The following is a 144,179-nucleotide window of genomic DNA, read 5'->3' as shown; positions in this document are numbered from 1 at the left end:
TCGAACCTGCGACCGTAGCGGTCGCGCGGTTCCAGACTGTAGCGCCTAGAACCGCACGGCCACTCCGGCCGGCGGTTTATTCGTATGATGAACGGAGTATAGCAGTGTTACCAAGCCCTACGGCGACAAATTGCAAAAGTCCCTTTACTTTTTGACTTCCCCTCGTACATTGGACTTCAACATAACAGAAAGAAATTTTAACGCCATGCCGTCCTATTGGGAAGAAGACATTGGATATCAACAAACTGAAAGTGAAGCAGAATCGTAGGAAGATAGTGAAATACGTCCAAGGAGAGTTCGGCGAACGCTACGGTTGCCAACGGATTCGGCTGAATCAGACGAAGAAGACGGTCGACTGTGGTCCTTCTTTGATTTACCGAGGACCAGTAATAAATTTGAAGGATCCCCGGGCCCAAACATATTTACCAAAGATACACAGAGCGAAAATTATATATTGGGAACGATGTAACTGAATATATTAGCAACGAAACCAACAAGTACTACAGTAAAAATTGCAATAGAAGGAAACTGGATTTAAAAAATGCCAAATTTGTCGACGTTACGGGGACCCGAACTTAGAAAATGGTTTGGGCTTGCTATCCTTATGGGAATTGTAAAAAAAAGCATGGATCGATGATTTTGGTCAACGAATCCGTTGATAGACACACCGATATTTCGCAAAACGATGTCACGCAACCGATTCAGACATATATTATCATTTTTACATTTTTCCGACAGCAACAATAAACCAGATAATGCCGACCGCCTTGTGAAAGTGCAATTCGTAACTGATTATTTTTCCAAAAAGTTTAAAGAAACTTTTGATCTTAAGTCAAGACATTTCAAATTGAATAATGATACCGTGGAGAGGGCGGTTAAATTTTTTAAAGTTTACAATCCGTCGAAAATTATGAAATACGGAATACTCATTCGGATACTGTGTGATTCGTGTACGGGATACATTTCCTCATTCAAGATATACTCCGGCGCTAAACAGTCTTTAGCAAAGACAGTGATGGAACTATTGACACCTTGTGATGGAAAGTGGCATCACTTCTGCATGGATGGTTATTATAACAGTGTAGAACTTGCAGTGAAGTTACTTGAAAAGAAAATTCGAGTTTGTGGAACGATACGGCAATATAGAGGATTTCAGGAAAATTAAAGCGCGAAAAAGTCAACGTGTTTGAAGCTTGTCATCAACGGAAACCAAGTAATCCGAACTAACACTGCCGGCCCCAAGCGAATAAATTTGTACGAGACGTGCGGACAGCAAAGTCTTAACACAAGATTTAGTTACACACACAAACAGTAAAACTTTAACATGCTTTCAGTTTTTCAGATTCCCTGTTACAAAGGCGAATGAAATGGCAAATACATTTGGTAACGGACAACCGTAACCCACCTTATCCAATGTCTCTGGGTTCAGACTGGAGTGTCTCGGTAAGTTCTAGGCGTCAGCCAGAGGGGTGCGTTCCAGACTTGCGGCACAATCTTGAGCTCCGATCGGTGGAAGCCCTCGCCGCGGGCAGCCTAGGCGTCGAGCTGTCGACCTCGGCGGTGAATGGCCGGCGCTTATAAACATGCCTGGCGTGTAACGGCGCGTACTTTTAGAATGGCGGGGCGTCCGCCGCCTGTGGTACCAGCCGCCGCGCAGTGAATTCCGATGACCTGCCCCGACGCTAGTGGTTCAAATGGCTCTGAGCACTATGCGACTTAACTTCTGAGGTCACTAGTCGCCTAGAACTGAGAACTAATTAAACCTAACCAACCGAAGGACATCACACACATCCATGCCCGAGGCAGGATACGAACCTGCGACCGTAGCGGTCACGCGGTTCCAGACTGACCGACGCTAGTGGCTCGCCCGTGGCGCCAATAGTTAGTTACCTGCAGACTCGATTACTCGCTTAGCTTCGAAAAATCTTGCCGCAGATGGCCTGCCATTATCTATTCATCTATTCATCCGTCCACACGTATCACTAAATTTAAGTCCCCCCCCCCCCCCCCCCCCCTGTCTGTACGTGAATATTAATCCCAGGGACCGCAGTAGGGATTTCGATGCCGTTTTCGGTTGTGCACAGACAGATCCAGTAGGAAGGTTTGTTTACATAAGTTACTATCGCTATGCGAGATAAGTCTTCCAGCCTAGTTACTCAGTGCTACCTGTGGAAAACTGGAGCACCTTATCACCAATCCAGATACCCTGCTGCGTCACGATATCCACTTTCCATGCACCTTCATGCGTTGTCCATCCTCTCCTGCCCCAATTTGTCTGCTCCCACCATACAGCATCCTTCCGTATTGCTCTGTCCCAGTTCCTCCGTCTTGCTAACGCTTAGTCGCTACCTGTTGTGCACTAACTTGAAAACAGGACACGTTCTTCTAATTTTTTGAACGACATCGTGTTTACGCCAGTGACTGTTAAACTTTTTATTTCCACTATTGCAATTTCGGTCTTAGACCATTATCAAGTGCAGATGTTTAGGCTTTAAGCCATGTCAACTGTACACACGCTGGCACATTTATATGTCATTTGCTGTTACAGACATTCGTACCGCTGCTAACAAGGGAACCTCCCCATCGCACCCCCCTCAGATTTAGTTATAAGTTGGCACAGTGGATAGGCCTTGAAAAACTGAACACAGATCAATCGAGGAAAACAGGAAGAAGTTGTGTGGAACTATGAAAAAAATAAGCAAATGTACAAACTGAGTAGTCCATGCTCAACATATATATTATTAAGGAAAGTATCACCTAAATAGCGCCGTGCTCCTGTGGTTAGCGTGAGCAGCTGTGCAACCAAAGGTCCTTGGTTCGAATCTTCCCCCGAGTGAAATTTTTAATTTTTTATTTTCAGACAATTATCAAAGTTCACGCCCACACACACAATCAACTTCGCTCTCCAACATTCCAGGACATGTTCAGATTTGCTTGGACATATGCAGGATTTGACGGTCTACACACGGAAACATTTGAAAACGTTAAAAACATATGTTTTGACATAGCACAGGGAAAACTGTGCAACTGTTGCAGTCATTTGTTGCAGTTTATGTGACAAACTCTTATGTTTTCATCACTTTTTTGGCACAAGGAAACCTAAATCGGGCAAGGTGGAAGAATCTTTTCACCCATTCGCCAAGTGTACAAGTTAGGTGGATCGACAACATATTCCTGTCATGTGACGCACATGCCGTCTCCAGTGTCGTATAGAATATATCAGAGGTGTTTTCCTGTGGAGGAATCGGTTGACCTATGACCTTGCGATCAAATGTTTTCGGTTCCCATTGGAGAGGCACGTCCTTTCGTCTACCAGTCGCACGGTTTTGCGGTGCGGTCGCAAAACACAGACACTAAACTTATTACAGTGAACAAAGACGTCAATGAACGAACGGACAGATCATAACTGCGAAAATAAAGAAATTAAATTTTTCACTCGAGGGAGGACTTCAACCAAGGATCTCTCGTTCCACTGCTGCTCACGCTAACCACGGGACCACGGCGCTCCTGATCTCACATTGTCCTTGATGTTGCATATGTTACACATAGACTACTCAGTTTGTATATTTTGCTTATTTTTTTCATAGTTCCACACAACTTCTTCCTGTTTTCTTAATTGATCTGTGTTCAGTTTTTCAAGGCCTATCCACTGTGCCAACTTATAACTAAATCTGAGGGGGGTGCGATGGCGAGGTTCCCTTGTAAGTAGTGCGAGCGTTACGAGGTATATAACAGTAAATGACAATGACATATAAATGTGTCAGCGTGTATAAAGTTGACATGGCTTAAAGCCTAAACATCTGCACTTGATAATGGTCTAAGTCCGAAATTGCAATAGTGGAAATAAAAAGTTTAACAGTCACTGGCGTAAACATGTCTTTCAAAAAATTTTACATGACTGTGAATCCCAGTTATGAAAAGTTAATTAGTTCTTCTAATGTTTTGGCCAGGTACAGCAGCCCTTGTGTGTGTGTGTGTGTGTGTGTGTGTGTGTGTGTGTGTTGGGTGGGGGCACCGGGTATATCGTGACATCAAGGCTGCAAATGACAGCGGAAACTCTGAGGGTACATCGCCACGTCACGGACATCCTACGTCCTCATGTGTTACCTCTCACGCGACAGGATAGGAGCGCCATTTTCCAACAGGACAATGCTCGTCTGCACATTGCACCTGTCCCCGACAGATCATACATGGGACCAGTTCGGACGTTAATTCTGTCCCAGTGCCAATATGCAGGATATCAATGACCAGCTACTGCCAATATCCAGGATGTCAAGGACCAGCTACTACAGTTGTGGTCCAGCTAGCATCAGGAGATAGTGCAATGTTTCTCAATGTTTTTTCGTTTGTTTTTGTGTTCTTTGACACCCTTCCCAGCCAAATCAGTGCATGAATCCTGGCCTGAGAGGGTGCAATCTCATACCGATCAGTGCGTTTATACTTCTTTGTCAGTTTGAATCGATTTTGCAATCGCTGAAATAGTATCACATGCCCCCTCAACCCGTGACGTTTCATTTCGTCTCCTTCTCCTTTTCTGGATGCTTCACGTTTTTTGGAGGGCGTGACACTTTACTGTACAATTAGTATAAAAATGCTTCGGATATAACGCGATGATGCTTTCAAAGATAATCATTTGTACAGTGCATATTGACATTTTACTATGACAACAGTAAGCGTAGCAAATGGTGTGGCTATTCTGGATTTCGTATTTTATCGCTATTCACACACTTCACAAGTATCAGGGACTGCGTGATATACGAGGTGCATTCAAGTTCTAAGGCCTCCGATTTTTTTTCTCCGGACTGGAAAGAGATAGAAACATGCACATTGTTTTAAAATGAGGCCGCGTTCATTGTCAATACGTCCCAGAGATGGCAGCACCGTACGGCAGATGGAATTTTACCGACAGCGGCGAGAATGAGAACTCTTTTAAATACTTAAAATGGCGACGTTTTCCTTACTTGGAAAGCGTGCAATCATTCGTTTTCTGAATATGCGTGGCGTGAAACCAATTGAAATTCATCGACAGTTGAAGGAGACATGTGGTGATGGAGTTATGGACGTGTCGAAAGTGCGTTCGTGGGTGCGACAGTTTAATGAAGGCAGAACATCGTGTGACAACAAACCGAAACAACCTCGGGCTCGCACAAGCCGGTCTGACGACATGATCGAGAAAGTGGAGAGAATTGTTTTGGGGGATCGCCGAATGACTGTTGAACAGATCGCCTCCAGAGTTGGCATTTCTGTGGGTTCTGTGCACACAATCCTGCATTGCCAAGCAATGTTGACGTGGAACGACAGCACGAATGGGACTTTCTTTTCGTCAGTTGTGACAATGGATGAGACGTGGATGCCATTTTTCAATCCAGAAACAAAGCGCCAGTCAGCTCAACGGAAGCACACAGATTCACCGCCACCAAAAAAATTTCGGGTAACCGCCAGTGCTGAAAAAATGATGGTGTCCATGTTCTGGGACAGCGAGGGCGTAATCCTTACCCATTGCGTTCCAAAGGGCACTACGGTATCAGGTGCATCCTACGAAAACGTTTTGAAGAACAAATTCCTCCCTGCACTGCAACAAAAACGTCCGGGAAGGGCTGCGCGTGTGCTGTTTCACCAAGACAGCGCACCCGCGCATCGAGCTAACGTTACGCAACAGTTTCTTCGTGATAACAACTTTGAAGTGATTCCTCATGCTCCCTACTCAGCTGACCTGGCTCCGAGTGACTTTTGGCTTTTTCCAACAATGAGAGACACTATCCGTGGCCGCACATTCACCAGCCGTGCTGCTATTGCCTCAGCGATTTTCCAGTGGTCAAAACAGACTCCTAAAGAAGCCTTCGCCGCTGCCATGGAATCATGGCGTCAGCGTTGTGAAAATGTGTACGTCTGTAGGGCGATTACGTCGCGAAGTAACGCCAGTTTCATCGATTTCGGGTGAGTAGTTGATTAGAAAAAAAATCGGAGGCCTTAGAACTTGAATGCACCTCGTATCAAGTGATAATGTACTTCACGGTGATGTGGCTTGTTGTAGCTGTCAGATGGTTATTTTATCAGTGCCAGTGGTTGTCAGGTGCCCACTCATGCTTTTCGGTAGTGCTATTTGTGTGCTGGGACCCCACTGGAATCACTTCCACTGTTTTAACCCAGAGCAGCTATAGTTCGATTCTCAAGTCCCCTTTTCTGGCAAGTTTTTTCTGGTCGATTCAGCTGTCACCTGGGATGGCAGTTTCAATGACCCACATTCTCTCTTCGCTGAACAGTTGCGATACCTAAAGTTTTTGTATGTCCATCTTTCTGACTGGAGCTTTGACGGACTTCGGCCGTTCACTTAGATTATAAAATTGCAAAACTCTGAAGTCCCAAGGTAATTTGAAATGTTAGTTTTCGACAACTTTTCTAGCTTCTGATTCCAAACGTTCCTTGACACTGGCGGATGCTAATTCTGGCACAAGTTCCGGTGGATCATTCGTGCTGCACCTTTGTGCCTCTGCTTAAATCAGTCTGAGCGATCTTATTGCAGTAGCTCGAGATATGGTCAGTTGGTTACTCAGCTTCTTTGCAGAGTCTGCACTTCCGTGTACGATATTCTAGTGATTTCTCGATTCTGGCTTTGACAGGGATAGTTCTTATGGCTCGTTCCTGTGCAGCAGAAATCAGTTCTTCAGTAACCTTCTTTAGGGTCTAGTTGGTCAGCCAAGACCTGGTACCGAGCGAGGTGGCGCAGTGGTTGGCACACTGGACTCGCGTTCGGGAGGACGACGGTTCAATCCCGCGTCCGGCCATCCTGATTTAGGTTTTCCGTGATTTCCCTAAATCACTCCAGGCAAATGCCGACATGGTTCCTTTGAAAGGGCACAACCAACTTCCTTCCCCGTCCTTGCCTAATCCGATGAGACCGATGACCTCGCTGTTTGGTCTCTTCCCCCAAACAATCCAATCCAAGACCTGGCCTTTCCTTTATCTATTTAGCTTTCGATCTTGTCCAAACATTGCCCATGTGTTGTTTTATTGCGCAGACTGGAGTGCAGCTTTCCGGTGTTCATTTTTGGCTGACACTTGCTTACCTTCCACGTAGTCTGCGAGGGCATGATTTTCTTCTTCCTCTGTCTGCGATATGTGACAAGAGTACTCTACCGCTCTCTTTTCTGGACAAGTACTGGCTGTCGATGTCACTCTGAGTCTGAAGTGCATGATGAATTGCCACGAGCTTTATTGTTTACCTGTCCAGATTCTGTAGCTCTGCATGTCTCCATTTCACAATGCGTAGAGTGTACATGATGGCGGGTATGACCCAGCTGTAGAGATCCTTAACGTTATTGCTGCCCTTCAGTTTGCTTTTCATAATTTTTGTATCCCTTGGGTGTACTCTTTGCTGACGGGGCACTTTTTACATGCCCAGGTTCAATGACCCCCAACTGCAATATACCTAGGTATTCAGTCTCTGTTGGTCCATCATCCAATGATTTGTGGCGCTACACGGCAAGTTACTTTATTTGGATAGGAGGGTATGGGGCATGAAGATGACATAATGAAATGCCGAAACTGGTTACCTTCAGAATAAGATAAAATAATACCTAGACGTACACGACTGTTTGTGGATTTTATTGACATTGACAATTACTTGACCAGCTTGTTAAGAATGGTGTCACTGCTACTTACGATGGTACCCTGACCATTATAAAAGGCGAGACATAGTTTTCAAAAGCTGTGTTACCACCACTGACGGAAATGCACACTTGGCAACTTGTTCCCATGCTGGCCACAGTTCGGTAAGGAGTTCCTCCATCAGCGCGGTTGGGAACTGGTGGATGGTCCTTGGTGCATATCGACGTGCCGCAATACGTCTTCCCAACCCATTCCACAGGTGCTTAATGGGATTTAACACGGGGGAACGGGCAGGTTAGTCCATTCACCGAATATCCTGTCGTTCCAAGAGCTTCTCGAACTGCGCAATTCGATAAGGTCGCGATTGTCATCCACAAGAATGAAGTCACGACGGAATGCATCCCTGAAAAGACGCACATCGGGAAGGGGTATGGTGTCATATTAATATTGAGTGGTGAGACTACGGTGTTAAAAGATTTGGACGTCAGTGCGCCTCAAAGTGGGCAACTGGCTTCAAAACATGGACACAATAGAAAAATGGATGTAAAATCCTACAAAAATGTGTTATTCTTAGATCCCTGAGGTTGACTGTTAAGAGTACAATAGGCGGTCAAACCTGCCTAGTCAGCAATTATAAATTTAGCGGGTTGGAGTAAGTGTTTTAATGTCACCCAATTAGAAGTAGAAATTGCCATATTATTGAGTATCCTACATTTTTCAATCGAAATCTTAGTCACAATCACCTCTTGAGTCATTATCTTTTAGAAGAGTCGCTGTTGTGTTGTCCGCTGGGAGATGGTTTGAAAAGCAAATATTTTACTTATGCTGTTTATCTTCTCCAGTTGTCATTCTCTGGAATCTCGATGCAAGTGGGTGCGAAGATGTCAGAAGCAGGAATGCGTCATGCATAGTTTTCTCACGGGAATATTTGCGCGTAAAATCTTCACTCTAATGCGGAATATCTTTACACCGAGCTTCCTGTGCATCTTCTGAGTGCCGACTAATCGGCAACAGAGCAGGCATATCCTTGGATTAACACTATGTGCGCTGATGGCTGCATCGGGCGTTATCACAGAATATTGTGCATTGTTGCACAATAATAGTCTACAGTGTGGCACGGCCGCACAGTAGAAAAATTGCCGTCCACTGAAAAACAAGCAAATATGCAAACGCAAATGCATTTGAACTCGTTGACTGTACTATTAAAATAGTAGGACAGCAGTTTACAAAAACGGGGCCACGCAGAAGAAATTGTGTAGCGAACGATTCTGGATAATATCGGTAGTAGTTTAGTCGATATACGTCATTATACTAGTTCAAAATGTCGTAAACGTAACTTCGGGAATGCTTCCCATCCTACTTTATCTTGACAAATGAGCAGTATGGCTGTCATATACTAATCAGGCGACGCGAACAACGTCGGAAAAACGTGTCATCGTCCTATTCACTGTTTACCGCAACTGTCACGGCACCTATCATATCGATCGACTTCTGACAGGAATGCTACCGCAACATTGGACAAGTACGCACCAGTGCAATGTACACAAGATTTCGCAGGACCAAAGTCGGAATGCGCACCTTTCTCTACTTCTGTTCTGTCCAGGTTTTGAAGCGAATTGGTCCACTCTGTCTGTGGAACGTTATGCCTTTTTCGTATGATTATATGATAGCGGAACAAACACTGGTAGCAGTTACTTCTGTAAAATATCTGGGAGTATGCGTGCGGAACGATTTGAAGTGGAATGATCATATAAAATTAATTGTTGATAAGGCGGGTACCAGGTTGAGATTCATTGTGAGAGTACTTAGAAAATGTAGTCCATCAACAAAGGAGGTGGCTTACAAAACACTCGTTCGACCTATACTTGGTTATTGCTCATCAGTGTGAGATCCGTACCAGATCGGGTTGACGGAGGAGATAGAGAAAATCCAAAGAAGAGCGGCGCGTTTCGTCACAGGGTTATTTCGTAACCGTGATAGCGTTACGGAGATGTTTAGCAAACTCATGTGGCAGACTATGCAAGAGAGGCGCTCTGCATCGCGGTGTAGCTTGCTGTCCAGGTTTCGAGAGGGTGCGTTTCTGGATGAGGTATCGAATATATTGCTTCCCCTTACTTATACCTCCCGAGGAGATGACGAATGTAAAATTAGAGAGATTCGAGCGCGCACGGAGGCTTTGCGGCAGTCGTTCTTCTCGCGAACTATATACGACTGGAAGAGGAAAGGAAGGTAATGACAGTGGCACTTAAAGTGCCCTCCGCCACACACCGTTGGGTGGCTTGCGGAGTATAAATGTAGATGTGGATGCCACCACACAGCTGGACGACGAAGACAATCGTTTTCGACAATTTTCCTGAGTGCATTACGGTTCCCGCCTCTCGCCGTATGAGGGTGCGTCCAGCATTGTGGAACGTGATCGTTCCAACCGTCCTCATGTTTTACACAACAGTGTATATTCCAGCTTTTTGTACCACGGATGGTATCTCGAAGGTTTACTTCCACCGTACGGCACTGGGTACGGCGTAGTGACCTTGTGTTGACGTTCCATCTGGCGTGAAACGACTATCATTTTACGGCGACGTCGCCTTCCGCTCCGCCGGCCATTGTGAATCGATCTTCGGCGCGCCGCCCTGCGTTGAAGACGGGCGACTGTGGCGGCCCGGCGGTGCGTGCGTTCGCTCGCTCTCTGGCGCCCAGCCGCCGCCCCCCTCGCTCGACCCTCGACCTTGACAGATCGATACGAATTGCTCCCAATTGTGAAGGCTGACGTCACAGCACGGCGCGGCGCCGCCGGCTGCCGGCTGGTCTGGCGACGCGGTCTGCCGGCACGTGCGGCGTCGACGCCCGTTGTGACGTCACAGTGCCGGTGGCGGAAGCACGGCGACGCCGGCCGAGCGTTCACCGCGAAACGGGAAGGCCGGCGCCTTTTAGCGAGGTCGAACACCTGCAGCGCGATCGGACGCGTTACGCGTGCGACACACCTGTTGCTCTGTCCCCTTCTGCTGTGTCGTTGCAGAAAACAGGCGTCATCTTACCTACAGACGCCGGTGAGTTATCGGAACACGGCGAGCTGTGACACAAGACGTAGGACAAGCTCGTTTTGGGGCAGGATTGGAGGGAAATTGGCGGTGCACTTATCAAAGAAATCACGTGCCTTCTCCTTTAAGGAATCAATCCGTCTTCAGGGCACGAGTGACCTACCGGCACCATCCGACCGCCGTGTCATCCTCAGCGGAGGATGCGGATAGGAGGGGCGTGGGGTCAGCACACCGCTCTCCCGGTCGTTACGATGGTTTTCTTTGACCGGAGCCGCTACTATTCGGTCGAGTAGCTCCTCAACTGGCATCACGAGGCTGAGTGCACCCCGAAAAATGGCAACAGCGCATGGTGGCCTTGATGGTCACCCATCCAAGTGCCGACCACTCCCGACAGCGCTTAACTTCGGTGATCTCACGGGAACCGGTGCATCCACTGCGGCATTTAAGGAATCACAGAAAAGTTAAATCAGGATACAAAATTGTTGAGGCTTTCGTGGCCACTTGTTGACAAACTGCCTATTGGCTTCTGTCTCGGGTTCTTCGGCCGACGTTCATCTAATGATTTTTCTGACGTTTCGCCAGCACGAGTGGCTGGCATTGTCAAAGCTTCACCCTCCATTGCCGGTGGTGAACTGGAGCCGAGCTCGCGGGCGCAGGCTATATGTACCTGGCGCGCCAACGTCCGAGGGCTTCTCCGCGGTCATTTCCGGTGCGGTTCTCCTCTTGCTACCTGCGACGGTCGTTCGCTGCAGTACGGGAAGCCAGGATCCGTTGACCTTAAGGCTTTCCTCTTTCTTGTTCAAACTGTTCGCGTGTTTTTGTATTTCTACAGCTTCTCTGAACAAGCGCGTGTGATAGTGCTTCTCTACAGCCAGAACTTCCGTGTCGGCGAATTTTATTACATGGTCGGTCTCATTCAGTGCGTGCTCTGCCACGGCCGATTTCTCCACCTGCCCCAACCTGCAATGTCGCTTATGCTCTTTGATCCTGGTGTTAATGGATCGTCCAGTCATTCCGACATAAACTTTTCCGCATGTGCATGGTATGCGGTATATTCCCGACATTGCAAGTGGGTCTCTTTTCTCCTTCGCCGATCTAAGACACTCTTTGATCTTCCTTGTCGGTTTGAAAATCGTCTTTACGCCATGTTTGCGCAATATACGGCCGATTCTGTCCGTCACTCTGGGAATGTATGGCAGAAAGGCCGTTCCCGACAATTCTTTTTCCGGTTCCTTACTTCGCCGAGGGTTGGGCTCTGTTACACTTCTAATATAATTTGTGGAGTAACCATTGCTCCTCAGGACAGTTTCCAGGTGTTGCATTTCTCGTTTGAGGTGTTGCGGCTCACATATTCGTCCTGCTCTCGTTACGAGCGTACTAATCATGCCTCTTTTCTGGCTCGGGTGGTGGTTTGACAGTTTGTGCAGGTATCGGTCCGTGTGAGTCGGTTTTCGATACACGCTGTGTCCCAGATCTTCGCCATCCCTTGTGACCAGAACATCTAGAAATGGCAGTTTCTTGTCCTTTTCTACTTCCATGGTGAATGTTATGTTGGCATGGAGGCTGTTCAAGTGTCTTAGGAAGTCACTGAGCTGTTCTTCACCATGGCTCCACACCACGAAAGTATCATCGACGTACCTGTACCACACCTTAGGTTTGCAAGTCGCCGAGTCCAGTGCCTGTGCTTCGAATTGTTCCATGAAGAAGTTGGCCACCACTGGACTGAGAGGACTACCCATGGCGACGCCTTCCAGCTGTTCGTAGAAATCGCCATTCCACGTGAAATAGCTCGTGGTGAGACATGCATGGAAGAGCTTTCTGATGTCTAGCGGATAAATGGGACCGATGTGCTCCAGAGCGTCACTGAGTGGCACTTTCGTAAATAACGAAACAACATCAAAGCTGACCAGGATGTCGTTTGGTGCAAGTTTCAGTTTCTTCAGCTTCTCAATGAAATGTCCTGAGTCCTTAATGTATGTGTCGGTCTTTCCCACGTGTGGCTGGAGCAGAGAGGCCAAGTGTTTTGCCAGTTTATATGTCGGTGATCCAGGAGCGCTAACGATCGGTCTCAGTGGAACGTTGTTCTTATGGATCTTGGGTAATCCATACAGCCGAGGTGGTAGGACTTCTGTGTTGCGCAGGTTTCTCTGTATGTCCGCCGGCAGAGAAGAGGCCTTGATTAATCGATTCGTATTCCGTGTGATACGTTGCGTCGGATCTGCGCTTAGTTTTCGGTACGTCGTCGGATCTAATAGGTCTCGGATCTTTTGCTCATAATCTTCGGTCTTCATTACGACGGTCGCATTCCCCTTATCGGCAGGCAGTACCAATATACTCTTGTCGGCGTTGAGATTCTTAATGGCTTGTACCTCTTCTTTCTTCAGGTTGCAAGCTGGTGGTTTTGCTCGGCGCAGTATCCTGGCTGTTTCCGTGCGTATTTCCTCTGCCCTTTCACAAGGAAGGGTACGAATGGCTGCTTCGGTGTTGGCAATGATGTCCTCCATAGGTATAGTTCTCGGGATGATAGCGAAATTCCCTCCTTTTTGAAGAACAGACACTTCCTCTTCGGTCAATTGTCGTTCAGTGAGGTTGACCACTGTGTGTGACATGTCGGGAGTCGGCTTGTCGGTGTGCTTCCGGCATCTTTCAAACTTTTTCTTCTGTCGATCGGTGCAGCGCTCGAGTTCGTTCTGCATGCTCCTGTGAGTGATGCTGTCAATCTTGTCCCAGGAGCTCGCCTCCAGTTCACCACCGGCAATGGAGGGTGAAGCTTTGACAATGCCAGCCACTCGTGCTGGCGAAACGTCAGAAAAATCATTAGATGAACGTCGGCCGAAGAACCCGAGACAGAAGCCAATAGGCAGTTTGTCAACAAGTGGCCACGAAAGCCTCAACAATTTTGTATTACGCCTCTACGGGGAGGAGATTTGCAGATTGTACCGACGCCTTGACCAACGACGGAAGAAGAAAGCTCGACTGATGTCCTCTCTCGCCTTTCTGTCACGTTGCCGAGATGAATGTGCTACACCGAAGTTCTTGAGATGTAAGCGCCTATTCACCACCGCCCAAGCACATCGTATCTACGACAGAATGGAACGAGCTTTTCTTCGTGAGCGAATACATACAACACGGAGAGACTTGGCAAGAACGGATCAGGAACTTCTGGACCTTTTCTATCAACTAAGTAGCAGAATGCATCGAGACGACTGGGACAAGATTGACAGCATCACTCACAGGAGCATGCAGAACGAACTCGAGCGCTGCACCGATCGACAGAAGAAAAAGTTTGAAAGATGCCGGAAGCACACCGACAAGCCGACTCCCGACATGTCACACACAGTGGTCAACCTCACTGAACGACAATTGACCGAAGAGGAAGTGTCTGTTCTTCAAAAAGGAGGGAATTTCGCTATCATCCCGAGAACTATACCTATGGAGGACATCATTGCCAACACCGAAGCAGCCATTCGTACCCTTCCTTGTGAAAGGGCAGAGGAAATACGCACGGAAACAGCCAGGATACTGCGCCGAGCAAAACCACCAGCTTGCAACCTGAAGAAAGAAGAGGTACAAGCCATTAAGAATCTCAACGCCGACAAGAGTATATTGGTACTGCCTGCCGATAAGGGGAATGCGACCGTCGTAATGAAGACCGAAGATTATGAGCAAAAGATCCGAGACCTATTAGATCCGACGACGTACCGAAAACTAAGCGCAGATCCGACGCAACGTATCACACGGAATACGAATCGATTAATCAAGGCGTCTTCTCTGCCGGCGGACATACAGAGAAACCTGCGCAACACAGAAGTCCTACCACCTCGGCTGTATGGATTACCCAAGATCCATAAGAACAACGTTCCACTGAGACCGATCGTTAGCGCTCCTGGATCACCGACATATAAACTGGCAAAACACTTGGCCTCTCTGCTCCAGCCACACGTGGGAAAGACCGACACATACATTAAGGACTCAGGACATTTCATTGAGAAGCTGAAGAAACTGAAACTTGCACCAAACGACATCCTGGTCAGCTTTGATGTTGTTTCGTTATTTACGAAAGTGCCACTCAGTGACGCTCTGGAGCACATCGGTCCCATTTTTCCGCTAGACATCAGAAAGCTCTTCCATGCATGTCTCACCACGAGCTATTTCACGTGGAATGGCGATTTCTACGAACAGCTGGAAGGCGTCGCCATGGGTAGTCCTCTCAGTCCAGTGGTGGCCAACTTCTTCATGGAACAATTCGAAGCACAGGCACTGGACTCGGCGACTTGCAAACCTAAGGTGTGGTACAGGTACGTCGATGATACTTTCGTGGTGTGGAGCCATGGTGAAGAACAGCTCAGTGACTTCCTAAGACACTTGAACAGCCTCCATGCCAACATAACATTCACCATGGAAGTAGAAAAGGACAAGAAACTGCCATTTCTAGATGTTCTGGTCACAAGGGACGGCGAAGATCTGGGACACAGCGTGTATCGAAAACCGACTCACACGGACCGATACCTGCACAAACTGTCAAACCACCACCCGAGCCAGAAAAGAGGCATGATTAGTACGCTCGTAACGAGAGCAGGACGAATATGTGAGCCGCAACACCTCAAACGAGAAATGCAACACCTGGAAACTGTCCTGAGGAGCAATGGTTACTCCACAAATTATATTAGAAGTGTAACAGAGCCCAACCCTCGGCGAAGTAAGGAACCGGAAAAAGAATTGTCGGGAACGGCCTTTCTGCCATACATTCCCAGAGTGACGGACAGAATCGGCCGTATATTGCGCAAACATGGCGTAAAGACGATTTTCAAACCGACAAGGAAGATCAAAGAGTGTCTTAGATCGGCGAAGGAGAAAAGAGACCCACTTGCAATGTCGGGAATATACCGCATACCATGCACATGCGGAAAAGTTTATGTCGGAATGACTGGACGATCCATTAACACCAGGATCAAAGAGCATAAGCGACATTGCAGGTTGGGGCAGGTGGAGAAATCGGCCGTGGCAGAGCACGCACTGAATGAGACCGACCATGTAATAAAATTCGCCGACACGGAAGTTCTGGCTGTAGAGAAGCACTATCACACGCGCTTGTTCAGAGAAGCTGTAGAAATACAAAAACACGCGAACAGTTTGAACAAGAAAGAGGAAAGCCTTAAGGTCAACGGATCCTGGCTTCCCGTACTGCAGCGAACGACCGTCGCAGGTAGCAAGAGGAGAACCGCACCGGAAATGACCGCGGAGAAGCCCTCGGACGTTGGCGCGCCAGGTACATATAGCCTGCGCCCGCGAGCTCGGCTCCAGTTCACCACCGGCAATGGAGGGTGAAGCTTTGACAATGCCAGCCACTCGTGCTGGCAAAACGTCAGAAAAATCATTAGATGAACGTCGGCCGAAGAACCCGAGACAGAAGCCAATAGGCAGTTTGTTAAATCAGGATGATCCGATAGATATTTGAAACGTTTTCCTCTCAAATAAGAGTGCTTTGTCGTACCCCTGCTAAAATTACAGTTCGAGCCAAGTCATAGTAACTTTGTACACCGTCACCAAGTTGCGGTCCTTGCAAAACGCAGAAAAAAATCGAAGTTCCCGTTTACACTGAGGTAGCAAGCGTCACGGGATATCGGTATGCCCATATACAGATGGCTGTAGTACCGCGTATAAGAGGTACAAAAGGACAGTGCGTTGGCGTACCCAGGTGACTCATGCGAAAAGTTTCCGACGCGACTGTGGCCGCACGGCGGAAGTTGACAGCCTCTGAACGAGGAAGCTATACGTATGGGACATCGCGTTTCGAAAATCGTTGGCGAATTCAGTATTCAGAGATTCACAGTGTGAAGAGTGTGCCGATAATACCAAATTTCACCACCGGCAACGTAGTGGCCGACGGCCTTCACTTAACGACCCAGAACAGCGGCGTTTGCGTACAGTAGTCAGTGCTTAAGACAAGCAAGAGTGCATGAAACAACTGCAGAATTCAATGTGGGACGTACGACGAACGTATCCTTCAGGACATTGCGGAGAAATGTGTCGTTAATGGGCTACGGCAGCAGACGACCGACCCAACTGTCTTTTGTATTATATTGTACTGAACTGGGGACCTAGAAACAACGGAGAGGCTTTGTCCCGGCCATAGCCCTCAATGGTTCACAACCCCACGACTGGCTACAGCAGTCCACTCACCCTACCGCCGCCCCACACCGAACCCAAGGTTATTGTGCCGTTCGGCCCCCAGTGGACCCCCCGGGAACGTCTCACACCACACGAGTGTAACCCCTAAATATTTGCGTGGTAGAGTAATTATGGTGTACGCATTTGTGGAGAAAGTGTTTGGGCAGCAATCGTCGACATAGTGTAACAGAGGCGGAATAAGTGGAACCAGCCCGCATTCACCGAGGTAGATGGAAAACCGCATCAAAAACCATCCACAGGCTAGCCGGCACACCGGACTTCGACACTAATTCGCCGGGTGGATTCGTGCCGGGGATTTCAGCTGATAAGAGCTGATTACAGGGTTGGAGTATGACGCAGACCCCGTGAAGCCGTGGACCCATGTTATCAACAAGGCACTGTGCAAGTATTCTCCCATGGGGCACCGCCTTATCGTAGCACTGTCTGTGTGGGCGGGAGAGTTTGTGTGCTCCAAGGAAGCTGAGAGCTATATCGGCGGTAGCGTAGCTACTGGCAGGTCCAACCTAGCCGGGCAGGTATCTGCAGAGGAGCCAGACAAAGTGTGCCTCACAACGACCCGTCTTATATCCTATATATACTATTCCCTACCCTCTCCTCAGTTACCATTCCTTCTCTTTCTCTTATTACCTTAACACACCACTGCCTTGTGGTTCGTCTCGGGAGGGATGAAGGCTAAGGGAGAAAACCCTGAAAGAAAATCTGGAGTGGGGCCCCAAAGGCGGTTGGAAGGCCTACTACGTCCCCTTTCGGCAGCTCCTGCAACCGAAGTGATACCAGACGTATTGGCTTGCCTTTCCTCACGTGTCTTCATATTTATCGCTCAGGCTTGTAGCATCCTGGAGAGGACACTTCAGCGGCGTCCAAGGACTTCGGCACAACACGGGAAGAGGCAGTTACCGGTTATAAGCTCTGTCTGATTGGCGTAAGACTCGAGTGCCAGGGGCCACTTCCGACGGTGGGAGAGATCATTGCATCTCATTGGACAGCTACCGCTCGCCTCAAGCTGGGCAGCCCCCAGCCAATAAGGTGCTGTCCCGCCACTATCCGCCTGCTTCACGGGGTGTGTGAAGCTTAGAAGTAATCTTCGACAAGCGGGTTGATGTTGTACACCTACCAACAACAAAAATGAAATAATAAAGAAATCACTATTTCGTATTGTCACCTGGAATGTTAGGACAATGTGTCCAAGGTACATTGACGATGCCCAAGAGGTTGATTTCATCCGTAAGACTGCCGTAATTGACAGAGAGCTCCATCGTTTGAATGTAGACATTGCGGGACTGCAGGAGACGCGGCTTCCAGATGCGGGCTCTATCAGGGAGGATAATTACACGTTCTTCTGGCAGGGGAAGTCTCGAGACGAGCCAAGACTTCATGGCGTAGGATTTGCTGTTAAAAACGCCCTCCTGGACTGTACTGTGCCACCATCCGGTGGAACAGAGCGAATTATTGATTTGAAAATATGCTCCTCAAGTGGCACTGTCAACATCCTAAATGTGTACGCTCCTACCTTATCATCCAGCATTGAAGAGAAGGATCTGTTTTATGACTTACTCAGTGACAGAATAGCCAAGGTACCTAGCACCGAGACACTGTATATTCTAGGGGACTTTAATGCTAGAGTTGGATCAGATAACGACATATGGCCGAATTGCCTGGGACATCATGGGGTGGGAAAAATGAATGAAAATGGCCAGAGACTGCTTGAAGTTTGCTGCTTTTATGGACTCTGTATCACAAACACATATTTCCAGCTTAAGGATCAGCACAAGGTGTCTTGGAGACACCCGCGCTCTCATCACTGGCATCAACTTGACTTAGTCATAGCTAGGCGTACTGGTCTCAAAAATGTGCTACTGACACGAAGTTATCATAGTGCTGATTGCAACACAGACCACGCCCTGGTGGCGTGCACATTGAGGCTCACTCCTAAGAAATGTCACCACGCTAAACCGAGAGGTCATCCCCATATCAACACAGATCATGTTCATGACACGCAAAGAAAGCAGGATTTTGCCAGTAATTTTGAAAGTGCTTTCCCAGGAAACGTGCAAGCAGAAAGGAATGTTGATAAGAAATGGGCAAAACTCTCGGGTGCAACCTACAACTAAGCAGTATTGGCATATGGAATAAAAGGAAAAAGAAATAAGGACTGGTACGAGCAAAATTTGGAAGAAATGGAACCAGTTACTGAGGCTAAACGGAAAGCCCTGCTTGCTTACAAAAGAAACCCAAATGAAAGAACTCGAGATGACCTACGAAAAGCAACCAGGAGATGCGCAAATAACTACTGGCCGAATTTATGTGTAGGTATACAGAAAGCGGCCGACTCTGGGAATGCTAAGGCAATGTACGATGGTATTAAGAAAGCAATTGGACCAACTGTCAGAAAAACAGCTCCTCTGAAGTCCAAGACGGGTGAAGTCATTACTGATGAAGGCAAACAAATGGAACGCTGGGTTGAACACTACCTCGAGTAGTATGCAGTCGAGAATGAAGTTAGCAAGGATGCATGTGACGCCATCAAACAAATGCCAGTTATGGAAGAACTAGATGCAATGCCTACTATGGAAGAACTTAGTAAAGAAATAGATTCTCTTGCTAACGGAAAGGCCCCAGGTGAAGATGGGATCCCTGCAGAGGTTATTAAGTATAACAAGTCTGTTCTTCTCAAACATTTATATTCACTTATCACAACCAGCTGGGAAGAAGGTTATGTCCCGATGAGTATGCGGAATTCGAGGATAGTTGCTCTATATAAACAGAAAGGGAACAGAAGTGACTGTAACAATTACCGAGGCATTTCATTACTAAGTGTAGCCGGGAAAGCTTATGCAAGATTCATCCTAATGCGATTACAGATCTTAGCTTCCAGAATCTACCCAGAATCTCAGTGTGGCTTCAGGCCCGGCCGATCAACCGTAGATATGATCTTCTCCTTAAGACAGCTACAAGAGAAATGTCGTGAGCAGCAGAGGCCACTTTATATTGCTTTCATTGACCTTGTTAAAGCGTTTGATTTAGTGAGCAGAAATGGGCTTTTCAGACTGTTGCAGAAGATTGGATGCCCACCTAAACTACTGCAGATAATTGTCTCTTTCCATGAGAAAACACAAGCAACAATTTGCTTCAACGGTAAAACATCAGAAGCATTCCCTGTTAATAGCGGTGTGAAACAGGGGTGTGTGTTAGCTCCTACATTGTTTGGGATTTTCTTTTCCCTTCTGTTCAGATTTGCCTTTGAAGACTGTGAGGAGGGAGTGTATCTACATACGAGGTCTGATGGAAATCTTTTCAACATTGCTCGCCTCAAGGCCAAGACCAAAGTAAATACAGTTGTTATCCGTGAGTTGTTATATGCGGACGGTGCAGCTCTAGTAGCGAACACAGAAGATGAGCTGCAGTATATAATCAACAAATTATCAAATGCCTGTGAAAAGTTTGGTCTACTCATCAGCCTTCAAAAGACTAACATCATGGCGCAGAGCACTACCAACCTTCCGTCCATTAGCATTGATGGCAATCCTCTCCAGATAGTTGATGACTTTACCTACTTGGGATCCACAATATGTAGCAACTTGTCCATGGACACTGAAATTACTAACAGAACCGCAAAGGCATCATCTGTCATGGCTAGATTGAAAAAAAGAGTATGGAACAACGGACTGCTTACCACAAAAACTAAATTAAAAGTCTACAACGCTTGTGTTATAAGCACCCTTCTCTATAGCTGTGAGATATGGACAACTCTTTCTAGGCATGAATCTCGACTCAACAGCTTCCATCTCCGCTGTCTCCGGAAGATCCTTCAGATCTCTTGGAGAGATAGAGTACCCAACACCGAAGTCTTTCATCGTGCAAGCACAACCAGCATCTTTGCACTCCTGAGTCATCGACGTCTAAGATGGTTGGGACATGTCAGGCGCATGGATCCTGAGCGGATACCGAAACAGCTACTGTACGGCGAACTTCAGGAAGGTGTGAGGCCAGTGGGACGACCGCATCTCCGTTTCAAGGATGTCTGCAAGAGAGACCTGACCAAGAGCAGAATCAATCCAAGTCGCTGGGAAAGCATTGCAGATGACCGTGTCAAGTGGCGAGTAACTGTGCGCAACGGCGTGTAGCTCTCAGAGGACGAACGCACACAGGAACAAATCAGGAAGAGGACAAAGCGAAGAGACAGAGCGGCTTCTGTTAGAAGTCCCTCAGATTTCACATGTCCAAACTGCAGTACGGACTGCCACTCTCGAATGGGACTTTTTAGCCACAGCAGACGCTGCAGACTCTGAACCAAGCATGCTACACCATCATCGCTCAAGGATGGACGGATGCCATTACTGTGCAAGTTGGTGGTGGCTCCATAATGAAGTGGGCTGTGTTTACATGCAGTGGACTGGGCGCTCTGGTCCAACTGAACCGAGCATTGATTGGAAATGGTTATATTAGGCTACTTTGAGAACATTTGCTGTCAGTCATGGACTTCATTTTTGTGGATGACAATGCGCCATGTCAGCGGTCCACAATAATTCGCGACTGGTTTGAAGAACATTCTGGACATTTCGACCGAATGATTTGACCACCCAGATCGCCCCACATGAATCCCGTCTAACATTTGTAGGACATAGTCGAGATGTCAGTTCGTGCACGAAATCATGGGCTGGCTACACTTTCGCAATTCTGGATTGCTGTAGATGCAACATGGTCCAGTATGTTCGCAAGGGACTTCCAACGACTTGTTGGGTACATGCCACGAGCAGTAGCTGCGTGTCCCTGGATAGGAGGCAGTTCGACAGGATATTAGGAGCTATCCTGTGACTTTTCACCTTAGTGAGTGACGCGCAGTCTGAGAGGCGGATCCCCTGTTTCTCTGCGGACTTCTGTTTGTCCACGATAAGTTGACGACTGGCGCGGTGGATGTCGGGAACGGCCGTGCCTCCGCATTACGGCTGTCGGGAGGAGGGGAGGGGAGCTGTGAGGGGAAGGCAGCCTTGGCTGCTTGTAGCCATTGCTGGCACCACTAGCTGCGTTTCTTGTTTAACACAAAATCAGAGGCAGCACTCGTGGAAATATTATCCCAATAACTAACATTTCCGTCAGATCGCAAATCGGTTAATTTGTTGACATATTCATGCTCGAGAGTTTTACTGCAACATACGTATTGTTTATTTATCGACAGTAATGAAAACTTAAAGTAGACCAATATACAACTTACGACAATATGAATGGAAAGCCAAAAACCGATTTTTGGAATGTTTGCACATGTAGTTGCTGTGGTCTTCAGTCTAGAGACTGCTTTGATGCAGCTCTCCATGCTACTCTATCCTGTGCAAGCTTCTTCATCTCCCAATACCTACTGCAACCTACATCCTTCTGATCTCTGTAGTGTATTCATCTCTTGCTCTCCATCTACAATTTTTACCCTCCACGCTGTCCTCCAATAATAAATTGGTGATCCCTTGATGCCTTAGAATATGTGCTACCAACCGACCCCTTGTTCTAGTCAAGATGTGCCGCAAATTTCTCTTCTCCCCAACTCTATTCAATATCTCCTCATTAGTTATGTGATCTACCCATCTAATCTTCAGTATTCTTCTGTAGCACCACATTTCGAAAGCTTCTATTCTCTTCTTGTATAAACTATTTATCGTCCACGTTTCACTTCCCTACATGGCTACACTCCATACAAATACTTTCAGAAACGACTTCCTGACACTTAAATCTATACTAGATGTTAACAAATTTCTCTTCTTCAGAAACGCTTTCCTTGCCATTGCCAGTCTACATTTTATATCCTCTGTACCTCGACCATTATCAGTTATTTTGTTCCCCAAATAGCAAAACTCATTTACTACTTTAAGCGTCTCATTTCCTAATCTAATTTCCGCAGCATCACCCGATTTAATTCGACTACATTCCATTGTCCTCGTTTTGCTTTTGTTGATGTTGATCTTATATCGTCCTTTCAAGACACTGTCCATTCCGTTCAGCTGCTCTTCCAGGTCGTTTGCTGTCTCTGACAGAATTACAATGTCGTGGGCGAACCTCAAAGATTTTATTTCTTTTCCGTGGATTTTAATTCCTACTCCGAATTTGCACATTGCATCTAGTAAAAACAGGACACCATTAATGCTTGCAAAATTTATTTGTATGTAACCCCCTTCGCACTCCCGTCCCTACCGAGCGAGATGGCGCAGTGGTTAGCACACTGGACTCGCATTCGGGAGGACGACGGTTCAATCCCGTCTCCGGCCATCCTGATTTAGGTTTTCCGTGATTTCCCTAAATCGCTTCAGGCAAATGCCGGGATGGTTCCTTTGAAAGGGCACGGCCGACTTCCTTCCCCATCCTTTCCTCACCCGAGCTTGCGCTCCGTCTCTAATGACCTCGTTGTCGACGGGACGTTATACACTAATCTCCTCCTCCTCCCGTCCCGTCGATGTCCGCTACTTTCGTACACATCAAGAAGTTCGCAAGTTAATGAAAACAGTTTCTTGCATGAAACTTCTTGTCAAATTGAAACCATGTGTCAGACCGGGTTTCGAGGTTAGAGTCCCGTTTCGGCACACAGTTTTGTCAGGAAGTTTCAAATCAGCGCACACTCCGCTGTGGGGTGAAAATTCGTTCTAGTTTCTTCCGCCTTCCTGTAGGCTTTTGCCTAATTTGACATTTCGTGGAATTTTTTCTCCAACTTGCAGAACTTTTTGACAAAAGTAATAAAAACTGCTTGCAAAAATCGAAGAGTAATTAAAACGCCTGCTCCTAGTGACATATCGCGTCGCACATTTGTTTCGTGCTATCGAATATTTGATTATATATTTAACAAGAGATCTTCGAAATTTGCATACGATTCCTGAAAGTATTCAGTCTAAGTGAAATTCTCTCATTTTAGTTAAATGAATAGTGTTCCTTAGTAACATAAAAATGTACACTCTAAAATTTTTTTCTATTCTTTTGTATGTTTCGTCACAATTTTTATTTACTAATAATAAATCAACAACAGTGGCGACTGCTCTGGTCTTTTAAGGAAACTGCCCTTCTGCAACTAGTACTTGCAGTAAGTTCCTGAAATAAACTTGTACTATGACTTGAAGTCAACGTAAGTAAACACCTCACATACAGAAGTTACTTGGTAGTGGACTCAAGACTTTCGCAATACTTAGCGTGTAGGTGCAGTTTGACGTTGTCAGCGCTCGGAGACAAAGGAATATCTTCGAAGTAGTGCAGATTTTCTTCGATTCTGGGAGCACTAGCGAAGTCGTCAACTTATCATGGTGAAACAGTAAAATATATTTTGTGATTACCGTTTGGTAACGAAGGTTGATGAGTAGAATATTTCTGTGGTCTGGAGACACACACACACACACACACACACACACACACACACACACACACACACATGATGTAGGAGTAACTGTTTTCAGTGATTGTTCTGAAATTTTATAGCCAATGAATAACAGATTTTTTACGTGTGTAAACAGGCGATCAGTACACCATTTCCCAAGAATCACTAAAAGCCGGCGCCACGTTTGAAACTGCCGCTCCCTCCTGGCTACAGCCGCATGTCTCCGCCTTTCCTTTCACTAAATGTTCGAAGTCCACACCCATGCCCTACGAAGTGTGTACCCCTCATCTCTGTTAAAATTATCGCTGTTTATTCCAATTTTGGACGCTTCTTTTATAACAGAATCATCAATATGATGGATGACCTTTGATCCAATCTCTCGTATTTTCAAAATCATCAATATGATGACCTTTGAGTCAAACTCTTATTTTCTAATTGTATTTTATGCCTGTTTTCTAAGCAGTGTTCAGTCAAAGACGACTTATCAAGTTCCTTTTGTTTGACCTACTAAATGATATTAACTCCAGATGGCGACGGAGTCAGCTATGGAAAGCTCGCGTGTTTTATTGGAAGTGATACGGTTGTTGCTGAATCATCCGTCTCATTGTTAACGCGCTAAGTGGGCAAATGTTTGTAGTCAAGGCTGTAGTGTCGGCGCCACCTGTCATGGATGGAAGAGGATGCCGCTTCTCTGATGTGGGGATAGTATGCTCACGAGAAGATGTTGAAGGTAAAATTATCGAGATTCCAGCCCACACGGAGGCTTACGAGCTGTCAATCTCGTCGCGTACAATTCGAGATTTAAACCAGAAAAAGTGACAGCAGTGTATAGAAGCAACCTCCGGCCTCTCTGCAGGCGTCTAGCGGCTCGTAAATTGCTCCTCGTGCGTCACACTGGGCACTACGTCACAGTTCTGAGCGCTGACTGCGGCCGCCAGCGCCGCAGCTTCCGGCGTGACGTCATCGGTGCCGGCGACACTACCCGACTAACGAGCGGCGTCCTGACCGACTAATTTAGTCGCGTCCGGAAACACGATTAGCGTGGCTGGGGCTTTAACGCGTGGCGTGTGCGGCGGTGGAACCGCCGCCTCTGCAGTCGGCTGCCACAGCTGTGTAAACACGGCCGTAGACTTCTTGCCGCACACGCGTGCATCGTATACACTAACGGAAAATAAAATCCAGGACTGGAATACTCTCTTTCAAATTCAGAAGGTGACAGGGATAAAATTCAGGGAGCAAAAGGCTATTTACAATTTGTACAGAAACCAGATGTCAGTTATAAGAGTCGAGGGGCATGAAAGGGAAGCAGTGGTTGGCAAGGGAGTGAGACAGGGTTGTACCCTAGCCCCGATGTTATTCAATCTGTATATTGAGCAAGCAGTAAAGGAAACAAAAGAAAAATTCGGAGTAGGAATTAAAATCCATGGAGAAGAAATTAAAACATTGAGGTTCGCCGATGACATTGTAATTCTGTGCGGTTCTAGGCGCTACAGTCTGGAACCGCGAGACCGCTACGGTCGCAGGTTCGAATCCTGCCTCGGGCATGGCTGTGTGTGATGTCCTTAGGTTAGTTAGGTTTAAGTAGTTCTAAGTTCTAGGGGACTGATAACCTCAGAAGTTAAGTCCCATGGTGCTCAGAGCCATTTGAACCATTTTTTTTGTATTTCTGTCAGAGACAGCAAAGGACCTGAAAGAGCAGCCGAACGGGATGGACGGTGTCTTGAAAGGAGGATATAAGACGAACATCAACAAAAGCAAAACGAGGATAATGGAATGTAGTCCAATTAAATCGGGTGATGCTGAGGGTATTGGATTAGCAAATGAGAGGCTTAAAGTTGTAAACGAGTTTTGCCATTTGGGGAGCAAAATAACTGATGATGGTCGAAGTAGAGAGGATATAAAATGTAGACTGGCAATGGCAAGGAAATCGTTTCTGAAGAAGAGAAATTTGTTAACATGGAGTATACATTTAAGTGCCTGGAAGACTTTTTTGAAAGTATTTGTATGGAGCGTTGCCATGTATGGAAGTGAAACGTGGACGATAGTTGAGACAAGAAGAGAATAGAACGTTTCGAAATGTGGTGCTACAGAAGGATGCTGAAGATTAGATGGGTAGATCACATAACTAATCAGGACGTATTGAATAGAATTGGGGAGAAGAGAAATTTGTGGCACAACTTGACTAGAAGAAGGGATCGATTGCTAGGACATATTCTGAGGCATCAAGGGATCACCAATTTAGTATTGGAGGTCAGTGCGGAGGGTAAAAATCGGAGACGAAGAGATGAATACACTAAACAGATTGAGAAGGATGTAGGCTGCAGTACGTACTGGGAAATGAAGCAGGTTGCACAGGATAGAGTAGCATGGAGAGCTGCATCAAACCAGTCTCTGGACTGAAGACCACAACAACAAGAGTGATGAAATTTCGTGAATACATTTGTCCATGTAACACATCTAATTCATTACCGTTGCTAATTCACAGGTTAACTGAAGCGCGAGAAAAGATATTGCAAATGTAAAATGCTGGTACATTAATAACCGGTGTAGTTGCGAATATGTTGAATGCAAGCGCCGGATGTCAGTTTGTGGGATGGAGTTCCATGCCTGTTGCACTTGGTCAATCAATACATGGAAGGTTGATGCTGGTGTTGGGCGACTCTGGAGTTGTCATTCGACGAAGTACCATATGTACTCGACTGGACACACATCAGATGATCGAGCAGGCTAAGGCGACATGTCGACGGTCTGGAGAACATGTCGTGTTACAACAGCGGTATACGGGCCAGCCTTATCTCGTTGGAAAACACCCCCAGCAACTCTGTTCATGGATGGCAGCGAGACAGGTAGAATCACCAGATTGATGTACAAATTTGCAGCCAGGGTTCGTGGGATAACCACGATAATGGTCCTGTTGTCATACGAAATCGGACCCCAGTCCAAACTCGAGGTGTAGGTGTAGTCAGTATAGGCCGCAGACAGGCTGGTTGCAGGCGTTCACCTGGCCTCATCCCAACAGACACACGGCCATCATTGGCACCGATGCAGAACCGGCTTTCACCTGAAGACACGACAGCCGTCTACTCCGCCCTCCATTGAGCTCTCGTTTGACACCACTTACGCTGAAAACGGCATTACTTTGGGGTCAATGGATGATGATGATGTTTGGTTTGTGAGGCGCTCAACTGCGCGGTTATCAGCGCCCGTACAAATTCTCAACCTTTTCTCAGCCCAATCTCGCCACTTTCATGAATGACGATGAAATGATGAGGAAAACACAAATACAGTCATCTCGAGGCAGGTGTGGGTCAGTGGAAAGAACGCTAAAGGGCGTCTGTCTCGAAACTGTCATTGAATTAACAGATTTGTAACAGTTATACTACTGGCCATTAAAATTGCTACACCAAGAAGAAATGCAGATGATAAACGGGTATTCATTGGACAAATATATTATACTAGAACTGACATGTGATTACTTTTTCACGCAATTTGGGTGCATAGATCCTGAGACATCATTACCCAGAACAACCACCTCTGGCCGTAATAACGGCCTTCATACGCCTGGGCATTGAGTCAAACAGAGTTTGGATGCCGTGTACAGGTGCAGCTGCCCGTGCAGCTTCAACACAATACCACAGTTCATCAAGAGTACTGATTGGCGTATTGTGACGAGCCAGTTGCTCGGCCACCATTGGCCAGACGTTTTCAGTTGGTGAGAGATCTGGAGAATGTGCTGACCAGGGCAGCGGTCGAACATTGTCTATATAACCAGAAAGGCCCGTACAGGACCTACAGCATGCGGTCGTGCATTATCTTGCTGAAATGTAGTGTTTCGCAGGGATCGAATGAAGGGTAGAGTCACGGGTCGTAACACATCTAAAATGTAACGTCCACTGTTCAAAGTGCCATCAATGCGAACAAGAGGTGACAGAGACGTGTAACCCATGGCACCCCATACCATCACGCCGGGTGATACGCCAGTATGGCGATGACGAATACACGCTTCCAACGTCCGTTCACCGCGATGTCGCCAAACACGGATGCGACCATCATGATGCTGTAAACAGAACCTGGATTCATCCAAAAAAACGACGGATTGCCATTCGTGCACCCAGGTTCGTCGTTGAGTACACCATCGCAGGCGCTCTTGTCTGTGATGCAGCGTCAAGGGTAACCGCAGCCATGGTCTCCGAGCCGATAGTCCATGCTGCTGCAAACGTCGTCGAACTGTTTGTGCTGATGGTTGTTGTCTTGTAAATGTCCCAATCTGTTGACTCAGGGATCGAGACGTGGCTGCACGATCCGTTACAGCCATGCGGATAAGATGCCTGTCATCTCGACTGCTAGTGATACGAGACCGTTGGGATCCAGCACGGCGTTCCGTATTACCCTCCTGAACCCACCGATTCCATATTCTGCTAACAGTCATTGGATCTCGATCAACGCGAGCAACAATGTCGCGATACGGTATTCGCAATCGCGATAGGTCACAATCCGACCTTTATCAAAGTCGGAATCGGGATGGTACGTATTTCTCCTTCTTACACGATGCATCACAACAACGTTTTACCAGGCAACGCGGTTCAACTGCTGTTTGTGTATGCGAAATCGGTTGGAAACTGTCCTCGTGTCAGCACGTTGTAGGTGTCGCCACCGTCGCCAACCTCGTGTGAATGCTCTGAAAAGCTAATCATTTGCATATCAAAGCATCTTCTTCTTGCCGGTTAAATTTTGCGTCTGCAGCACGTCATCTTCGTGGTGTAGCAATTTTATGGGCCAGTAGTGTAGTTGTGTCGCTGTGGTGGCAACTGCTGCTCAAATTGGTGATGCAGGTGTAGTACGATGCGCCGGAGCCTTACGCCTAAAGTAATGGTCTTCCTGCTCGGAAGCACCTCATGGCCGTCCGGAGTCCGGTCTTGTTGCGACCCTACCTTCCCGTGACCGCCACTGCCAGCAGTCACGTACAGTGGCAACATTCCTGCCAAGTCTTTCTGTAATATTGCAGAAGGAACATCCAGCTTCTCGTAGCCCTAATTACATGACCTCGTTCAGTCTCAGTGGCCGGCCGGAGTGGCCGTGCGGTTCTAGGCGCTGCAGTCTGGAGCCGAGCGACCGCTACGGTCGCAGGTTCGAATCCTGCCTCGGGTATGGATGTGTGTGATGTCCTTAAGTTAGTTAGGTTTAATTAGTTCTAAGTTCTAGGCGACTGATGACCTCAGAAGTTAAGTCACATAGTGCTCAGAGCCATTTGAACCATTTTCAGTCTCAGTGAGGCATTGATAATGGCGTCTGCGTCGTCTTAAAGGCATTGTTCCCTAACATAAGCTCACTATGTCAAATCTCAAAGGTAAGTAACCCTCACGACCGTTACTAGCGCAACGTTTATGCGACTGGAGCGAAAGTTGAAACACACCTACCAATATTCGTTTATCTCGCACAACTCCTCCTTAGGGTTTGGAGTTTTATTCTGTCTGTGTAAATGTGCCCCTTCTTTCTATGCAAAATGACATGACAAGAAAAGTCTTTTAACTTTAGTGAGACCTCGAAGATGAGTTAGTCATTGTATGTTGAGCCGATAGGGGAGATTGGAACAACGCATCAGCCATAATTGACCAATCATGCTCGCCCACACAGCTGTAACACGATTCTGGGTTTGTGGCATGGGCGGTCGCCGTTTTGAAAGAGTACTGGAGCACGATGTGTGTTATCAGCATCTCAGCATGTGAGTGATTGCAGCTATAAGGTGCCCACTGCAGCGACTGTAACAAAGAGCAACATTCGAGTTAATCTTGCTGAAGGCAGGATCGTTATGTTATCATCCTGCGAATGCCTTTTCTATTGAAGCTCGTGACGCTTTCGAAGGCCAAGACAATACTCATTAGTGAATAAACATATGAAAATGTCCTGGAGAGACCGCATAAATGAAATGCAGTTGCTGACGGAGAGACATAGAAAACATTCGTACCACTCTTCATGCAGAGACTCAGTAAATCGGCTGATTTAAACTAGTTGCTGGTGGTCTGTTAATGGCCTGGTATCAGAAGAATAATGAGGCTCATCTGACGGTAAAACCTACAGTGCAGGTTAATGAGCTAGACCTCTATACCTCATCTAAGGAAGCGGAGGTATATAGGATGCGTTTTTGGCGAAGCGGGATAGGCACTAATCTTTGGCGGGACTGACATCGAAATGTAACCGCAAAACAGACATTTGTCATGCGACGGAGTTGTGGCATGCTCGCAAGCTCCCTTGCTAAAGCGTAGGGCAAGGAGCAATAATTTTTATTCTATGAAATAGGTGGTAACTGTTCACCGTGGAAGCAAATTTCGAAGCCAGATCCACATCACCACTTTATAGTATTTGTAGAAATAAATGTTCGAAATAGCAAAGCACATACGGCACTTTTTCTTTGAGCTGAGTTTTTAGAACAGAAGGATGTTTCAGTTCATAGGCTATCAGGAGGAAGGTAGTGTGAATTTGTGCAGTCAGATGGTAGCCATTTATCATATGGCCTATTGTAGTACGAATCATTGTAATAAAGTGGGATGAGAAGTTCCGCCTTATGCAAGACACCTTTTTTCTTTTGTTTCACCCATACATGTTTCAGCACTTTTGTGCTATCATCAGTGGGTTTTATTTTTATTTTTAACTGTAAATTTGTTGTTAACATATTAACATTTTCGTCGTTTACAACATTATGTAAAGGTTGCATTTATAACTTAATTGGCGAAAAGTAACATACCTTACATTATATTATTGTCCTCTTGTTTTGGTAGCTGTTATGCTCCACGGTATACAACATGTCATCTGCAAACAGCAAAACGTAATTTATTTTGATGACATGTTGTATACCGTGTAGCATAACAGCTACCAAAACAAGAGGACAATAATATAATGTAAGGTATGTTACTTTTCGCCAATTAAGTTATAAATGCAACCTTTACATAATGTTGTAAACGACGAAATTGTTAATATGTTAACAAAAAATTTACAGTTAAAATAAAAATAAAACCCACTGATGATAGCACAAAAGTGCTGAAACATGTATGGGTGAAACAAAAGAAAAAAAGGTGTCTTGCATAAGGCGGAACTTCTCATCCCATTTTCTTAGCAAGCACGGAGACAACAAGAAGAACTGCACCACAAGATGATTATTGTAATAAAGATTCATAGGTGGAATGTAATGAACACTGGTTACATTTGCATTAATGTGGTGCACAAAGCAGTTGGAATAATCATTCTGAAATGATTTTTGTGTAATAAATTTACCGATTACTGTATCATACAGTATATGAAGTAGACAATTGAGTGCCATCGCATCACACCTATACAGAAACTATAGTGGAACTCGTATGGTGAATGCGCGAATGGCAGAAGTAATGTGTGGATGACATCATACACTGAAGTAGTGCTGGAGGGAACTGACACCATGAATCCAGCAGGACTGTCCATAAATCAGTAAGAGTACGAGGGGTTGGAAATGTCTTCTGAACAGCACGTTGCAAGGCAACCCAGCTGTGCTCAATAATGTTCTTGTCTGTGGAGTTCGGTGGCCAGCGGAAGTGTTGGTACCACTCTACAAATTCTGGACCTGTAGGGTGTCGCATTGTCCCGCTGGAATTGCCCCAGGCCGTCGGAATGCACAATGGACATGAATGGATGCAGGTGATCAAACAGGGTGCTTACGTACGTGTCACCTGTCGCAGTCATATGTAGACGTATCAGGGGTGCCATATCACTCCAACGGCACACGCCCCACTCCATTACACAGCCTCCACCAGTTCGAGCAGTCCCTTGCTGACATGCATGGTCCACGGCTTCATCAGGTTATCTCCATACCCGTACACATCCATCCACTCGATACGAGGGCGGTTCAGAAAGTAACCTCCGATTGGTCACAGTGCGGGTTGTGGGGGGAGTAGCGATGCCATCTGTGCGTTCACGCACTCAACAGGTCAGTCGGCATCAAGCCGTGGTCGAGTGAACGTCGTACCTGCGCTAGTTTAGTTTTTGTGGCAGTTTGAAATGTGTGCTGCAATAGAAAACCCCGCCAAATGTGAAGTGCGTGCTGTCATAAGGTTTTTTACAGCCAAAGGATATTCTGCAGCAGCTATTCATCGTGAGCTTTGTGCCGTGTATGGACCAAGAGTTATGAGTGAAGGAGTTGTCCGAGAATGGGTACGTTTATTTACAAGTGGACGAGAAAACGTTCATGATGAAGAGAGGAGTGGTAGACCATCATTGGTGACTGACGAACTCGTTCAGACAGTTGATGCAAAAGTTCGTGAAAATCGACGTTTCTCAATGTCGGAGTTGTCTACTGGTTTTCCACAGATTTCTAAGACTCTCTTGTACGAGATAGTGATAGCAAGATTGGGTTACCGTAAGTTCTGTGCACGATGGGTGCCCAAAATTCTTACCGACCACCACAAAACTCAAAGAATGGCCTCTGCATTAGACTTTGTCACGTTATGAGGACGAAGGAGAACCATTATTAAACAGAATCGTGACCGGTGACGAAACCCGGATTAAGTACGTGAACCCTGAGACAAAAGAACACTAAAAGATGTGGGCACATTCAAATTCGCCTACCAAACCAAGAAAAGCCTCGCAAGATTTTTCTGCCAGAAAACTGATGGCAACGGTGTTTTGGGATGCCAAAGGGGTGTTGTTGGTTGAATTCATGGAACGTGGTACGACCATTAATCAAGACATGTACTGTGAAACAATAAAAAAGTTACGACGGGCTATACAGAACAAACGCCGTGGTATGCAGACTTCCGGTATCGTTTTTTTGCACGATAACGCCCGTCCTCACTCTGCTCGCAGAACAACGGCCCTTCTTGAGTCCTTCAAGTGGGACGTTATCAACCATCCACCTTACAGCCCAGACCTGGCGCCAAGTGATTATCACCTCTTCATGCGTTTGAAGAAATGGCTCGGGTCACAGCGGTTTGATGACGACGAAGAGCTCAAAGATGCGGTCACAGGCTGGCTCCAGGCACAAGCGGGTGATTTTTATGCAGAAGGAATTTCAAAGCTTGTGAAGAGATACGATAAGTGCCTCAATCGCTATGGAGACTATGTAGAAAAATAGTGCAAAGATGTAGTTGTAAGATGTATATATTAAAACATTTTTATTTAACTTGGTGTATTTTTTTAAATCAACCGGAGGTTACTTTCTGAACGGCCCTCGTACAATCTGAAACGCGAGTCGTCCGACCACGCAACATGTTTCCAGTCTTCAACAGTCCAATGTCGGTGTTGACGAGCCCGGGCGAGGCGTAAAGCTTTGTGTCGTGCAGTCATCAAAGATACACGGGCGGGCCTTCGGCTCCGAAAGCCCATATCGTTAAACGTTTCGCACGCTGACACTATTTGATGGGCCAGCGTTCAGATCTGCAGCAATTGACGGAAGGGTTGCACTTCTGTCACGATGAACGATTCTCTTCGGTCGTCGTTGGTCCCGTTCTTACAGGATCTTTTTGCAGCCGCAGAAATTTGATGTTTTACAGAATTCCTGATATTCACGGTTCACTCGTGACTCGGTCGTTCGGCAAAACCCCCACTTCATCGCTACCTCGGAGATGCTGTGTCCCATCGCTGGTACGCCGAATGTAACACCACGTTCAAACTCAATTAAATCTTGATAACCTGCCGCTGGGGACTGGCCAGCAAGTGAAACATGGAGCAGACAGAACCGCCACGGATATGCATTTCAACATTTTCTGGAACACTCCTACCTATTGTGATCATTCTCCGTAATGTTCCCTCCTGTTACCTCCAGACTTTACAACGAAACCTTCTCCAATGGGGTATGTGGGAAGGGCAAATCGCTTGAGTACCGCACGTTTGCCTATCACAGTACACTTCTCTGCGTTCTTTGTTTGTTGTCCGTCGAACGTTCAGGCGATTCTAAATTTCTCTCACGTCACTGCCAGCAGCTCTTCCGTCACCAACTCTGCAGCGTCTCGTTTTTGTGCCGTAAGAATTTCCTCACGAGGAACTGGCGAACTAAATAATTTTTCGTAATCTTGACCCTAGAAAAAGGTCAAGAGGGATTATTTCTGGTGAACGTGGCGACGCATGATGTACGTCCGTCTCTCCTGAGCCATCTGTCCGGCAAGGTCACATCAAAGAACTGGCGAACCAATAACCCACAGTGTGAGGGTGCACCTGTAACCTCCCCCTCACTTATCGACCTTAATGACAGTGAAAAAATTAAACCGCGTGTACCTAATGGAAATTTGGGAAAAGCAATCGTCACCGAAGTTAATCTGTCGGTAAAGAGGGAGGAAAGGGTTACATCTAAATGAGAGGAAAAATGCAAATGAAACTGGTGGAAATTAATTTTGAAAAGGGGTAAAGTTAATAAAGCAAGTAAATGTGCGGCCGTTACGTTAACAATTAACTAGCGGTAATTAGATATTTGAGATTTGGGGGAAATTTCGGTCGCCAGTCCTAAGGACAATTACTATAGTAACAGAAAAAGAAAGGTTATTACACATATAATTAGCACTAAAAGCGTGGCAACTGAAGGTTGACACGTGTTGTGTGAAAACTGAATGTTTGTCAGAAGTAATAAATTTCACTACACCCTGACTTAATTTAGCAAAAGAATTAATAAAACTGGAAAATTGAATGTTAGTTTAGTGACTGAAATTAATAGTGAACTTTGTTTCTGAAGCATATCGAAATTCAGTAAAATACAGTTAGTCTTGGGCTACCTCAACAATCATTTCAAAAGCTACTTGAATCTACGCAGTTTAGAAATAAGAGATTTAACTTCGAACTTGAATTAAATGATTCTGATCAATTAACAATAGTAAAATTTAGTACGTACCAAGCTGAGCTGCAGTCACAGGTAAGCTAAAATATGCTAACAAAATTCGCACTCTTAATTTGTGCTCGTGTAATCTAAATATTGTAGCCAGCTATGAATACTTTAACTGAACTTTGAAATTAAGGCAGTGAAATTGAATTATATTATTTTAATGCTGGCGTTTGAATTTCAACGACACTCGGGTTCATTTCGGAAAAGGAAGGGACCCTGCTTGGTAATGCAATTGGGACAATGAGCAACAAAGGTTCATGCTAAGTTGCTGTAATTTTGTGATGCAACAATTCTAAAAGCTGAGGTCTGCCATACAGTTCTAAAACTTAACGTGCTTCCAGTCTTCCTTGTCGGTTGATTGAAGGTTTGAAGCCGTCGATCGAGGAGGTGGCGACAGTCACTCATTGTCGGCCGTCGCTGTTGCAGAAGCTGGATGTTGGCGCGCCTTCTTCTCGACACGGTCACCAGGCGAAACGGGCTCTTGATGTGCGCCAGCTAATGCTTCCCGTCCGCGGCACCGTGTCAGAAACTATCATAGCAAGTCGAGCGCAGTTACATACTGCCCAACCCCAAAAGCGCGGCAACTCGCGGGAGCGTCACACAACACACCTGCTCCACTGCACTACCCCAGCCAGACCCTCTCTGCTCTGCCCGCGCTCCGCGCGGCAGAGATAACACTACCAAAGATCCTAAACACTTTCGTTCTCCACTCGACCTATTGATGTATTCGTTCGATAGCATAGTTTTCCCTAGGCAAGACCCAGCGTAAAATACAAATAATATTTACAAAACAAACCAATTATACATCGACATAAATGCATAAATATATACAAATAGTAAAACAATTACAATATACAAAGACACAGAAATGTTATATCTTCAGGTAACAAAATAAGGAAAAAAAATTGCAGTGCAATAGATGGAAAGTGAAGGATATGCATTTCCGGCGTTACACACCGTCCTGTTAAAACACTACCCATGGTTGGAGTTCCTACAATTGAGGTGCAATGTGAAGTTCGAAGACGTCCAAATAAACTGTTACCTTAAAGTTAAGCTCGGGGAAAAAGAATGGGCCAATAATTGTGTCGTGCTTTAAGGCTCTTCTCGTTCGGGCGGCTCCCTATCTACCTCCTCCTCAAATCCGGGCATTACGACTGTTTACTTTCCCAGGGATGTGAAAAGTCGCTTCATCGGAAAGAGAAACTTTATTAAGGTAGTTACTGTCTGCATCGACTCGTCGTAGCACGTTTTAGCAAACTGAGCACGTCTGGGCCTAGGTAGTAGCTGGAAAAATTCGAGAGTTGCTCTTTTTATGCACAGAAATGCAGCCGTTTGTGTAAAATCTTCACCACAACGTTCTGGTGTTTCCGTCTGTCCGGAAACACGGCAAGCGTAGATTTCCGCGGTTTGCGCTGAAATGCTGTTCAGTTGGTATTGGCAGTAACGTCATTCACTCCAGGTCTGCCGCTTCTTGCCCTGTCACGAGCAGTGCTAGTCTCTCTAAACTTTACGTACCATTATTTGAAGCTCTTTACATCAGGCGGACCTTGGCAATCGGTATTTCCGAACTATCGCTGAACTGTAATAATAGGCGACAGTGTTTCATGAGGCCACAAATCGCACTAAGCTTTCGTAGAAGTGTATTCATAAACTCTTTGAGTTAAGCTGTCATTTGCAAAAACCGCGTAGCTATTATCTACCGCAGTCCGTTAGAAATAAATTTTTATTTATGCTCAACATGTGCACTATTTGTTTTAAATTACCAGAAAAGGAATAAATGAAATGAATGGGGGCTGAATAATCAGTGAAAGGCGATGAGAAGAAATGTGAGTCAAATGCGGTCAGAAATGGTGTACCTATCATGTCACAGATAAGATAAGCTGTCATCAAACCGAAGGTTTTTGAACGCCACAGTGCTGTCCTAGGTACGCTCCTCCTGGTGCTTTTGACCGATCTTTTGACTGACTCAACCACCAAATGACAGCGGGACCTACAGTGTCACGAAAGGCGCCGTGTTTTACCATTTGTCACATTAACAAAGCATTTCCAGAGCTGAGAAAAGCGATAATTGGCAGGTACAGATAAAAGGACTGAGCGGGGGTGGAACACGAGAACTTTGGCTCCGTAGTCTTAAACCTTTGCTTCTGAGCCACCAGGAACTCGCCAAGACACTTTTCCTTGGTACCTCAGGGTGTGTCTTCCCAAATGACCCCTCCTTTTAGTAAGTTCAGGCATAAATTTCTTTTCCTCTCAAGACGATTCACTTTACAGATACAATTACAACCTTTCATGCTTACACTATGTGATCAAAAGTATCCGGACACCCCCAAAAACAAACGTTTTTCATGTTAGCTGCACTGTACTGTCACCCGCTGCCAGATACTCCACATCAGCGACCTCAGTTGTCATTTAAATCGTGAAGCGCTCCGCGCAACTCACGGACATCGACCGTCGTCAGGTGATTGGGTGTCACTTGCGTCATATGTCGTTACGAGAGATTTCCACACTCCTGAGCATCCACTGTTTCTTATGTGATAGCGAAGTGGAAACGTGAAGGGAGTCGTACAGCACAAAAGCGTACATGCCGACCCCGTCTGTTGATTCAAGAGACCGCCGACAGTTGAAGAAGGTCGTACCATCACACAGGAATTCCAAACTGCATCAGGATCCACTGCAAATACTACGACAGTTAGGCGGGAGGTGAGAAACATGGATTTCATGGTCGAGCGGCTGCTCATAAGCCACACACCACGCCAGTAAATGCCAAACGACGCCTCGCTTGGTGTAAGGAGTGTAAAAATTGGACGATTGAACAGTGGGGTTGGGGGTTGGGTTTTTGTGGGGAAGGAGACCAGACAGCGAGGTCATCGGTCTCATCGGATTAGGGAAGAATGGGGAAGGAAGTCGGCCGTGCCCTTTGAAAGGAACCATCCCGGCATTTGCCTGGAGCGATTTAGGGAAATCACGGAAAACCTAAATCAGGATGGCCGGACGCGGGATTGAACCGTCGTCCTCCCGAATGCGAGTCCAGTGTGCTAACCACTGCGCCACCTCGCTCGGTATTGAACAGTGGAAAAATGTTGTGTGGAGTGACAAATCACGTACACAATGTGGCTATCCGCTGGCAGGGTGTGGGTATTGCGAATACCGGGTGAACGTCATCTGCCAGCGTGTATAGTGCCGACAGTAAAATTCGGAGAGGGTGGCGATGTGGTGTGGTCGTGTTTTTCATGGGGGGGGACTTGCACCCTTTGTTGTTTTACGCGGGGGTATCACAGCACAGGCCTACACTGATGTTTTAAGCACCTTCTTGCTTCCCACTGTTGAACAACAATTTGGGGAAGGCGATTTCATCTTCCAACACGATCGAGCACCTGTTCAAAATCCACAGCCTGTAACCTCCCCCTCACTTATCGACCTTAATGACAGTGAAAAATTAAACCGCGTGTACCTAATGGAAATTTGGGAAAAGCAATCGTCACCGAAGTTAATCTATCGGTAAAGAGGGAGGAAAGGGTTACATCTAAATGAAAGGAAAAATGCAAATAAAACTGGTGGGAATTAATTTTGAAAAGGGGTAAAGTTAATAAAGAAAGTAAATGTGCGGCCGTTACGTTAACAATTAACTAGCGGTAATTAGATATTTGAGATTTGTGGGGAAATTACGGTCGCCAGTCCTAAGGTCAATTACTATAGTAACTGAAAAAGAAAGGTTATTACACATATAATTAGCACTAGAAGCGCGGCAACTGAAGGTTGACACGTGTAGTGTGAAAACTGAAAGTTTGTCAGAAGTAATAAATTTCGCTACACTCTGACTTAATTTAGCAAAAGAATTAATAAAACCGGAAAATCGAAAGTTAATTTAGTGACTGAAGCACATCGAAATTCAGTAAAATACGGTTAGTCTTGGACTACTTCAACAATCATTTCAAAAGCTACTTGAATTTACGCAATTTAGAAATAAGAGATTTAACTTTGAACTTGAATTAAATGATTCTGAACAATTAACAATAGTAAAATTTAGTGTGTACCAAGCTGAGCTGCAGTCACAGGTAAGCTAAAATACGGTAACAAAACTCGCACTCTTAATTTGTGCTTGTGTAATATAAATATTGTAGCCAGCTATGAATAATTTAACTGAACTTTGAAATTAAAGCAGTGAAATGGAATTATGCTGGCGTTTGAATTTCAACGACACTCGGGTTCATTTCGGAAAAGGAAGGGTCTCTGCTTGGCAATGCAATTGGGACAATGAGCAACGAAGGTTCACGCTAAGTTGCTGTAATTTTGTGATGCAACAATTTTAAAAGCTGAGGTCTGCCATACAGTTCTGAAACTTTACGTGCTTTTAGTCTTCCTTGTTGGTTGACTGAAGGTTTGAAGTCGTCGATCGAGGAGGTGGCGACAGTCACTCACTGTCGGCCGTCGCTGTTGCAGAAGCTGGATGCTGGCGCGCCTTCTTCTCGACACGGTCACCAGGCGAAACGGGCTCTTGATGTGTGCCAGCTAATGCTTCCCATCCGCGACACCGTGCTAGAAACTATTATACCCAGTCGAGCGCAATTACATGCTGCCAAACCCCGAAAGCGCGGCAACTCGCGGGAGCGTCACACAACACACCTGCTCAACCGCACTACTCCAGCCAGACTCTCTCTGCTCAGCCCGCGCTCCACGCGGAGTTAACACTACCAAAGATCCTAAACACTTAAGTTCCCCACACGACCTATGGATATATTCGTTCGATAGCATAGTTTTCCCTAGGCCAGACCCAGCGTATAAATACAAATAATATTCACAAAATAAACCAATTATAAATCGACATAAATGCATAAATATATACACTCCTGGAAATTGAAATAAGAACACCGTGAATTCATTGTCCCAGGAAGGGGAAACTTTATTGACACATTCCTGGGGTCAGATACATCACATGATCACACTGACAGAACCACAGGCACATAGACACAGGCAACAGAGCATGCACAATGTCGGCACTAGTACAGTGTATATCCACCTTTCGCAGCAATGCAGGCTGCTATTCTCCCATGGAGACGATCGTAGAGATGCTGGATGTAGTCCTGTGGAACGGCTTGCCATGCCATTTCCACCTGGCGCCTCAGTTGGACCAGCGTTCGTGCTGGACGTGCAGACCGCGTGAGACGACGCTTCATCCAGTCCCAAACATGCTCAATGGGGGACAGATCCGGAGATCTTGCTGGCCAGGGTAGTTGACTTACACCTTCTAGAGCACGTTGGGTGGCACGGGATACATGCGGACGTGCATTGTCCTGTTGGAACAGCAAGTTACCTTGCCGGTCTAGGATTGGTAGAACGATGGGTTCGATGACGGTTTGGATGTACCGTGCACTATTCAGTGTCCTCTCGACGATCACAAGTGGTGTACGGCCAGTGTAGGAGATCGCTCCCCACACCATGATGCCTGGTGTTGGCCCTGTGTCCCTCGGTCGTATGCAGTCCTGATTGTGGCGCTCACCTGCACGGCGCCAAACACGCATACGACCATCATTGGCACCAAGGCAGAAGCGACTCTCATCGCTGAAGACGACACGTCTCCATTCGTCCCTCCATTCACGCCTGTCGCGACACCACTGGAGGCGGGCTGCACGATGTTGGGGCGTGAGCGGAAGACGGCCTAACGGTGTGCGGGCCGTAGCCCAGCTTCATGGAGACGGTTGCGAATGGTCCTCGCCGATACCCCAGGAGCAACAGTGTCCCTAATTTGCTGGGAAGTGGCGGTGCGGTCCCCTACGGCACTGCGTAGGATCCTACGGTCTTGGCGTGCATCCGTGCGTCGCTGCGGTCCGGTCACAGGTCGACGGGCACGTGCACCTTCCGCCGACCACTGGCGACAACATCGATGTACTGTGGAGACCTCACGCCCCACGTGTTGAGCAATTCGGCGGTACGTCCACCCGGCCTCCCGCATGCCCACTATACGCCCTCGCTCAAAGTCCGTCAACTGCACATACGGTTCACGTCCACGCTGTCGCGGCATGCTACCAGTGTTAAAGACTGCGATGGAGCTCCGTATGCCACGGCAAACTGGCTGACACTGACGGCGGCGGTGCACAAATGCTGCGCAGCTAGCGCCATTCGACGGCCAACACCGCGGTTCCTGGTGTGTCCGCTGTGCCGTGCGTGTGATCATTGCTTGTACAGCCCTCTCGCAGTGTCCGGAGCAAGTATGGTGGGCCTGACACACCGGTGTCAATGTGTTCTTTTTTCCATTTCCAGGAGTGTATATATACAAATAGTAAAACAATTACAATATATAAAGACACAGAAATGTCATATCTTGGGGTAACAAGACAAGGAAAAAATTATAGTACAATAGATGGAAATAGGAGGATATGCATTTCCGGCGTTACAAGCCTGTGGCGGACAATAACATCCCTGTAACGGACTGGTCTTCACAGAGTCCTGACCGGAATCCCACAGAACACCTTTGGGATGTTTTGGAACGCCGACTTAGTGCGAGGCTTCACCGACCGACATCGATACCTCTCCTCAGTGCAGCACTCCGTGAAGAATGGGCTGCCATTCCCCAAGAAACCTTCCAGCACCTAATTGAACGTATGCTTACGAGAGTGGAAGCTGTCATCAAGGCTAAGAGTGGGCCAACACCATACCGAATTTCAGCATTACCGATGGAGGGTGCCACGAACTTGTAAGTCATTTTCAGTCAGGTATCCGGATACTTTTGATCACATAGTGCATGTCGATTCCAGTTTAACGATGCACACAAAATTAATCCCGGAATACTCCTGATCGTCGAGACAGACCAGTATCTGGGTAGTATGCTTGTAACAATTGACGACGAAACTAACGGGTGGAAAGAATTAGAATCAACATTTAGATAGGGCCCCCGACTGGCATTAAGACGTGGCAGTACCGTCTTATCTGGAAATCCCGGAGACTGTTCAAGAGCAGCATTACACGGAGTGAAAACGACCGGATGGCGTGCTGTGCCGTTTACCGAGGAATTTTTTTGGAATCGATTAGCATATTGCGTCACGGAAACAACGGCTGCATCCCTGATGAGATAGCTGTAAACAGAATATACTCTCCAGGATTTAATCTCTATTTTGCGAATCGGCTCTTAAGTTTTTTTTTTTTTAATACTCCTGTATCTGGTCTTATGAGATCGCAGTGTGTTGCTTACTGCTTGTCTCAGCGAGAAATTTCTTGTCATGTCATTTAAATCACAGCAGCATTTTAGTTCCAATGTTAACTGTAACATGCATAGGATATCCGTATGACTAATAATAGTGGATAGCCCATTCCTCTTCTTCATCTGAAATTACATACACGTAGACCCTCTTCTAGTCGGATTCGCTATCCACGGTTTCGCATATACATGATTTTACGTAAAGTGCTGTCATCTGCTCGCGGATGCGTGGTCGAGGTGTGAATCGTCAGTTCAGGTCAGTAGAAGTGTGATTTGCACCTGACGTGGTCTGTGTGTAAAATGTTGGGTAAAAAAGAAGAAAGCGTGCCTCTAGAAGGAAAGAAGCATGTATTTACTAGAACAAAAGTTATAAGTTTTGGTTCAATATGAAAAAAGTCAGCGCTTTGTTGAGATTGTGTGTGTTTTCGGATTTAATTCGTGAAGCCACTGTCAGAAGTATTTGTGACAACCCAGAATCAGTTCGTAAAACTGCTTGATCTTCAGGTGACTTAAGTGTGACTAGAAGTGGCCAAATCTCGCTCGGAGGCGATCGAAAGAGTGGAATAAATGCAAAGTCATTGGACTGAAGCTGCTATTCAAGCTAAAGCCATGAGCATGTGTACAGATTTAACGACAGAACAGGACAATCGAGCAACTTTCTCGGCCATCTGAGGTTCGTAATCATCGTTTCAAGCGTCAGTTTGGCTTTCACAACATTAAAATGGCAGGACAGGCAGTTGCGGGGGGTGAAGTTGGAGCCTAGGAATTTAAGAAGCAATTGTGACAGTAAGTGTCTATATTGCGAAGCAGTTATTCAGCCTTGGTGAAACAGGCTTGTTTTGGAAACAAAAGCCTAGCCGGACGATCATTTTTATTGATGAAAAAGCTGCACCTCAATTAAGGTTTGAGAAGGCCCGATGCACCCTTCTTTTCGGAGGAAATGCTGCAGGGGATTGCAAATTAAAACCGCCATCGCAAAGTCTTAGGGCACTAAAGAGCTGTAACAAGAGCGAGCTTGGGAGTTCATTGGAGATCGAATAGAAAATGTTGGATGACTTTTGCCATTTTCAGTGAATATTTTGTTAATGAACTGAATAGAGAATTGAAGGCCTATTCTGAGAAAGAAGAAAATTCCTTTCAAAGTTCTTCACAATTAAAAATTTCTGTGCAGAACATTGTGACACTTGACATGTGTTAGAAGCACCTAGCGACAACACTTCAGCTACAAAGGATTTGCGTGTAAGGAAATCTGCCACGGAAACTGATTTAGCTATGACACCATCAGAGTCTTCCGATGTAGACGATCCAGAGGCTACTGAAATTAACATTTTAGTGTATTATGGTGTGTTTCAGTGTTAAATTTTTTAGTGTATAAAATTTGCATTAAAATGGGTTTCAGAAAGATGGTAAATATGTTAAGAGGCGCTTCTGTTTTGAAGTTAATATGTGAATGAACCAAAACCTAATTCTACGTTTTACATATAAAATGACTCGATTCACGCGAATTCGGTAGGCGCGGCGATTTCGCGGAACGTAATTATCGCGTATAACGAGATTTGGCTGTACTTGACGTGATCTGCGGTACGCGCTTCTGAACCTCACTTGAAATAAACCACGTTGACAGTGTGTTTCACAGTCTGTTTGTAATAGCACTGTTTTCCAAACTGGGCCAATAGATCAAAGGTGTGCTCTATAGCTTTTATAAAAGACATTATGATGTACCACAAAGCTTCTATTTCGTTTCAACTAGTTACGACAGTATGTCGTCGTGTAACAGATTTCAAAAAGTTTGAAATTGTTATGTACCACATGTCTAGAAATCTAAAGTCTGCTGGACGATGACACACAGTGGAAACGAGCTGCAGAACAATTAAAAACAAAAAACCACGAAAAGGGCTCGAAACGTCTGAGCCAATAACATTTCGCTTACAGCTAGCTCGACCCATTTTAAATTCCCTGTGGCTCTGTAGCATACTTCTGCGCCAGTCAAATCTATGGTATTAACACTAATAGTAGGTTGTCGAATCTCCCAGACATTTTGCAGGGCACCCCTTGCGCGATGTGTCGCAGCCATCAGATTAGTGGCATCGCTTCCTGCAAATGCGATGTTCAAATTCTTGTTCAGCGATGTTAATTAGGTTTTCCGCAATTTCTGTAAATCACTTGGTGCGAAAGCCTTAGCAGGGTCTCGCCGTAACCCTTTCCACATCCTTAATCAGCCCTTTTTCTATAACTAGAGAAAATCCGCCTAGATAATGACATGCCTTCTATTGTAGGGAAGGGCGATGCGAATGTGGAAAATGTATTAAAATTTTGTGTGCTATGTGGACTTCTGCATGTTTTAATGTCTCTCAGTGGCTGGATCATTCTCTGAATACTGACAAAGACTGAGATTATTAAAGCTTTTCTGGCATCTGCATATGAAACAGTGCTTCTGTATATCATTTTATGTCTTTCACCAATTTGTCAAACATTAAAACCTGTACGACGCAAATGATAAAAACTGCTGCTTGTTGAACACAAAAGATAATAATAGCAATAATAATAATAATAATAATAATAATAATAAAAACTTCATTAAGCAGCCATATTTTCTCATCTTTAAATACCCCGCCTCCTCTTCCTTCTTTTTCATTGTATCTGCCTCTCCTGTACGTCCCATTTCTTCGACGTACCATTCTCACCCTGATATAGTGAAATGACGTGGTAGTTAAGATAGTGGACAGGTATTCTGGATGAACGGCTTCAAATCCCCATTTGATTGAATTGATGAATGTTTGATATGTGAACGTCATCTCTTCGTGCAAATATATTGGAGTGGCAGCCTCAACAAGGACACGACCTATTCCTTCGCCTACCTTTGTGTAAACAGATTCTCTGGTTCCTACACTATGTATTCCATTATAATGTGAAAGGTCCTTCCTTTCGTATTTCATCATGTACTAATATATCTATTTATTCAATCCTCACTCACTTGCTCGGTTTCCTCTTCTCATCCCAATATTCCTGTTCATGTGATTTAAGGCTTCCCAACACCCAGTACCTTACTATCTTCTATCCCATGCCCTTTTCTTTTCTCCTTTCTATTCTGTCAAACACTCTTCTTTCACCGTCTTCAGAATACTCCTCTAGCCTCCACAGCCTATGCAGCTGTCACACTCATACGTTGTAGCACTTCGATCAACTGTTCCGAAACGTGGAGAGGGAAAACGTTTTCAGCGCCATTATTTCACTAGTTGGCAAACTCGTTCGACAGACTTTTCGGTAGTGTTACTGATAAAAATCCAAACGTCACTTCTGTGCCACATGGACTGATACTTTGTGACATTCTCGATGGAGATCTGTCTGCTACATCTACATCTACATCTACATTTATACTCCGCAAGCCACCCAACGGTGTGTGGCGGAGGGCACTTTACGTGCCACTGTCATTACCTCCCTTTCCTGTTCCAGTCGCGTATGGGTCGCGGGAAGAACGACTGTCTGAAAGCCTCCGTGCGCGCTCTAATCTCTCTAATTTTACATTCGTGATCTCCTCGGGAGGTATAAGTAGGGGGAAGCAATATATTCGATACCTCATCCAGAAACGCACCCTCTCGAAACCTGGCGAGCAAGCTACACCGCGATGCAGACCGCCTCTCTTGCAGAGTCTGCCACTTGAGTCTATTAAACATCTACGTAACGCTATCACGGTTACCAAATAACCCTGTGATTAAACGCGCCGCTCTTCTTTGGATCTTCTCTATCTCCTCCGTCAACCCGATCTGGTACGGATCCTACACTGATGAGCAATACTCAAGTATAGGTCGAACGAGTGTTTTGTAAGCCACCTCCTTTGTTGCTGGACTACATTTTCTAAGCACTCTCCCAATGAATCTCAACCTGGTACCCGCCTTACCAACAATTAATTTTATATGATCATTCCACTTCAAATCGTTCCGTATGCATACTCCCAGATATTTTACAGAAGTAACTGCTACCAGTGTTTGTTCCGCTATCATATAATCATACAATAAAGGATCCTTCTTTCTTCTCTAATGAGAAGAGTAAACTGAGCGGACCCTTGTAGTGCTTAGGGAGGGTTGGGACATATTAAGACGCCTTCATCCACTCGCTTCTTTTCTTTTATCTAACAATACCAGCAGAACAGAAGACAACGCAACACAACTCTGCGCTGCACTGCATCTCATCACTTGCCCAAAAAATACAGGCATACTCTTCATACGTCATAACTTACTCAAGTTAGTACCAATCTGTGCATACACTAGCACACTGAATAGGGTGGCAATTCTCTGGGATGCTGGTTGGATTTCGACATTTAAAGCCACTTCTTACTTTTATTTTATTACTCATACATGCTTCATTCATTTTATTACTACTGATTTACTAAGCTCGTCTTCCTCCTTACTTGCCCTCCTCCTTGTTTCGCTGTATGCAGCTCTTGGACTTCGCGACACTACCTTCCGCTTCCAGGTCGCCATATCTATCTACACTCCTGGAAATGGAAAAAAGAACACATTGACACCGGTGTGTCAGACCCACCATACTTGCTCCGGACACTGCGAGAGGGCTGTACAAGCAATGATCACACGCACGCCACAGCGGACACACCAGGAACCGCGGTGTTGGCCGTCGAATGGCGCTAGCTGCGCAGCATTTGTGCACCGCCGCCGTCAGTGTCAGCCAGTTTGCCGTGGCATACGGAGCTCCATCGCAGTCTTTAACACTGGTAGCATGCCGCGACAGCGTGGACGTGAACCGTATGTGCAGTTGACGGACTTTGAGCGAGGGCGTATAGTGGGCATGCGGGAGGCCGGGTGGACGTACCGCCGAATTGCTCAACACGTGGGGCGTGAGGTCTCCACAGTACATCGATGTTGTCGCCAGTGGTCGGCGGAAGGTGCACGTGCCCGTCGACCTGGGACCGGACCGCAGCGACGCACGGATGCACGTCAAGACCGTAGGATCCTACGCAGTGCCGTAGGGGACCGCACCGCCACTTCCCAGCAAATTAAGGACACTGTTGCTCCTGGGGTATCGGCAAGGACCATTCGCAACCGTCTCCACGAAGCTGGGCTACGGTCCCGCACACCGTTAGGCCGTCTTCCGCTCACGCCCCAACATCGTGCAGCCCGCCTCCAGTGGTGTCGCGACAGGCGTGAATGCAGGGACGAATGGAGACGTGTCGTCTTCAGCGATGAGAGTCGCTTCTGCTTTGGTGCCAATGATGGTCGTATGCGTGTTTGGCGCCGTGCAGGTGAGCGCCACAATCAGGACTGCATACGACCGAGGCACACAGGGCCAACACCCGGCATCATGGTGTGGGGAGCGATCTCCTACACTGGCCGTACACCACTGGTGATCGTCGAGGGGACACTGAATAGTGCACGGTACATCCAAACCGTCATCGAACCCATCGTTCTACCATTCCTAGACCGGCAAGGGAACTTGCTGTTCCAACAGGACAATGCACGTCCGCATGTATCCCGTGCCACCCAACGTGCTCTAGAAGGTGTACGTCAACTACCCTGGCCAGCAAGATCTCCGGATCTGTCCCCCATTGAGCATGTTTGGGACTGGATGAAGCATCGTCTCACGCGGTCTGCACGTCCAGCACGAACGCTGGTCCAACTGAGGCGCCAGGTGGAAATGGCATGGCAAGCCGTTCCACAGGACTACATCCAGCATCTCTACGATCGTCTCCATGGGAGAATAACAGCCTGCATTGCTGCGAAAGGTGGATATACACTGTACTAATGCCGACATTGTGCATGCTCTGTTGCCTGTGTCTATGTGCCTGTGGTTCTGTCAGTGTGATCATGTGATGTATCTGACCCCAGGAATGTGTCAATAAAGTTTCCCCTTCCTGGGACAATGAATTCACGGTGTTCTTATTTCAATTTCCAGGAGTGTATCTCTCTCTCTCTCTCTGTCTTTCCGACTTTCCCTTACACAACCATCTTATTTTTTGTTTCACCACCCCTATATCCTTCCTTGTTTGCACTACTACTGACCTTAATTCTTCTTCTTCCCTCCTTATACCCCTCCACATTCCTCTACATGCACTTTCTGAACCTTGCGCTTCTACTCCCAACTGCAGTCCATGTAGTTTCTCTTTTTCTCCTATTCTCTCACCTTTTGTTACACACAATTCTTTCCTCCTTTTCACTGCTACTGACCTCAGCCATTTTATCTTTTGCAACCCCGTTCTTTGCGCTCATACTACAGACTTTCACTTTTCATCTACATCTACATGACTACTCTGCAATTCACTCTTAACTGTTTAGCAGCGGATTTATCGAACTACAGTTTCACCAAATTCCCTACCATTCCACTGTCTTAATGGCTCACGGGAAAAAAACACGTAAATCCTACCATACTACAGAGGAGTAAAAAAAAAATGTATCCACTATTTAAAAGTCCATAACTTGCAAACTAATTGACGGAGTTGTCTCATTTTTGGTGAAAGTGTAGCTTAAAGTCCAACTTAACGATATCACTATAGCTGTTCGAAATGGTCACCATTAACATCCACACACAATCGATGCCGCCGAACTGCAGCACGAACTACTGACTGCAACGTGTTCAGTTGGATATTTGCACATGAATGTACGATGGATTCTCGAAGTTCATCCAATGTGCGTGGATTTTGTCGATAAACGACGTCCTTTAGTGTTCGCCACAGGTAAAAGTCCAGGAGTTAGGTCTGAGCAACGTGGTGGATAATCCACTAGCCGCTTCAGTCCGGAACCGTGTAACCGCTACGGTCGCAGGTTCGAATCCTGCCTCGGGCATCGATGTGTGTGATGTCCCTATGTTAGTTAGGTTTAAGTAGTTCTAAGTTTTAGGGGACTGATGAGCTCAGATGTTAAGTCCCATACTGCTCAGAGCCATTTTGAACCGTTGTTTGTGTACATCTTTAACACAGCCTTCGGCTTCAAATTTGTCTCGAATGCGACGAATCGTTAAACCTGTCGGTAGCTCTGTTTGATACTCATTGTCCATCGTCGTTGAACCCCATTAACGTTTTAGTACTTAAAATACGACTTCAAAACTGACTTCCTTTCATCGAATGTAAGCCTTGCGCCAGCCACCTTTACTCGAGTAACTAGGTGCAACTAAGAACAAAACAAACTATCTGGGGACTGTCATCTGACAAAACAAAATAACGCAATGCAACGCTTGTGTGGCGATTGCCGGAACTACAAACACACTACCAAAGATGAGACAACTCCGTCACTTAGTTTGCCAGTTATGGACTTTTAAACAGTGGATACATTATTTGGGACCCCTCTGTAATTCTGTTTTATCTTTGTTACAGTGAGTCTTTCGCTATATGGGTGGGTGTAAACAAATATTTTCGCTTCTGGAAGAGTTCGTTGGAGATCGAAATTTCGTGAAAGGATCTTACCGCAATGAAAAACGCCTTTAATTTTAAATTAACAACAGCCTCTGTTGGAATGTTTACCTAGGTTTCAGTTGGGATAACCCAACCTCCTTCAGAATAAAAGAACTTATTCTGAAGAAGGTTGGGTTATCCCAACTGAAACCTAGGTAAATCTAGGTAAACATTGCAACTCAGGCTGTTGTTAGTTTAAAATTAATATTTATACAGTTGCTGACAGGTCCGCGAAATGATGAAAATATTAAAAACGCCTTTGTTTTAATGATCGTTATGCCAACTCGCATATCATATCTGCAACTCTCTCTCTCTCCCTCCTATTTTGCGACACAACCCATGCTCACCTCATTCTTCTACATGCACTTGTCTCGCTTTATGCCTCTACTTCTCGAATCCAACCCATCTAATTTCTTTTTCCTACACGCGCAGCTGTGTTGTTTACTTTCTTCCTTCACTGCTCTACCACTGGGCATCACATTTCGTCCTTTCCTCTTGTCCCTCTCATTCCTGTTGCACTTTCCACCTCTACTTGCCCCTCCAGCATCACTCTTTTGTTACTCCCACTCTGTTGCCTTTTTCTTTTACCACTCTTACATCCTTCCTCCACTGTACTAATTGTGAGCTTCACACTTCGCCACCAGCTGGTGTGGCCGTGCGGTTCTAGACGCTTCAGTCTGGAACCGCGCGACCGCTATGGTCGCAGGTTCGAATCCTGCCTCGGGCATGGATGTGTGTGATGTCCTTAGGTTGCATCTCTACTACCCCACTCTAGCTCACCAAATTTCTCTCTTTCTCCTGCTTGCCCAGCTTTCACCAATTACATTCTTCCTTCACTGCATTGCTACTGGTAATCACTCTTCTTCCTCTCCCCTTGTCTCATTTCTCTTGCAGTTTGCACCTCTACATTCCACTCCAGCCTTGCTCTTTTGGTACTCCCACTCTCCTGCCCTTTTCTTTCACCACTCTTATATCCTTCCTCCACTATACTACTTGTGACCTTCACACTTCGCCTTTTTCTTTGTCCCTGTTATCCCCTCTTGCATTTTGCACCTCTACTACCCCACTCTAGCTCACCAAATTTCTCTCTTTCTCCCGCTTTCCCAGCTTTTACCAATTACATTCTTCCTTCACTGCACTACCACTGGTCATCCCTCTTCTTCCTGTCCCCTTGTCTCATTTCTCTTGCAGTTTGCACCTCTACATTCCACTCCAGCCTTGCTCTTTTGTTACTCCCACTCTCCTGCCCTTTTCTTTCACCACTCTTATATCCTTCCTCCACTATACTACTTGTGACCTTCACACTTCGCCTTTTTCCCTTGTCCCTGTTATCCCTCTTGCATTTTGCAACTCTACTACCCCACTCCAACCCACCAAATTTCTCTCTTTCTCCTGCTTGCCTATCTTTTTCCATTTACATTCTTTCTTCACTGGACTGCTACTGGTCTTCCATCTTCGTTCTTCCCCTTGTCCCTCTCATTCCTCTTGTACTTCGCACATCTACTTTACACTCCAGCCTCTCTCTTTTGTTACTCCCACTCTGGTGCCTATTTCTTTTACTACTCCTATATCCTTCCTTCACTGTACTACTTGTGGCCTTCACACTTCGTCCTTTCCCCTTGTTCCTCCCATCCCTCTGTCACTTCACACCTCTACTTCCCTGCTCCAACACACAGAACTTTTCTTTCTCCCACCCACCCAACTTTTTCGCTTACGCCCTTCCTTCATTGCACCACTGCTGACTGCTCTCCCGGTCCGTCTAGGAGGCCATGGCTGGAGGCGGGGGCGGCGCGCGCGCCTAGCGATGCTGGAGAAGCGGCTGCCGGCGCTGGTGTGGGGCGCGGCAGCGGCGGCGCTGTGCCTGTCGCTGTACCGCCTGCTGGGCTGGCCGGCGGGCGGCCTGGGCGACGCGCCGCCCACGCGGCCGCCGCAGCCCGCCTACCTGCTGCTGCTGCCCGGCAACGCCACCGCCTCGGCGCCGCCGTACCCGCTGGCGCGCCTGCCCGCCGGCGACGCCGCCTCCCTCATCGACCTGCGCGGCTTCCGCTTCCTCATCAACAACTACCCCTGCGGCGAGCCCGCGGCTGCCGCCCTCGGCCCAGGTGAGCCGCGCGCTGTCATCACGTAAAACCGATGACAGAAATCGAAGGCACAGGGGCAACCTTTAACCGGGGTAGGACGTCAAACGGGCCGACTTGGAGCAGGAGAGTCACCACAGGACATTTTAATTTCTACTGTCTATACTTTTACAAATAAACTCATAAAACTTTGTCACCATGACCAGGAAGGATTGAGGACTCACACTCATCGCAGTGGAAGTTCAAAAACGTAGCAAAATACCTTTTTTTACGTGTGAAATTTCATTATTTTTTCACTTATTACTGGCTGCATTTGTTGCTGTAGGTACACTTTTCTTCCTAAGTAAGAGAGATTCTTCGATGAATTTTTCATAGCATACAAACAGTTGTTACATGTGTATGAAACTCTAGAATTTTCCAAGTCTATTAAAAAACTGTGGAAGAAATTGCGATTATTAACTATAAAACTTGAGTTTTTTCCAAACATGAAGTTTAAAATGTAGCAGTTCATTCATTTTTTCATAAATTAAATAACTTCTAGAGTTTCGTATAACTGTAACTATGGTTTGTATGCTGTACAAAAGTCATGAAGAATCTCTCTTCCTTAGGAAGAAGTGTACCTATAGCAACAAATGCAGCCAGTAGTAAGTGAAAAAATGATGAAATTTCACATGTAAAAAAAGTTTTGTTACGTTTTTGAGCTTCCACTGCTATTAGTATGAATCCTGAATTCTTCCTGGTCATTCTGTTAGAGTTTTATGAATTTATTTGTAAAAGTATAGACAGTGGAAATTAAAATGTCCTGTGGTGCCTCTCCTGCTCCAAGTCGGCCCGTTTGGCGTTCTACCCCCCTTAAGAGACCCACCTACATGGATCATGATTAACCGCATCACTGATGAAATATCAAGAGCGCTGTACCAGATTCGTAAGCAGGTAACGACCGTATACAAGATAACAACATGATACATGGGGCAACACGAATTCAAACATTGATACGGAAACAGGTGATGATACGAACACACCAGTATCACCAGATACAGATGTACAGGGTGAACGTTCATGCAGAGACGGATTTCTGACTGGAAATGGAGGAAGAAAGGTCCTGTGAACATGCGTCTAGGAATTGACGGTCTGCGTGCAACAACAACAGATCTGAAGTTAAAATCTTCTGGGTTATTAGGCCGCATCATGTTTCTTCTAAAGTGTTCGACGTTTCGACCCCTCTGCTGGGATCCTGTTCAGAATCGTTTTGGTGTCCACTACTGCTAGAACACTGTCAGAGACGAGTATTGCGTCCACTTATAAAGGGGGAGTTTTCTGGCGTTCCTGCTGGAGAACTCCCCCTTTTTAAGTGGACGCGACACTCGTCTCTGCAGCAGTGGACACCAAAAGATCCTGAAGAGGATCCCACCAGGGGGGTCGAAACGTCGAACACTTTAGAAGAAACATGACGCGGCCTAATAACCCAGAAGATTTTAACTTAAGGCACAACGGGGACGAAAGCCTGCAGATCTTCCCGGAACATAGTATGGAACTGCATCGCATCCCCGTGACAACAGATGTCCAACTCGTTGCAGGTGATAAGGGTAGCAGCGGTTGTCGTGCAGGGTACATATAACCGTACTTTGGCTTACACCATGCTGGCGGGCCACTTCCCTGGAGCTTGTACTAGGAGTCGCTGAATATCCTGTAGACCCTGGTCCTCCAAACCTGGTGCACGCACAGTCTGCCGCCTCCCTGCGCGTTAGTTTATCTCAGATGACCCGTGATCACATATACGGTGGAAACTGGTTTGAAATGATGTGTGATCGCCGCGCGGAGTCTCCCGGCGATTAGAGGCGCCATGTCACGGTTTGCGCAGCCCCTCCCGCCGGAGGTTAGAGTCCTCCATCGGGCACGGGTGTGTGTGTTGTTCTTAGCACAAGATAGTTTAAGTAGGGTGTAAGTCTAGCGACCGATGACCACAGCACTTTAGTCCCTTAGGAACTCACACACATCTGAACATTTCTGTTGTGTGATGAGGTTGTTATCTGTGATGGTACTTGTTTCGGTATAGCCATGCTGCCTCTCGACCGTTTCCGTCTGCTCGGCCGTACACATACACCAACTCAGCTTGTTCCCGACATGAATACCGGACCATTCTGCTGTGTTTGCAGTACGCTGCATCAATCACAAAGCCTGCAACATAAAAGGAACACAGGGGACGTGGCGAGACGAACTTTCGTTCGTCAGCGCCATCTACTGTGGCAACGATACATTTCCGGACACATGTTCGTAGGACTTTTTTTCCTCCATTTCCAGTCAGTTCACCCTGTATACACGGCATAGTACCGTCTCACATGACTGCGACAGTACTACAAGTAATATATACCTGGTATTTCGAAATAATTTAATAATAACAAATTATACAATGAATTTTCCTGTTTGTACAAAGTAAAATAAGTAATTACTTAGTTTCTTTGGATCATTATTTTCAAACATGTAACCGTATATTATTTAAACTGTTTGTATCTTAATCTGTAAAACGTGATTTTGTAATATTGTACATAAACATACGTATGGGGTATCATAAGATATAACTACAAGAACGCACGGCATAGATAAGTGCCTTTCGGATAGAGAAGGCTCGAGGTCACCCTTCCCAGGCTCCTCTCCCGCTTAGGACGCGGACAAATGGAGGAAGTAATTGTAGTAACAAACCATACTGTTAACGTCGAATGAAACAACAAGTTTACTGTTACCAGTCACTGTTTATCATCTCCAGGACACGTTTTGAAGGTTTAAACCTCCACCGTCAGGTGTATTTACATTCGTTAGTATGACGTTTAGTTTTTAGTCAAAAAACCCCAAAACAATGTTCTGAAATAGTGTTTTGGTTCTCGACTAGACAGTGCCACAAGTACTTCCAAAAATCGTAAGACAGTGTACACACATATATTATACTAACAAATGTCAATCCACCTGATGATGGAGGTTTAAACCTTCGAAACGCGTCGTGGAGATACATAAACAATGTCTGGTATCAGTAAACTTGCTGTTTCATTCGATGTCAATAACAGTCACGGTAAAGCCTAATCTAATATGTTCCCATTTTATAGGAGTGTTAAACCGCATAGACAGACCACGTAAGTTAATCTTATGACGTACATATATACGTACAGCATTGGCTCTGAGCACTATGGGACTTAATATCTGAGGTCATCAGTCCCCTGGAACTTTCAACTACTTAAACCTAACTAACCTAAGGACATCACACGCATCCATGCCCGAGGCAGGATTCGAACCTGCGGTCGCGCGGTTCCAGACTGAAGCGCCTAGAACCGCTCGGGCACGCCGGCCGGCTCCATACAGTATTAACCATAGTAGAATAGAATGGTAATTCCGGTGAAGCAGGTTCGAAGTGTTTACCTAAGCCCTCCCACTTGAAACAGCGAGGTAAAGGGACATCTTTCATGATCTAAATCTTTCCCTTCTTCTATTATTTCTTCTTAAGCAATAGTAAAAATTTTTCCTTTCCGAAAATGTACTTAATGTATCACATCTCTTTTTCATAAAAGACAAGAAAAATAACATCGCTGACAGAAGCTGTGGTAAAGACGAAAAGTCCCTCTAATTGCTTGTTACTAATTTTCAGTAACAAACATCGACACGTAGTTACCAAGGTGGTGGGTCATTCTGTGATACTGTTGTTGTTGTTGTGGTCTTCAGTCCTGAGACTGGTTTGATGCAGCTCTCCATGCTACTCTATCCTGTGCAAGCTTCTTCATCTCCCAGTACCTACTGCAACCTACATCCTTCTGAATCTGCTTAGTGTATTCATCTCTTGGTCTCCCTCTACGATTTTTACCCTCCACGCTGCCCTCCAATGCTAAATTTGTGATCCCTTGATACCTCAAAACATGTCCTACCAACCGATCCCTTCTTCTAGTCAAGTTGTGCCACAAACTTCTCTTCTCCCCAATCCTATTCAATACCTCCTCATTAGTTACGTGATCTACCCACCTTATCTTCAGCATTCTTCTGTAGCACCACATTTCGAAAGCTTCTATTCTCTTCTTGTCCAAACTGGTTATCGTCCATGTTTCACTTCCATACATGGCTACACTCCATACAAATACTTTCAGAAACGACTTCCTGACACTTAAATCTATACTCGATGTTAACAAATTTCTCTTCTTCAGAAACGATTTCCTTGCCATTGCCAGTCTACATTTTATATCCTCTCTACTTCGACAATCATCAGTTATTTTACTCCCTAAATAGCAAAACTCCTTTACTACTTTAAGTGTCTCATTTCCTAATCTAATCCCCTCAGCATCACCCGATTTAATTTGACTACATTCCATTATCCTCGTTTTGCTTTTGTTGATGTTCATCTTATATCCTCCTTTCAAGACACTGTCCATTCCGTTCAACTGCTCTTCCAAGTCCTTTGCTGTCTCTGACAGAATTACAATGTCATCGGCGAACCACAAAGTTTTTACTTCTTCTCCATGAATTTTAATACCTACTCCGAATTTTTCTTTTGTTTCCTTTACTGCTTGCTCAATATACAGATTGAATAACATCGGGGAGAGGCTACAACCCTGTCTCACTCCTTTCCCAACCACTGCTTCCCTTTCATGCCCCTCCTCTTATAACTGCCATCTGGTTTCTGTACAAATTGTAAATAGCCTTTCGCTCCCTGTATTTTACCCCTGCCACCTTCAGAATTTGAAAGAGAGTATTCCAGTTAACGCTGTCAAAAGCTTTCTCTAAGTCTACAAATGCTAGAAACGTAGGTTTGCCTTTTCTTAATCTTTCTTCTAAGATAAGTCGTAAGGTTAGTATTGCCTCACGTGTTTCTACGGAATCCAAACTGATCTTCCCCGATGTCGGCTTCTACTAGTTTTTCCATTCGCCTGTAAAGAATTCGCGTTAGTATTTTGCAGCTGTGACTTATTAAACTGATAGTTCGGTAATTTTCACATCTGTCAACACCTGCTTTCTTTGGTATTGGAATTATTATATTCTTTTTGAAGTCTGTGGGTATTTCGCCTGTCTCATACATCTTGCTCACCAGATGGTAGAGTTTTGTCAGGACTGGCTCTCCCAAGGCCATCAGTAGTTCTAATGGAATGTTGTCTACTCCCGGGGCCTTGTTTCGACTCAGGTCTTTCAGTGCTCTGTCAAAGTCTTCACGCAGTATCTTATCTCCCATTTCATCTTCATCTACATCCTCTTCCATTTCCATAATATTGTCCTCAAGTACATCGCCCTTGTATAAACCCTCTATATACTCCTTCCACCTTTCTGCCTTCCCTTCTTTGCTTAGAACTGGGTTGCCATCTGAGCTCTTGATATTCATACAAGTGGTTCTCTTCTCTCCAAAGGTCTCTTTAATTTTCCTGTAGGCAGTATCTATCTTACCCCTAGTGAGACAAGCCTCTACATCCTTACATTTGTCCTCTAGCCATCCCTGCTTAGCCATTTTGCACTTTCTGTCGATCTCATTTTTGAGACGTTTGTATTCCCTTTTGCCTGCTTCATTTACTGCATTTTTATATTTTCTCCTTTCATCAATTAAATTCAATATTTCTTCTGTTACCCAAGGATTTCTATTAGCCCTCGTCTTTTTACCTACTTGATCCTCTGCTGCCTTCACTACTTCATCCCTCAGACCTACCCATTCTTCTTGTACTGTATTTCTTTCCCCCATTCCTGTCAATTGTTCCCTTATGCTCTCCCTGAAACTCTCTACAACCTCTGGTTCTTTCAGTTTATCCAGGTCCCATCTCCTTAAATTCCCACCTTTTTGCAGTTTCTTCAGTTTCAATCTGCAGTTCATAACCAATAGATTGTGGTCAGAATCCCCATCTGCCGCTGGAAATGTCTTACAAATTAAAACCTGGTTCCTAAATCTCTGTCTTACCATTATATAATCTATCTGATACCTATTAGTATCTCCAGGATTCTTCCAGGTATACAACCTTCTTTTATGATTCTTGAACCAACTGTTAGCTATGATTAAGTTATGCTCTGTGCAAAATTCCACAAGGCGGCTTCCTCTTTCATTTATTCCCCCCAATCCATATTCACCTACTATGTTTCCTTCTCTCCCTTTTCCTACTGACGAATTCCAGTCACCCATGACTATTAAATTTTCGTCTCCCTTCACTACCTGAATAATACATTTCATCAATTTCTTCATCATCTGCAGAGCTAGTTGGCATATAAACTTGTACTACTGTAGTAGGCATGGGCTTTGTGTCTATCTTGGCCACAATAATGCGTTCACTGTGCTGTTTGTAGTAGCTAACCCGCACTCCTATTTTTTTATTCATTATTAAACCTACTCCTGCATTACCCCTATTTCATTTTGTATTTATAACCCTGTAATCACCTGACCAAAAGTCTTGTTCCTCCTGCCACCGAACTTCACTAATTCCCACTATATCTAACTTTAACCTATCCATTTCCCTTTTTAAATTTTCTAACCTACCTGCCCGATTAAGGGATCTGACATTCCACGCTCCGATCCGTAGAATGCCAGTTTTCTTTCTCCTGATAATGACGTCCTCTTGAGTAGTCCCCGCCCGGAGATCCGAATGGGGGACTATTTTACCTCCGGAATATTTTACCCAAGAGGACGCCATCATCATTTAATCATACAGTAAAGCTGCATGTCCTCGGGAAAAATTACGGCTGTAGTTTCCCCTTGCTTTCAGCCGTTCGCAGTACCAGCACAGCAAGGCCGTTTTGGTTAATGTCACAAGGCCAGATCAGTCAATCATCCAGACTGTTGCCCCTGCAACTACTGAAAAGGCTGCTGCCCCTCTTCAAGAACCACAAGTTTGTCTGGCCTCTCAACAGATACCCCTCCGTTGTGGTTGCACCTACGGTACGGCCATCTGTATCGCTGATGCACGCAAGCCTCCCCACCAACGGCAAGGTCCATGGTTCATGGGGGAAGCCTGTGATACTAAAAAAATAAATAAGTAAATAGATAAATAGGTTTAAAGGAACTTCAGTGGTAAAGTACTGCTGAACCAAATGGGAATAACCCAAAATAAACATGATTACGAGATATTCTATCTGATTTGAAGTGTTTGGACACCTATTGCTGGACACGACTATTGCATCTGTCCACCCTTCGCCTGTGTGTGGGGAACACTTTCAAGGATGGCTCAATGTCTGTGAGTCAGGTCGGGACTATGGGCAGGGCTGTACTTATGGATCAGCTGCAGGCGCTGAAGGAAAGAAAGCCCAGGTATACTATGAGTTCCAAGTTCATTTCAGTCAATATAACAAATCTTTCTCGACTGAATTTAGTTTAAACAGTGACAGACAAAAACAACCTTCTTGGTCTTAACACAAACAACACTGAAGGCCAAATGCCTATGAAATGAGAATACACTAAAGTGTCTCGGAAGTCCTTGCACAATAGGTGCCAAATTGAAGTCCTCAAGGGGCTGGTTGAAGTCAAAGTTCACAATAATCCAAATTATCCAAATGGGACGGAAATCGGTAGATGTGATATCCATGTATAGACAAAGAAGTGATTACTATTCCAGAATATTGGATGATTTATTCAAGAGAAAGAGCTTGGCAAGTTGAGCAAGTCAGTATCGCGGTGGTTCACTTGTGGCCCTCATGCAATCAGCTATTCAACTTGACATTGATTGAGAGAATTGTTGGCTGCCCTCCTGAGGGATCGGGGCAAATTCTGTCCAATTAGTGCGTTAGATCGTCAAAATATCGAGCGGGTTAGAGTGCACTGCTCATAATGCTACAAAGTACTCGATTTGGGTTGGACCTGGCGACCGTCCTGGCCAAGGTAGGGCTCAGCAGTAGAAATTCCTGCTGTATGTGGGCGAGCATTATCTTGCTGAAATGTAAGCCCAAATGGTTTGCCATCAATGGCAGCTAAAGGTGACATAGAACATTGTCAACGTACCGCTGTGATGTAAGGGTGGCGTGGATGACAAACCAAAGGGGTCCTAATATGAAAAGAAATGGTACCTCAGACCATAATTCTGGTTGTCGGGCCATAGGGCGAGTGACAGTCAAGTTGACAGCTCACCGCTTGTGGGGCGGCGGATAGAAAAATATGTCAATTTTATGTTGTTTATAGAAATATGTTTGAATGTTGAAACACCGCATTTCCCGGCCGATGCACCATATGTGGGGCAGCGGATCGAAAAATATGTCAATTTTATGTTGTTTATATAAATATGTTTGAATGTTGAAACACTGCATTTCCCGGCCGATGCACCATATGTGGGGCGGCAGATAGAATTAATTGTTATATAAAAATTTGAATGTTGAATGTAGAAACACTGCATTTCCCGGCCGATTAACCATATGTGTGGCGGCGGGTGGAATTATTGTTGTTAAATGTGTTCCTATTATGTTATTTATGCTGTCTTTCGCCGTTCTCAACACTGGCTCTCTAACTACAATATTGGCAACCAGAAAGTGATTAGCAAAACGTGAAGCCTGTAATTAGAATTCCTAGTGCCCACTTTGTCCGAGAATACACTTATAGTTACAGCTTATAGCTCTGAGGAATTTAGGAGATGGTCCGGGATTTATAATCAAAAACGATTTTCGAAAATAGTTGAGTATATTCTGAAAGTCACAGATGAAAAACAAAAGAATCCACACAACCTAACTAACAGAGCAGTTCAGAGTCTAATGCGCTGATGTAACTATAAATGTCCAAATTAAATGTTTAAATGAATGCTTGCCATAATTTGATGATTAGTTTCATCAAACGACACGCTAAATAATGGTAGAATGTCTGTCCCGCGACGGCACGTGAAAATACGACAATACGCAAACTGAAGATCGATAATTAAAGTCAACCCAGAATTAACACTTCACTCGAAAATGATTTCATGGTTACGCGTATCTCGAGTAACTGAATACGGCATTCGAGGCTGTTTGTAGCAATGATACCGACGCGACGCGATTCCCGACACAGATAGTGTGCTATTCAGCGTCTGGAGAGAACTGTGGCCTTGCTTCCTCGCGCAGCGTTCTTATATATAAAGCCGCGGTGCGGACGGCTAAGGGAACGCCTGATCAAATCGGCTCTCCCGACTAGCCGCTGGGCTAGTAATGCACCACTTTAAGTTACCTAATAAATCATAGCTTCTCTTGCTGATGGCCGATGAAGCTCTTAATTTAAATGTGCATTCAGCACGCAGGTAAGTATTGATAATAAAATTTTGACGTGGCTAAGTTAAATATTTTGGGCGAGAGAATTAATTTAATTACACTGCACGCAGTAGACGAGCTCTGAACTGGCCGTTTGGAGATACGCTATCGCTATAGTTTTATAGGTATTCAAATGAAACTTCTCAGATCTTCATAGTTATTGCGGATCTCCAACCTACTTAAATATAAACATCCTAGCCTTATTTATTAGCCTACTTAATCTATCTTGCTTCCTTAAGTTTTAAGACAAAAACCAGAAAATATTGAATTTCAACTAAAATCTTAAATTTTGAGAGCCAGAAGACTGTTTCTATTAAATATTTATGAAAAAGGAATCTGATTATAAATTTTGAAGTTTCTAGCTCTTTTTTGTTGCGCCAATGATTTTTACAGATAAAAGTCCAAATTTCGAAAATGGCTAAAGTTATCGAACTGATATTCAACACATATTAATTTAGTATTACTCCTGACATGCTAGAAATGTTTTAGGTTATTTGCTTGATTTTCAAAGTATTGCGCAACATTTATGACGTCAGAGCTAGTTACAGCGGACTGGCTGGCACACAATGGAAAGACTGATGTGAATTTACTACGGCGTGAGTAGGCTGCTTCCCTACACGCTGTCTGGGGCGCGTCAAGGCACGTCACCGCTGGTCACCAGGGCTCAGTTCGAAGTGAGATTCCTCACTGAAAACAATTCTACTCCAATCAGTGAGATTCCAGGCCAAAGACGTGTATGGACACGCCCCAGACGGCAGTGGGATACCAACCAAACTTTCTCTCGCCATGCGTCCCCACAACCAGGACTGGTGGTGTGCTGTGCCATTTCTTTTCACAGCAGAATCCCTCAGGTTGTCATCTGTGGCACACTTACAGCACAACAGTACGTCGACGATGCTCTACGCCCTGTTTTGTTGCCCTTGATGGCAAGCCATCGTGAGTTTACATTTCAGCGACATTATGAACGCTCACATACTGCAAGGATGTCTTGTTCAGCTTGTCTTCGTGCCTGTTAAACCCTACCTTCTCCAGCCAGCTCACCGGATCGCTCCTGAACTGAGAACGTTTTGGGGCATTATCGGCAGGGCACTTCCACCAGCTCGGGATTTTGACGATCTGACGCCCCAGTTGGACAGTATTTGGCACGATATCCCTCAGAACGATACCAAACAACTCAATCAATCAACGCCAAGCTGGATAACAACTTGACTAAGGGCCAGACGTGGACCAACGTGTTATTCACTTCCTCAATTTGTGAAGCTCTTTGTCTTCATTAAGTCATCAAATTTTTATTAAATTGTAATCATTTATTTCTCTGTCCATGTACACATCAGGTCTGCAAGATCTTGGTTTAGCTGTCGTTATTTCTTCGCATTTCCACTTCGCCGGTCGACTTGTACAGCTTTAGAAGGGTTGATGTGTCCTGATGGATTCGCTGTTCAGGTGACACCCAGTGACTAGTGTACGTTCGAGGTGACTGAGCACTTCTGACCGACTCATTCTGGTGTTACTGCTTCTATACTCACAAGACAACATTGCCCCTCTCTTTTTATACTGGCGGATACTGCTCTAGTGGTCAATCCCCGATTACGTAGTGGTGTCTGGATATTTAGGATCAGATAGTACACTACTGGCCATTAAACTTGCTACACAAAGAAGAAATGAAGATGATAAACGGGTATTCATTGGACAAATATATTATACTAGAACTGACATGTGATTACATTTTCACGCAATTTGGGTGCATAGATCCTGAGTAATCAGTACCCAGAACAACCACCTCTGGCCGTAATAACGGCCTTGATACGCCTTCGCATTGAGTCAAACAGAGCATGGATGGCGTGTCAGGTACAGTTGCCCATGCAGCCTGAACACGATACCACAGTTCATCAAACGTAGTGACTGGCGTATTGTGACGAGCCAGTTGCTCGGCCACCATTTACCAGACGTTTTCAGTTGGTGAGAGATATGGAGAATGTACTGACCAGGGCAGCAGTCGAACATTTTCTGTATCCAGAAAGGCCCGTACAGGACCTACAACGTGCGGTCGTGCATTATCCTGCTGAAATGTAGGGTTTCGCAGGGGTCGAATGAAGGGTAGAGCCGCGGGTCGTAATACATCTGAAATGCAACGTCCACTGCTCGAAGCGCCGTCAATGCGAACAAGAGGTGACCGAGACGTGTAACCAATGGCACCCCATACCATCACGCCGGGTGATACGCCACTATGGCGATGACGAATACACGCTTCTAGTGTGCGTTCACCGCGATGTAGCCAAACACGGATGCGACCATCATGATGCTGTAAACAGAACCTGGATTCATCAGAAAAAATAACGTTTTGCCATTCGTGCACCCAGGTTCGTCGTTGAGTACACCATCGCAGGCGCTCCTGTCTATGATGCAGCGTCAGGGGTAACCGCAGCCATGGTCTCCGAGCTGATAGTCCATGCTGCTGCAAACGTCGTCGAACTGTTCGTGCAGATGGTTGTTGTCTTGCAAATGTCCCCATCTGTTGACTCATGGATCGAGACGTGGCTGCACGATCCGTTACAGCCATGCGGATAAGATGCCTGTCATCTCGACTGCTAGTGATACGAAGCCGTTGGGATCCAGCACGGCGTTCCGTATTACCCTCCTGAATCCACCGATTCCATATTCTGCTAACAGTCATTGGATCTCGACCAACGCGAGCAGCAATGTCGCGATACGATAAACCGCAACCGCGATAGACTACAATCCGACCTTTATCAAAGTCGGAAACGTCATGGTACGCATTTCTCCTCTTTACACGATGCAATACAACAACGTCTGCCCGCATCTCGTGGTCGTGCGGTAGCGTTCTCGCTTCCCACGCCCGGGTTCCCGGGTTCGATTCCCGGCGGGGTCAGGGATTTTCTCTGCCTCGTGATGGCTGGGTGCTGTGTGCTGTCCTTAGGTTAGTTAGGTTTAAGTAGTTCTAAGTTCTAGGGGACTGATGACCATAGATGTTAAGTCCCATAGTGCTCAGAGCCATTTGAACCATTTTTGAACAACAACGTCTCACCAGGCAACTCCGGTCAACTGCTGTTTGTGTATGAGAAATCGGTTGGAAACTTTCCTCATGTCTGCACGTTGTAGGTGTCGCCACCGGCACCAATCTTGTGTGAATGCTCTGAAAAGCTAATCATTTGCATATCACAGCATCTTCTTCCTGTCGGTTAAATTTTGCGTCTGTAGCACGTCATCTTCATGGTGTAGCAACTTTAATGGCCAGTAGTGTACATTTGGGCATGTGCCTATATGAGAAGTTAACCTTGAATCAACATGTCGAAAGTATTTACAGAAAAGTCACTAACTTGCGAGAAACGAAAACAGCTAACTAGAGGTTGCCCATGGCTATAATATATGTTTTGAGGTCAGCATGTGATCGCATGGACTCTGCATCGCAGCTCGTACAATCGTGGCAAGATGTGGACAGAGGAGTGTGCTTTCGCAGCTGTCTGGTGCTCTCGACACTGTCAGTAGAGGCGCTGTACGTAGTGCCGAGTGACATCGGGCTGCTACATATTGGGTGGATAGGAGGCAGATCAGATGAAGTGAGAAACGTCTTTAGGAAATGCATACCTTGAGAGAGAGCTCGTACACTGTAACTTAACTCATGTCAAAGGGGCACGTAGAGGATATGCATCCTTTCCAAATGGCAGGCAGTGGTTGAGGATGAAACTTGTCAAACCCAGCAGGGGTATGGTTTATTTCTTGCCTGACTATGAGCCATGACCTAAACATTCGTTGCGTGTAAAATTTGGTCAGGAGACTGCATCAAGATTGTTCTAGGCTATTGTTTATCATACAAGAGCTTCTCTTACCCAACCAACATAAATTATATGTGTTATAGCCAACGACCAGTTCGCTCAGGTAATCTGTGAATCTCTAGGTGACTGCAGAAAGTATTCAGCCTCACAAAAGACACAAAGAAAACAATTCTTTTTAAATTTGAAGAGTGAAGCTAAGTCCATTATCGGTAATTGAAAAATAGGGCTTTGAACTGTTCCACAATTTGTTCAAAAATGGTTCAAATGGTTGTGAGCACTATGGGACTTAACATCTGAGGTGATCAGTCCCCCAGAACATAGAACTCCTTAAACCTAACTAACCTAAGGACATCACACACATCCATGCCCGAGACTGGATTCGAACCTGCGACCGTAGCAGTCGCGCGGTTTCGGACTGAATGGCCTAGAACCGTTGGCCACCGCGGCCGGCTACGCAGTTTGTTCTGCGAGTGACAATATAAAGGGTGTACATGAAGTCCGGGAACACTTTCAATTATTTATTGCACAATAACTAAACACTGTACAAAAGTCATACATATTGCATTTTTCCGCGCGGGATTAGCCGAGCGGTCTTGGTCGCTGCAGTCATGGACTGGTCCCGTCGGAGGTTCGATTCCTCCCTCGGGCATGGGTGTGTGTGTTTGTCCTTAGGATAATTTAGTTAAGTAGTGTGTAAGCTTAGGGACTGATGACCTTAGCAGTTAAGTCCCATAAGATTTCACACACATTTGAACATTTTGAAGATATTGCATTTCGAAGAGAAAAGCTGAAAGTTTTAGAAACATTCGATATGCGAATCACGAGTGACCTGGCAGACGTTAATATAGTAACTAAATTCTTGCCATACCGTCCCAGCACGGCATCATCGACTGTGGCCGTCGCTTCCCGTATTCTCTCCCGGAGCTCTGCTACTTCACGTGGTAGAGGCGGTACATACACCAGATCTTTAATGTGTCCCCACTGAGAAAAAAGTCTCACTGAGTGTGAGGTCTGGTGATCGGGGAGGCCATTCCATGAAACAGCTGTCCCCTTCTGTAGCACGTCTGATCCATCCATGAGGCAGCTCCGTGTTCAGGTACCCACGACTTTCACAATGAAAATGAGGTGGAGCCCCATCCTGATGAAAGATGAACGGAGAATCCGATTGCATTTGAGGCATCAGCCATTGCTGCAATATGTCCAAGTAGGAATATCCAGTGACAGTGCTCCCAGCGAAGAAGAATGCCCCGTACAATTTTCAATGTAACAAGCCACAAAAACAACATTTACCTTTGGGGAATGACACTCAAATTCAATGCTTTCGTGTGGATGTTTTGTACCCCAGATTAGACAATTATACCTGTTCACTTTCCCATTAGTGTGAAAAGTGGATTCGTTCCAAAATCTTAAGCGATCAACAATGCCATCCAAATTGTCATTCAGTTGCTGCAACTGCGAACAAAGCTCAAAACGCTTGTCCTTTTCGTCGTCATTGAGCTTCTGCACTAGCTCCAATTTGAATAGTTTCATAGACAGCTTCTGTCGCAGGACTTACACACTGTCATTGGAACCATTTAGAGTTCACGAGATGGACTCCTTATGAATGTCTCTCGTACGCCCTCCACATTCACTTCACTCACACTGGGACGTCCGCTTCTCTTTGCCGGGAACAAGCAACCCGTCGTAACGAATTTGTTGTGCCAGTGGTAAATGGCCTTCCTTGTTGGTGGCTTCTTACCGTACTGGGTTCTAACCATACGTTGAACAGCTGTAGCACACTTGTTTTGTCGAACTCCAACACAAAGAAATCTCGCCATGATTGCGACTAGCGCTGACTGTCGACAAAATACCAAAGTACGCTGTGGTGGTGTACTTGGGGAAAAAAAAAAAAAAAAAAAAAAAAAAACAACCTTCAGGGTTTCTGTACAATATTTGGTTCTTGTGCAATAAATAATTGAGTGTTCCAGGACTTTATGTACACCCTGTACACTACATGATCAATAGCATCCTTACACCTGGCTGAAAATGACTTACACGATCGTGGCGCCCTCCATCGGTGACGCTGCAATTCAATATGGTGTTGGCCCACCCTTAGCCTTGATGAGAGCTTCCACTCTCGCAGGCATAGGTTCAATCAGGTGTGGGGAATGGCAGCCCATTCTTCACGGAGTGCTACACTGAGGAAAGGTTCGATGTCGGTCGGTGAGGCCTGGCACGAAGTGAGTGTTCCAAAACATCCCAAAGGTGTTCTGTAGGATTCAGGTCAGGACTCTTTGCAGGCCAGTTCTTTACAGGGATGTTATTGTCATGTAACCACTCCGCCACAGACCATGCATTATGAACAGGTGCTCGATCGTGTTGAAAGATGCAATCGCCATCCCCGAATTGTTGTTCAACAGTGGGAAGGAAGAAGGTGCTTGAAACATCAATGTAGGCTTGTGCAGTGATAGTGGCACGCAAAACAACAAAGGGTGCAAGTCCCCTCCATAAAAAACGCGACCACACCATTACACCACCACCACCTCCACCACCACCTCCTCCTCCGAAATTTACTGTCGGCACTATACACGCTGGCAGATGACGTTCACTGGGCATTCGCCATACCCACATCCTGGCATCGGATCGCCACATTGTGTACCGTGTTTCGTCACCCCACACAACGTTTTTCGATTGTTCAATCGTTCAATGTTTACGCTGCTTACACCAAGCGAGGTATCGTTTGGCATTGTGACTTATCAGCAGCCGCTCGACCATGAAATCAAGGTTTTCTCACCTCCCGCCTAGTGTCACAGTATTGCAGTGGATCTTGATATAATTTCGTATTCCTGTGTGATGGTCTGGATAGATGTCAGCCTATTACACATTAGACCTTTTCAACTGTTGGCGGTCTGCGTCAATGAACGGAAGGTGAGGTCGGCCTGTACGCTTTTGTGCTGTACGTGTCCCTTCACCTTTGCACTTCACTATCACATCGGAAACAGTGGACCCAAGGATGCGTAGGAGTGTATGAATGCAGAGCCTCGCTGCGATAACATTGAATAAAATGTTCCTATATATTTTTGCGTTGATTTTTGAGTGCCTGTTCACTTTCTCCTGCTAGGATGGATGGAAGAAAGGAAGTAATGAATCTACTAGGGTGTGAAAACTCTTAATTTTTATAAACAAAGGAAACGTGGTTAACGTTCTACATCTTTATTCTTCATGTCTACCGACTTATTTCTCAACATAGTCACCCTGGCGACGAACACATTTTCCCCAACGAGAGACCAGTTTGTTGATACCGTCACCGTAGAATGTTCGACTTTGTTGACGGAGCCGCAACCTCACTTCTGCTCGCAACGCTTCGTCGCTATCAGAGTGTGAAGGTGTTCGAAGGTGTTACATGAGTTTTGGAAATAGAGGAACATCGGATGGGGCCAATTCGGGACTGAGTGGAGGATGATCAATGACAGGGAACCTAAGGCGTCGGATTCTTGCACATATCGCAGTTTTCGTGTGTGGTTCAGCGTTGTCAATGTGAAGGAAAGGGTATTCCATATGTGAAAGAACTCTTCTGCTGTTAGAAACTCTATTACAGCTCGCTGTTTCTCACGCACAGACAGTTCGGTTACACACCGCCACGTTACTCGCTACAATTCGGAGCCCTCTTGTAGGGAAGCAGCCTACTCACGCTGTAGTAAATTCGCATCAGTTTCCATTGTGTGCCAGCCAGTCTGCTGTAACTAGCTCTGACGTCATAAATGTTGCGCAATACCTTAAAAATCAAGCAAATGACCTAAAACTTTTCTAGCATGTCGGAAGTAATACTACATTAATATGTGTTAAATATCAGTTCGATAACTTCAGCCATTTCCGAAATTTGGATGTTTTTCTGTAAAAATCATTGGCGCAACAGAAAAGAGCTAGAGACTTCAAAATTTATATTTAGATTCATCTTTCATAATGATTTAATAAAAACAGTACTTTGGATTTCACAAATTAAGATTTTAGTGGAAATTCATGATTTTCCGGTTTTCGTCTCAAAACTGAAGGAAGCAAGATAGATTAAGTAGGCTAGTAAATAAGGCTAGGATGTTTAGATTTAAATAGGTTGGAGGTCCGCTATGACTATGAAGATGTGAAAAGTTTCTTTTGAATACCTATAAAATTATAGCGATAGCGGATCTCAAAAGGGACAGTTCAGAGCTCATCTGCTGCGTGCAGTGTAATTAAATTAATTCTCTCGCCCAAAATATTCAACTTAGCCACGTCAAAATTTTATTATCAATACTTACCTGCGTGCTGAATGCACATTTAAATTAAGAACTTCATCGGCCATCAGCAAAAGAAGCTATAATTTATTATGTAACTTGAAGTGGTGCGTTACTAGCCCAGCGGCTAGTCGGGAGAGCCGATTTGATCAGGCGTTCCCTTAGCCGTCCGCACCGCGGCTTTATATATAAGAACGCTGCGCGAGGAAGCAAGGCCCCAGTTCTCTCCAGACGCTGAATAACACGCCATCTGTGTCGGGAGTCGCGTCGCATCGGTATCACTGCGACAAACAGCCTCGGGTGCCGTATTAAGTTACTAGAGATACGCGTAACTATGAAATCATTTCAAGTGAAGTGTTAATTCTGGGATGATTTTCATTATGTAGCTTCAGTTTGCGTATTGTCGTATTTTCACGTGCCGTCGCGGGACAGACATTCTACCAGTAATTTAGCGTGGCGTTTGATGAAATACTCTCATCAAATTATGGCGAGCATTCTTTTTAACATTTAATTCGGACATTTATAGTTGCATCAGCGCATTATACTCTGAACTGCTCTGTTAGTTAGGTTGTAGGGATACTTGTGTTTTTTATCAGTGACTTTCAGAATATACTCAACTATTTTGGAATATTGTTTTTGATTACAAATCCCGGACAATCTCCTAATTCCTCAGAGCTATAAGTTGCAGCTATAATTGTATTCTCAGATGAAGTGGGCACTAGGAACTCTAATTACAGGCTTCACGTTTTGTTAAATCACTTTCTGGGGGCTAAAAAGTAAATAGAGAGCCAGTGTTGAGAACGGCTAAAGACAGCGTTAACAACATTCTAAAAGCCAGAAACTGATTCAACATTCAAACCTTTGTACAGCAATCATATTTTCCTCTCCCAAACTCGCCGCCCCACACTCTATCGGCAGAGTGCTGCAAGTTTGTGGACGTGAAGAATTAACATGAAGAACGTTTTATTTTAAAAAGCCTTAAGAATTTTTACATCAAAAATTTGGAGACATTAGTTTTCAGCACGTCCACGAAGACTAGTACTTAGCGTCTCATCGACGACCAGTTCATTACAGACAGAGAGAAAGCACGAACTGGGTGAGGATGTAACGCCGTGCCCTAAACCGATTTAGGTCAATCAGAGAAAACCCAAAATGGATTGATGGATGAGGACTTGAACCCCCCCCCCCCTATCCTCCCGAATACGCGCCCAGTGTCTCAGCTTTGGGAGACATAGCCCAGTTTAACGCCGTAAGTAAAGCGCATTAAAGTAGTGCGTAGAAAGCGATGGCCTTGTACAGAGTAAGAAGTCGATTCAGTATATCGGAACGTTAATGACAGTGTTTTCTGAGATGCAGACCGGATTCCTCATAGCGATTATGTAAGTAAGCAAAAACTGATTATTGCGCTAGGAGGAAAGCAATAACGAATGCATTCTACACAAACTTTCTGACCCAACTTATAACACTCCTCCCCTCTTAACTGTATTTACAATGTTTATGTCACCGTCGCAGATTTAACCATGGGTATCGGAAATTATTTAGTTACGGTGATGAACTGGGGTACAGGTGAAAAATGGCTCTGAGCACTATGGGACTTAACTTCTGAGGTCATCAGTCCCCTAGAACTTAGAACTACTTAAACCTAACTAACCTAAGGACATCACACACATCCAAGCCCGAGGCAGGATTCGAACCTGCGACCGTAGCGGTCGCGCGGTTCCAGACTGCAGCGCCTAGAACCGCTCGGCCACACCGGCCGGCGCAGGTGAAAAATGTAAAATTAAAGGAGTTGACAGTGTGACTAGTACGAATCCCACCCCCCTGTTTTGGTTTTTTGATATACACTCATGCTCGTAAATTAAGGATAATTGCAGAATGTGGTGCCACACAAAGTGGCACTACACAAAACTGGCGCCAATAGCATAGGCACATAGTGAACACACATGACACAGATCTGTAAGTCCACGGTATTGGTGATAAGTTGAGAAAACTGTCCCGAAAAACATGTACTACAAATTGTCACTGTTACCTGTGCATGTACCGCTACATCAATATGGGATATTATCACCATGCACACGTACACAGCCGGCCGGTGTGGCCGTGCGGTTAAAGGCGCTTCAGTCTGGAACCGCGTGACCGCTACGGTCGCAGGTTCGAATCCTGCCTCGGGCATGGATGTGTGTGATGTCCTTAGGTTAGTTAGGTTTAATTAGTTCTAAGTTCTAGGCGACTGATGACCTCAGAAGTTAAGTCGCATAGTGCTCAGAGCCATTTGAACCATTTGAACACGTACACAGGCCACACACCGGTTTACCATACTCTGGATCAGGTGGTCGAGCAGCAGCTCGGGTATAGCCTCCCATTCTTGCACCAGTGCCTGTTGAAGCTCCTGAACTGTTTTAGGTGTTTGAAGACACGCAGCGATACGTCGACCAAGAGCATCCCAGACGTGCTCTTTGGGGTTTAGGTCTAGAGAACAGGCACGCTACTCCATTCACTTTATATCTTCTGTTTCAAGGTACTCCTCCACGATGGCAGTTCAGTGGGGCCCTGCGTAAACATCCATCAGGAGAAAGGTGGGACCCACTGCATCCCTGAAAAGGCGGACATACTGGTGCAAAATGACATCCTGACACACCTGACCTGTTACAGTTCCTCTGTCAAAGACAAGGGGTGTACGTGCACCAATCATAATTCCACCCCACACTATCAAACCACGACCTCCAAACAGGTGCCTTTCAAGGACATTAACGGGTTGGTATCTGGTTCCCGGTTCAGGCCAGATGAAAACCTGGCGAGAATCACTGTTCAGAATATACCAGGACTCGTCCGTGAACATAACCTGGGACCACTGTCCCAATGAACATGTACTGTGTTCTTGACACCAGGCTTTACGGGCTCTCCTGTGACCGGGGGCCAGTGGAATGCACCTTGCAAGTCCTTGGGCAAATAAACCATGTCTGTTCAGTCGTCTGTAGACTGTGTGTCTGGAGACAACTGTTCCAGTGGCTGCGGTAAGGTCCCGAGCAGGCTACCTGCAGTACTCCGTGACCGTCTGCGGGCACTGATGGTGAGATATCGGTCTTCCTGTGGTGTTGTACACTGTGAAACGTCCCGTACTTAGCACGTGGACACGTTTCCTGTCTGCTGGAATCGTTGCCATAATCGTGAGATCACACTTTGTGGCACACGGAGGGCCCGTGCTATGACCTGCTGTTGCTGTGTTTCACGAGCCTCCAGTCGCCCTAGTTTTCTACCCCTCAAAACATCAATATATGTTCTTTGAGCGAACACACAGTCACCATCAGCTCGTCTGAAAACGTCTGCACACTTCCTCGATTCACCGTACTCTGACATGCACCAACACACCTCTGCATATGTGGACCGCTGCCAGCGCCACCGTGCGACGATTGTAAGTCAAATGCACCGCATGGTCATACCCCGAAGTGATTTAAACCCGCAAACTGCCCACCAGAGCGTTGTTTCACCATGTATCAGCACTATCTTTAATTTATGAGCACGAGTGTAGATACACCGTTGTTTATTGTAACTTAACAGATAATACAATGTCCTGAGCTACATACTGACCAGCCAAAACTTTAAGACCACTGCCCACAGCGTCGTTGGGTGCCGCCTGATGGCGTTACGGGTACGTGACGCTGCAACAAAAGTATGTAAGCGGACCAGTCACGGACGGGTAACACCCTAGCGAATATATTGGCATCAAACGGAGAAATCCGCCGAGATAAGCGAGTCCGACCAAGGGCAGTTTTTAAAACTTTTTGGAAAAACTTGTTTTTTTTTTCTTTTCTGTGTGTGTTGCGGCGTGTGAAAATTATCTCCCGTTTTTTGCAATTTCCAGTAAGACACCTGAGGATGGGCTTAGAACAGTCCCAAACCGGTCGTGTGAAAATAAAGTAATTTACAACTGAAGCGTTATTTCCAACCTGTGCCAAGGGCAGGTTATTATTACGCGGAGTCTGTAAAGAGGATCTCGAAAACGGCGAAGCTGGTCGAATGTTCACGTGCTACTTTCGTGAGCATCTACGGAAAGAGGTATAAGGACAGTGAAGCTACCACTAGGCGCTAAATGGATGGACGTTCACGACCCTTCACAGAACGTGGAATCTGAAGGCTTGTCTGCTCTGTGAAGTGGCATAGATGGTGATCTGTGGCATTTCTGCGGAAAAAGCTCAGTGCGGTTCACGCACAAATGTTCCGGAGCACACCGTTCATCGTACATTGTTGAACATGGAGCTCCGCAGCAGATCACCCCTACGTGTTCACATGTTGATTCAACAACATCGTCAATATTTATAGTGGGCGCGGGACCTTCGGGATTCGATAGTCGATCGATGGAAACCAGTCGGCTCTTCGGGCAAATCACATTTTTGCTAGATTAGGTCCTCTCCCCAAACGCCTTCATCGAGGTGGACGGCGGCTCGAAGCATGAAGGGTGTCACGGACGCAGTCTGGTGAGACGAGTAATATGCTATAGGAGACATTCTCCTGCACTTGTATGGCAGCTGTGGTAGTAATGGAAAACACGCTGAGGGCTGCGAATCACCTGCGTCCCTTCTGCATCTGTGTCTGCGTGGATACTATGCAAATAACACTTAAGCAGCTGGCAGCGGGTTCATCGCACAACCTTCACATTAGTTCTCGGTTATTCCAATCTCGAACAGCGCACGGAAGAAACGAACACCTATATCTTTCCGTGCGAGCTCTGATTTTCCTTATTTTATTACGATGATGTTTCTCACTATGTAGGTAGGTGCCAACAAAATACTTACGCATTCGGAGGAGGAAGTTGCTGATCGTAATTTCCAGAGATGATTCCGCCGCAACAAAAAAAGCCTTCGTTTTAATGATGTCCACCCCAAATCTTGTATCATATTGACGACACACTCTTCCCTATTTCGCGATAATACAAAACGTGCAGCTCTTCTTTGAACTTTCTCGATATACTCCGTTAATGCTCACTGCTAAGGATCCCAGACCGTGCAGCAGTACTCCAAAAGAGGACGGACATGCTTAATGTAGTCAATCTCTTCAGTAATCTGTTACATTTTCCAAGTGGTCTACCAGTCACGCTTGGTGTCTTCCCCGACGATGACGTCACTTTTCAGCAGTATAGTTGTCCGTGTCTTGGGGCCACAACCGCGTTACAGTGTATCGAGGAGAACTAGTGAACTCACGTTGTTGTCTCAGCGACTAAATTCGCCTGATGTAAATCCTATGGTGCGCTTCTGGGTCGCTGTCGGGCGCCATCTTCGCATAAGCAAGTTATCGGGCCGTTATTTACGCGAATTACGTGATCTGTGCTTAGACGTCTAATGCCACACACCTACCACAAAACTACCGGATCCCTGATTGGTAACGTATAACGTTCCAAAGATGGACATCAAGCTACACTCCTGGAAATTGAAATAAGAACACCGTGAATTCATTGTCCCAGGAAGGGGAAACTTTATTGACACATTCCTGGGGTCAGATACATCACATGATCACACTGACAGAACCACAGGCACATAGACACAGGCAACAGAGCATGCACAATGTCGGCACTATTACAGTGTATATCCACCTTTCGCAGCAATGCAGGCTGCTATTCTCCCATGGAGACGATCGTAGAGATGCTGGATGTAGTCCTGTGGAACGGCTTGCCATGCCATTTCCACCTGGCGCCTCAGTTGGACCAGCGTTCGTGCTGGACGTGCAGACCGCGTGAGACGACGCTTCATCCAGTCCCAAACATGCTCAATGGGGGACAGATCCGGAGATCTTGCTGGCCAGGGTAGTTGACTTACACCTTCTAGAGCACGTTGGGTGGCACGGGATACATGCGGACGTTCATTGTCCTGTTGGAACAGCAAGTTCCCTTGCCGGTCTAGGAATGGTAGAACGATGGGTTCGATGACGGTTTGGATGTACCGTGCACAATTCAGTGTCCCCTCGACGATCACCAGTGGTGTACGGCCAGTGTAGGAGATCGCTCCTCACACCATGATGCCGGGTGTTGGCCCTGTGTGCCTCGGTCGTATGCAGTCCTGATTGTGGCGCTCACCTGCACGGCGCCAAACACGCATACGACCATCATTGGCACCAAGGCAGAAGCGACTCTCATCGCTGAAGACGACACGTCTCCATTCGTCCCTCCATTCACGCCTGTCGCGACATCACTGGAGGCGGGCTGCACGATGTTGGGGCGTGAGCGGAAGACGGCCTAACGGTGTGCGGGACCGTAGCCCAGCTTCATGGAGACGGTTGCGAATGGTCCTCGCCGATACCCCAGGAGCAACAGTGTCCCTAATTTGCTGGGAAGTGGCGGTGCGGTCCCCTACGGCACTGCGTAGGATCCTACGGTCTTGGCGTGCATCCGTGCGTCGCTGCGGTCCGGTCCCAGGTCGAAGGGCACGTGCACCTTCCGCCGGCCACTGGCGACAACATCGATGTACTGTGGAGACCTCACGCCCCACGTGTTGAGCAATTCGGCGGCACGTCCACCCGGCCTCCCGCATGCCCACTATACGCCCTCGCTCAAAGTCCGTCAACTGCACATACGGTTCACGTCCACGCTGTCGCGGCATGCTACCAGTGTTAAAGACTGCGATGGAGCTCCGTATGCCACGGCAAACTGGCTGACACTGACGGCGGCGGTGCACAAATGCTGCGCAGCTAGCGCCATTCGACGGCCAACACCGCGGTTCCTGGTGTGTCCGCTGTGCCGTGCGTGTGATCATTGCTTGTACAGCCCTCTCGCAGTGTCCGGAGCAAGTATGGTGGGTCTGACACACCGGTGTCAATGTGTTCTTTTTTCCATTTCCAGGAGTGTATTAATCATATGGTCATAATGTTTTGGCTCATCAGTGTACACGCTGTTTGACTATTATACAGCGTGTTCGGAAATTCCCACAACAGACTTATAGGTCTTGCAGAGGGGAAACCCATGTCCGTAAACGTACAGTTCCCCCGCCAGAACCATTTGAAAACATGTTCCTAACGCGACGACTTTAACAAGTAATTGGTCAGGCGTGACCCAATGCACCACTTGTTTTACAGTTCTGTTCATAAATAGTCAAAGAAATTGCTCGTGTTCTCGTGGACGGCGTCTTCCCATCGTGACGCAGTACGGCGTCTTCCAATTCGGGTGGGCGGCGTCTCCTTGGAGCACCGCAGTCACGTCTGCTGACCCTTTCTTGCAGCCGTTGCGTAACTGTGGTAAATAGTGTACGCCATGGAGTCGGACGATGTGGAAGACGATCCTGACAAAGGCGACCAGCAGCTCTTCCATTACCGCGAGCTTCGCCATTCAGAAGGAGCATGTGGGTGTATTCTGCAAACGTGTACTCAACTGTATTGCTCTGGTGCTCATTGAAACCTGTTAGTCAAGGGAAGGCAGGATTCGGTTAAGATTGTGGACGGGGCAGTAATCAGTTACTTTTGGTTGACTTTTACAGTTACACACAATTTATTTTAAACCAATAATTCCAGACTCAACAATAAATAAAAATACCACACGTTATTAATGAAGGAATAAACAACTGTGTAAATAATAGTGTTTTCAGTGAGTTACAGTTTGGCAAATCACCATTAACAGGAGATAATGTTTTAATAGCAAGACGCTGTGATCTGGGCAGAAGGCCTTACACGCCAGGAATGGCAATAAATTAAGAATTGTTTAAAACTCGCTGCAACTTACAAATTACAGGTATTGAAGTATTAAAGGCAAGTCGTCACAAACACAGCAATCTATTCAAGTCTTGTTAATAGTGTCGATGAACTCCGGCAATCCATTGTGGATGGTTATCAAGCCATTGGGAACGCACCAGGTATTTTTGAGAGTGCACAGACTTCGATGACGAAACGTGCTGAAGCCTGCCTTCAGGTGAACTGTGGGCATATGACTTGCTGTAATGTGTCTGTTCTCAAGTGTTTATCTGCAGTTTGGATCCTCGGGGACTGTTATAACGTGTTCAGATACTCAAAAGGAGAATGCCTCAGACGCGTCCAACATACACTGAAGCGCCAAAGAAACTGGTATAGGCATGCGTATTCAAATACAGAGATAAGTTGAAAGGTGGCTACACTGAGCCACAGCGCCAGAGATCGCGCTAGAGAGTATTGTTCGGCCGCCTCCACTGGCAGTGATTATTGAGATGTCGTAGTGGGCAGTGCTTGGGGAGAGCTCGTAGTAGTCAGTGCTTGTTAAGAACTCGTAGCAGAGAGTGTTTGTTGAGATGTGCTAGTAGGGAGTGCTTGCTGAGATGTGATACTGAAAAGTTCTTGTTGAGATGTGGTAATAGCGAGTCGGTGTGGAGATATATTGTAATGATTAGAGTGATTTTGGTTAATATATGAAGGTAACGAAACTTGATTTATTTTTCATTATTTAATGTCGTAAATAATGCTTCATTACAGGTTCAGTCAACAAAGCATCTGGCTTGTGTTCTGGGATTAGAGTGTAATTCTGGTTTTCTTGAGTAATTATGGTATTTCTATTTCCTTTAGTTAATTCAGTATAAATGATATTTAAAATTTCTTGTGTTGTTGAAGAAGAACCGTGCCAGATGCGTACGTTGAGTCATACTTCCACACACAGAACAGTTATACTTGTGCTTTGGTTTCGTAGGTTTTATAGTTGCTGGGGACTTAATTAATTAATTGTGTTAATGAAAATTTCCATTTCATTCTTTGTTGTTGTTCTATGCAGTCAGATTGCGTAATAATAATAGTCAGGGCCAACAGTTACGAGACTTCGTAATCGAACAGACAGCTACTAAAGCAAAAAATTAAAATTATTTGCATTTTATATTTTAATTAAGCCCCCATGCACGATACTGGCAGGGTCGCCACGTGCATGGGGGCTTAATTAAAATATAAAATGCAAATAATTTTAATTTTTTGCTTTAGTAGCTGTCTGTTCGATTACGAAGTCTCGTAACTGTTGGCCCTGACTATTATTATTACGCAATCTGACTGCATAGAACAACAACAAAGAATGAAATGGAAATTTTCATTAACACAATTAATTAATTAAGTCCCCAGCAACTATAAAACCTACGAAACCAAAGCACAAGTATAACTGTTCTGTGTGTGGGAGTATGACTCAACGTACGCATCTGGCACGGTTCTTCTTCAACAACACAAGAAATTTTAAATATCATTTATACTGAATTAACTAAAGGAAATAGAAATACCATAATTACTCAAGAAAACCAGAATTACACTCTAATCCCAGAACACAAGCCAGATGCTTTGTTGACTGAGCCTGTAATGAAGCATTATTTACGACATTAAATAATGAAAAATAAATCAAGTTTCGTTACCTTCATATATTAACCAAAATCACTCTAATCATTACAATATATCTCCACACCGACTCGCTATTACCACATCTCAACAAGAACTTTTCAGTATCACATCTCAGCAAGCACTCCCTACTAGCACATCTCAACAAACACTCTCTGCTACGAGTTCTTAACAAGCACTGACTACTACGAGCTCTCCCCAAGCACTGCCCACTACGACATCTCAATAATCACTGCCAGTGGAGGCGGCGGAACAATACTCTCTAGCGCGATCTCTGGCGCTGTGGCTCAGTGTAGCCACCTTTCAAAGTAAACAGGTAGAACAAGGCGCCGTGGTCGGCAGTTTCAGTATAAGACAGAAAGTGTCTGAGGCAGTTGTTAGATCGGTTACTGCTGCTACAGTGGTAGGTTATCAAGATTTAAGCGAGTGTAAAGGTGATGTTAAAGTCGTGCACGAGCGATAGGACACAACGTCTCCGAGGCGGCGACGAAGTGAGGGACTTCCCCGTACCACAATTTCACGAATGTACCATGAATACGAGGTGTGGCTAGAAAAAAACCGGACTAGTACTGGTGAAACAATAAAACGAATGCAATAAGGCTGAAAGTCGCGTGGCCTGTCACGTGACTCTCGCTCCGCCTACTGCTCGAGTTTCATCTGCCTCCTGCACTCAGTCTGCCCGTGGCGTCTAAGTAGTTGACGTTTTGTCTGTGCGTCGGAAAATGTTGAGTGTACAGAAAGAACAGCGTGTTAACATCAAATTTTGTTTCAAAATAGGAAAATCTGCAAGTGAAACGTTTGTAATGTTACAACAAGTGTATGGCGATGATTGTTTATCGCGAACACAAGTGTTTGAGTGGTTTAAACGATTTAAAGATGGCCGCAAAGACACCAGTGATGACACTCGCACTGGCAGACCATTGTCAGCAAAAACTGATGCAAACATTGAAAAAATCGGTAAACTTGTTCGACAAGATCGCCGTTTAACAATCAGAGCAGTGTCTGAGTTAACAGGAGTTGACAAGGAAAGTGTCGAACAAGTTTACCGATTTTTTCAATGTTTGCATCAGTTTTTGCTGACAATGGTCTGCCAGTGCGAGTGTCATCACTGGTGTCTTCGCGGCCATCTTTAAATCGTTTAAACCACTCAAACACTTGTGTTCGCGATAAACAATCATCGCCGTACACTTGTTGTAGCATTACAAACGTTTCACTTGCAGATTTTCCTAGTTTGAAACAAAATTTGATGTTAACACGCTGTTCTTTCTGTACACTCAACATTTTCCGACGCACAGACAAAACGTCAACTACTTAAAACAGACGCCACGGGCAGACTGAGTGCAGGAGGCAGATGAAACTCGAGCAGTAGGCGGAGCGAGAGTCACGTGACAGGCCACGCGACTTTCAGCCTTATTGCATTCGTTTTATTGTTTCACCAGTACTAGTCCGTTTTTTTTCTAGCCACACCTCGTATCAGGAATCCGGTAAAACATCAAATCTCCGACATCGCTGCGGCCGGAAAAAGATATTGCAAGAACTGGACCAACGAATCGTTCAACGTGACAAAAGAGCAATCCTTGCGCAAACTGCTACAGCTTACAATGCTGGGCCATCTGCAAGTGTCAGCGTGCGAACCATTCAACGAAACATCATCGATGCGGGGTTTCGGAACCGAAGGCCCACTCGTTTGTCTTTTATGACTCCATGACACAAAGCTTTACGCCTCGTCTGGGCCTGTCAACACCGACACAGGACTGCTGATGACTGGAAACATGTAGTCTGGTCGGACGAGTCTCGTTTCAAATTGTACCGAGCGGATGCACATGTACGGGTATGGAGACAACCTCATGAATCCATGGACCCTGCGTGTTAGCAGGGGACTGTTCAAGCTGGTGGAGGCTCTGTAACGGTGGGGGGCGTGTGCAGTTGAAAAATGGTTCTTAGCACTATGGGATAGTTGAACTGTTAAAGAACGTTGGGGCAGCCATTCTTGCCGGAGACTTTAACTGTGTGTTACGCCGTCAAGACTAGATGCCCTGTTTTAACACCTGTCAAGAGCTACAAACATTGGTGACTGAATTGGAACTGCAAAACACCTAGACTAACTTGAATCCCCACCATACCGAATATACTTATTTCAGTAGCACATCAGCAAGCAAGTTGGATAGAATCCATGTTAAATGATTCAAGTGGCTCTGAACACTATGGGACTTAACATCTGAGGTCATCAGTCCCCTAGAACTTAGAACTACTTAAACCTAAGGACATCACACACATCCATGCCAGAAGCAGGATTCGAACCTGCGACCGTAGCGGTCGCGCGGTTCCAGACTGAAGCGAAGTGATACGGGACCCCCTGATACGTCTACATAGTATTCTGATAGGTGACACACACGTCAGCACTCTGTCTGAGCACCTGCATCCATTCATGTCCATTGTGCATTCCGACGGACTTGGGCAATTCCAGCAGGGCAATGCGACACCCCACACTTTCAGAATTGTTACAAAGTGTGTACAGGAACTCTCTTCTGAGTTTAAACCCTTCCGCTGGCCACCAAATTCCACAGATATGAATATTGTTGAGCATATCTGGGATGCCTTGCAACGTGCTGTTCAGAAGAGATCTCTACCCCCTCGTATTCTTACGGATTTATGGAGAGCCCTGCAAGATTCATGGTGTCAGTTGCCTCCAGGACTCCTTCAACATTAGTCGAGACCATGGCACGTCGTGTTGTGGCACTTCTGCGTACTCGCTGCAGCCGTACACCATATTAGGCAGGTGTACCATTTTCTTTGGCTCTTCGGTGTATTAGGCTGGTATTTGGCATGTCGCTTGTGTTGAACCTGAAATGAAAGTCTCTAAGTTACTCATAACCCCACCCCCCCCTTTTTTTAGGAAACCACCCTTTAAGTTCTTGACACGCAATCAGCTCAATATTGACGGAATTGATATGCACCTGAAAAATGACCGTTTTTCGTCGTCAGATAAGGGGGCCGCAACGGTATGTATTCCTAGAAATCGAAGAAGAAATTTATTACGACTCCCGCTATTGTGCATGTATAAGATATGTATAAGATGATGGCAACGAAAGCTCTATTGGAGTAGCAACCAAGGCATCTGTCTGTGGAATGGAGAACTAGTGTTCCATTCCCAAAAGCATCCAGCAGTTTTCTTCCCGTTTCGAAATTGCTAGTGATAGAACGGTTAATAAGATAAGCAAATCAATAAGGGATAATAACAAGGTAGACAACTTTCTCAAACCTTTTGGATTACGAAATAATAAATATCGTTCTGGTCTCTTTACAATGGCTCTTTCACTCAGGCTGTTACATGTACTCAATTTACATCGGACAACTGGATGGGTGGTACTGCCAGCAGGGATAACATTGGCCCACTTTCCAGTCTTCTTTGACATGTTAAGCTCCGATATTTATACTATTTTTTTAGTGTCTATAGCGTATGTGTGACTAAACCAATGTGATTTTTATTATAGTCATCTAGTGCTATTGCCAATACTTATTTTCTTGCTTGATAAAAAATTGGGTGAGGAATTCCGCCTTATGCAAGACACCTTTGGAGTTTCGTTTTATCTAGACATGTTTCAGCACTTTTTATGCTATATTCAGTGAGATTTCCTTTCTGCCTTATTACATATTAACGTTTAGAGAAAACATTTGGTACAAAGTATGTACATCTCTGAATTAAGTGATTGTTGTCAAATATTATACATGGTTTGTTCACAGTTCACATTTGAGATATGTATCACTGGGCTGATGCATTGTATGCTGTTTATTACAATACGTCTAAAGTTCTGGTTTTATAGCTTATTTGAAAAAAATACATGAAACTATTGAATATTTATGTTGATAGCTGTTTTGAGATGACAAGTTGTAGATTGTGTAGCAGACTCACATGACGATCCAATGGTTTTATTGTATTTTAGAAACTGTTTATGCCTGCAATATTTTCTCAAAGAATTGGGGCAGTGTTATCTTTACATGGGGTGACTTGGACCTACTTCTTCAAAACTGTTCGGAGTGAGCTAAAAAATGCACTGATCCCACGATGCACCAATCAAAAGGATTGTTACCACAGTTCAAAGGTCCATTTCTTTTAAAATTGAGTTGTATATACTACACTTAAAGAGGAAAGAATGAACAAGGAAAATATTAGTTTATTTTTATAAGGTCAATCATTTCAAAAGCACAACATAGTTTTAAAGTTAACAAAACCATTTCCTCAAAGCTGTCCAGTTTAAGAACAAAAAATAGGCTAATTTTAGCCTTTTTTGAGTTGCATTCTTTTCACAACGTGCTTGAGTATGGTTTTTCAGGTTACTTCCAGCACTCGGCAACATAACGAGTCGTATTACTCTTTATAATTTTTCCTGGATACTTTTTCCCATTAAAAAGAACAATCACAAAGTTATTAATATCGCAGTCTTTGGGGTTTATTTTCCCATTAAGCTCAATGAGACTTGCTCGGGATCGGGCACTTTCTCCACCTGATTCTTCAAGTAGTATATCTCAAGATTATCGTCTTCTAAGTAACTTGGTAACATAATTCTCTTTTGTTTCATCTTCCTGTGCATGGACAATGACGTAGAGACTTGAGCAAGGAGTTCGAGATCTTTAACTTATATGCTTTCCCAAGCAACTCATCGAACTTCTTCCACCCCTTCCTAGCATCAGTTCAGGATGGTGTTATGTAGCCATTGTTTTTCTCTAATTGTTTTAAGAATGTCAGTGGGAAAGAGATATAAACGGATTGAGTGCCAAATAGGAGGAACAAAGTTAGAACAGGTGGACAGTTTCAAGTACTTAGGATGCATATTCTCACAGGATGGCAACATAGTGAAAGAACTGGAAGCGAGATGTAGCAAAGCTAACGCAGTGAGTGCTCAGCTACGATCTACTCTCTTCTGCAAGAAGGAAGTCAGTACCAAGACTAAGTTATCTGTACACTGTTCAATCTGTCGACCAACTTTGTTGTATGGGAGCCAAAGCTGGGTGGATTCAGGTTACCTTATCAATAAGGTTGAGGTTACGGATAGGAAAGTAGCTAGGATGATTGCAGGTACTAGTAGATGGGAACAATGGCAGGAGGGTGTCCACAATGAGGAAATCAAAGAAAAACTGGGAATGAACTCTATAGATGTAGCAGTCAGGGTGAACAAGCTTAGATGGTGGGGTCATGTAACACGCATGGGAGAAGCAAGGTTACTCAAGAGACAAATGGGTTCAGCAGTAGCGGGTAGGAGGAGTCGGGGCACACCAAGGAGAAGGTACCTGGATTCGGTAAAGAATGATTTTGAAGTAATAGACTTAACATCAGAAGAGGCACCAATGTTAGCACTGAATAAGGGATCATGGAGGAATTTTATAAGGGGGGACTATGCTCCAGACTGAACGCTGAAAGGAATAATCAGTCTTAAATGATGGTGATGATGATGACGACGATGTTGTTCTAAGAATGCATCTCCTAACATGTCATCTCGATGTTTGTTCATTGTTGAGAATTCTGAAGCTTTTGCCTGTGAAGTGGGACAATTCCATACTTTTCAAGTCTGGAGATAAAGTATTGAAGCATGACAATTTTTCAGCCCTACATCAGTTCATTGAGTAACACAGAAAACACTTGTCAGACCACTGGGAAAAAATTCTGTTTGCAAGAGGAAGAAATTTTTTCAGCTAAGTAAACCTAAAACTTTTCCAGACGAAGTTACCCAAAAACATAGAACAGTGTTACCCTGATGTGAAATATACGCTTCATTGCGTACCAAAATGAAGAAATTGAAAATTATTTTTTTTTTACACTTCCACCTTAACAAATGAAGCAATGACAAAAACTCTTTACCAAAATTTAAATGATTTCTGTAACAGAAAACAGATGAAAGTCGGAATATCACTGTTGTGCCTCGACTAACATACGAGTACGTGTCACGTAAGTGCTGCTACATGGCAAATTCGTGAACTACAGAAACAGTGCACAAGTAAGCTAGCTAGTGCACCTACCTATCGCTTCAGACAAGAAACATGGATATTCATTGACGTATTTAAGAGCTGTGTGGTACTGAATCTTTATATTTTCCTCTGTTACACTCAAAGGGTCAAGGCTATCCCAGTTGACAGTATTTGTCACGTAAACATCCGAAGGAAATATGCAGTCTTGGCGCCACTCCATCGTTCCTTCCGAACACAACAGCTCAGACGCTTCGATTCTCTTTTTTCGGTTTTCCCACAGTCTGCGATACACTTCCATACAGTGCTATGCTCCAAACAGAAATTGAGTAAAAATCTCTCGGTGTACATGCCGCGTCAAATCAGGATAAAACTCCAAGCTTTCGACCACTACCTCCATGGTCGTCGTCAGGGCTAAAACTGACTGTCGTGAACTAGAGAGGTTCCCACTTTTATATGCAAAGGACGGCTTCTGATTGGCTGGAATACGTCAGCGATATGGCGCGTAGTGAAGTGGTGCCCTCTACTTCCATAGATGTAGTTGCTATCCCGCGTTGCTTGCAGCGCCATCCCTTGAATCAGGAGGTAAAGTGCGAGAAGTTTTTCTCAGCGATTTTTCTTTATCCAGTGCACTCTTCCAAGTGTTGCTAAGTGCATAGCCGTTGTCTCTATTAAAGTTATTATCGCTAAGTCTAATTTCACTACGCGCCATATCGCTGACGTATTCCAGCCAATCAGAAGCCGCCCTTTGCATATAAAAGTGGGAACCTCGCTAGTTCACGACAGTCAGTTTTAGCCCTGACGACGACCATGGAGGTAGTGGTCGAAAGCTTTGAGTTTTATCCTGATTTGACGCGGCATGTACACCGAGAGATTTTTACTCATGAAATACGTCGCGAAAGACTTCGTAGCCATATTATCAGAAATTTCTTCCTCATAAGAGGCTCCTGTCTGATACTAGCAGGCTTCTTTTAACTGTGATTCCTTTCTGCGCCTGCACTAACCCGCTCCCTGTACTCCACCTTGCTTCGTCTGTCTGTGTTGTTTTGCTGTCAAGATAGTAGAATTTCTCCACTTCGTCTCGTCGCGTTCTGCTGTTGAGTTTAGAGGTAATCACATTTCTGGTACTCATTAGTTTAGTCTTTCTTCGGTTTGCTGTCACCCGACATCTTGTACTTACTATAGTGTTCATCCCATCCAATACGTCCAGTAATTCTCCCTCACTTTCACCGAGGATAACAATATCTGAAGAATGACATCGTTTCCACCATGCTGTTGTTTTACAATAGTACTGTGTTAAATAGGCTGCTATTGAATGGTTTCGAGCTTAGCCTATTGTTATTTGCATCTGTTGTGTTCTTGACAATGCGCAAAGCTTGAAACTGGCTAGTAATGCACAATAAAAGTCCTATTACAGAACAGCGGGGTGCAAATGTCATTTTTCAAGTTTGTTGAGAGGCGCTCACTGTGAAGATTGCAATCGATAGCAGTGTCATCGGCGACGCTTACTACTGATATCGTTTCATTGTGAATTTTACTCCTATTCCTCCAACTCAGCATTACGAGGTGTGGCTAGAAAAAAACCGGACTAGTACTGGTGAAACAATAAAACGAATGCAATAAGACTGAAAGTCGCGTGGCCTGTCACGTGACTCTCGCTCCGCCTACTGCTCGAGTTTCATCTGCCTCCTGCACTCAGTCTGCCCGTGGCGTCTGTTTTAAGTAGTTGACGTTTTGTCTGTGCGTCGGAAAATGTTGAGTGTACAGAAAGAACAGCGTGTTAACATCAAATTTTGTTTCAAACTAGGAAAATCTGCAAGTGAAACGTTTGTAATGTCACAACAAGTGTACGGCGATGATTGTTTATCGCGAACACAAGTGTTTGAGTGGTTTAAACGATTTAAAGATGGCCGCGAAGACACCAGTGATGACACTCGCACTGGCAGACCATTGTCAGCAAAAACTGATGCAAACATTGAAAAAATCCGTAAACTTGTTCGACAAGATCGCCGTTTAACAATCAGAGCAGTGTCTGAGTTAATAGGAGTTGACAAGGAAAGTGTTAGGCAGATTCTTCATGAAAGTTTCAACATGAACAAAGTGTGTTCAAAAATGGTTCCAAAGTGTCTCACAATTGAACAGAAGGAACGCCGAAGAATGATTTGTTCTGACATCCTGGAAAACATTGAAAGTGATCCCACCTTCTTACAAAATGTTATTACTTGCGATGAATCGTGGTTTTTTACTTACGATCCAGAAACTAAACGCCAATCGATGCATTGGAAAACTCCTGGTTCTCCACTACAAAAAAAAGCACGAATGTCAAAATCGAAATGCAAGGCAATGATGATTGTTTTTTTTTTTTTACATCAAAGGGATTGTGCACATTGATTGGGTACCAGAGGGACAAACAGTGAATCAGCATTACTACATTAGCGTCCTGGCTACCCTACATGAGCGAGTACGGAGAAAACGGAACGATTTGTGGAGAAAAAAGTCATGGATCCTTCACCAAGACAATGCCCCAGCTCACAGTGCGTTGTCAGTGAAGACGTTTTTGGCAAAACACAACATTCCCATCTTAGATCATCCACCCTACTCACCTGATTTGGCCCCCTGTGACTTTTTTCTTTTCCCTAAAGTCAAGTCAGCTTTGAAAGGAACTAGATTTGAGACTGTTGAAGCAGTAAAAGAAAAAGCGACGGAAGTAATGTATGGACTTACCGAAAATGATCTGCAGCATTGCTATGAACAGTGGAAAATTCGTATGGAGCGGTGTAGAGACCGAGGAGGAGAGTACATTGAAGGAGATAACATGAAATTGTAAATAATTGTAAATAAATGTTTTTTCCAGCATAAGTCCGGTTTTTTTCTAGCCGCACCTCGTATTTCTGCCATTGCTTCATCGTTGTTGCGCTGGAAAAGAAGGAGAGAAGGTCCATGTTCTTTGATTATTAAGCTGTTCATTCCATTGAATACACACAAATCATTAAGGCTAATCCCTTCTAGGTGAAAACACTCTCTTCAGCCATTGGACGTTTATTTCAGTTTCAGTGATTGTCATATCCTATCATCTTTTCGATCTCTACCAGATACTTCATCGGAGGCCATCCTCTTACTTTCTTTCCCAGCACTGTGCACTGATGCGTTTCTTATCCTACCCTCTTCCACTACTTTATTCATACAAATAAAACAGTATTCAGCGTCAATCAGTTATTTATTTTGCCACTACGCTTTCGATGGTTCACAGCACGACCACCTTCAAGTCGAGAATTGTTTACATAGCTGGTTTTAGTGAATAGCACAGACTCGTTTTCACAGCAGCAGACTAAGGACAATGTGTTGCTTCTTTCGCTGATGATAAAAATTTCCTTTCAGAGAAGGCACGTTTTAAGTTAAAGAACATGAATTTGCGATTGTAACCTGTGCTTGCAAGGGCAGTAGAGTCGTAAAAAGTCCGCATACTGCTACTTGTTGTATGTCCTGTCCATTGTACATTCTGTTTACATTGTTACTCCAAAGATGATGCACATGTAACGGATAAGCTTGCGTACAATGGATACAAAGGTAACTGAAAGTGCAATAGCTGGAGCTTGGTTATTTGTAACTGTACAATAAAAATAGATTAGTACATTAAGTGGTCATATATGTAAATATTACACATTTACGTAATATACATGTATGAAATTTACATAATATTACATATTCTAGCATACTAACTGAATTGCAATGTAGAATAACAAATAAAAAAGTGCAGCTATTGCACTTTCAATTATCTTTGTATCCAGTGTAATCACGAAAATGTGTAACATATACAAAGTATCTGAAATGGCAGTGCAAAAACAGTGTGCCGTGGAGAGAAGACACAAAAGGTGGCAGTATGCAGTCTTTCTTCGGCTCTACCGCTCCTTTAAGTAGAATTTAGTGTCACAAATTTATGTTCTTTAACTTAAAAGTAACTATTCTAAATAATAATTTTTACAGCATCGATAGACGGAACATAACCTACACTACCCTTGGTCTGTTGCTGTGAAAAGGTGTCTGTGCTGTTCACTAAAATCAGCAATTTAATTAAGTCCCCACCAGAAGATGATGGTGTGAACCACCGAAACGCACAGTGGCGGAATAAATAATGGACTCATGCAGAAAATGTTTTATTTGTATTTATCAACAGCCGCAGATTTCATAATGCCATCCTATACGGACGAATGGACACCCACAAAAACATACGTTTCTCATATTAGGTGCATTGTACTTCCACTTACTACGAGGTACTCCATATCAGCGACCTCAGTATTCATTAGACATTGCGAGAAAGCAGAATGGAGCGCTCCGCGGAACTCGCGGACTTCGAATGTGGTCGGGCGATTGGGTGTCACTTATGTCATACGTCTGTACACGAGATTTCCTCACTCCTAAACATCCCTAGATCCTCTGTTCACGATGTGATAGTGAAGTGGAAACGTGAAGGGACACGTACAGCACAAAAACGTACAGGTAGACCTCGTCTGACGGACAGGCCCTGCCGACAGTTGAACAGGGTCGTAATGTGTAATATCTATCCAGAGCATCACACAGGAATTCCAAACTGCATCAGGATCCACTGCAAGTACTATGAAAGTTAGGCATGAGATGATAAATCTTGGATTTCATGTTCGAGGTGCTGCTCATCAGCCACACATCACTCCGGTAAATGCCAAACGACGCATCGCTTGGTGTAAGGAGCGTAAACACTGGACGATTGAACAGCGGAAAAACGTTATGTGGGGTGACTAATAATAGTACACAATGTGGCGATCCGATGGCAAGGTGTGAATACGGCGAATGCCCGGTGAACGTCATGTGCCAGCGTGTATAGTGCCGACAATAAAATGTGGTGGTGGTGGTGGTGGTGTAATGGTGTGGTCGCGTTTTTGATGGAAGGGACTTGCAGCCATTGTTGTTTTGCGTGGCACTATCACGGCACAGGTCTACATTGATGTTTTAAACATCTTGTTGCTTCCCACGGTTGAAGAGCGGGGATGGCGCTTGCATCTTTCAACACGATCGAGCACGTGTTCATAATGCACGACATGTAGCGGAGTAGTTACACGACAGTAACATCCCTGTAAAGGACTGGACTGGACCTCACTGCACTGCACTGCACAGCACAGAGTCCTGACTTGAATCCTATAGAGCACCATTGGGATGTTTTGGAACGCCGACTTCATGCCAGGCCTCACCGACCGACATCGATACCTCTCCCCAGTGCACCACTCCGTGAAGAATGGGCTGCCATTCCCCAATAAACCTTCCAGCACCTGACTGAACGTATGCCTGCGAGAGTGGAAGCTGTCATCGAGGCTAAGGGTGGGCCAACACCATATCGAATTACAGCATTACCGATGGAGGGCGCCATGAGTTGGTCATTTTCAGCCAGGTGGCAGGATACTATATATATAGGGTGGTCCGTTGATAGTGACCGGGCCAAATATCTCACGAAATAAGCATGAAACGAAAAAACTACAAAGAACGCAAACCGTCTAGTTTGAAGGGGGAAACCAGATGGCGCTACGATTGGCCCGCTAGATGGCGCTGCCATAGCTGAAACGGATATAAACTGCGTTTTTTAAAAAATATGAACCTCCATTTTTTATTACACATTCGTGTAGTACGTAAAGAAATATAAATGTTTTTGTTGGACCACTTTTTTCGTTTTGTGATAGGTGGCGCTGTAATAGTCACAAATACATGGTTCACTATTTAAGACGAACAGTTGGTAACACGTAGGTTTTTTTAAAATTAAAATAGAGAACGTAGGTGCGTTTGAACTTTTTATTTCGGTTGTTCCAATGTGATACATGTACGTTTGTGATCTTATTTCTGAGAACGCATGCTGTTAGAGCGTGATTACCTGTAAATACCACATTAATGCAATAAATGCTCAGAATGTGGTGTCTGTCAACCTCAATGCATTTGGCAATACGTGTAATGACAATCCTCTCAACAGCGAGTAGTTCGCCTTCCGTAATGTTCGCACATGCAGACTGATATATATATATATATATATATATATATATATATATATATATATATATATATATATATCAGTCTGCATATATATATTCTGAGCATCGATGATCATTGTTCTATTCGCAATGAAAAGCTCTAAGGTTTCGTCCTGGGGTTACACGAGCTTTCGGCCAAACACTCAGGTAGTTTCAATCACCTGACGCAGCTGAAAACCCGAGATTTTTATTCAGTGTTACCACTACGAGACTGTGCATTCTTACATTCTTCTATCCTTCCAGTCCAGTCCTACGTTGAATGTGTGCTGTAGCTCTCTCACATTGGGCTGGTGACTATAACAGTGTCGTCGAATGTCCTCAGGAGCGGCGAATGCATCGACAACGCAGCAGCAGTCGTCGTCTTCGGCGTCGTGGGGCAGCGGCTGGGGCGGCGGCGGCGGCGGCGGCGGCGGGTCTGCGGCGGCGGAGCGCGCGCCGCTGCTGCTGGTGCTGGTGCACTCGGCGCCGGACAACGCGGAGAAGCGCGCGACGATCCGCGCGACGTGGGGCGGCGCTGCGGCGCGCGCGGGCGCCGACTTCCGCGTGCTCTTCCTGCTGGGCGACGTGGGCGGCGGCGCGCGCCAGGCGCGCCTCGACGCCGAGAACCGCCGCCACGGCGACCTGGTGCAGGGCAACTTCCGCGACTCGTACCGCAACATGACGTACAAGCACGTGATGGCGCTCAAGTGGGCCGCCTACCACTGCCCGGGCGCGCGCTACCTGCTCAAGGCGGACGACGACGTGTTCGTGAACGCGCCGGCGCTGCTCTCCTTCCTGGCGCGCGCCCTCTCGCCGTGGGGGGCGCGCCGGCTCATCCTGTGCGCGCCCTTCCCCTACGCGTACGTGAAGCGCTCGTGGCGCAGCAAGTGGCGCGTGTCGCCGCTCGAGTACCCGGGCCGCGTGTACCCCGCGTACTGCGCCGGCTGGGCCGTGCTCTACTCGCCCGACGTCGTCTTCCTGCTGTACGAGCAGGCGCAGGCCGGCCCCTACTTCTGGATCGACGACGTGCACGTCACGGGCACGCTGGCGGCGCGCGCCAACCTCACGCACACGCCGCTCGGCTCGCTGGTGCTGTCCGAGGCGCAGGTGGCCGCCGTGCTGGCCGGCGAGCCGCCGCCGCAGTTCCTCTTCGGCGCGCCCAACATGTCGCTGGACGCCATCCGCCGCCTCTGGCGCGTCGTGTCGCGCGCCCACGCCGGCGCCGCCCCCGCCACCGACGCCGCCGACGGGGGAGACCACTCCTGACGACCGTGCCGCCGCCGCCGCCCCGCTGCCCGACAAGTGCCTTCGCAGTCGGCTGTCGCCTTCGTCTCTCTCTCGGGGGTGCTCCTACTAGAACGTTCGCCTCGCCTCTCCGTACTGACTCTTCTGGCCACCGGCCGGAAATAGCGGCCGACCGAATCGTAGCACAGTAATTGCCGAGTTCACTGACGGAATTATCCTTTTCTCAGTCGTCGTTTGAGTGTTTCCGACTGCGAATCCGGCCGTGCTTAGCCTCACGTAAAACTGAATGTATCCGATCCCTGGTTCGGTAGCCACAGCCGACAGTATTTTAGCCAAGTATCTTGTGAAAAGAGTGATACACAGAGCTTCACTTAATGAGACTTAAAACGGACAGTTTCTTTCTACGTATTGCTTTCTGTACTTTGATAAATCGACAGTCTCATTTCGCAAAATGTTAAAAAAACTAAGACTTTTGTATTTCCCAGAGCAATAATTACTATACCACTCCTTAATTTGCTTCCGAACTTAGTTACTTAAAAAGTCACTCAACATTCTCCTTACATTATTGCTCTGATTCCCCTACTACATATTCAAACCAAAATTTTGCTCCCATTAAATTAGTTCATTTTAAATTCACAACATAATTTGGGTGTATCAATTATACCTCTTCTTTTTCATTTTCCCCATGATTTGCTTTCTTGCTTCATTATCTGTTTAAAGTCACTTTGGTGAATGGTCACTTAATGTACTTTTTTCTTTACATTTCTTGCACGACTATAAACTCCAGACAAACTTGCACCTGTTGACAGTAGTACCACAGCTCCAAACAAACTTGTGTATGTTGACAGTAGTACCACACGACACCCAACTTGTGTAACGACTTCAGGAACAAATTTGCTTCCACTGCAAAAGTAAAATTCCGAACTTAGTTACACAACAAATTACTGAACATTCTCTTTACATTATTGCTCTGATTGATTTCCCCACAACCTATTCAAACCAAATTTTGCTCCTATTACATTAACTCAGCTCATTTTAAATTCACTACAAAATGTGGGTGTATCAGTTATACCTATTCCTTTTCATTTGCTCTTTGCTTTGCTTTCTTGCTTCATTATCTGTTTTAAGCCACTTTGGTGAATAGTCACTTAATCTACTTTTTTCTTTACGTTTCTTGAGATTCAGTTGCACGAGTATAAGCTCCAAACAAACTTGCACCGTGATTTCCCTAAATCACTCCAGGCAAATGCCGGGATGGTTCCTCTGAAAGGGCACGGCCGACTTCCTTGCCCATCCTTCCCTAATCCGATGAGACCGATGACCACGCTGTCTGGTCTCCTTCCCCAAAACCAACCAACCAAACTTGCACCTGTTGAGGGTGATACCACATGACACCCTACTTGTGTAACACCTTCAGGAACAAATCTGACAAGTTAGTCCAGATCACCTCGACACCAGTAACTCGACAATAAAATTATTTACAGAGTTGCTTCTTTACCACCTTTCGTACCACACACTTCATTTTCATTTTTCTTTCATTGCGGCAAGTCTATACCAGACAAGTTCATTACTTACAGCCCACTGCTACCAGTTATAGACATAACGCGTATTGCTTTGCCACCACTAAAACACACAGTACCACCTCACGTGTAATATATTTAACGTGAATTGGCAAAAGTGATGCAGGAGAGATTTACTACGACAAACAGGGTGTTGATTGTTATCCTACGATAAGGTACTGCATAACATATTCACAAAAAAAAAAATTGATTTACATCTGCACCTGTTGGCCGGCTAGTCTCGGAATATTGTGCTGACGATGCCAAATTAAATGAGGAAGGAGCAACTCCAATTGCAGAAGTCGCAGTGCGAGAGATAGGTCGTGTTCTGTAGACTGGTAATGTTGTGCCAAAGTTTAAGGATTTCCGTATTCACCATTAAAAACCACGTACTTTACATTACTGCAGCTAGTATACCGTGCAATGTTCATAACCGTGTAGGTTGGTTGTTACAAGGAAATTATTTTAGAAGCTGTACTCGTCAAAATGTAACCTGAAATGAACTCAACTGCAGAACTATGCAAGTGTATCGTTTACTGCACTTGTCAGTTGGAATATAGAAAATTCTGCTGACACGACAGGGAGCACCCATTATGGATGCAGCAGTTGGTTTACATTTGTTTCAATGCAAATGAGGAAGGCTAGTGATACGTTCTTAATTGTGGCTATATGGGAGCCTATTAAAATTGACTTACGCTTAATGATAAATGACAGTATGTACTTAAATTTTTAAAATGAGGAGTTGAATACTCTTTAGAATTTAGGATATAGCCATTTGTGTATTGTCACTGAGGAAATGGTGCCACTTCATTTAGATACATTTTTTGAAGAAACTGGAACAGCAACTATGCTTAGGTATGTAGCCTAATATTCAGGCCTTTAAATGTTGTTCAAATCTGTCTGTAATAACTTCCTAAGAATTCATTTCCCTCCTCTGAATGGATGTTGAAAACTGAATAGGCTTTAGTACTTAGTGTGTTGATGTTGTATTGTTGCATCTGTTACCTGACCTGAACTATGATAATGCTAACATATTGTACTTTACCATATATAAATACAGTCCCTCTAAATATTTTTGTGTGTCTCCACTGTCAGGAAGTCCAACATAAAATACTAAATATACATTGGTTAAGTTTACTCACATTTGATGTAAGTAGCCTCAGTTGTGACGTAAGGGTGTTCACAGTGCTGGGAAGGTGTACCTTTTGGGAAGCCTTCCAGTGTTACTAGTTTACATGTGTCATACTGTGTGGAATGGGTCCAAATCAGAATTCAGTAATTATTGTGTACGTTCAGACAATTGTGAAGATATGTCTACATGTGGGAGTACTACCAAGCCAGTATCTTGCCAGTAGGGAGAAAAACAATGGTAGACTCACTGGGAGATATGATTGGATAACTATATTGTGCATTACCTGCATTTAATGAGATTAAGATATCTTTTATGAACAAATTTAATTTTGATAAGTGTTTTAGGTAGATTAAATAGTAAGATGTGGTTAATTAGTTTTATTAGCTTATTTATTGCAGATATAAGTGATATAGTATTTTATTACTCAAAGTTGTCATATTTATACCACAAGTCGAACACAGGTTATGAACGATAGTAATATGAATTTACTTGAAGATAGATTGTTTTAAAATTCTATGAAATGCCTATGGCATTCCTGAGTATCACTGCAGTATAGCGGTGGCCTATTTTCTTCAATTCTATAAACATTTGTAGAGAGTAGCTCTAATTTATACAAGGAATCTTCTGTGTAGCTAGTCTGCACAGAAATTGATGGTATGGTATTGTTATACCATTGTGTAGTACTGCTTCTAATCTTTTTGTTAACAACAAACTTTCTTTTTGGTACTGATGGAATATTTAATCTTATTAGTGCACATGGAAACTTTGATACATTGTTAGACTAGGAGAGATTGTGAAATGAAATTTGTTCTTAGTCAGTGAATTAAAAAATAAAAATCATTTTATGTGGTAGAAATAGTTATTTATTGGAACTTCGTTTCTAATTTGTTAATGGGAGATAGTGAGAATGCAAATGTAAATCATGAATATGTACATTTTTACAAAGTCATTTCTTTTCAATGCCATATTTTGAGAATGATTCCATTCCATTTGAAAATTACACACACATCTTTGCCAAAAACAATTAAAATCTAAAATTTACTTCCCAAAATAATTTCTTTGTACACTAAAATAGTGAATGTCACTTTGCTGCAAAATTGTTCACAACATTACTACCTTCCTCTTAAGTATCAGTATGAAAACATAAATTAATTAAAATTGGAAAAAAATTGTTCCTTAAAAATTCTCTTTCGATCATGCATTTTCTTCCAACATTATAAAATTTAAATAACATTTGTGTGTTTTGGGAAAGCAAATATTCTTTATGCAGTCATAATATGAAGCTAGCTACTGTACCATATGTGGTCCTGAAAGAAAGAAACTGAAATTTTTACCCTGTGATCTGCAGTCACTATTTGTAACAGGAGAAAACCATGTTAACAGACACATTAGTATTTTTAAAATTTCTGTTTGTCTACTCCAAAACTAGTTGCTTTTCATTTTTATTATTATATTGGTCAGATATTGCTCTTTCTTTGTAGTATGGTCGTGTTCAGGGAGTTAATTTTTGGAACCGTTTCTTATCCTTCTTTAAACTCCTATGTATTCTGAGTAGTTGATATTTTTAGCTAAGTTACATATAAAGTCTGTTCCACTTCCATTGTCTAATATTACTACTACTACTGATAAAGTAATGCATGAGACTAAGATCAGCAACACCACATTTTTACTTTAATATTGTGTGAATTTGATGTTTTTATTGAAATAACTTTTTTGTGAAAACACTTGTCACTTGTCACTTGTGATATGTTCTAACACTGAATAAAGAAAAAAGAAAAACACATTTTGCCAAGAAGAATGACTGTTTAATGTGACTGAGGCTGTATGCTCGTATCCAATATTAGTGAGTTTGTTTCTTAAGTATGCAGAGAGACCAACTTTTCACATACATCTGACTAATAAAGCAGTGAGGTTACAAAAAACAGTGAAAGTGGGAGTGATGTAACTTCAGTACTGGGAATGTGATGTAAAAGTACCTGAATGGTTAAAGCTCGCTACTCTTTTCTCTGTTCATTGGGCAGAAAAGAAAATTGAACCCAACATCCTCCTTCCTTGACTTCCTTGAAACTCGTATGTATTGTGAGTAGCTGATATTTTTAGCTAAGTTATTTATTAGAATATGCTGCCCATCCAGTATCCAGCTTTTTATATTTTTATTTATTCATTGTGTTGTGTGTTCCTTTGGTTTGTCAGTGTTGGGAACTGACGTATGCCCATGTCTGTTTAATCCAGGAGTTAGTGGTTACAAGATCTTAGCATTTCTTGGAAAATGTGTTTGAAGAAATCAGTTAGAAGCAGCCTTGTCACATTTCAAAGTTGATTCTCCTGCTTTATTGCTCAGAGATCGGGTGGGTGCTGCTACTTTAATAACAATGATGTATTTAAAAATACACACATAGTGTTAGGTATTAATTGTTCTTTTGAAACTGAAGTTTGCTTCTTGCATAATTTTGCTGTAAGCCATGCTTTACAGTTATCAATTGTCTGAACGTAATTGTGGTGTGTGTACAGTGTTGTGGGAAATTCACATTTAAATTATAAAATTCAGGAATAAAGATGCCAAACATTGTCATGTATTTGTGTAGTTGTATACCAGGTGAATTTATTGTAACTTGAAAGTATGGAAAAGTAATTTAAGATATTTTCCTTACTAAAAATAAAACTCCTTATCTATCTTCACAATAATCTTGTATTTCTGGACAGCTTCATGATGACATGTTGTGAGTTTCAATTTCTGTGTTCTACTTATCATTTCTTTGATGTGACTGAATTGTCAGCACCTTGCCATAAACTGATTAATACATTAGACTGATGGAAGGAGCTGATTGGCTGTTACTGATATTGCTTCAATAATAAAAAAACTTATGAATCTCAAATGGCATGCTACATTATTAACTCCTCAAAATCTGGGCCACATGGGGAACAATAAGTAATTGTTAATGAACTAATCTGTTGGTAGGTGTACATGTACTTAATGAAACATTGCTAAACAAAAGTCAACATATTGCTTTTCAAAAGTCCAGTTGTTTACTATTCATAGTACTTGTTTAAATACATTGGCAATGCTTCACTTTCCTCTGGCGATTATTGTGAGTACAAGTAATGTTTTGGTATCATAATCCTCTCAGATTGAAAAATATTTAATTCTTCCTAATGACACAAAAGAGAATTCACTAGAAGACACATACAATGTCTGTGTGATGTAGAGGAAGTCAAATCCTTTGTTATCACAACTTTGTATCATTAATGACAAGCAAAAGAAGTAGTTACAGAGAAAGAAGTAATTAAGTAAGCATCAAAACTGTTTATGTACACTACTAGTGATGAGAAGTTTTCACTTCATATGATAAGTGTGCTAAAGCAAATACACTGCTCAGCAGACACATTGTCACTGCCATTTCCTGAATGAAAGCTACCTGATGGTGTTTTGGTCATGTAATATAGTAAGGAAAGTATGTACGCAGAGCAGAAATATATGGGGAATCATCCTAGCAACAATGAGGGCCACAAATGAGGAAATCCAGTAGCATAAGCAATTTTGAGAGAGAACAGGTTGCTAAGGTCCAGTGACTGGGGATGAACAATTTGTAAATGGCAAAGGTGGTTGATTGTTCATGTGCTGCTGTTATGAACAACTTTCTCTTTGAAAGGTGAATGAAGGACAGTAAAACTATGACTAGGCAACCAGTGTATGTTTAATTTGAAGAAAGTCAACTTCAAACTCGTTAATATAGTTAAACACCTAAAACATCTGTGGTGATTTATAAAATACAAATGAAACTACAGGTTGTTCACTGACATACAAGGGGGCTACATTACCTAAAGCTTGATGACATTATTATTTAGAGTTTACAATGTTTTGGTGTAATCCGTCAGTGGGAACTTTGCACTCTGGTTTCAGGTCTTACTATGGTGTGCATACAAGCAAGATTACTACATGAGTATTCTTGAATGGCTAACTTTAGTTGATATGTTAATGTCATCATGAGTTACTTCAGTTTGACTGACATTGATGCAGTTGTTTGTGGCATTACATTGATTGTATTCTCTGAATGCCAGGGAGAAGGGTAATTTGCCGGTTATTAAGAAAAAAAATTAACATCATAAGACTTGATATAGATATTTGCTAGACTCAAGGTCTGCAGGAGTTCACTCTATCTGCAGAAGTTCACTGTACCTTTTCAAAGTAGCCTAAATTTTATGTGTATGAAGTAGTGCTTTCTTGTAGGTAACTAAAAGCTTTTTGGCATGTGATGGGCATATCTGGTGGTACACTTTGGCTGCCCACTGTTTCTGCTAATAAATAGAACCAAATGAATGTGCTGCCATACCATGTGACATTGCAAACATCTGACTAACCCCACCAGGTAGGAACTTCTAACTCTGATTAAATGAACGTAATAGTAGCCATGTAGGTGAGCAGGAAGATTCCAAATTCGACTCTTTAATTGCCATGTACGCTACATTCAAGACTTACAAAGCACCAGAACATGGGTATTATAAGCAATGAAATTGGGAGGAAAGAATGCAGAAATGTACAGTATCATATTATCTTGTTACTAAGCATCAATAAAGATAAAAGTAACAAAAATTAATCAATGGAGCCCATGTCAGGTAGAGCCGAGTGACAGAGAAATGATGAGCAACAGCATTGCATGATGGCTCATTATCTAGCTGGTAGTTCACAACATCTTGCCATGCGCCGATGGCGGCTAGCATTAGCCATTTGCAAGGCCCTCTGTGATGAATACAGAGACTGTGTTAACTGCTCTAGGACACTGGCAGAAGTGACAGTGTCTGCTGGGTCCCATATAAAAACTCAGTTCCATTAAAAACACCAGACTGTCAGGATAAGCACTATATTCTATTGCCAACCTAAATTGGCATTGCTAAAAAAGGAAATGTCCATCTTACCAACGAGGTCTGTTAGGTTACCATTACCTGGCTGGTCCTTATTGCCAGCTATCTCCCAGGAACGCATACCTGAACCGCTTGCATAACTCTTTGAACCAAGAAGCTTTCCCAATAATCCCATCACCTTGGTGACCCATAATAATTATGTTTCTGTAAGAACATTGTATAAATAGAATGGTACAGCAGCTGGTCAAAGACTTGAAGAAAGTAGTTACCAACAGCCGTAATTTTATTTAGCTGCAAGTTTCAGTGACTCATTGGCACAATTTTCAGGCCTCTCTACACAAGACTGGGTAAGTCATCTAGTTGTTCATGTTATTATAGTGACCACTGTTTCCAACTGGTTCCTGCAGTCTTCCAAAAACTTCTTGGTCGACGTGGACCCTTCACAACTCTAACAACTGCTAGCCCATGGTTTCCAGTTATGAGACCCTCCAGATTCTCGAACACCATGCTTTCCATCTTGATTTTCACATCCTCTTACATTCCCCCACTAGGATCCTTTACCAACTTGTCAGATTCCCTCCTCTCCTCACTCACATTGAACACCTCCAAATAACCTACACTACCTGCAAGCCCAACACTAGCAATCCTATTGTGTTTGTTCTGCTTTCCAATCCTTGTGTGCTGCCGTGTCTCTACTTACACATCCCACCAACTGCCCATCAACACACCCTACAAGTTCTCTCTGAAAGAAATTTCAACTGTCTTCCTCTCCCAGACCAAAAACTCTGTCCCAGGGTACACCCATCTTACAACCTCTGAATCAACCCCCTGCAATGGCTCCCTCCTCCCCCCCCCCAACATCATTTCCCTTCATATTTATAGATCCCAATACCAGCTAGCCCTCTCTGTCACCTTTGTCTCATCACCACCTCTCACCAGTCCTCAGTCCTCATCACCACTACTCTCCTATCTCCTTCAATATCAATCTTTCTTTTCATCAACAAACTACCATCCCAGAGCAGGTCCTCTTCCAGTTTTAGAGAAAGAGCATGGTGCTCCATTTTTAATTGTCAATGTCTCTTCAGTCATGTTCAGTGGTTTCCAAGTGTGTAGTGTTCTTAAAGTGTTTCTCAAGAGTTCATTCTCCCATTAACATCACCTTTTAAAATATTTTTAAATTCGTGGTACATATGTCACCTTCTTTTTTGTTTTAAAGTTTAAGTTAATGACTGCTTTATACTGGCTCATAGTAAGGTTGATTGTATTCTTGCCAGCACATCACGTGCCTCCTTCCAACTTACACATGGGGGAGGGGGATGAAATAACAATAAAGAAAAAAAATGGAATTTGTATTGATGGCAACTACACTATTATATCTTGGAAGAGTGAGCCATTGTGACTTATTAGGGTTTCCTAAGAAGTATGCAGCAGAGTGATGATTAGACTGAGATCAATATATAGCACTTTGCTTGTGTTTGCATCCCATGATTGGAAGTTAGTAAGTCATTATCTCATTCATCAAAGACATTGGCAATATTTCTGTTTCTCTCTTTTAATATTACTGATTCAGGAATCAAGAAAAATGTGACTGTATTAAGTACTGCAGATGGTTTGTGTTGTATTAAACTGTGTGAGGGCTTCTCATTGTAATTATTCTAATAAATCAGAAGTTTATTTGAAATTTGCAATTTCATTAACTTAGTCAGACTAAAGTTCCCATCACATGCCTTTCTGAGGTAATAACAAATGTTTTGTGGTTAATGTTAGTCCAGATTTTTCACTTATCCCTGCCTAAGTGAGATGTCTGTTAGGAGTTGCTGTTGTATAATAGGGACACTTATGTAAATGTATGGTAAGTCAAGTTGTAGAGTGACAGACCTGTGTGTGCTGAACTCTCATGTTTTTCTTGTATGGTTGTGTGGCATTGTCAGACCCTTTGGAGTAAATGAATCTATGATGCAGTTTCCTTATCCCATGTCTAAGGACAGGAAATGACAATGTGTGGTATACAGAAGTTATTTATTGGTTGAGCTACATCAGGCTATCTACAGGTGTATTAATACATGCATGCAGTAGCAAATATTGATTTTTGCCGGTTTACCCAAAACAATTTGTTGACTGGTAAATTGTTTTGTAAGCTGGAATTTGTGAAATAATTTCTGGTTTATCTCTTGTTGGAATTTTTTATCAGTTCAAAGTGAAAATCAATAGTTGGTCATAATGAGATGAAGGGAACATTTTGATGAAGATAGAGGAAGGAGGAGACTGAGGGTTACACAGATTACTGATTCAATGAATTTTTCAGTTGACTTAATTAGTGGAATTAGCTACCTGCTAGAAGGTGTTATAACTAGCAGTCATGCTAGTGACAGACTACCAGTAGCTCAGAAAAGGGTGATATTCTAGGTAGTTCTGATGTAGTTTAACCATTGGAAATTAGCAGTAAATGTGATTCAAAGCCTTGATGGTTCGTTCTCCACATGCTGAACAATAGACTGTTAGTGTAACTACATAAAAATGGTACAATCAGTCTAAATATGAATCAGTATTAGGCTTGAATAGGATCATAAAACAACTAACAGAAGAATGAAGTGTCAGGACAATCAGTTTGAAAAAAAAATAATGTCATAGGGAATTAAAAGTAATAGAAGCTATTAGGAATTATAGTGGTAGAGACTTGATGAAAAATTTCAAGATGGACTTAAAGACGTGTAGCAGAGGTGTATCACAGAAAATAGAAGCTAGTGTGAAGAGCTATAATGAAAATTTGGAAATGAAAATTAAGGCCATGGAAGGAGATGATTGAGAAATAAAGGGTTAATATTGGTGCTTCCTGAGGACAGCTAAATAGTCGCAGACAAAAGTACACCTGAGCCGATAAACCATGAGGTACCTCATAATTTTGTGTCACACTTCTTTTTGCCCAGTGGAGTGGAGCAACTTCACATGATATGAACTCAACAAGTTGTTGGAAGTCCCCTGCAGAAATATTAAGCCATCCTGTCTCTGTAGCCATTCATAATTTCTAAAGTGTTGCTGGTGCAGGATTTTCTGCATGAACTTACCTCTCAATTAAGTCCCATAAAAATTCGATGGGTGGCCAAATAATTGGTTTCAACTATCCAGAATGTTCTTCAGACCTGTTGCAAACAATTGTGGCCCTGTGACATGACACATTGTCATCCATAAAAATCGTACCATTATTCAGGAACATGAATGGCTGCAGATAGTCACTAAGTAGCCAAACATAAACATTTCCAGTCAGTGATCAGTTCAGTTGAACTGAAGACCCAGTGCATACCATGTAAATGCAATTCACACCGTTATGGAGCCAGCAGTAGCTTTCACAGTGCTTTGTTGACATCTTGGGTCCATGGCTTTGTAGTGTCTGCTCAAATCTTGAACCCTACCATCAGCTCCTACCAACTGAAATTGGGACACATCTGACTAGACCACAGTTTTCCAGTCATCTGAGGTCAACCGAAATGGTCACTAGCCCAAGAGAGGCACTGGAGGCAATAAAACACTGTTAGAAGAGGCACTCAAATTGCTCATCTGTGGTCGTAGACCATTATCACCAAATTTGCCGTGCTATGATAACTGATACATTCATCAAACATTCCAGTTTGATCTCTGCAGTTTCTTCACGCATTGTCACTAGTCTGTTAGCAGTGACAATTCTACACAAATGCTGCTGCTCTCTGCTGTTAAATGGAGAACACCGCACACTATGTTGTCCATTTGAGAGGTAATGCATGATATTTGGTATACTCAGCACTCTCTTGACACTGTGGAACTTGGGATGATGAATTCCCTAACAATTTCTGAAATTGAATGTCCCATGTGTCTAGCTCCAACTACCATTCCACTTTCAAAGTATGTTAATTTCTGTCATGTAGCCATAATCATGTTTGAAACCTTTTTGCATGAATCTTCTCAAAACAAATGACAACTCTGCCAATGCACTGCCCTTTTATACCTGTGTATATGATATTACTTCCACGTGTACATGCACATATCGCTATTCATGACTTTTGTCACCTCTGTGTATTAGTCCTTGAGGGAAGACATCAAGCAAATATACTATTGGAAGAGCTCCAAAGGTAGTTTGATGGTAGAATTTCTACTGTTGAGAAGAAGCTTGGCATTATTGAAAAATTGCAAAAACAATAGGCAGGCTAAGCATGTACAAAATTTTTTTCAGGGTGTAAGAAAGGCGAGTGAGTAAAAAATTATAGTTGTACAAAGAACAGAGCTGATACAAGGCCAACAGGATGTTCCTCAAATGAGAGAACAAGCTTTATGCCTTACCAGATTCATGCTAGGATTCGAAGAGAATTTTAAGGAACTAAAGCTTAGTGCTGGAAAGGAGAATGGACAAGTAGGGGAAACGTAGGTAAACTAGGCCATTCAGGTACTCAATTAGTGAATAATTCAAACCAGAGTCCTAGTAGTATGATCACAGTCAGGAAGGGTGACTTGGAGGAAATAAAATCATTATTCAGAATCAAAGGTGGGTAAATGAAAATCAACAGAAGTAAGGAATTGATAGAAGAATTAAGTGAGAAACTCTGAAAAATTGAAAGGTTATGGGTAAAGGTATTAGAGAAGAGCTACAAAATAGTAGAGATCAAATACCCGATGAAGGTATGAATATATTCAATGTAGGTGGACCTAGTTGTAGGTGTCATTGTGAAAGGAACAAACTACAGCAGAGTAGGGGAGATCCTTATGTGAATGAGGTACATACTGAAAAAATATCTAGTTTCAACTAGACTCAATTTTTAACTGTAAAAAAGTTTCGAGAAATTCTCACAACAGTATTCAGCTGCTTGGTTGGAACAATTTAATTGTTTGCTTTCACCTATTTCGCCATATAGTCACAAAGTTGAATTTATGTGTTTTTATTTAGAAAGTAAACCTGCACTATGAATCCAAAAATTAGGCAGAAGTAGGGAATCATGTGAAGAGCTTAGACAAGTAATTTTATCTGCACATGGGTCTGAGGGAGTGTAGAATGGAGTCAAATATAGTGTCCTGATGATGGATTTTTGCAAATCTTGTTTTGGCAGTCCTGCTCAGTTCTTTGGACATATATAATCAGTTTTTATTTAATCCTTTTATTCCTACTGAGTTGATTCATGCCTGTCTTATGAAATTATTTCGACATTCATGTCGGATTTGTCTTGTCATGTAAAGGATGATTTGCAAAGTTTGTAGAGTTTGTCACACCAACCTGACTATGACATCAAGAAGCAAAATTTTCAGAGTAGTCGTGTCAATCAAGACAAATGGACAAATTCAATGTTTCATGAAAAAAGTAATTATGGTAGGACGGAAAATAATTTGCAGTATGCAAGATATGGGAATAACAAATTGAGGTTTGGCAATAATGTATGTATGAGACTAAGAATAATGATTAGAGGAAAAGTAGGAACAATTGATACGGTAGACATCCCAGTAATGAAGGAATGGAGGTAGTAATACAGTACTGGAGTGATAACAATTTGTATCCAGTGACTGTGAAGTTCAGATTACCTGAGCTGAGAAATAACATTTGGATGGAGACTATGCCACCACTTCACTGACAGTTGAATTCTGTAGCTGCACTGGTTGCTGCCAACCAAATGAACCATGGCTATGAACTGTTGAAAATGATGAATTATGGGTATATGAGGGAGATTTTGTTTGATCATGAGTAGAGGAATACAATAGCAAGTCTGATACTTCTATTAAGTTAGGCCAAAAGGTTTTTTGCAAACTTTTTTGGTTCTGTGAAACCTAGTAGTTGAACAGTATTGTGTGTGGACTTCTTGTCCATACATCAAGCAGTAATGGACTTAAGTCATGTTGAAGTGTTGTTTGAGTATAATGGGTTGACACTGAAATTGTGCTTTAATAAACATGATATTAGAGAAAGGAATGCAAGTAATAGCCTTAAAGTTTTAATGAAGCAAAGAGTATATTTTAAGTTGATGTCTGTTGTGAAAGAGAATACATCTAGTGCCATTCTATTAGTAGGCTGTGACAAAGGCTTTAGTGTGAACAAGGTTGAATAAACAGAGGAAGCCAATGAAGTAGTGAATAGAAGTTTATATGAAGTTTTATGCCATCACTCTTCTGTATTCTGCAAGGATGCAGAAACTATAAGGGATTTTCATATCAATTTCAAGTTAGAGAACATAAAAGATTCTTTGTTAAACTATATTTGATATCAGTAATTTACAAAGAGAAAGTATTAAGAGTTACAGGTGACTGAGTCACTGGTTAACTCTTGTATACTACTGATTGTAGAAAGTGAAGCATTGAGAAGCAAAGGTCTGCAACATACCATGATAAGAGGATGTGTAGAACAGCAAAACCATAATAAGTGATTTAAATGGCAGAGAGGTAGTATGCATTTGGGCCCTACAGTGCCCTCTTTTGTGTGACCAGAGAGATCAGTGCTATGCAACATTCAGTTGGTGCGAAGCCATCATACAAAGTGGAAACTTGTAATCAAGTGTCACTATGCCTCACTGACATCACATGGCTGAATAATTGGTTTCTGGGCGGTGGGTCTGTTCTTCTACATTGAAGCTTGTACAGAGCATGCTACCAATGGATCAAAGTCCTGACAGGTACTGGATGACACAATGTGACCACAGCACAAGACGACTGCCATCTTGTCTGTTTGGCCATAATGGATAGAACAGCTTAATCCACTATGTTGACTCAATGTTGGAGTACTGGAACGGGTGTAAACACATCTGCATCAATGGTTTGATGCCATCTTCTGTGAGCTGGACTGGTATCATGTGTACCATAAGCCATAAAAGCAGCAGACTGCAATGGGCGCATGAAAGCTGACAGTGGCGTGCTGAGTGGCCAAATGTAATGTTTTTGGATGAGTCCTGCTTCAACTTGTTCTACAGTAACGGCTGCATAAGTGTTTGACACTGCCTTGGTGATCGCAATTGAGCAGACTGCACTGTTAAGTAGTATAGAGCACAAATGCCAAGTGTGATGGTTTGGGGAGGCATTGCTTACAAGATGTGACCTCATCTCCTGTGCCTTGAGGGCACTTTGAAAAGCTACCACTAAATCAGGGAGGTTTTACAGCCTGTGGCCCTGCCCCTCCTCAGGCCATTCCTCATCCCATATTTCAGCAGGACAACACCGGGGTGTGTGTGGTGAAGAATGTGCAAACCTTCTTTAAAGAATGACAGGCACTGCTTCCTGGGCCTGCATGTTCACCTGACGTGTTACCTGTCCAACATGTCTAGGATATGGTATGTTGGCAACTTGTTCATTCAGGTCCTCCTGTGACCACAGTTGGTACTTTGTGAACATGCCTGCATATCGCGTGGCAAAGTATTCCTCAGCAGCATAATCAGGTGCTCTTTGATTCCATGGCACAATGTGTAGAGGCTCTGAAAGCAGCATGTGGTAGCACTACTCCATACTGAATTTCCACAGTCACAGTGCATGTACAGGTCTGTAATGCTAATATTTTTTTGTAGTGTCATGTCCCTAATAGGTGGAATGAATTTCATTGTGATCACATCTCTTGGTCTTGCTGTTCCACTTTTTCAAAACAGTAGTGTAATGATGCACTTTTTCAAAACAGTAGTGTAATAATGCACTTTTAATTGTGCCAAAATGAGGAGATGACATTAGACTAGGGTTAAATTTTAGACAAACCAATACAATGCTCATGCCAGAAACCAATAGATCACTAACTCTAGAAGAGTTATTGCAGGAATTTCATGGTGTTAAGGTTTTACCTACAACTGATCTACAAGCCAGTTACAAACAGATAAAGTTGCATCCATGCTGCTACCAGTTCCACAAGCTATTCTTTGCTTGAATATTAGTTCGGCTGCATTTATTAGAGGCTTTAATGGCATTGTTCTTGGGTCTTAATAAGAGGTTGATAATATCTGTTGATGATGTTTTAATGGCAAAAGAGAGTTGAGAGAATCACAATGAAGTGTTGGATTTGCTGCTAGGTGCTTCTAAAGAAAATGGGGTGACAGTTAAGTTAGAAAAGTGATAGGTTTGATTGAAGCACATATTCTTGGCCATATCAGGCATAAGGGGTTTTACCGAATACTGAAAAAGTAGAAGACATTAGTCTTCCCCGTACCTAAAACAAGGAAATAGCTTTGTTTTTTTCTAATATTAACCAGTTCCTACAAATTATTCATAAGTCTGTATTTCTTGGCCACACTACATTTGTGTGCACTGACAGGTAAGAAAAGCTCTGGGTTTGGGATGCCCAGGCACAAACAGAATTTGAAAGTATAACACAGGTTCTTGTCATGGAGCATCTTCTGTCTCATCCAGACTAGGAAGTTCCAGGGCAGGTCAGAGTGCTGAATTGTTTCAGGAAGCTGAAGTAGTAAAGTGGTGAGGACCAAACAATTGAATTTGTAAGCTGGGTGCTTGTGAAATGAGAGTGCAGCTGCTCAGTAACAGAACTGCACGGCCTTAGCCATTGTAGGGGGCTCCATGAAAATGAAAATGAGGTGTTCACTATTTCATTGAACAACTAAAATCTATACTGATCATGGAGCAGTGGAATTTTTAATTAGAGCAAAATTAACTCAGTCATTTGGCCAGGTTGGCATAATATCTCCAAGAATTCAGTTTCAATATATTAAGCATTCCTGGTACTCTGGAGGTTGTCTGGACAAACAATTTTTTATTGTGTACTTACAGAATGTTGATTTTGGTAATTTTATTACACCTTCTCTGGAAAACATTGCTAAGGAGCAAGGCAAAGATCTAATGTGGAAGGAAGTAAAAGTAAAAAATGGAGAGATCAGAACAGTTTTGTTATGGGACATTACTATTTCGTTAAAGTGATATTTTATTCAAGAAAAGAAGAGGAGAGGATTCTCATTGGGTTGTATGGATCCTGAATGAATTAGTTAATCAGGTACTTTCATTTAAGTTATGCTCATTCTCTAATGGTTCAAATGGCTCTGAGCACTATGGGACTCAACATCTTAGGTCATAAGTCCCCTAGAACTTAGAACTACTTAAACCTAACTAACCTAAAGACATCACACACACCCATGCCCGAGGCAGGATTCGAACCTGCGACCGTAGCAGTCCCGCGGTTCCAGACTGCAGCGCCAGAACCGCACGACCACCGCGGCCGGCGCTCATTCTCTATCAATAAATTGTTTCCATAAACTGTCTGAAACATTCTATTTTTTGAATATCAAGAACCACAACCACCAGGTCTTGGCTACCTGCAAACTTTGTCAAAAGTCAAAACCGTCAACACTGCCTCATTGTGCACCTCTTTAAAATTATTCTCTTATGGCACTGAGAAGCTCTACCAGCAGGTAGATCATATGTACCTTTTCTAATCATTTTCTACATAAGGTTGGTCATAAGGAAAAGGAATTATTGGACAATGGATTCCAATTCTGGTCAATGATATCAAAGCATGCTCTTCATCATCACAAGATTAAAATGATTTTTGTTTTGCATTACCATTCAGTGTCGAACACTTCTGAATGAGTGATGAAGGAACTAGGAAGGTTGTTCTTACATTCAGCCATTGGAAATTATCTTAAATGAGCTATCTAGTGACTCAATCTCTCTACCACTGATCATGGTTTTAAAAAATCATCCTCCAAAGGATAAGATCAAATGCATAGTATCACTTCTACCCATCACTAAATTAAGACAAAGAGAGGTGGTGCAATTAGTATTAACAAATATTCAGAAAGCATCCAAATGGCGCAAAAAATTTTGATAAATGTAAGAGAGTCATGAAGACAATTGTAAGTAGCGTGAATACAAGGACGCTATGTGCAAGAAGCATGAAGCGCCCTTTGAATGTATCCTGATAGCTAAAAGAGCCACGCGCACTTTGAATGAGAAAATGCTACTTGACACTGAAATCAATATAAAAGATAGGGTCGCCACCAACTCTAGCCACACGACAAAGAAGAAGTAGCACTGAGTCGGAAAATAACTTAATTTATTAATAAGAGAAACTCACAAAAGAACATTCATTGCAACGTCATAGATAAAGAATGGGATGTAGTTATTAATATGATCCAGGCATTCTTCCCGTGAATCAAATATTGAGTAAAGTAAATAGGTCGTGAACACCATGCGTAAGTGCAGCCGGCAGCAAGATTCGTGAAAACACGATCTATTCCAGAGCACTTCTTTCAGATAAAAAAAAATGACACTAATCACTACACCTGTGCACATGGAAACGCTATAGGTGGGCCAACAAGGAAAACTACAAGGTAAATGGCGAAGGTAACGGCGACGTAACATCGGTACACAAGATAAGATTGAAGGCAAAATTATTTATTCCTTAAAACATTGATGTAGTGCATCTATAGCCTGCTGTTGCATGCTAACTATATACAATTGCTTGTGAAATACGACACGTCTCATAACAGACTCGCGTGTCCACTCGGTCCGCGGAGACAATTTCTATGGACCGTGGCCAAATTTTAATCACATGAGACAAAGAAAATTCACAAATACACAAAAATTACCAAGATCCGGAAAAGATTAGAAGCATACACACACAATTGTAGGCACATAAACATTCACACTGAACCGAGGGCACTTCAACATATGCAACTCCTTTGTGCTGCGTTCCTCTCACGGATCAAAGTCAAGACTGCATTGGGAATCAAACTGAAATTCTACAAAAGCCTTGCATTCCCTGCTGCAACCCAGCAAGTAAATCTTTATAAGACGAAATTCGAGACCAAAAGCTAAAAGCTCCCCTCTCTATGTGATAACGCGCCACGCGGTCAGTCCAACTCACCCTTCTTCGGCTGGAGCACAGCTGTGTACGCTTCCCGTACCGGCGGCAGACTGCCTCCCGCTTCTCCAGTCTCTTCCACGCTCCGCGTGGACCGGAAAACCCCAGGATGCCATTTCCGCCACCAACCTAACGCAGGTGGATTTCTTACAGGTAGCGGAAACCTCTTTGCCGACTTGACCACTACGAGAGTTGGCAATGAAAGGTGGCTACAGGACCCTTTCATCACCCCAAACGTCCCGGAGAAGACTGTGCCGCGAATTTTCTCGCCATGCTAGGAGATTCGCCAACAGTCTTCGAAACAAACATACCCTAACGAGTAACAATTGCAACAGTAAACAGCAGCACAAAAGAGTTGATTAATCTCTTATATCCAAGTGAGCTTTATCTGACCTTAGTCAATAATTGTGACCTCATGCGGTCCGCAAAGCAAACAGAACAAATTAAATTAAGCGTGATATCCTACGCTAACATCATGTCATCTGACCTACTACGACCACAACCATGAGATATTATTTTAAAATTGCCTTAACCAACTATCAAAAGTTAACATAGAGACATAGGTGAACAGGTACATAATACATATAAATATATAAACAAATACAATGATGCAAAATCATTATCACGAACCAAAGCAGTATCATCTGGTGCTGACATATATAAAAACATGCAAGTGAAAGTGCAAAATACAATATTCACAACAAATACAGTGATACAAAATCATTAATGAACCCAATGGTATGACAGCTGGTAAATAATCACCTATGGAAAATAAGACATGAGTACAAAAACACATCCAGAAATCAACTCGTTGACACGCTGTCATTTTTCATTTTCGTCACATGGTTGTTTCACTGGGTATTCTCTTTAGGTGCTGGGGTGGGCGTCTCTTCTAAAGGCGACTTGGAGGATAAGCTACTAGGGGACCACAACACTGAACTGGGGAGTTCGCAGCGGCGTTGATTGTAACATCCGTTGTAACCCAGGTTGATCATCCTAGACAGCACCCCGCGACGTTGCCTCGTGCCCGTTTCCACCCTCTGCGTCCATACTGTGGGATGGTTCGGCGTTACAGATTTGCAGGACATCGCCACTTGTGGGCCCTGCCTCATCATCGAGAAGGCGGCTTGGCGGTTGTCGTCCGTGTGTTGTGGAGGAATGTGTTTTACCGACACACGCCCCCGTCTCCTGTCGTGTCAATGGGGAGACACGCGCTCTTCTGCGTCGCATCGAGGTCGACGTAAACTCGTGCGGGTGTCGGGCTTGAGACCCGCTTATCACCTCTTTGCACCGTCTCAGCTGATGCGTCAGTGGTGGGACCCGCGTCCCTCCGGGCAGTGGGCGTTACCTCACCGCAGCAGCCGTCTGGAGTAGCGGCGCTCAGGGATCGGCGGCCTCGCCTGGTGTGCGTCATACTTTCCCTTTCGCTTGTCAGATGACTAGCGCATGGGGTGGAACGCCGGCCATCAGCTGGCGCTGCCGTGTTGACACGCCTGCGGGCTCCGGTGTGAGCCTGCGCCTGGGGGAAGACCAGCATCCCCTCCCCTCTGACGGGGAAACAGCTGTGACCGCTCGCCGCATCACTGCTTCGCCGTTGATACCAGGGTTCAGCAACGCCTGCCGGTGGACCAAGCCCTGTGCTTTCTGAGGCGGAGGCTCCCTAGGCGGCCTTGCACCCACTTAAGAACTGCGCTCACAGGGATCGTTACAAAATATCATGTGTACAGATTACCACAAAATCTTCGGAGTTTATCACTCCTGATCAATACATGGAATAGTGCCCAAAATTAACTTGACAAAAAGGGCCTTCTTAACATTACTAATAAGAAGAACAACGAAGAAAATTAAATAACCAATATTCAAACAAACAAAAAATCTTTTTTATAAAATATAGTTCCAGCATTACATCTGCTGTCAATCATTCAGGGTAGATCTTGTACAAGGTTTGGTCAGGATTTGGATAGGATTTGGCGCCGCTGCTAGCTACAGACACAAAACTCTACCTACTCCTAACTACGCTCTCACGCACAATCTACACAGCTCGTACTAGTCACCATCACCATATAGCCCGACTACAATTCCCACATATAAACAAAATATTCCTTTCAACACCAATACCCATATCGTTGTTCATTGACTGCTCCTCCAAGGCTTGCAGAACATGTTTGCTGATCTGTGAAAAATTTCCGAGACTTCTTTTCTATGGACATTGCATAATAAAAGTTATGATTAATGAGACATAGAAGGTTCATTCAAGTCACATCTGAAATGGTAAATGTTTCAACATCTATTCATCAGCCTAATGCAAAAGGTCAGTGGGCATAAAAATGGCAATAAAAATCATCCTATCCTATTAGCAAACACATAAACACTTCGTCCTATAAGTACATAAAAAAATACTGTCAAAAGAAATCCATTGTCCAGGGCCATGAGTACCCAACTTACTGCTATCATAAGATACTCATAATGATTACACACTTACTCACCACATGTCCCCAGGGATCCTCACCTACCGTCATGTTATTTCAGCTTGGAGGTAGTCGCACTGATTCTCTATTAAATATCAAGTTGCTTGAGTTAATAAGCTGTTTTCATTTACATCTTGTGGGGTTTCACATTCTGGTGTCCTCAACCGTACCTAGTAGTATGTGACGGCAAGTTACACTTTCCAAATATCTTATAAGATGGCAACTCTGAAAATCAAACACTATTAGTCTCCCTTCATACACAAGTCCTTCACCTACAAGTCACCAAGTTGCTTCATTAACATCGCAGTACATTTGAAAAATCTCACTGAATCATGCTCACCTAAGGGGAATAAGAACACTAAAACTGTAAGTTATCATCAAGAATTACCTTACGACCATTGACTCGCCACGCCAACACACCCGATACCTTTTTAGTCATCAAAGAACGAAAGCCATCTTACTGTAATAGGAAACGCTTCATATGAGCCTCATAATCATTCACATTCAGATGTTTTGAAACTGCACAACACTACTCTTTTCTGCTCAGAAGAAGAAATAACTACACATATATTGGGGGACGCTTTACAATTCATAGAAAATATACACTTTAATTTTAATCACACCAGTGTGAATCAAAACATTGGAAAATATGCACTGTAATTTTACTCACAAAAGAATGAGTGCGAAAAAGCATATGGGCAATACGTCATTCCGACCTCCGAGGGGCAAGATCATCTGCTTCTTATTCAATGTAAGGTGTGTAAGTAGCGTGAATACAAGGACGCTATGTGCAAGAAGCATGAAGCGCCCTTTGAATGTATCCTGATAGCTAAAAGAGCCACGCGCACTTTGAATGAGAAAATGCTACTTGACACTGAAATCAATATAAAAGATAGGGTCGCCACCAACTCTAGCCACACGACAAAGAAGAAGTAGCACTGAGTCGGAAAATAACTTAATTTATTAATAAGAGAAACTCACAAAAGAACATTCATTGTAACGTCATAGATAAAGAATGGGATGTAGTTATTAATATGATCCAGGCATTCTTCCCGTGAATCAAATATTGAGTAAAGTAAATAGGTCGTGAACACCATGCGTAAGTGCAGCCGGCAGCAAGATTCGTGAAAACACGATCTATTCCAGAGCACTTCTTTCAGATAAAAAAAATGACACTAATCACTACACCTGTGCACATGGAAACGCTATAGGTGGGCCAACAAGGAAAACTACAAGGTAAATGGCGAAGGTAACGGCGACGTAACATCGGTACACAAGATAAGATTGAAGGCAAAATTATTTATTCCTTAAAACATTGATGTAGTGCATCTATAGCCTGCTGTTGCATGCTAACTATATACAATTGCTTGTGAAATACGACACGTCTCATAACAGACTCGCGTGTCCACTCGGTCCGCGGAGACAATTTCTATGGACCGTGGCCAAATTTTAATCACATGAGACAAAGAAAATTCACAAATACACAAAAATTACCAAGATCCGGAAAAGATTAGAAGCATACACACACAATTGTAGGCACATAAACATTCACACTGAACCGAGGGCACTTCAACATATGCAACTCCTTTGTGCTGCGTTCCTCTCACGGATCAAAGTCAAGACTGCATTGGGAATCAAACTGAAATTCTACAAAAGCCTTGCATTCCCTGCTGCAACCCAGCAAGTAAATCTTTATAAGACGAAATTCGAGACCAAAAGCTAAAAGCTCCCCTCTCTATGTGATAACGCGCCACGCGGTCAGTCCAACTCACCCTTCTTCGGCTGGAGCACAGCTGTGTACGCTTCCCGTACCGGCGGCAGACTGCCTCCCGCTTCTCCAGCCTCTTCCACGCTCCGCGTGGACCGGAAAACCCCAGGATGCCATTTCCGCCACCAACCTAACGCAGGTGGATTTCTTACAGGTAGCGGAAACCTCTTTGCCGACTTGACCACTACGAGAGTTGGCAATGAAAGGTGGCTACAGGACCCTTTCACAATAGTAGAAAAGCAAGAGATGTCAGTAAGATATTATAAACTATGGAGTAAGTAACGTTCTCTGATACACAAGTTTTTCACTGTATACCTGAGACCATGTGAGAGGGCATATTCTGCATCGAAATGCAATAGAAGTGGAAACACTTTAATGTAGCAAAATCCATGGAATCCATCATGTCAGTAATGTAAAAATATTTAAGTCCTAGAGGGTGGAGAGAAGTGTAATTATTAATTGCATTAACTGTTTGTGTAGTAATATGCATCTTGCACCTTTAAGATAGATAACTTTTCATAAATATTTATGTAACTAGAACCCACAGCAATTAAAATTCGATAAGAAGTGAAAGTGTTGACAGTAGTGGAGAGAAATATGTTACCCAGGAGGAGTGAAGACATATTGAACTTATTCTGAACACACAGAGAGGAAGTGATGAAGACTGGAGTGTGCCCACCTTTGGTTTGATTTGAGACATATTGAGATATCTGGTAGTATGTATTGTAGTTTGGACATGAATCAAGATGTGTGATTTTTTTCTGCCACACAGTATTAAGTCATTTTGGCATGTGTAATATAGCAAACCAATATGGAGTCTGTAAGTATTTATGTACTTTTCATTGGATTCGATAATGCTTGTTTAGCTATGCTTGAGTTTATGATATTCAGATAAAGTTTTGTGTTGCAAATGCTGAACCATCTTGTTATTTTTAAATTCCATACTTCTCATTTTTGCAGTAATGTTGAACATTATAATAGTGAAAATGTTGATGATACATAGTAATGATATAGGGGAAACTGGGGTTGAACCGGGTACAATGTTGAAAACATTGATTAAAAGTACAAAAGTGTTAAATAAGAGAGTTACCAATTTTTATATGAACACATTATAATGTATTAATCACAAAAATACAAGAACATTGCCATAAAATAAAAGAACAATATTTTTTTAACTCGAAAACAGAAAGGTATGTCATTTACCCCATTCTGCCCCATGTACAGGGCAGATTGAGGTGGTAAGTACAAGTGATTATAAAAACGTATAAAATCATCGGAAATGCCGAAAATATTGGCTTGCACGGTATTTATTTAGTTTAAAGTGAATGTTAATTAATGTCAAACTACAGTTTTCATGTATTGTATCCTTTTCTTAAGGCTATTTACAAAATTCATGCACGAGGAGAGACTCATCATCTTCGCTCTCTGTTCCTGCACAAGAATCGTGTGCCTATTTTTTGCACATGGAACAAGCCACCAAACCTTCAACTGATTTTGAATAAAATTCACCACAATATAAACATTCACATTCAGAACTTCCCCCATGATCACTCTAATTAGTATTGGATGCTCTCTCCTTCTTTTTTCCCTTTATCTTCAGACCCTTTCCTTCCTTTTTTGAATTCTTAATTTCATTCTCTTTCGCAAATACACTCCTGGAAATGGAAAAAAGAACACATTGACACCGGTGTGTCAGATCCACCATACTTGCTCTGGACACTGCGAGAGGGCTGTACAAGCAATGATCACACGCACGGCACAGCGGACACACCAGGAACCGCGGTGTTGGCCGTCGAATGGCGCTAGCTGCGCAGCATTTGTGCACCGCCGCCGTCAGTGTCAGCCAGTTTGCCGTGGCATACGGAGCTCCATCGCAGTCTTTAACACTGGTAGCATGCCGCGACAGCGTGGACGTGAACCGTATGTGCAGTTGACGGACTTTGAGCGAGGGCGTATAGTGGGCATGCGGGAGGCCAGGTGGACGTACCGCCGAATTGCTCAACACGTGGGGCGTGAGGTCTCCACAGTACATCGATGTTGTCGCCAGTGGTCGGCGGAAGGTGCACGTGCCCGTCGACCTGGGACCGGACCGCAGCGACGCACGGATGCACGCCAAGACCGTAGGATCCTACGCAGTGCCGTAGGGGACCGCACCGCCACTTCCCAGCAAATTAGGGACACTGTTGCTCCTGGGGTATCGGCGAGGACCATTCGCAACCGTCTCCATGAAGCTGGGCTACGGTCCCGCACACCGTTAGGCCGTCTTCCGCTCACGCCCCAACATCGTGCAGCCCGCCTCCAGTGGTGTCGCGACAGGCGTGAATGGAGGGACGAATGGAGACGTGTCGTCTTCAGCGATGAGAGTCGCTTCTGCCTTGGTGCCAATGATGGTCGTATGCGTGTTTGGCGCCGTGCAGGTGAGCGCCACAATCAGGACTGCATACGACCGAGGCACACAGGGCCAACACCCGGCATCATGGTGTGGGGAGCGATCTCCTACACTGGCCGTACACCACTGGTGATCGTCGAGGGGACACTGAATAGTGCACGGTACATCCAAACCGTCATCGAACCCATCGTGCTACCATTCCTAGACCGGCAAGGGAACTTGCTATTCCAACAGGACAATGCACGTCCGCATGTATCCCGTGCCACCCAACGTGCTCTAGAAGTTGTAAGTCAACTACCCTGGCCAGCAAGATCTCCGGATCTGTCCCCCATTGAGCATGTTTGGGACTGGATGAAGCGTCGTCTCACGCGGTCTGCACGTCCAGCGCGAACGCTGGTCCAACTGAGGCGCCAGGTGGAAATGGCATGGCAAGCCGTTCCACAGGACTACATCCAGCATCTCTACGATCGTCTCCATGGGAGAATAGCAGCCTGCATTGCTGCGAAAGGTGGATATACACTGTACTAGTGCCGACATTGTGCATGCTCTGTTGCCTGTGTCTATGTGCCTGTGGTTCTGTCAGTGTGATCATGTGATGTATCTGACCCCAGGAATGTGTCAATAAAGTTTCCCCTTCCTGGGACAATGAATTCACGGTGTTCTTATTTCAATTTCCAGGAGTGTAGTTTCTTCGTTGCTCTTTCTTCTTTGGCAAAGTTCTTTTCCTCTTTTTCTTTAATAATGTCTTCTAACTCTTTTTTGTACGATGAATCAGTTAAAAGAACGGTCTCCCTCTCTTTCGTTTCGCCATTCTTGTGCTTTCGTTAACTTTTGGCAAGGGCATCATAATTTCAGGTGAAATATGAAATGAGGAGGCCGTGTTGTCAGTTGTCATCCAAGAGCACCCAGGACTAGAACAACTAGCCTCAATAACTTTGTCATTTTTAGGCAGCAGTTCATTGTTACAATTCGATGAAAAACCTCGCCACCTTGATCATCTAAACTGTTAGCGCCGTCTTTGTTAGCTGGTGTGGTGTGCTAGGTGAAGGAAATTCCAGTTGTTCAGCTCCAGATATAATAACCTCTTTATCTCACAGCCTATCGAGTCCAATGTCAGTTGTGTCTGCCGGGAGGAAATCTACATCGGTGAATATGGATGGGTCTGTGGGCAATATTCCAGTAGCTTCAAAACCTTTAATAGCGGTTTTCATTGTTGCACTTTCGATGAAAGCTGAACCAAAAAGAGTTGAAATTTGAAAGAGAGTTTCGACTTTCCCTGAGTTGCTTCGTAACCATTTTCAAAGCTCATCACTATAATGAAGACTTAAAAGCTTCATAAAAGAAACACCAAGCGGCTCAAGTCTGTGAGAGCAATGTGGTGGTAAACATAGCAACGAAACGCCACTCTCCCTCGCGTGGTCTATAACGTCAATGTTGTTGGTACGTGTTGAGTCGCTATCTAATGTAGGAAGAACTGGGAAGTCTTTTGATGCTTTAGAAAATTCCACAAATTTTCGAAACTATACAAAGAATGCCTCTGTGGTCATCCATCCGGTGCTGTGGACCTCAGCCCAACCTCCTGGTGGCAGTTCTAACTCAAATTCTTTCTGCTTCTCCTTTCGTGGAAAAATAAGCATTGGAGGCATGTAAGCTCCGCTTGCTGACATACAAATGAGGCAGGTTACAGTTTCGTCCCTTACTGCAGATGTTAACGATCCTACTTGACGTTTCCCCTTGCAAGCTATGATCTTTAATTGGTTTTCAGGGATAACCGAAACACCCCTTTCCTCACAATTAAATATCTGAGAAGCCATTAGTTCATGTTTGTCAGTTAAATTTAGTAGTAACGAAACAAAACCTATCGACAGCTACTTTATTAAAACCCATGGCTCTTGCACCAGATGTTGCTTCGGGTTTGTGAACAGATAAAGTAGGATATCTTTTAAGAAACCCGTTGGCCCAATCTTCGCCTGCAATTTCATTTTTAAATCTATGAACAATGCCATTTCTTATAGACAACTGATAAGCTAGGTTACACAGTTCTTTGATTGTTAAGCCGAATAACCTAGCCTCCATACTTTTTAAGTACTTAACAAGCTCAAGTTCCTGTTCTTCTGTAAATATGTTTTTAAACTTTTCAGGCATTTTATCAGTTTTGTAGTCAGTGTTTTCCCTTCTTTTTTTTTAACATATCCTTCCAGAGTAGTCTGGCGAACGCCAGATTGGTTTGAAGCCTTCAAATATCCACAATGGCCAGATTTAACTGCCTCTACAGCATCGTTCATGTCCTCAGTAGACCATGACTGCCTATTTTTTTTCTCTTATATACTCGAACCATCTGAAATCGAAAGCAAAACAGATTAGGAGCCTAATAAAAGCGATCTATTTGTTAAAAATGTAGGGGGGCAGAATGGGGTACTTCCCCGTTCCGCCCCACTTACATGGTTTAGGTTATGGAGGTAAGGCCACTAAACAAAGATACGAAAACAAACATTTAACCGCATGAAACTAAAGATTATTAAACATATTTTAAGCATCTACTAACAATAGTCGTATTGTAAATAAGTAGGTATACTTTTTCTTGCTTCCAATTCGCCAGAAGTTACAAGGCAGGAGCAAAAATTAACACAACGAAACCTTCACGATCCAACACTTACGAGAACCAAACAAACATGGCTGCCATGGTTGAGCAGGAACTGTCTGAACTAGTTCTACTTACTGCCGATCGTTGGCAGCACCTCCTTGACACGAAAATACGTACATCTTCTTTCTGCCCTGGTACCCCATTCTACCCTGGATTCACCTACATGGCCATATATTTTTTTACTACTGTTATAGTCTACCTGGGGATTCTTTGCATTAGCGTCTTGTTTAAGGAATTATTCATCTCTGGATCTAGTTGTTATTATCCTTCTCATGCACGAATGAGTTATGGTTATTAAATTTCTTTGTGTCTTATCAGTTTTAGTGTACAGGAAGATATGTTCTACCTCATAACTGATTTAGACATATTGATGAATCCGATTAGACGTTACACTCGACTGCTGACATTTATCGAGAAAATAACTGAATCTTCTTACATATGATTACAATGATGAATGGTGTGTTTAGTATAATAAAGGAGCTAAGGTGGTACAGGCGGTTAGTAGTAAGGAATGGTTGCAGATATTGCTGTTGGGGTAAACTCCGGAAATAAAGTACTGGAAGTAAAATAATGACCAGAAAAAATTGAAATAAACGTAAGTTGTATGAAAGGAGTACACTCAATAAATTTAATAGATTTTCACTGTTTCATTTAAATTGACGGCGATGTACCTATTTGTGTAACATCATGGCCATAATGTGACCACATTTCAGTTTTTAAGTGAAGTGTTTTAAACTACTTACTATTTGTGTAGCATCAGAGCTACAGTCTGAACAGATATTAAATTTCATCTACAGAGTTAATTCTATGGTAACTTAGAAGTACACTATGTGATCAAAAGTATCCGGACACCCCCAGAAACACACGTTTTTCATATTAGGTGCATTGTTGCTGCCACCTACAGCCAGGTACGCCACATTAGCGACCTTAGTAATCTTTAGACATCGTGAGAGAGCATAATGGGGCGCGGAACTCACGGACTTCGAACGTGGTCAGGTGACTGGTTCAGGATTCTACCAATAAACCGCAATCTACAGCTCGCCTTTCCCGTTGCTTGTGTAATCTGGTCATTCCATTTGAGATCATTTCGGATAGTCGCACCTAAATAGTTGACGGATATTACAGCTTCCAAAGACTGGGCATTTATTTTGTACTCGTACATTAATGGGGATTTTCGCCTTGTTATACGCATTAGGTTACACTTACTAATATTGAGCGATAACTGCCAGTCATTACACCACGCATTTATTTTCTGCAAATCCTCATTGATTTGTTCACAACTTCCGCGTGAAACTACTAACCTGTAGACTACAGCGCCATCGGCAAACAGTCTAATGCCGCTGTCAATACCATCAACCAGATCGTTTATGTCAATCACCCCATTCAGGACAACATACTGCTCTCTGTTAGAAAACTTTCTATCCAACCGCATATGTCATCGGATAGACCGTAAGCGTGCACTTTTTGGAGCAAGCGGCAGTGCGGAACTGAGTCGAAAGCCTTTCCAAAGTCGAGAAATATGGCATCAGCCTGGGAGCCGGTATCTAGAGCCTGTTGTACGAGGTGTGGCTAGAAAAGAACCGGACTAGTACTGGTGAAACAATAAAACGAATGCAATAAGGCTGAAAGTCGCGTGGCCTGTCACGTGACTCTCGCTCCGCCTACTGCTCGAGTTTCATCTGCCTCCTGCACTCAGTCTGCCCGTGGCGTCTGTTTTAAGTAGTTGACGTTTTGTCTGTGCGTCGGAAAATGTTGAGTGTACAGAAAGAACAGCGTGTTAACATCAAATTTTGTTTCAAACTAGGAAAATCTGCAAGTGAAACGTTTGTAATGTTACAACAAGTGTACGGCGATGATTGTTTATCGCGAACACAAGTGTTTGAGTGGTTTAAACGATTTAAAGATGGCCGCGAAGACTCCAGTGATGACACTCGCACTGGCAGACCATTGTCAGCAAAAACTGATGCAAACATTGAAAAAATCGGTAAACTTGTTCGACACTTTCCTTGTCAACTCCTGTTAACTCAGACACTGCTCTGATTGTTAAACGGCGATCTTGTCGAACAAGTTTACCGATTTTTTCAATGTTTGCATCAGTTTTTGCTGACAATGGTCTGCCAGTGCGAGTGTCATCACTGGTGTCTTCGCGGCCATCTTTAAATCGTTTAAACCACTCAAACACTTGTGTTCGCGATAAACAATAATCGCCGTACACTTGTTGTAACATTACAAACGTTTCACTTGCAGATTTTCCTAGTTTGAAACAAAATTTGATGTTAACACGCTGTTCTTTCTGTACACTCAACATTTTACGACGCACAGACAAAACGTCAACTACTTAAAACAGACGCCACGGGCAGACTGAGTGCAGGAGGCAGATGAAACTCGAGCAGTAGGCGGAGCGAGAGTCACGTGACAGGCCACGCGACTTTCAGCCTTATTGCATTCGTTTTATTGTTTCACCAGTACTAGCCCGGTTTTTTTCTAGCCACACCTCGTATATCGTGCACAAAGAGGGCCAGCTGTGTTTCGCATGACCGCTATTTCCTAAAACCGTGCTGGTTTCTGCAGATGAGCTTCTCAGAGTCTAGAAAGGTCATTATGTCTGAACACAAAACATGACAGAGATGCCACCCACCAGGTTCCGCAACTGCTCATACCCATTGAAAAAGTCCACAGAACTGAGGCAGCAGTGGGAATGTGGTTGCTCTCTGTTAGTCCAGTCCTCATGACTTCTTTACCACATAACTGCCCATGGAAGAGTGCTGTTTCACCTCTGTGGCCCCGAGGAAAAGGAGCAAAATGAGCAAAGGAAATGTGTGAGTGGTTATTGCACACTGACGAACATTGGCGGTGGTCATATTAATTTGACTGGACCATATAAAATCTGTCAGGCCTGGTAGAAACACTAAACACGAAGAACACTGATGCAGTCTAGTGGCAATTCACAAAGAATTTCAACTCTAATCATTTTCATACCCGCTGATGGTGTATAAATTAAATATATGAAGTTGCATTGACCCCTGACCATGTCTTCTGGTAGCTTGTGAGTTAAAGCGCCCACACGAACATGCACGAAGCTTTTTTTTTAATTAAAAAAAATTTTTTTTTAGTCGGTCAGTGTACATACCAGCTAATTATCCTCCTTCTTACGGCTTCCTCATCTACAGAGAGAATACCTTCTTCACATACATTACTGCTGCGGACCGTAATATCGAAAACTGTTCCCAAGCTGAAATTCTGTGGTAGCGTCGGCTTCGCGTCGGTCTACTGATAGCCTCCAAGGTGATATAGTTCCCATTCCGCATCAGACTCGGCCCAAAAGTAGTTCCACACACGATGTGATCATAGTATCAACTAATATTGTTCGTATTATTGCAGGTCCCTGTTCCAACTGGAAATGAACACCTAGCCATTCCTATCATTCCTCTAAGCAGCATCTCACACACTCAGTCCCAATATACGTTCTAAAGATATCCAAGACTACTCCCACACACCAGAATGCCTACTCGAAATCCATTGACGCCCACACCTTAAGTCATCCAGTGACATCATGGCAGCCCCTGAAGAGGTCTCTCATACAGCTTCCTTTTTACAGCATATCTTGTTAGATGCGATATCCTATCACATCCCAACCACACGTATCTACCGTAACTTCCCCACTCTCCCTTAATCAGTTCCGCTCCTCCTCCACGAATCCCGTTAATCACACTAATCTTTCCCACAGACTCTTGAACAGTATACATTTACACGCCGCTGGCAAGTAGATAGACCCATTATAAACCTCTCAAACGCTAAGAATATCACAAACAATGCGCCAGACTTAACTCTAAACCCCCTATAAACTTCTACAATCTTTCCACCAGGTCACCGGCAACAACGCTGCACCTTACAACCCTTTCCTCCACAATAAACATTCCCTAACGACAACTTGAGTAAAAATAATCACTTCGTATTCTATCTCTCCGACATCGTTGCCATTCCTGACGACTACTGTTTCAACTACGTCCTGTTCCCTACAACCCATGAACGTACAGATACCACTGTCCCGACCTTTGTCCAAATTTTGACAGCATTTGGATGGCATAACACTGACAGAACTAAACATACGAGTCATAGCTCACCACAGCAACCAAGTCCTTCTCAAGAAACGCAATGGTGCTACCGGTCACGACACTGTTACATAGACATATTGTAACACCCCACCCGCCACTTATCTGGTTTTGGCGTGTGTTCACCCCAGGTAATTGACTAACAGATCAACAGTGAGTGCAAAACTGCCGCACTATCGTATAACGGAAAGAAAGTAATAAGGCCCCGTGACTCCTGATTGAACTGCAGTGGCAGTGTTGACATTAATTGATTCAGAATTGATCACTTTTAATTAATAAGGAGTGCACATTGATGTTATATTCAGCTACTGAACACCAGATGCAAATGTTGAACGTAAAATTAATTAAGAAAGTGAATGGGATTTCAACTACTTGATTGAAAACAGATGCAGTCGATTAGCACAAATTTATTTTAACTACCGACCTTCAATCATCACATTACATGACTCTCCTATCAGGCAGTGGTAATTAATTGCGTTTACGTGGAGTAAAGCGCGATAAATCAAAATTAATTCCTATCGACTGACCCAGGCGTAATGCGAAGTGCGAGAAGAATTCCCCAGTACACGGCCGATGAAGCCCTCGTGGAAACTTTGCCGACGTGATCAAACAAATTAATCAATGGCCTAATTCAAGCCGGAGTGGGTGCAATATCATCGAATTCAGCGTGGCGGGGCGTCGTCGTTGTGAGGACGTCGGCCGGCCTCGTGGTGCTGCAAGGCTGCGCTCGTCTATTCACTCCTAGCTATTTTGCTCAGTACATAGCTGAACCAAAACTCCAAGCTCAATCATTCCATTTGCTAAGTCCTAAACTGCAGAGGTGCTCACTCTTTTCCAGGCATGCTGAGTAAAGAACGCCACGTCCGCACTCTAGGCAAGCTGGGAACGGAAGACCACTATGGATACTTCTCCCAGTCCGCTCTTCGCCTCGGTTTCCCCTCCAGCAAAATCACTTACGCCAATTGCAGCGCAAGTCGCGTTTATCATACGTCGCTTCCCAGCGCCGACCAATGCCTGCTCTGGGAAGTGAACAAATTCCCATAAAATTTCCCTTCCTCTCAACTTCTGCTATTTAGTTCCTCCCAGGCCACCCATCAAGGTTAGCGTCTGCACAAAACACCAGTTTTTTCCGGAATTCTGACTCCCAGATGAGTACTTCAAATTCCTCAGTCCCATGTTCCCATTGGAGGCCGGCGTATTTCATTCTGTCGCTCTTCACCTGATTTACTTCAGACTCTGAGGACCGTGAATTCAGTGTGAAGTTGCTACAGTTACAAACACGCATATTTTGGCCTCTGTTGACTGCTCCACCATAACTTTGCGCGGCTTTCTCGCATGTTTCACTGAAAACAGGATGACGGACATTTATCAACAGGTGTAGACGTTCTCCGTCTGATTCCCGGTACACCAGCATGGGGTCAACCACCCAATCTCTGTCACTCATCTTAAGGCAGCTGGATGCCGCACACCGTTACCACTTTCTCATAGCTTGAGCCACCCTAAGCTGCCTATTGTCGCTTCCCTTCGCCGCTCCCCAACTGGCCACAGTCAACTCTGAATACTTCCCTGGGATAAACTAGCCTCCAGTAAATCGACGCGTTTCCACAAAGTTTTCATGTCATGTGAATTACTTTAAAACCATCACCCGACATTGATTATTCCAATATGTCCATACTATACCCTCTACAAGATGCATTGTGCCTACTGTTCGCTCAACGTGAGTTAGGTAATCTTTAATGACTTCATGTAAGGGGCATAGTGTGGTGTCACCGCCAGACACCACACTTGCTAGGTGGTAGCCTTTAAATCGGCCGCGGTCCGTTAGTATACGTCGGACCCGCGTGTCGCCACTATCAGTGATTGCAGACCGAGCGCCGCCACACGGCAGGTCTAGTCTAGAGAGACTCCCTAGCACTCGCCCCAGTTGTACAGCCGACTTTGCTAGTGATGGTTCACTGTCTACATACACTCTCATTTGCAGAGACGATAGTTTAGCATAGCCTTCAGCTACGTCATTTGCTACGACCTAACAAGGCGCCATATTCAGTTACTGTACTTACTTCAAGAATGTATTCTGAACAGATAATATTGTGAATCATGTACCGTCAAGAGCGACGTTCATCATTAATGGATTAAAGTTAAGTATCAAACTAATTATGTCCGCTTTCTGAATTCTCATTCCTTGTCATGTTCCAGACCTCACGTCAGTATAGTTCTTCCCTCCTCACGCCAGCCTGCGTGAGCTAAAACGCGTGCATTTCGGCCTCCACTAGTAACACGGTGTTGGCTCTTCTGCCAACACAAAACATAGTTCTTGCCATCTTACAATATAAAAGAATCATCCCCATCCCTCCTAGCAACCCTTTACAACAATATCTTCTACACAGGCTATTATTCTGAACTGCAGAAAACCTCCCAGGATCCTGCTTTTCCTAAATCCCCATAAGATCGCTGCTGAAACCTTCTCCTACTGCTCCATCAGCCTACCCTCAGTGTTTAGCAAAGTCTTTGAATCCATCCCCAATCAATGCATCGATACGACCATAACCACCTAAACCAATGTGACTTCTGTCCCAATTCCTCTTCCGATGACCAACTCTTCTACCTGATCACATCAGCTTAATAACCGTCAATTCGCAGTTTTTGCATGCGTTGACCTAGAGAAAATGTATTATCATGTATGCCATTCCGGCGTTCTCTTCAAACTCTGGAGATACGAATTTCCAGTTACATATGTCAGGCTAATTAGCCCTTTCTATAGAACCATCAGTCTTCCATAGCTATTAAAAATACCAATATCTGTGTCTTCTGCCGTGCTATAGGTATGCCCTAAAGCCGTGTTCCCTCTCCACTCCTGCATACCTTTAAATTGCTGACATGCCTAAACCACCATCTTCTGTCCATCTCCTGCAGTAGGCTGATGGTACTGCCTTCCCTCTACCCTGCCCGCCAGAAATCGCAACGCTCTCTTCAAATCCATCTCACCCAGTTCACATCGTGGTGCAACCAGTAGCTTTTCAAGATCAGTCCCTCCAAAATCCAGGCAATAATTTTTGCAGGAAGAACCACCCGCAGTTTCCGCCTCCATGGCGTTTATCTTACAGTTTCTGACCGCCCTATTTAATTTACAAACACGCTAAGTATCTCACATTGATTTTTGACTGTAAACTAACATGGAAACCCCACCATCCATCAGAAAGCCAACAACAGACGAAAGCTACTAACTGGCCGAACATGAGTACTGCATCACCCCATCATGCTCCACACTCCCAACGTCTTGAGCCAACCTGTTCTCTCCTACACGAATGTCATCTCGAATCTGCTGCACCAACAACCTTTCACTCCCTCCAAATCCCTGAACGCTTCACACTTCGAGTAGCTTTCTGAATCTGTTTACCCTCCTGTACAAGAATCCTTTACCAGTTCATCACTTTTCGCCACCGCCTCAGCCACACTGAACACCTCCTTATATCCCATACATCCGGTAAAATCGACCCCAAAAACTCCATCGTTTTCCCCATAATCACAAATCCTGACACACTGCTGGACATACATCAACGCACCCTACTCACTCTACACACACACACACACACACACACACACACACAAACACTTCCTACCATCTCCCAGCACAATTTTAATGGATTCCCAGCCGCTGACAACAAAATCTGCCCTGACATGTGTCTCTCCAATCACTTTTAAACCAGTGCTCCCTATTCCTCTCCCTTCTCAAGCCTCCCCTCTTGTTTGTTCTTCTTGACCTTGGCTCGGCCGCTACCCTAGGTGGTTGTATCCAAATTCCCATCATTTCCTACCAATCACCATCCCACATTATACACTCCTGGAAATTGAAATAAGAACACCGTGAATTCATTGTCTCAGGAAGGGGAAACTTTATAGACACATTCCTGGGGTCAGATACATCACATGATCACACTGACAGAACCACAGGCACATAGACACAGGCAACAGAGCATGCACAATGTCGGCACTAGTACAGTGTATATCCACCTTTCGCAGCAATGCAGGCTGCTATTCTCCCATGGAGACGATCGTAGAGATGCTGGATGTAGTCCTGTGGAACGGCTTGCCATGCCATTTCCACCTGGCGCCTCAGTTGGACCAGCGTTCGTGCCGGACGTGCAGACCGCGTGAGACGACCCTTCATCCAGTCCCAAACATGCTCAATGGGGGACAGATCCGGAGATCTTGCTGGCCAGGGTAGTTGACTTACACCTTCTAGAGCACGTTGGGTGGCACGGGATACATGCGGACGTGCATTGTCCTGTTGGAACAGCAAGTTCCCTTGCCGGTCTAGGAACGGTAGAACGATGGGTTCGATGACGGTTTGGATGTACCGTGCACTATTCAGTGTCCCCTCGACGATCACCAGTGGTGTACGGCCAGTGTAGGAGATCGCTCCCCACACCATGATGCCGGGTGTTGGCCCTGTGTGCCTCGGTCGTATGCAGTACTGATTGTGGCGCTCACCTGCACGGCGCCAAACATGCATACGACCATCATTGGCACCAAGGCAGAAGCGACTCTCATCGCTGAAGACGACACGTCTCCATTCGTCCCTCCATTCACGCCTGTCGCGACACCACTGGAGGCGGGCTGCACGATGTTGGGACGTGAGCGGAAGACGGCCTAACGGTGTGCGGGACCGTAGCCCAGCTTCATGGAGACGGTTGCGAATGGTCCTCGCCGATACCCCAGGAGCAACAGTGTCCCTAATTTGCTGGGAAGTGGCGGTGCGGTCCCCTACGGCACTGCGTAGGATCCTACGGTCTTGGCGTGCATCCGTGCGTCGCTGCGGTCCGGTCCCAGGTCGACGGGCACGTGCACATTCCGCCGACCACTGGCGACAACATCGATGTACTGTGGAGACCTCACGCCCCACGTGTTGAGCAATTCGGCGGTACGTCCACCCGGCCTCCCGCATGCCCACTATACGCCCTCGCTCAAAGTCCGTCAACTGCACATACGGTTCACGTCCACGCTGTCGCGGCATGCTACCAGTGTTAAAGACTGCGATGGAGCTCCGTATGCCACGGCAAACTGGCTGATACTGACGGCGGCGGTGCACAAATGCTGCGCAGCTAGCGCCATTCGACGGCCAACACCGCGGTTCCTGGTGTGTCCGCTGTGCCGTGCGTGTGATCATTGCTTGTACAGCCCTCTCGCAGTGTCCGGAGCAAGTATGGTGGGTCTGACACACCGGTGTCAATGTGTTCTTTTTTCCATTTTCAGGAGTGTACATAACCTCCAGGACGCCGCCCACTTGAACCTAGCAGCTCCATAAATGCAGGATCGGCAAAGTTAAAGTCGCCTGGAAAATATTTGCATTAAGATTGCTGCAGGACTCACTCTTATAAATGAACGTCGCAAAAGATTCCGTAATTGGGTACTGTTGACGTTGATACAACGTCGTACTCTAGGTATCAACTTGTGAAACAGGCCTGTCTCAGCAACTGTGCCTGATAAATAAATAAATGTCGTGTGACAGGGGTCCCCCGTCGGGTAGACCGTTCGCCGGGTGCTAGCCTTTCGATTTGACGCCACTTCGGCGACTTGCGCGTCGATGGGGATGAAATGATGATGATTAGGACAACAAAACACCCAGTCCGTGAGCGGAGAAAACCTCCGACCCAGCCGGAAAGCGAACCCAGGCCCTTAGGATTGACATTCTGTGCGCTGACCACTCAGCTACTGGGGGTGGACACTGTGCCTGGTGGATAGCATCTAAAGCATTTTCAGTGTTCTGCTGTAGCTCTTCCAGCGTGTGACGATTATTTCAGTTATCTGACCCTTCAATTTTCCCCAAAGACAAAAATCATAGGAAGACAGATCAGGCGGTTGAGGTGGCCAGGAGAATGCCTTGCCTCTGCGAATTGTCCTCTGCCTCCCTGAACACTCGTGCACTGATTGGAAGGTTGTTAAGGTGGTGTGTGCTGTTGCTCCGTTTTGTTAAAAATATCCATGAAGTCATTCGTTTTCAGTGAGTTCATCCACATTTGGATTAAACGGTTTCTGAACATACCAGTTAGGATTACCTGTTTGGTAAAAGAATCGTGTTACGACGCGGGATACCAGGCACTGTGTACCAAACAACGATCTTGAGATCAAGCAATGGCTCTTCATTGTACTGAAGGGGATTTTCTGGTGCGTAATGAAGCAAATTCTTTGAGTTCACTTACCCTCGCAGGCAGAACCAGGCGTCACCTGAAGAAATGCAAAACTAGTCCAAAAGCTCTGATTCCACTTTAGCCAGAGATCGCCACAGAAAACTCGCGGAAGTTCGTCTGGACGCTAACGTGTGCGCAACAGTAAAGCAGCAAGATTCAAACGGCTCTAAGCACTATGGGACTTAACATCTCAGGTCATCAGTCCCCTAGACTTAGAACTACTTAAACGTAACTAACCTAAGGACGTCACACACATCCATGCCCGAGGCAGGATTCGAACCTGCGACCACAGCAGCAGCGTGGTTCCGGACTGAAGCGCCCAGAACGGCTCGGCCGCAGCGACCGGCTTAAAGCAGCAAGAACAGAGATGCAGGTACAATGTTAAACGTAAACGGATACTCCGTCCACACTCCCTGACGAGCACATGGGTACCGACCGAACACCGTGCCGTTCTCTTATAATGGCGTCGTTGGATGTGGAATGGTGGAGGGTCGTGGGGTTAGCACACTAGTCTGTCGGCCATTGTCAGTTTTCGTGATCTGGAGCCTGTACTACTCGGTGAAGTAGCTCCTCCATTGGAATCACGAAGCTGAGGTCTTTAGTGATAACGTTTCGACACGACCATCTCTCAGTTCCCCTCTAGCAGACACAAATAGTGCTGAGATTTCGTCGGTTTTGTTCCAGGCTTTCCTTCACACGAGCAATGCTTTGTGGGGTCGGAACTCTTTGTGGATAGTTACGGTTTTTATTTGCTTCACAGCCAGTTCCGCGCCATTTTGCAACTAATATTTGCATTGCAGACTTTAGTGGAGTTTTTCAAAAACACTTCCAGTCCTCAAATCTTGCACAAACATTTGTGTACGCGTTTTTCGCGAATTGTGCTTCGCATAACACCCGACAGTGAAATGCACCGTGCCGGCCGAAGTGGCCGTGCGGTTAAAGGCGCTGCAGTCTCGAACCGCAAGACCGCTACGGTCGCAGGTTCGAATCCTGCCTCGGGCATGGATGTTTGTGATGTCCTTAGGTTAGTTAGGTTTAACTAGTTCTAAGTTCTACGGGACTAATGACCTCAGCAGTTGAGTCCCATAGTGCTCAGAGCCATTTGAACCATTTTTTTTGAAATGCACTGTTCTGTTGTGAGCACTTAAAACAGTCGCAACTACTCTACATTCTGACTGGTTAACCACCGCGGCTGTTTGCAGATGGGTTAAGCTTGCAACTGTTTGACGTACTCTGCGGTGGCTCCAACTCTATTTAAGAAATGCGAGAAAAATTAATATCCTCAACCTGCCGTACATTTCAACCTTGATATACAGAACGCTCTTTACTGTATCGAACACTAGAAACCCTAGTACACACCAAAGTGCGTTGCTGGATGAATAAAACGCGAGGTGCCACGCGCTTTTTGTCAAATGTATTTATTAGGGTTGCAACTCTCCCATATTACACGGGAACTCCCGTATTCTTCTGAATTTTTAAGCCTACTCCCGTCTCCCGTTTTTATTTTATACGGGAAATTTTTCAAATCTCGTTGCTGGACGATCGTTACAACATCGATTAATCGATACGGCAGAGTATTATTCGCACCGTTACTACATCGATATATAGGGAACACAAAGCATAGCACGATGTCGCGGGTCACGTTACGATTATTTTGTTTCTTTGACGTTCCGCCTAATCCGAGTTACGCGAAATGGGAAAATCCAAAACTCCGCGCAAAAAGAGAGGAAAGTACTTCCACTCGTATCGGAAGAAATGGGAAGAAACTCGTTTATGGGCTAATCCTGTAAAAGGAAACAATTCTAAAGCGTATTGCACCCAAGCAAGCGTGAATTTAGCGTAGCACATGGTGTTAATACAGACCATCAGCAGCACGCCAACACCGAAGGACACAAAAGTTCGAGTTAGGAGAAGTAACACATCTTAAGATACCCAGCTATTTTCAGTGCCTAAGCGACAGTCCCATTAGTGGTGAATCCGACAAAGTTGCAGTGGGTGAGTTATCGTTTGTGTATCATACAGTTAAGCACAATCTAAGTTACATTAGCATCGACAGCAAACAAACCTTCAAAGAACGTATTTATGGATTCAGATGTGGCCAAAAAAATACATTGTGGTATGATGAAAGCAGAGGCTATTGCAAAAAACGTATCAGCGTCTATAGGTGTAAGTGATTTCCTAGATGTGCTTGATGTTCCAGAGAAGTGTAGCACCTTTTTTTCCGTGGTTTCAGACGCGTCGAATTTTAACAGCAGGAAAATGTTTCCTGTAGTAATCAGGTACATTGAACATTGTGTTGGCATCAGAAATAAAGTATTAGATTTAGTGGAACAAGCAGATGAGTGTACTAGTGGCATTCATACTTTGATAGAATCTCACTCATTAAATGAAAATAACACTTCGTCTTATAATGCCGATAATGCTGGTGCCAATTATGGCAAAAATTAATCCGTGATTAAATTGCTGAGTGAGAAAAATAACAAAATATTTAAAGCAAACTGCACAAATCACATAATCCGTATGCTTCTGATGTATTAGATGTAGACATAGAAATGATAGTTGTTAAGATTTATGGACACTTTTCAGTGTCAGCAAAACGCGGAGAAGAATTCAGATCTTTTTTAAAATTTGAAACTTCCTGGCAGACTCATAAAGAACTGGGAGCCAATAAGAAGTTATTTTCGAGGCACAAATGAAACACCTAAAGCTTTGAAACTATTTTAGTGACGAGGGTCCAATCGAAATGTTAATTCTCGAAGCATATCTTCGATTTCTTTCTTACGTTGGATATATTATTTTGGAAACCTCAAAATACCTAGAGATTTAAGATTTAACTGTAACGGAGTCCTGTAGTGCCATTGAAGCTTTGTAAAAGAAAATTTGGAAAAGAAAATATGACTCGTTGTTTGGAACCAATACACACAAGATTTTAAATAGATCAGATCCTGTCAATCAGAAGAGAATACAAAATAATCTTGTTGAATTGTATGATACCTTTCATACTGACATTTTAAAAAATGTAAACAATTCTGACAATGCTACAATTCAGCCCTTTTTCACACTGTACCTAAATAATTTAGTTAACTTTAATGATTTTCAGAGCATAGTTATTCATATTCAGGTAGACACGAGGATAACCTGTACAATGAATTTTGTTCTTTGAAAAATATAACAAATACAAAAACTGCCACCGACGGTAGCACAGTTGAAAAATGAGTATCCGTGGAATTTTTTCTTTGATGAACAGCAACTTGTCTGATGATAGGAACCGTTACAATCTAGATTTAATGAAAGCTGAACTACAAATAAGTGTTAATTATTGCTACACATGTCATGAAGTTGCCCAATTTGCAAAGAACGACCGCAAACTTCAGACTGCTGCCAAAAGTGCTAGCAAATATAGTTTTAAGTAAAAAATTCTGGAGACCTTCAGCTTATAATCGTTATGAAGAAGTTTTTTGGTTGGTCACTGCAGTAAACCTCTTTTAAGAGGTATGTAAATTGTGTTAGGCCTACTAATTTTGTCGGGTCGAAGTCTCCCGTATTTTGACAAAAGAAAAAGTGCGCAACCCTAGTATTTATGCAAATATCTGACAGCTAGCTATTTGAATGAAATAACCAGTGCAACACACACACACACACACACACACACACACACAAACAATGAACACTGTGAACCACACAAACATATATGAATCACAAATACTACGGATGATGCTGTAGTTATAATTCTGTCAGTTAACTGTCATGTCGAAAGGGTAGCTGGATGAGCAAGTTTCTTACGTAACTTTTCCGGAGTGTTTATGCACAGAGTAAGTGAACAGAATAGGTATGCTGACGTGCGTTAACAGATCTGTGCAGCAAAAGTTCAGATCGATCGTAATGAACAGAAGTTAATTACTCTATGGCCTCTTGGCATAAAACGATGTGAACCATAGCTGGAGTTAAGTGATTTGTAAAACTGCCTGGTACTTGAGTGCAGTGCTCAATAATAGTCCTACTGTATAACGTCTTAACTGAATATACAGTGTGTTAACTGTAAGACAGCAGATTGGTGAGGGGAGTGCGGGGAGAAGAGGAAGCAAGCATTAGCTGGCGAGGGGAAAAGGGGGGGGGGGGGGCAAAGGCACGCCTATCAGTTGCAGTGCAGGCACTACAAATTGCGCGTCATGCTTACACGAAAGCAGACGAAAGGCTTGGAAGTAAAACTCGCTTTAAATGTTGTTCGTAAACGAAACTGAAATATATATATATATATATATATATATATATATATATATATATATATATATATATATATATATATGCCTGTATATTGCGAGCATCGCTACGTAATACTGGTTTCCTTCTAACCGTAGGCCTACCGGTAGGGGTTGTTGGCGACTCCCGAGATGGGCCAGCAACTGCCTCTTCACTCATTTTGATAATGTTTAGCACAACTGCACAATAAAAACACGCAGAACAGTACAGCGCAAAACAATAACGAAGCAAACGACAATGGCAACCTTGTTCAACACAGTCAGCTACGTAATGTTAGCAGCAGTCGAAATTGCGTGCCTACCGAAGCCTCCCGACATTTACCGACTTCTACCGATTCAGAACTAGGGAGAGGTTTGCCATCTAAAAGTTTACACACTGTAGTCGACAGCTCAAAGAAATCTACCGTAATGTTTAATAACAGACTGTTTCAGACTCATGAGATCCAGTAAATTAATATAGTCTTTAATCTTGTTAACAAATTAAGTCGCAAGGATTTCCGGAAGGGGTTGGGCAGAGTTGTAATGAAAAGTAACGGAACGTCTTTCATAAAATGTACCGTTAACACTGCCACTTCAATTGTTTGTGAAGTTCTAGGAGCGAGAGAAACCTAAATGCTGCGAAAGTAATTAATACACCGTCGACCTGTCTGCATCTTAAGGAAAACTGATACTGTTGTTTACTTGTGGTGCACTTGCATATGACATAACATTCAGTTAGGGGTTTCTTTTGTACGATATGGCAACAAAAGTGGCGGCGGCTTGTTGTTGATAGCGGAGTCTCAGATATAATCTACCTCGTGAAGATTGCAGCGTGCTTCTCTGGAGACGACGCTCTGCTGTTCGTGAATATCGCTGAGCTGGAACAAGATGGCGTTGGTGGTTTCGTTGATTTAGAAAGTAATTACCAAAACTGAAATAAAATTTTACGACTACTCCCGCTTCGTTTGCAAGAAGGAGACAATGTAAATAAAAGCTTTGAACTGCTATCTAAAGGTGGGATTGGGATAATTCGTGTTAAAGTTACGAACACAAGTCTTCACTTCGAACAATGACGACTGTCTACTTGAACAGCAAGTCGCTGATTTTCGTAATTTTGGCTTAGAGCATACACACAAGTTTTTAAACTTCTTCATTGCTTGCAAAGATCACACGCTGATGTAATGATGATCACAGTTCATCACATTTGCCAGTTCTCGAGTATTCTGACATTGATCGTAGTGGATTAATGCGTTTAAACGATCTTCATAAAACCTTGAAGGTCTTCCTGAACGTGGACAATTATTAATGTCAAAACGATCCTCCTTGAAACGAGGAAATATTTTCTTGTAGTGTTTTGTCCAGTAGCATTAGCCCCATACACCGTGTAAATGTTTCTGGCTGCCTCCGCTGCTGTAACCTCTCTACTGAACTGAAACACAAGAATACGTCTGAAATGTTGCGATTTCTCCACTTAGCACTCCATTTTCCAGCGTCCACAACTCCACTTACTATCTGCAAATCACAAAATGACACATTAAGTCAAACGGCAACAGTGAACTACAAATAAAAAAATGACAATCGATAAGTAAACCCATAGCAACAGGAATACCAACATGCAAAACAAAAACTGTACGAACTTTTCCACATACCTAATACTCTGATGATGCCTTGAGCAAATCATTTTTATTGCTACTCGCGTTTACAAAATATACTTCAATATCAATGCTTTCGCTTGATTTACTGTAAAAGGTGAAATACATTGAGAAACAAATATATATGCAATTATCTGCAAAATTTTACAGAGCGTCTATCTTTCCTTCACTTTTGGTTGCCACTCTGGCTGTCTACTTGGTGAGAAACATGTGTATTTTCTGTGCAGAATGCTATTTGTGAGTAGTTTTATTTGTAGTTTAAATTATTTTCTGCAATGAAAAATTGTGGCGAAAAATTAAATTATACGATTGAAGTCATTTGATCTTAAATAAGGAGAGAAGCTGAAGTAATGAGCTAAAATTCGTGCCAAGGTCGGTATTTGCACTCGGATCTCTTGCCTACTGGACGGATGTGTTATCCTTTACTACACTTTTTTTTTTGCGAAACCACAACACCATCTTTTCTTTTTGTGCGAGTGAGGGCCAGACAGTTGGCGGTAAAGAGGGCGGGAGTCAAGAATTCTGAGGCCTCGCCACGATGCCGCCCCCATACCTGTCACCCACTCACAATTTGTGTAATTTTTTTTATATTGTTTTTGAGAAGACTTTCAGCAACTGGCAGGTGGAGGCAAGGAGGGCAGGGGTCGAAGATCCGAGTCCTGGCCACAGTGCCTCCCCCATACCTGTCACTGACTTGCTTCGTTATTCCCATGTATTCTCCTGTTTATTCCCATATACGCCTTAAATTGTAGAACAAAACTGAAGTATTAATTAAGGTAAAATAAATAACAGACTGCCTCTTCCAACGGCGTGGTTTCTCGTAACAGGCTGTAAGAGGTCCGAGCAGATGTAATTTCGATGTATTGCTCATGTGCTGCCTGCGATATGCAAGGTCTCTGAGCAGAGAGCAGTGTTGACTGCAGTAGGAACTGTGTAGCTGTAGCAGTAAGTTGTTGCTAGTCTGCAGTCTGCTCTGGTCTGGTCTGGTGTATCGTGTTGGGTGGTCCGGTCGCGGTGCAGCGATGTCGGAGCCTGAGTATTATTGTATAAGGTAAAAAGCAGCCTCGCGCATATGTAGTAATGTTATCTCAAGTCCCATGTAAAGGTTTTAAAAATCTCGTAATAATAATCTACCTCATAAAAAGTAACTTTTAACAACCATTCATTTCAATTTAAACAATTTACTAATTTCTCCCATCCATGATCATCCCGATTGTTGCAAAAAAAAAAAAATCTGTTGCTTCCTTTCATAAATGACAAATCTATCGGCCAGCATTGCACAGGGCTGTGCCAAAAAAATTCATTGTAAGAGCAGATATATATGCGTTATCCGGCGACTTCATTGAGGTAAGAATTTTTCCTTTTTTTTTTTTTTTATTCAGAATGATCTTTCAGGGCCATGACGCAGCACTGCTGTCGTCCAAAATTTACCAGGTTAAATTGACAGTGAATTATTGAAAAGTCATAAGTGAGCGACAATTTAATTGAGAGGTCAGTTACATTGTATTACTACCAGGTTACTGAATTTATTTTTTTTATTGGGACGTTACACTGAATGTGAACGACAGAATTATAAATTTTACTGTTGAGAGGTTTAGCAATTTTTCCGTTTTGAGGTTACACTATATTAGAATCATATTCATATTATTTATTTTATTTTGTGGGAAGGTTACACTTGGCGACAACCGGCCAGGATCGTATTTTCTTTGTGAATTTCTGAGAAGTAGTCATATATCTGCTCTTATTTACTTAAATGTAGTTTGCATCTGGCGCAACGCATTTACTAATTTGTCACTCTTTCTTTCACAGATCATCGGCAATTTATTGCTCCTTGTTGTAATTGTGTTTGTTCCATTTTTGCTTTGTCTTTGTTTCATTTTGTGCTAAATATTAATTTGTAAAAAATGCCGCAAAAAACTGTTAACAGTACATCGCGACGTGTAATGAGTGAAATAGCCGACTCGAATAATTTGACCGATAATACTTGCGACACTCTGTGTAATAATGATAATCCTCCATTTACAGGCAATCAGTGCGTACCGACCACTAGTAATGATTTTAATGCTAATGATGAGCAAACAAATTCAATTATGTCCACAGTAAATTTAACAATTGATGACGCAGCACGTTCCGATACAATGAACGCTGCCCAGTTTGACACACCCAGTTTGCAAAATTTGCTTCGTGAACAAATAAATTTTTCTCACGAAGATGAACAACGTAGTCAGAATACGTCAGATTTATTTGATTCCGGTGTAGTGACCAATAATGCACATCCAATTGGCGAACCTTTTCAAGAATCAGAAAATGACCAAATGGTTACACAAAACGCGACAAATGCAGATACACCAACATACAGCTCAGAGAAAAGAGTCGCTAATTTTGGCTTGGATCAAGTTATGGCATTATTGCTACAAAATAATGAAGATGTCAAACAGCGGAATGAAATACTAAACAACAATTTCAAACAATTCAATGAAAAACTAGACAACAATTATAAACAACTTAATGAAAAATACGACAACCATTTCAAGCAACTTACTGAATCGTGCAAACAACTTAATGAAAGTGTCAAACAGTCAAATGGAAAACACGACAACCTTAACAAACAGAACAAACAACTTAGTGAACAGATTACAGCCGTTACCGCGCAACGTCATGATACTAAAGAACAATTACGTGAGGAAATTAAGGCTTGTGCTAGGAACAGTAGTGAAGGAATTAGATCTGTTGCACAAGAATTAAGTAGTACACGTGTAGCCACAACGAAATTACTTAGAGATGAAAGTAGTGCAGTCACTGAACAATGTTCTGAAAAAGCAACACAGTTACGCGACGAGTTTAAATTAATGTCAGCAGAACTTCCACGCATGCTGGATGCGGAAGTCGATAGGAAATTTGAACAACAGAACAGCCAAATTGACGAACGTTTTAAAGTGACAGAAATGAAAAATGTTTCAGTCACTAACACGTCACAGCATACGCCACATTCCGAATATTTCTCACACTCACACAGCCAGTATAATTTAGGTAATTTACAGAGAGTACGTGAGTTAGATTCCGAACAGTCACAGACAAATGGATTATCATACAACCTTGAACCTGTTCAGACATACAGAGACGATAATTTTGATTATAAGCACTTTCCAACTGTAAGAAAATTTAAGGTACTTAATAATGACAGAACACAGAGTCACGCTTTGGACTGGATACGACAATTTGCTTTTGTATTTTTTCCAGCTTGGCCTGTAACGCAGAAACTAGAATTGGCCTGGATACAACAATTTGTTTTTGAATTTTCACTGGCATTGCCTGTAACGCAGAAACTAAAATTTATTTGCAGCGCGTAATTGACCTCGGGGGATTCATTACGCTTCGATGAATATGTGCCGTAGCGTGCACAGGGCCCCGAGCTGTAGTAGTGCTATTTCATCTTTAGTTTTCTGCACTGCTGCCTTCTCTTTTACTATCCTTTATATCTATCAAAACAACTCTTCAACTATCGATCTATCTAGGATTAAGGATGAGTGAAGAAAACCTGATACGACAAGTTTTACCTGAAAGTGACAGTTATTATACGCTCCAGAAATGACAACCACGAGAACTTTGATACCAGACAAATGTTTAATTATTAGTATCGTAATAATTATCAGCAACAGCAAAGGAATCTGGTAACAATAGAGGCTTTTCCCCACAACAGCAACAAAAACCAGCCGGTTAGCATACCTAACCAACAATGTAATGTGCAAGGTCAACCAAGCTTTAATGTTTCGCCGCCTACACGTTTAGCGTCGGCTCCGCCAAATAGTAACGCACAGCAACAAGGAAATAACTACGTACCGAAAACACACCATTTCAACTCATATCGCAATGCGCCGTATAGTAATGACTATCATGACAGACGTAAAAGTAATGAGCACAATTTTCAGCGTACGTTTAATAACAGTCGGTCTTACCAGCAGCAAAGTCATCCGCAACAACAGATTATCATGAATGAACCACACAGTAGATATCATCCCGAACATAATACGCCAGGAAGAAATAACAGAATAGTACAAATAGTCGCAATGCCACAGCATCATCCCGCAAATAACAGCACGTCAGATAAAATTTCACTAGATACACTACAGGTTGCATCTTCCAGCAACGCAAGCAATACTTTTGACACAGAGAATCTTGTTCACAAAAATGTTATTACTTTTGACGACATCTGAGACACTCTTTTGCAGGAAAAACCAGTTATTCAAAAAACCATTCCCACCCTGTCATTGAAGTAAAGATTGGATCATCCAAATTTTCAGCAGTAATCGATTCTGGATCACCTATGCCAGTTATAAATGAGGAAACTTTCAACGAAAGTAACAAAGAGAATACCTATCCTACGTTACCATTAGGCAAAACTAAAGTAAAGAAGTAGATGTAAAATTACAGACACACTTATCATTTTGTATTGCAGGTCATACGTTCCTCTCAAATTTTTGGATTGTTCCGTTATTGACAACAGACATTATTTTAGGTACGAATTTTCTGGTACAACACGACGCAATTATTGAATTTCAAAATTCCTATTTAATGTTAAAGGATGAAAATGTACAACTGGCATTAGAATTTCAGCACTCTTTATCTGCAGAAGAACAAACAATTAATCGGACAGAGGTCATTTCGGCATCACGTAACACGGACTGTCATTGCACATTGTACACAGATACGTACGTACAAAACTATAATACTCCAGACGAAGCCGACTATGACGTTATGCAAATGATTTCTGATAAAGTTAAACAGAGCAGTGCTAATACGGACGACGAACGCACGCAACTGCGCAGAATTCTTTTACAGCAAGCTCCAGTTTTTGACAACGTCCCTGGTACTATGTCCGGATTTATGTATGAATTTCAAGTTAAACAGCACGACACGTTTAAAGCCAAACATTATCCCATTCCGTATATTCACAGAGAACAAGTTAAGAAAGAATTACAAGCTATGCTTGACCAAGGAATTATTGAACCGGCAGTTAGTCCGTACATAAACCCGCTCCATATTGTTAAGAAAAAGGATGGTTCACTTCGCCTCTTACTTGATTCGCGTCACATCAATGACATTATTATTAATGAAACAGATCGCCCACAGACACTAGAAGAACTGCTACAGAAATTTCACGGTACTGCTATTTATTCCACGTTAGATTTGAAATCGAGATTTTGGCAAATCCAGCTCCATCCGAACTGCAGAAAGTACACAGCTTTTCTCTGTTTTGGTGACTGTTATCAATTTTGTAAATTACCGTTCGGTTTAACTATTTCTTCAGCAGCATTTATTCGCGGTTTGAATGCTATACTTCCGACAGAATTGAAAGACAGAATCACAACGTATGTAGACGACATTCTTATTGCAGAAGCTAACTGGTCTGAACACAATTTGATTCTTGAACAACTATTACGAACTTTTCGTGCACAAGGACTCACAGTTAATCTCAGTAAATCGCACTTTGGCAAAACTTCTATAAAATTTCTTGGACATGTAATTTCAGCAGAAGGCATTGCGCCTGACCCGAAAAAACTTCAAGCTTTGCGTGACATTACTGTACCTACGACGAAGAAACAACTACGCACCTTTTTGGGCTTAATTAACTTTTTTCGTAAGTTTATTCATTACTCTGCTTTAGACACCCCTAGATTATGTCAATTGACAGGTAAAAACACTATTTGGTCCTGGGATAGCCAAGGGCAGTCTGAATTTGTCAATCTGAAACAAGCTTTGTTGAATGCACCACTTTTATCACATCCAGATCTTACTAGAAATTTTTCCATTGCCACCGACAGTTCTAACACCGCTTTAGGCGTACACATTTTTCAGGAAATTGAAGAAGATGGTTCTACAGTAATTAAAAACATCGCCTTTGCAAGTCGCATTCTGTCACCTGCTGAACGCAATTATTCTGTAACAGAACTTGAAACATTATGTGTTGTATGGGCATTTACGAAATTTCGGCATTTTCTTTATGTAAGACATACGACCGTTTACACAGATCATAGAGCGATACAGTTTTTACTTTCCGCAAAATTTACACACGACAGGTTAAGCAGATGGAAACTTTATTTACAGGAATTTAATTTTACAATTGTTCACATTCCCGGTACACAAAATATTGTAGCAGACGCACTATCCCGTTCTCTCAGCAACAATCAGCAAGACATCGCAACCAACTTCTGCCAAGCCAATTTTAGCGTCATGTATATTCAACAAGTTGCATTTGAAAATTTCATTTCGGCGTCATTACGAGATATAGCACAAGAGCAGAGTAAAGACAACGTATGGAAAGAAATTAAACACCTTGGCAAGATGGGAATAATGTTACCATCAGAAACCATTACACTGTACGCAATAACATTCTGTTTCGCCGCTCTCACCCTGACAGCAACAACTGGTTGCTATGCATTACTGACGAACTGGTTAACAAATTAAGTTGGTATACTCATTTAAGTTACGCACATTACGGAGCCAGAAAATGTTTTCTTATACTGAGACAGAACTGTTATTTTGCCAACATCGAGAAACGTATACGACGAGTTTTAGCGTCATATAAAATCTTCCAGAAAGCTAAGTCATACACGACTTCACATATTCCTCCGTTGCATCCCATTGTACCCGTTGAATTGAGACACATGGCCGCTGTAGATATTTTTGGTCCGATTCCCAGATCTAATAGAGGTTTTTGTTACATCTTCGTCGCTGTTGAACTCACTTCGAAATTTGTTACCTTCACTCCGCTACGCAAAGCTACTGCTAAAACCATTTCGAATGCATTTATAAAACATTTTCTATTTCATGTAGGGCATGTATTGAAAGTAATTTCCGACAATGGACCACAGTTTAGATCTGCTGAATGGACACGTATGTTACGAACAAGAAACATTTCTCCGATCTATATATCCAAGTATCACGCTTCTTCGAACCCTTGTGAACGACTAATGAAAGAAGTTGGTAAACTATGTAGAATATACTGCCATAAAAAACATATTGCTTGGGATACACACATACTGTCATTCCAGGATGTAATTAACTCAATACCAAATGAATCTACTATGCTGTTTCCGACTGTTATATTGAAAAATGTTAAACCACCTAACAAAATTAAAGAATTAGTATCCTTTCCTACATCTCATCGACTACGCCACCATGAAATAATTGACATTGCACTGAACAACATCAAACGTGCCGCAGAACGCCGGAGAAGACAGCAAAAACAGGTTTGTACACGGCGTGACTTTCACATTGGACAGAAGATATTAGTACGTACACACTATTTATCCAACAGAGGAAAGTGTAGATGCAGTAAATTAGAGCTTCTATACGCAGGTCCATATCGAATTCGCAGCATTCCTCACCCCAATGTAGTACATGTCGAAACTTTGAGAACCAGAAAAAGTAAAGGCAATCACCATGTCTCCAATATTAAACCCTTTATTGAATGAACATACTTTATGATTTATCACACTGTAATGCCATTTCCTGATATTTTTATGACCACTTATGCAATTCCATGTATGTGACTACTTACTGATGATTATCATATTTTTTTCTTGGCAAGTGCCCGGCAAGGTAAGGTTAGCAGGTCGCTTTTCTTGTCGTTATATATTAGACTGCGCACATTTTCCATTTTTCGTGTATGTATGATTGTTTTCCTGTTTTGTTTGTATGCACTACGAAATCTTTAAGATATAACAAACACCAGTTGACTTTGACATTTTTTCCTTATGATATCTCAATATCTTGACTATTCTACACTTTTGGCTACTGCATTATGAGACTGTGTGTACAGTTTTGCTCCTGAACACTCTCTATGTTTTTGACATAATACGTTTTCTGTCATGCTATGCTGTATGCTTAATTATATCACTAGAAACAATGGGTGTATGATTTAAATGGAAGATATTAATCCTTATTCATCATTTTCAGAAAGCAATAACGTGTAAAAGAAATAACGTGAACAAACCACCGTGGATTACTATGAAATGGGAATTTCACCTTCGGAATGAACGAAAGAAAATGCAATACCTCGTCATGAAGAGTAAGTGGATCAGAATTAACAAGCATTACAAGAATATACTATACACATCGTATGATAGCAGTCTTAACTAATTATTTTTCTTTCAGAATACGAGGTGATTGATGCAGGCTGTCAGACAGAACTACACATCTTAGTTTTAGTGATGAAATCTGCTTGAAATAAGAAACTCTATACCATGAATAGTTGTATGAAGTAAGTGGTAATATGAATAATGAATAATGAAGTGTCTTTTTTGCAGATGATAATGAATGATGATGAATAGTTATATGAAGAATATGCTAATATGAATAATGAGGTTTTTCTTTGCAGCTGAGGATAATGATGAAGTTTATATATTTACTGTTAGTTAAGAAATGCTATGTAGTTATTTAAGTATTTGTTGCAGTTCGTTTTGACAGTATGTCTCATATCGCATGGTATAATGACTGAATGTTTTGGAAAGGACAGCTAGAGTACATACATATTGAGTACACGTTTCATTACCTGTTAATTCGAAGTTCACTACTTTTCAGCATAATATGCGTTTCTTCTTTCAGCTGAATAATCCATTTTGTATTTTTTCCAGGAGAAGCTGTTCATGAAATTAATGTGCTATAAGCAGTTAGTCATTAAACCTGTTCTAGTACTTGCATTTTTTTTACCCATTTGTGTGTGTCATTCATGAATGTGATCACATATACTCTACTTGTTCATAACCTTGCTACAGCTGACTCATGACGAATGACGTTATTAATCGTTATTTGCAGCAATAAGTCGAAAGCAAATATTTTCATGCCCCAGCAATTAATTATCGATCCCAACGCAATACATTGATAGCACAAAAAAATGTATTAC

The 144,179-nt window shown here is 43.8% G+C and overlaps 1 protein-coding gene across 1 annotated transcript; it reads left to right on the top strand.

Annotated features, from left to right (window-relative positions):
* Positions 1-51,409: 51,409 nt before the first annotated feature.
* Positions 51,410-128,501, top strand: LOC126260745 (beta-1,3-galactosyltransferase 5). The gene is made up of 4 exons (XM_049958084.1): positions 51,410-51,496; positions 51,545-51,685; positions 90,678-91,432; positions 128,450-128,501. The coding sequence occupies exons 1-4, from the start codon at positions 51,410-51,412 to the stop codon at positions 128,499-128,501; spliced, it is 1,035 nt and encodes a 344-aa protein (XP_049814041.1).
* The last annotated feature ends 15,678 nt before the right edge of the window (positions 128,502-144,179 follow it).

The sequence above is a fragment of the Schistocerca nitens genome, chromosome 5, assembly GCF_023898315.1.
Source record: "Schistocerca nitens isolate TAMUIC-IGC-003100 chromosome 5, iqSchNite1.1, whole genome shotgun sequence".
Lineage (NCBI taxonomy): Eukaryota > Metazoa > Arthropoda > Insecta > Orthoptera > Acrididae > Schistocerca > Schistocerca nitens.
The sequence above is the reverse complement of the archived record's forward strand: the minus strand, read 5'-3'. Positions and strand labels throughout refer to the sequence as shown.

What these genes read in the sequence shown, in the direction of transcription:
- LOC126260745 (XM_049958084.1), top strand. Translation starts at nt 51,410, where the DNA reads ATGCTGGAGAAGCGGCTGCCGGCGCTGGTGTGGGGCGCGGCAGCGGCG. An exon ending in ACCGCCTGCTGGGCTGGCCG is followed by an intron (nt 51,497 to 51,544) that starts GCGGGCGGCCTG and finishes CCGCAGCCCGCC; the next exon opens with TACCTGCTGCTGCTGCCCGG. An exon ending in ACTACCCCTGCGGCGAGCCC is followed by an intron (nt 51,686 to 90,677) that starts GCGGCTGCCGCC and finishes GCGGCGGCGGAG; the next exon opens with CGCGCGCCGCTGCTGCTGGT.